Below are 144,179 nucleotides of genomic sequence, written 5' to 3'. Positions count from 1 at the left end.
ATGGGAGGCTGAAATTTCAGTAAAAGATACCGCCGCAAAAAACCTCATTATTCCTCCAGCTCAGGAATCACACCCATAGTACCCTAATCATCGCTTCCACCCACCATTGATATCAAATTACTAAGCTAAATAATTTAATTGGTTGTGAGAGTCACTTTGCATGGCGAGTAGCTTTTTTTGTCGGGTTACACTCACCATGTAGCTGAAATGGGAATTCCTGGAGGGAAGACGATGTTCTTTTCAAGGAACTGTTGAGAACCGACGTTTGAAGCTGACCACAGTGTTCTATCACTGACAACAAAGGTTACGTGTTTTCGCGCTATTAAAACCATGATCACAATGACTATGTTACCGTCACCCTGCATAAAAAAACATCTTGGTTCTACAGGAACACACAAGAGTCGCTGATAGCATTACGCTTTCTGGGAGAAATTCTATGTGAGAGCCGGTCGGAGTGGCCGTGCGGTTCTGGGCGCTACAGTCTGGAACCGAGCGACCGCTACGGTCGCAGGTTCGAATCCTGCCTAGGGCATGGATGTGTGTGATGTCCTTAGGTTAGTTAGGTTTAATTAGTTCTAAGCTCTAGGCGACTGATGACCTCAGAAGTTAGGTCGCATAGTGCTCAGAGCCATTTGAGCCATTTTTCTATGTGAGACTTGAAATCAGGTCTACCAATTCAACCACATACCAGATTTGGATCCTATGGAGACATCTTTCAATGATTACAGCCAGTGGTGAACTACATTCATGCCACTCTCATATCTCGAAACGAGTCACCTGCTGCAGCCACATGTAGTAAGAGTTGCTTCACGCAGTGGAGAATGGCACGCCGGCGACCGAGAGGTTGCCAAGTAGGCAAGCACAGATAGCCTTGCTGACAGCAGCAGTCTACCAACAGGCTGACGCAAGGACGCACACAGACCGAGCGCCGAGCGAAGCCTGGAGAATGCTGACTAAGGGGAAGTGAGGCCAGCACGCTAAGTTACCCTGCAATATACTGCGGGAGTAATAACAAACAGCTACCACCGAGGGTAAAAAACGTCCTCCTGCTGGATGTAAATAGTAGAGCGCAGGCAGCAACTGACAGGAGCCATTAGGAAGCAGTTCGGATCTGAGGACAACCGTGGGTGGTGGTGGTGGTTAGTGTTTAACGTCCCGTCGACAACGAGGTCATTAGAGACGGAGCGCAAGCTCGGGTTAGGGAAGGGTTTGGAAGGAAATCGGCCGTTCCCTTTCAAAGGAACCATCCCGGCATTTGCCTGAAACGATTTAGGGAAATCACGGAAAACCTAAATCAGGATGGCTGGAGACGGGAATGAACCGTCGTCCTCTCGAATGCGAGTCCAGTGTGCTAACCACTGCGCCACCGTGGTCCGTGTCCAAATGTTCAATCTTTGTATGTGACGATTCCAGAAGTCTGTTCCAGCTTGCAGGAGTCATCATTTCGCCGCCAGATGTCAACTTCAGCTCTGGAGGTCGGCGTGAGTTCGGTCAACACCATGGCTGACTAACTACAGCGGGAACTTCCAGCAGGACTCGTCACAGCGCGGTCTTGGTCATAGGCGCCGCCAGGGACTGACGCCCGGACTTCACGGCAACCCGGCCCCAGGGCACGTGGTCCGTCCATGACAGGACCTCGCGGACATCGCAACTGACGGCTTCCCAGCCGTCGGTGCAGCAGGCGTCGGCAGCTCCTTCAGCAGTTCATCCCAACCACAGGTCATGCTGGCTTCAGCAGAGCACTGGTGGCCTGAGGCTCCCGAGTGTGATCAGCGGAGCGCGTTGCGCGCATTGTCGGAGAATCTACACATTAGCAGTCAGGTTAAGGGATCCGCAGGGCTGGGCAGCGACGACGAGGGAGAAATTGTAAAAAAAGTTCAATAAATAATTGTAAAACTCCACGCCATCTCAGTCTTTGGCGCAGCCACTGTGTCTGCTGCTTACAAGTGGTGCAGATGCTGTAACAAGTGATGTCAGGTGCACCCACGCGACGACTTTGACTAGCACCGTACGGAGCAACCGAGAAACACCGGATAGGGTGAGTCCAGCAACTGCCTTCTCTCTGTTTTCTGTGTAGCTAGACATGTCGAGGGTAATGTTAAGGGATGTGAGAGTGTCATTTGAAAGGCCTAGCAGCCCTGTAGACTTATCGCAGTTTTGTGGGAATGATAGTCACGTTAACTTAGTACCATCTAAATATGTAGTGTGTGGATTAACAGGTCACGTCGCTCCTTACGATAAATTTGTACCAAGCGCTTGTGATGTGTGTGGCTTCTATGGTCATGTAACGGGGCAATGTGGTAAGTCTAGATGGCTTGCCATTAGACGTGCTAGGAATTAACTTGCTTCTGGGTAATACCATTTTATTTTTGTGAGGTGAGGTATACCACACGGAAAATGCCAGAGACACGTGCAACCGGGACAAGTGACGCCGTAGTCGCATTGACAGAGCAAGTTAAGAAACTGATTGAAGAAAATAAGTTGCGAAAGCAGCACATGCAGAGAATGGAGCAACAATTGTTGCAAAATACTCAGGCTCGGGAAGCGATAGTGTAGAATGCAAGGGTACTGTTTTTTCGGGTGTGGCAGACTGTTCAGCGGCTAATTTGATACCTTCCTTCTCGGGTAAAACATCAGAAGATGTGAATGTTTTCATTGGTGATGTACGTAGTACGGCTAGACTGTGTGGCTGATCGGATGAAATGTGTTTGCAAATGGCGAGGTTACGGTTAGTAGGTGACGCAAAGACTTATGTGGCATACCACGAAGGGTTAAAGAATGCTACTACGTTCACAGAGTTGGCTGAGGGATTATCGCAAAGGTTTAGGAAACAAAACAGTGCCAGATTTTTTAGAGAAAAATTGGGGAGGATGATGCAAACAACGGGTGAAACGGCAGAAGAATTTTCAGACAGAATTAGGAGGACGAATGCTCACACATATGAGTTAACGCAAGATGCGAGTGCAAATGAAGTTCTATTGAAAGACGCAGAGAATAGAGCTTTAGACGCATTTTTGCAAGGGGTCTCGTCGGATTTTTCACGCCAGATATGGATGGAAAATCCAAATGACTTAGCAGCAGCATTGCGCGTAGCTACACATTTGCAGGAAGTGGATGGTGCCACTAGAAGTCGCAATGACAAGAAAATTTTTTCGTCTTCCAAAGAGTTTTACCATTGTGGGAAGCAAGGTCATTTTAAGGGACGATGTTGGTAACCGCAGTGTTTCAACTGTCAGAAAATAGGGCATAAGGCACGGCAGTGTAGAGCCAAAAAACGGGTTAATGATACAGCAGGTAAAAAACTGTTAAACGAAAAAGGGAGTGTTCCTGCCGTCGGGAGGCATTCCCAGTAAAAAGAGGTACTCAGAGAGTGCACGAAGAGGCGAATTGTAGTTTGATGGTTTGGATAAAAGATAAGTGGCGAAGAGTTTTAGTGTATACTGGAGCGCATGTATCAGTTGTCAGTGTGGACCTCGTGGGCAAGAAAGGATTGGAAGCTCCGAGATACAGATTGCGCGCAGTAGGTGATAAAAAGTTATATGCACTAGCGACAGCACAGCTCAAGTTTAAGATAGGGAACGTGTGGTTCCGGGAGCAAATGGAGGTGTTGTCAACTGTGGTACAGGGACTTTCAGCGATACTTGGGTTGGACTTTCTGATTAAACATCACGCCAAAATTGACCTTTCACAACATACGCTGGAGCTCGATGGGAACTTGTTCTCAATGGGTACAGCCATTGCAAATGTTTCAGAGTCGCAAGGTGCACCGATAGCTAAGGTTATACCAACTAAACTGCGTACAAGTGCATTAAAGTTGATTTCGAGTGACAAAGTACGAACAGGTACAGGGAAGTTGATATGGGTACCGGTGGATGTCGATGTGCCACAGCAGGGGTTATTCTTGGTGGAGCCACTACCGAGTAATGAGGTTTTAGACGAAAAGCATTGCTTTATTCGTAGGAGTGTATCACGGGTAACAGACATAAATGGGCAGTTTATGGTTCCCGTGAGTTTAGATAACTGCGGGCGGGATGATGTCGATCTGCCAAAGGGATTAGTAATAGCCACAGTAGAGTTAATGGATGAAGAGGACATCGATAGTTCGAGGCTAGACTATGATGTAAAGCAAACCGTCAGCACATCTGCACATCGTGACAAGGTAAATCATTTGAGAGGAAATGATCGTTCGGGTATGGAAACATTCTTACTAAAGTATAAAGCATTGTTTGAAGCACAGGGTACGTTACCTGTTACACCGATAACACAGCATATAATTCCGACAGGGAATCACGCTCCGGTGTATCGTAAGCCATACAGACTACCGAAACAACTACAAACCAGTAGAAGAGCAATTAATAGAGCAACAACTGGAAGATGGGATAAGCCAGCACAGTAACAGTCCTTGATCTAGTAGCATGGTCCTAGTCCCGAAGAAGACACCGGACGGGTCGAAAAAATTTCGCTTTTGTTGCGATTACAGACATTTGAATGAACGGACAGTGGCGGACGTATATCCGATTCCGAATATCACAGAAACGTTAGACAACCTAGGGCAGTGTAAATTTTTCTCCACTATGGATTTGCGAAGTGGTTATCACCAGATTGAAGTATGTCCGGAGGACAGGCCAAAAACAACATTTACGACGCATTGTGGTCACTTCGAGTATAAAAGAATGCCGTTTGGACTAAAAAACGCTCCAGCAACATTTCAGAGGTTGTTGGATGGAGTCCTTCGCGGGTTGAAACCGAAAAAATGCATGGTGTATCTGGATGACATTATAGTTTTTTCAAGAGATAGAGAGCAGCATGTGGAACGGTTAGAGGAGGTGTTTAAAAGATTAGGGGCAGCACGGCTAACATTAAGTTTGGACAAATGCCATTTTGCGCAAGCACAAGTAAATTATCTCGGGCATGTTATCAGTCAGGACGGGGTACGGACAGCTCCTCGTCTCACTTCTGCAGTACGAGATTTTCCGGTTCCGCAAACGGTTAAACAACTGCAATCGTATATTGGTCTTGCGAACTACTATCGAAAATTCGTACAGGAGTTCGCGGAAATAGCGAGGCCACCTATTAAGTTGCTAAGAAAAGGTGTTACCTTTCAGTGGACGTCAGAGTGCGAGAAAGCATTTCAAGAGTTGAAACGGATACTGACATCAGATCCAGTTTTGAAGTTTCCAGACTTTTCGAAGGAGTTTATACTACAATGTGACGCGTGTAATCACGCTCTTGGGGTTGTACTTGGGCGAGAAATTGATGGCAAAGAACATCCGATTGCGATCGCGCCTGCGTCAACTTAACAAGGCGGAACAAAATTACTCCACGACGGAGAATGAATTGTTAGCAGTAATATACGGTATTTCGTACTTTCGATGTTATCTGTACGGTAGAAGGTTTGAGGTTGTGACGGATCATTCAGCTCTGAAATGGTTATTAGGTCTGAAAGACCCAACGAGTAGGCTAGTGAGATGGGCGCTGAAACTCAGTGATTATGAGGTGATACAAAAGCCAGGTGTGAAACATGCCAATGCTGACGCATTGAGCAGGAAAGTGGCAGTATTACAAGTAACAGGGGTGACTGAAGATGAATGGAAAAGGGCACAAGCCGTGGATAGTGATTGCCAATTGTTCAGAAAGTAACCGCAGTTCATAGTACAGGATGGGTTACTTTGCAGGTCGACGAAATGCGCCCCGTGTGTAGTCGTACCAGCAGCGTTAACATCTGCAGTTTTGCAACAAGCGCATGACTTTTTCCTTTCAGGACATGGCGGGAGAAGAGCTACGGATAGGCGGTTAGTGGAGAAGTTTTGGTGGAGGACACGATGTCAAGACGTGGACGAGTACGTCAGGAATTGTGTGCCATGTGCGCAGCGTGCGGACTTGAGCCATCAAAAGATTACCAGAGGCAGACAGACCTTTCCAACAAATCGGAATTGATGTATTAGGCCCACTTCATAGGAGTGCAGAAGGGAATAAGTATGTGTTAACAGTGATTGACCACTTTTCTAGGTATTTAGTCATGGTCGCATTACCAGATCAGAAAGCAAGTACGGTGACACAAGCTTTAGTTAATAATTAGTTACTCAGGTATGGGATACCTCAGTCCTTAATCTCGGATCAAGGTACTAATTTCACGTCTGCTCTGATGAAGCAACTGTGTAAGTTACTGATGGTAAAGAAACTACGGACTAATCCATTCCATCCGCAAGCAAACGGACGAACAGAGAGAGTGCATCGCACGATCGCTAAGATTTTGAGTCACTATGTAAATAGTCAACACACCGACTTGGATGTGTACTTGCATGTAATAGTAAGGTACATACGTCGACAGGATTGTCGCCATATGAAGTGGTGTATGAGCGGAAGATGCCATCACCTTTTGACATGCTTCGTCCAAGGCTGGGAGCGGAGGGCGAGCATGTAAGGCAATTTGCGAAAACCATTAAGGAAGTATGGCAGAGAGTTAGACGACCTAACATGAAAGCGTTGGAACGACAAGAATGGATGGGAGGTACAACGAGGAAGTTGCCACAGTACAGAGTAGGCCAATGGGTGCTACTAGCTAATCTGTATGTTCCAAAAGGGAGAACCAAGAAGTTCACAAACAAGTTCCAGGGACCGTACCAGGTAGTGGAAATGACATCGCCGGCCGGGGTGGCCGAGCGGTTCTAGGCACTACAGTCTGGAACCGAGCGACCGCTACGGTCGTAGGTTCGAATCCTGCCTCAGGCATGGATGTGTGTGATGTCCTTAGGTTAGTTAGGTTTAAGTAGTTCTAAGTTCTAGGGGCTGATGACCTCAGAAGTTAAGTCCCATAGTGCTCAGAGCCATTTTTTTAAATGACATCACCTGTCAATGTAAAATTACAATTGCCTACTAAGACAACGGTGGTTCACGTTAATAGTGTTAAGCTGTTCCAGGGGGTAGTAGATCCGTGTATATGTACTTCTCCTTCTGGCAGAAAGTGAAAAGAAGCGCCAGAAGCAGACAGTAAACTGTGTATTAAGTATAACTTGCGTTCGAGGGATGTGTAGTTAGCAGTAATTATCATGTGTGTATTATTTTTGTGCATGGACTAGGGTTATTTTATTGGTATTAAGGGGTAGTGATGGGAGTTTTTTCCTTCTCTCTCCATTCTGTAGGTGACGCAGGATGGGGTACAAGTGGATAGTATGGGGCGTAGTCCTCTGGCAGCTGACACAAGCTGGCCAGGTACTGCCGTTGCGAAGTGGGGTGTTGTTCGGGAAACAACCGGATGTGGTCCTCCCGAGTCACGAGTGGACGCTTCGGCTGGCACTCAACATCCTGCAGGTAAGGAACGAGATGCGGCAGCTACAGGAGGTGGTATCAGGTGTGGAAACGGTTGCATCTAAGAACGAAATATTACGGGACATGCAAGAAGAGTACAAGGCTTTGGATAGGTCATGTAAGGAAATAAGGGAACAACTGCGCCAAATCATGAGCATGATTCCAGGGAGGAGAAAGAGAGTAAGGAGGGATTGGTTGAATGCAGGTGGGAAGTTGCTGAAAACAATTTTTGGAACAGCGGATAGAGACGATATTGAGGGTTTGAACAATTCTTTAACAGTTATTCGCGACAGGGAGGAAAGCATAGGGAAGTTAGTGGATATACACACACAACAGAGATACGGGGATTAGGTACAGAGTTGTTGAATGTGACACGCGTGGTGCGTGGGATGGCTACAGGGTTACGAGCATATGTAGAAAAAACACAGAAATTATTGAATACGGATCTGTAACAGGTACAAACGCGATTGGATGTAGTGGAAAGGAAGCTGGAAATGACTAAATTGCTGCGAGAACTGGTTAACAGCATTGGTGATGCACGAGTGAGGATGGATGAATTGCAAGAGGCAGTACATCACACATTGCACGGGCAAGTGAGTGTCACGTAGATGTCACCAGAAAAATTCAGACGGAGTCTGAAGCAGGCAGAGGGAGAGTTTCCAGAGGGGATAGAGCACGTAGTGCCGATAATTGAAGCGAGTATGTCACTTTTTTTATCATATGTCTAGGATTAAGGTAACAACGGATCTAGTTAAGGTGTATATAGAGATTAGATTTCCAGCAACTAGTGGGGGGAGACAGTATCACTGTTACACAGTGCATTCTTATCCGGTCAAATGGGAGTGCATGGGGAAGGGCGTACAGTTCAGAACACAGGAGGTTTCATTAATTTCTAAGGAGGGGGATACTCGTGCTACTATGTCGTTTAGAGTTGAGTAGATGTCTAACGGAGTCAGTTTCCATTTGTCCATCACGGGTTGTTTTCACGGGCAAGGGGTCGTGTGAGATCCAGTTATTTATGGTAGAAGCAGATGCTTCGGAGTGTCGGAGAATAATAGTGAAGCCTACGCCACAGTTTCAGCAAGTAGGGAGGCATTGGTTGTATTCAGTATTCGCTACGGAGAGGATATCAGCCAAGTGTTATGACATGGAAATTGGACAGCAGCCACGGAGATGGAATTACGGGACAGTGGTTTGCTAATCAAAAATGGTTCAAATGGCTCTGAGCACTATGGGACTCAACTGCTGAGGTCATTAGTCCCCTAGAACTTAGAACTAGTTAAACCTAACTAACCTAAGGACATCACAAACATCCATGCCCGAGGCAGGATTCGAACCTGCTACCGTAGCGGTCTTGCGGTTCCAGACTGCAGCGCCTTTAACCGCACGGCCACTTCGGCCGGCGTTTGCTAATCAACGGGACCAATTGTGAAATAGTAGGGGATCGTTTCAGCTTACCAGCGACAGTCACGGGAGTCACCAAGGTAACAGATACTCATCTGATGTTGTACTGGCCAGATGTGTCATTCAGCATCGCTCCAGGAGAAAATTTGACGTATATTAACAACATCTTGGATGCTACACTATTGCAAATGATAGATAACTAGTAGATTTGGAGAAAGGTCAAATTTCAATGCAGCAATTACACTCCTGGAAATGGAAAAAAGAACACATTGACACCGGTGTGTCAGACCCACCATACTTGCTCCGGACACTGCGAGAGGGCTGTACAAGCAATGATCACACGCACGGCACAGCGGACACACCAGGAACCGCGGTGTTGGCCGTCGAATGGCGCTAGCTGCGCAGCATTTGTGCACCGCCGCCGTCAGTGTCAGCCAGTTTGCCGTGGCATACGGAGCTCCATCGCAGTCTTTAACACTGGTAGCATGCCGCGACAGCGTGGACGTGAACCGTATGTGCAGTTGACGGACTTTGAGCGAGGGCGTATAGTGGGCATGCGGGAGGCCGGGTGGACGTACCGCCGAATTGCTCAACACGTGGGGCGTGAGGTCTCCACAGTACATCGATGTTGTCGCCAGTGGTTGGCGGAAGGTTGCATGGGGGCTTAATTAAAATAGAATGCAAATAATTTTGGTAGCTGTCTGTCCGATTACGAAGTCTCGTAAACGGTTGGCCCTGACTAGTATTATTACGCAATCTGACTGCATAGAACAACAACAAAGAATGAAATGGAAATTTTCATTAACACAATTAATTAATTAAGTCCCCAGCAACTATAAAACCTACGAAACCAAAGCACAAGTGTAACTGTTCTGTGTGTGGAAGTATGACTCAACGTACGCATCTGGCACGGTTGTTCTTCAACAACACAAGAAATTTTAAATATCATTTATACTGAATTAATTAAAGAAAACAGAAATACCATAATTACTCAAGAAAACCAGAATTACACTCTAATACAAGAACACAAGCCAGATGCTTTGTTGACTGAACCTGTAATGACGCATTATTCAGGACATTGAAATAATGAGAAAGAAAAGAAAAGTAGTTTGTTACCTTAATTTATATTGATGAAAAGCACTCTAGACATTACAATCTCTCCACACCGACTCGCTACTATCACATCTCAACAAGAACTTTTCAGTATCACATCTCAGCAAGCACTGCCCACTAGCTCATCTCAACAAACACTCCTCACTACGACATCTCAGCACTGACTACCACGAGTTCTCCCAAAGCACTGCCCACTACGACATCTCAATAATCACTGCCAGTGAAGGCGGCGGAACAATACTCTCTAGCGCGATCTCTGGCGCTGTGGCTCAGTGTAGCCACCTTTCAAGGTACACGTGCCCGTCGACCTGGGACCGGACCGCAGCGACGCACGGATGCACGCCAAGACCGTAGGATCCTACGCAGTGCCGTAGGGGACCGCACCGCCACTTCCCAGCAAATTAGGGACACTGTTGCTCCTGGGGTATCGGCGAGGACCATTCGCAACCGTCTCCATGAAGCTGGGCTACGGTCCCGCACACCGTTAGGCCGTCTTCCGCTCACGCCCCAACATCGTGCAGCCCGCCTCCAGTGGTGTCGTGACAGGCGTGAATGGAGGGACGAATGCAGACGTGTCGTCTTCAGCGATGAGAGTCGCTTCTGCCTTGGTGCCAATGATGGTCGTATGCGTGTTTGGCGCCGTGCAGGTGAGCGCCACAATCAGGACTGCATACGACCGAGGCACACATGGCCAACACCCGGCATCATGGTGTGGGGAGCGATCTCCTACACTGGCCGTACACCACTGGTGATCGTCGAGGGGACACTGAATAGTGCACGGTACATCCAAACCGTAATCGAACCCATCGTTCTACCATTCCTAGACCGGCAAGGGAACTTGCTGTTCCAACAGGACAATGCACGTCCGCATGTATCCCGTGCCACCCAACGTGCTCTAGAAGGTGTAAGTCAACTACCCTGGCCAGCAAGATCTCCGGATCTGTCCCCCATTGAGCATGTTTGGGACTGGATGAAGCGTCGTCTCACGCGGTCTGCACGTCCAGCACGAACGCTGGTCCAACTGAGGCGCCAGGTGGAAATGGCATGGCAAGCCGTTCCACAGGACTACATCCAGCATCTCTACGATCGTCTCCATGGGAGAATAGCAGCCTGCATTGCTGCGAAAGGTGGATATACACTGTACTAGTGCCGACATTGTGCATGCTCTGTTGCCTGTGTCTATGTGCCTGTGGTTCTGTCAGTGTGATCATGTGATGTATCTGACCCCAGGAATGTGTCAATAAAGTTTCCCCTTCCTGGGACAATGAATTCACGGTGTTCTTATTTCAATTTCCAGGAGTGTATTAAGGCATGTGGAGGAGTACGATACCAGGCGGAAACATAGCATATTGACCATTGGTATTTCAACCAGTATTATTACCGTGTTGATTGTATTTATCGGTGTGGTATATGTCTTATTAAAACGGAGGATTCAGCATGTTCATGCAAGACCGCTCCATGAGATTCCTGTAGAATGGATTACCAGTAGGGCATGAGTCAGGGCAACCTGGATGTATATAGGGAAGAGGTAGAATATAGGATAGAACTAGAGTTAACGTATAGGGTAAATTCGGGGACGAATTTAATTTTTCGGAGGAGGCAGTGTTGCAGCAACATGTAGTAAGCGTTGCTTCACACAGTGGAGAATGGCAAGACAGAAGCACGCCGACGACCGAGGCATTGCGAAGTAGGCAAGCATAGCTAGCCTTGCTGACAGCAGCAATCTACCTACAGGCTGACGCAAGGACGCACACAGACCAAGCGCCGAGCAAAGCCTGGATAGTGCTGACTAAGGGGAAGTGAGGCCAGCACGCTAAGTTACCCTGCAATATACTGCGGGAGTAATAACAAACAGCTACCACCGAGGGTAAAAAACGTCCTCCTGCCGGATATAAATAGTGGAGCGCAGGCAGCAACAGACATAAGCCATTAGGAAGCAGTTCAAATCTGAGGACGGACGGGGTCCGTGCCCGAGTGTTCAATCTCCGTAGGTGACGATTCCGGAAGTCTGTTCCAGCTCGCAGGAGTCATCCGTTCGCCGCCAGATATCAACTTCGGCCATGCAGGTCAGCCCGAGTTCGGTCGGCACCATGGCTGACTAATTACAGTGGGAACTTCCAGCAGGACTCGCCACAGCGCGGTCTTGTTCTCAGGCGCCGCTGGGTACTGACGCCCGGTCTTCACGGCAACCCGGCCCCACGGCGCGTGGTCCGTCTATGATGGGACCTCGCGGACATCGCGACTGACGGCTTCCCAGCCGTCGGTGCAGCAGGCGTCGGCAGCTGACCTCACGGCGACGCGGCTCCGTGGGCGTGCCCGTACTGGGGCGCCGAGCGGCGACGAGTTCACCTCAACCGCAGGGCATTCTGGCTTCAGCAGTTCATCTCAACCACAGGTCATGCTGGCTTCAGCAGAGCACTGGTGGCCCGAGGCTCCCGAGTGCGATAAGCGGCGCGTGTTGCGCGCATTGTCGGAGAATCTACACATTAGCAGCCAGGTGGAGGGATCCGCAGGGCTGGGCAGCGACGACGAGGGAGAAATTGTAAAAAAAGTTCAATAAATAATTGTAAAACTCCACGCCATCTCAGTCTTTGGCGCAGCCACTGTGTCTGCTGCTAACAAGTGGTGCAGAAGTCGTAACACACCTTTCTCGAACCAATCTACTAAGGATCCCATACAGCAAAACTCCAGTGTGGTTTTTTAGACAATTCGTTTGCGTCTTATAACTGTTCCTCAGTTTCTGCCCCCCCCCCCCCTCTCTGCAGCTTTATCCCTGTGATGGTTCCAATTTAAGTCGGAACTGAATGGAAGTCGAAGAGCGCTGTATCTAACACCTTCTGCATCCTGTGGAGAAACAGAGTGAGCCGAGTTAATCCGATGGGGTCGTGTTTTGACCTCTTGATGGAAAAGTGAATATGTTGTCGTCACTCTGCCAACAGTGTACATTGTGTAAGGCCGACGCCAAACGAAACTTTCTGCTGCAACATGAGGTAGTAGAAAAGACAGTATATGCAGTTAAGGTGGTGTTCCTTATCGGAAAAATTAAGAAGACTCCACATCATACAGGAACTGGAAGGAGGATGAGGATTTTGCTGCTGCATTGTGGTGCATCTCAAAACTACATGCAGGTACTGCAGTCCAAGGGAGATCTTCCTCTCACAGGGTGAATTTATGCCTGTCACCCAAATACTCTCTCCCTCCTCGTTATTTTGTAGCATCCAACAGAGAAAAACTATGAACTTAACAACTCCACTAACGTCACCCAGTAGACAACTCGATAAGATATTTTCAGGGGGTCTTCCGATATGTCAAAAACAAATACCGTCTGCATGCTGGCGTCGAGAATATGTGGGGAGCCTACTAAATAAACAGACATTGGTCCACTGGAGCAGGTGGCCCATTATCAAAGTCGCTTCCACAGACCAGTGCAAAGTTTCATCACCTGTACTGTAGGAGGACCATATCCCACAGACTATCGCGAGAGAAGGTCCTTATGTTGTTCTTTCATAAGCAATTTGATGCATTGTTTTTTTTACTGCTATAACACATCCAAGCAGTATATGACAACAGCTTTGAACACCATAATCATTTTGTTTTATCCACCACGACTTTGAGGACTGTGTCAGGTGCTAAACCAACATTAACATGTCCCGATCCATTGGCTCTCAGTGAAAGCTGGACATTGCATGGTGTAAACTGTGCTTCTCCAACACTGTACAGGATGGTTGAAATAAAAGAGAGAGGCGGTGTTTTTTATTGACAAAAATGTGGAAACTAGAAGAATTTGCGGCATTGTGGAACAGTTCCAAACAGCTGCCCAAATTGACTGGTGGCCTCTACATTTAAACTCATCTTCCACAGTGACATAATAGTAGATGTCTAGGTGATCTGTTTCAACTGATTCCTCATACTGCAGTCATGTACGTGATTACTGTTGCGTGGAGGCCATCCCTGGAAGGTGCTGCTCCCACCAGGACTCTCTTCCTCTCAAAAAAGGGACATCAGCCTACTAGTGGATGGATGGGATAGAAAAGACACCATCAAAATGGGGCGATGTAATTTAATAAGCACCACAGTTGACTGTGCCATCAATTTTAGCAATTTCATCAGTTTTTCCATAATTTCAACGCTGACCAGTGCCATGACAGCATGCTTCCCAGTTTCTGTATCATCACTAAACCACCCCTCCTCTACTTGGCTTGTACCATATAGTGGACTGCGAATGTAGGTAGATGACTGTGCAGTATGTCCTTTCATGGTTAATTATACACCAAAGTATACCAGACAGCGCCCAATACCGATGCAGTTAGGAAATCTACGTATTTCTCGAACTTCAATCATCGTGCACAATTTATGATTACGATTGCCCATCTATCATTATGTGGATGGTAGCCACAGAGAATTCTCGCAAACTTAGGATAAAATTCTAGATATCTCCGCATTGTCTTTCACTAACCCTCCCTACAACACTGTCCGCAATTTAATTTTCAGCTGATCAGATCAGATGTAGGAGGGTACTGTACCCACTATATTCCACTTCTCGTGAAAGAAAAGAGCAAGTCGAGTCCATATCTGCTTTTCAGCGAAGACTGTTCCGCAAAAATCTTACTCACGGCGTGTACAAGATCTCTCCAGATGCGTGCATGTCGAGGAGGTTAGCACCCCTAATTGGTTTCTCGTAGATATGAGAGTTTTATGGTGATATAACAGAAGGTTAAGAAGAAACATGTGATTTATGCATGATGGAGCTCCAGATGGACGTAGTTTGAAACATTTTATGTAAATCAACCGTGCTGTCAGTTTTGAAGTATTGTTTCCATACAAAGAAGATATCAGAAAGTGAGAAATGATCATGAAACATAAACACTTTCCAAAGACTAAACGGTTCCACAGTTAAACACACTATAAATCTAGAATGGTGCTGTTTCCGACCTATTAGTCATGTGGAATGCATCACTGTCAATATTCGAGTGTAAGAAATATATTTCCAGCGCATGACATACATTCTCCACGCAAGTTTCTCTACGATAAAATATGGTGACATACTGTAAAGTGATAAAACTGCTACCTTACACATGAAAGAAAACATCAGTTCTTTGTGACTCAAAGACTACATAGGTTTCCAGAGGTGAATGATGGCTGCTGTTTATGAAGTTCAAGCCTGATTACAGTTCGGAAATTATGATATGTTCAGTACAGTCCTATGGAATGCCCGTCGGCAGCCGAAAATGGATGCGAAGAAACAGTGACATCTTACAAGGAAATGAACTCCAAGATTAGTAGCCACAGAAGATGTAAAAGACATGTCTCAGTTTATCACCATCCCTGGAAACCTTCCTACTGCACACATATGTCATGTTCCGATGCTAGGTTGATCTGATAGTGTGCAGGATAATATTGTCGTTTTGCCTTGACGCCACATCGCTAGAATGCCTCCTCTTTCCGCATCATTTTACTGTCCTCCTCCAGGAAACGCAATTTTATTGATTTTGGTCAGTACTCATTTCACGGTATTTTTCTCTAATTTTACATATTGTCGGTCAATTTTCATAATTTTACGAAGTTTTCGCTATTTTATATATTTCATCGTATTTCCCTCAGTTTTTACGTACTTCACATTGATTTTTCGTGATTATACTAGGTTTCCCTCAAATTTTAACAATTGTATGCCTTTATCATATTTTTCCACAGTTTTCCGTTTGTATATGTTTATATTGCTGACATACCCATGTGCTGTTTGATTTTCTACGAGAATATTTGCCTATCTTATACACAAACCCACTAAAAAAACCTAAGACTTGCCCTCTACCTTATGATCCACATGTACGCGTTTTGGATGGGATGACCGTGAAAAGTATAGTAATTGTCAGTTCGTATATATGCGAAACTCAACACAAGGTTTATGTCCAAGATGTGGCGGGGAAATGGAGTTCTTTGAGTACATCTTCTTTCATTGGGTTGGGGTTGGGTTGTTTGGGGAAGGAGACCTGATAGCGAGGTCATCGGTCTAATCCAGGGGCGGGCAAACGTTGCACGCGGCTCATGAGCACACAGCGCTGCACGTGTGCTGCTCGCGTGCAATCGTCGAACGGAGCAGTGGCGACAGCCGGCAGGTTGCGGCAGTGTAAATCCAGGCTAAGCTGCGGACGTTGAAGCGAAGCGACCACTACGTAGTGAATTTCAATAACCGGAAAATGCAGAGTGAATCAAGGAAACGGAGAATTGGAGATTTCCTATCTTTTAAAAAGGAATGGGAGAATCAATTTTTCTCTGTGCAAAAACGTGAAAATTGGAAATGTATAATATGTGACAGTATTCTCGCTGGTCAGCGGAAGTTTAATATTGAACGCCATTATAATAAATTTCAGTATGTTGCCGTTCTTAGTGCAATAAAAGAGGAATTTCTCAAGCGATTTGGGGATATATCTTACTTATCCCAAGGTTTTGAATAGTTCTCGAGACAATCTGCTGTTTCTGTAGATGATATTCATCCCAGTTTGCAAATGGAATTAATAGGTCTACAGCGTAATTCTCGTCTGAGAGACAGGTCCCTTTTGGCAAGACGTGTGATAGATTTTTATCACGACTTTCCACAGCAAGTTTCCTCGTCTCCATCGTGAAGCCGCGAAGATAATGTCAATGTTTGGCTCGACATACGTTTGTGAGAGATTTTTTTCTGTTATGAAAATTAATAAGTCTCGGTTAAGAGCAAACATCAGTAATGAAAATTTGCGTAACTGTTTGCGTTTGTCTGTATGTAGAAATTTTGTTCCAGACATTAAACGTATTGTAAACTCCACCTGTGATAATTAAATAAAACGTATCGTAGGTAATAGGTACTCTTTCAAACGATGATTACTTTCAAGCACTCCTACTAACCTTATTCCTTCATTCAATAAAGCAGGCCAGGAAACAAAACGCATTACAGAGGAAGAAGCGGAGAGACGGTATGGCGGGGAGGGGAGAGAAGCGGGTGGCCAGCTTGCCCCTGTGTGCACGCAGAACACCTGCTAATTGCACACGTGCATGTGCACCGCACACGTGCAGAATTCCTGCCCGCCCCTGGTCTAATCGGATTAGGGAAGGACGGGGAAGGAATTGGGCCGTGGCCTTTCAAAGGAACCATCCCTGCGGTTTCCTGGAGCGTTTTAGGGAAATCACAGAAAACCTAAATCTGGATGGCCGGACGCGGGATTGAACCATCGTCCTCCCGAATGCGAGTCCTGTGTGCTAGCCACTGCGCCATCTCGCTCGGTTATCTTCGTTCGTCTAGAGGAGGGAGGTGAAATTGGTTTTCCATCGATGAACATGATTCGTCACACATGCGTTCGAAGACCTCTGCTGACAGTGGTGTGGAGATGTTTGCTGTCAACAACTGCAAGTAGACAGCGCTCTAAGTCACACACAGAACAAGCATTTGTATACAAGTCGATCACAAGTTATATCACACAACTAATGCAACTCAAGAGAGCAACGGAAAAAAATAGTTAAATGCGTGATAAATGACCTGCAGTAACATCTCCCTCTCTAGAGTGCATCATCAGTCTAGCATTAAATCATACCTTGTTACAACCCCTCTCAACCGATGACTCCATCTACTTTCTATCATCTCTTAACGAAGACATACGTAAATTTAGAGGCAGATGGTTCTCTTTTCCAGGAAAGCACCAAAGACAGCAGTTAACTTGCATGTATCACTATTTCCTCAATAGACATACAGCTGAATGTTGTTAAAAACCAAACAGAAACTGTTCTGTACTGTATTTATTAGCTGACACTGTATAGTTGTGATTAGTAGAGAGTGCAGAGAATCACACCGTAAATACTGATTGTTAAGGCAAAAAACACCTAAACAGTCTTCTAGGAATATAGTCACATCATCACTGTTTGTTTTGCAATACACCGCAGCTGGCGGCAGGAGTGTTCACAAGAGCAGTAGGTCAAAGTTTCTATGGCCCCACTCTGCATTGTTGCCAAACTTATTCAAGATGGCAGATCCAAGATGGTGGTGATATATGTAGCAACATCACAATGACGTCATAGTAGGATGTTCAAATTTTGGCGGGAACATAGTTCAATTGACTACCTCCACTAACCTAATCCCCTCCCCTCCACACCCCACTTCCCTCCCCTCCCCCCAGAAAATGACAGGAAAGTTGTGGCGAGAAAAAAAAGTCACTTGGGCTACCTCCACTAACCTAAGAAAGTGGTGGGAAATATTTGGAGGGAAAATAGGTCAACTGGGCTACCTCTACTAACCTAAATCATCCAAACACCACCTCTTCTTTGGAATTGGCGGGAAAAGGACTCAGTCTGGTCCACCTGCTGGAAAGGAAGAAGTGTATTTTATTTATCTTCAATGGGAAGTTAGAACAATTTATTTAAGGATGGATTTCACATAGTTTATCATGCTGATACAAAACTCTCGCCCTGATGTGCTTGGGGTCACAATACATAGGCTACAGACCTGCAAACTACTCGTAAATTACCGAAATAATGTAGTACAGTGATGTACAGAGACGCAAACAACTCGTAAATTGTCAAAATAATGCATGTAAAACACTCTTTAAACACACTCACTAATTATAAACTGTCGAAATAATGTTTTGCACAGCCTACATACATGTTCACAAAGTAATGCAACTGAAACATTCACTATGCATAAAATTGGCAAAATGTTGCATGTATAATGCTCTGCAAAGACGCTCACAACACTTTATCTACATCTACATCTACATCCATACTCCGCAAGCCACCTGAAGATGTGTGTCGAAGGGTACTTTGAGTACCTCTATCGATTCTCCCTTCTATTCCAGTCTCGTATTATTCGTGGAAAGAAAGATTGTCGGTATGGCTCTGTGTGGGCTCCAATCTCTCTGATTTTATCCTCATGATCTCTTCGCGAGATATCAGCCGAAATAATGCAGTGTACAAACATTCATTCGCACTACCATTAAGAAATACGACCACGACGTATCAGCGAACTGTTCCCCACAGGGATCCAAGTCAGAATGATGATCAGATGTGTCGGACGTGCACAGCGGTCTAACCTGTAACCATATGCGAGACGCGTCTGGCCCCACGCAAGTGTTTATCTCCCCATCGTGGATGACACATAGCCGCGAGATGTTTACCTAGTGACTCAACCTTGGAGGTGCAACTGAAAGGTTGAAAGTGTTATACTGACATCTCATGTTTATGTAAATAACAGCCAAGTCTTCCTCTGGTCGCGCTATAGAAATCTTTTGAAATGCTTTCAGAAACTGTTAACGAAAATATCCCAGAATAACACAGGATGCATTCTTCCTAGCGATACTAATGAGACAGTCCGCCCATTATACAAGGCGCTACAATAAAGTAATGAGACTGATCTGGAAAAAACTGTTGCTTACCACTTTAGTCAAATTTAGTGTTGTCTCCTTCAGAGTAGTTCCCTTTTGATTGCACACACTTCTTCTACATCTACATCTACATCTGCATTTATAATCCTCAAGCCACCCAACGGTGTGTGGCGGAGGGCACTTTACATGCCTCTGTCATTACCTCCCTTTCCTGTTCCAGTCGCGTATGTTTCGCGGGAAGAACAAGTGCCAGAAAGCCTCCGTGCGTGCTCTAATCTCTCTAATTTTACATTCGGGAACTCCTCGGGAGATATAAGTAGGGGGAAGCAATATATTCGATACCTCATCCAGAAACGCACCCTCTCGAAACCTGGACAGCAAGCTACACCGCGATGCAGAGCGCCTCTCTTGCAGAGTCTGCCACTTGAGTTTGCTAAACATCTCCGTAACGCTATCACACTTACCAAATAACTCTGAGACGAAACGTGCCGCTCTTCTTTGGATCTTCTCTATCTCCTCTGTCAACCCGACTTGATATGGCTCCCACACTGATGAGCAATACTCAAGTATAGGTCGAACGAGTGTTTTGTAAGCCACCTCCTTTGTTGATGGACTACATTTTCTAAGGACTCTCCCAATGAATCTCAACCTGGCACCCACCTTACCAACAATTAATTTTATATGATCATTCCACGTCAAATCGTTCCGTACGCATACTCCCAGGTATTTTACAGAAGTAACTGCTACCAGTGTTCGTTCCGCTATCATATACAATAAAGGATCCTTCTTTCTATGTATTCGCAATACATTCCATTTGTCTATGTTAAAGGTCAGTTGCCACTCCCTGCACCAAGTGCCTATCCGCTGCAGATCTTCCTGCATTTCGCTGCAATTTTCTAATGCTGCAAGTTCTCTGTATACTAGAGCATCATCTGCGAAAAGCCGCATGGAACTTCCGACACTATCTACTAGGTCATTTATATATATTGTGAAAAGCAATGGTCCCATAACACTCCCCTGTGGCACGCCAGAGGTTACTTTAACGTCTGAAGACGTCTCTCCATTGATAACAACATGCTATGTTCTGTTTGCTAAAACCTCTTCAATCCAGCCACACAGCTGGTCTGATATTCCGTAGGCTCTTACTTTGTTTATCAGGCGACACTGCGGCACTGTATCGAACGCCTTCCGGAAGTCAAGGAAAATGGCATCTACCTGGGAGCCTGTATCCAATATTTTCTGGGTCTCATGAACAAATAAAGCGAGTTGGGTCTCACACGATCGCTGTTTCCGGAATCCATGTTGATTCCTACAGAGTAGATTCTGGGTTTCCAGAAATGACATGACACGCGAGCAAAAAGCATGTTCTAAAATTCTACAACAGTTTTGCGCATCTGCTCGACGACCCTTCTTGAAGACTGGGACTACCTGTGCTCTTTTCCAATCATTTTGAACCTTCTGTTCCTCTAGAGACTTGCGGTGCACGGCTGTTAGAAGGGGAGCAAGTTCTTTCGCGTACTCTGTGTAGAATCGAATTGGTATCCCGTCAGGTCCATTGGACTTTCCTCTGTTGAGTGATTTCAGTTGCTTTTCTATTCCTTGGACACTTATTTCGATGTCAGCCATTTTTTCATTTGTGCAAGGATTTAGAGAAGGAACTGCAGTGCGGTCTTCCTCTGTGAAACAGCTTTGGAAAAAGGTGTTTAGTATTTCAGCTTTACGCGTGTCATCCTCTGTTTCAATGCCATCATCATCCCAGAGTGTCTGGATATGCTGTTTCGATCCACTTACTGATTTAACTTAAGACCAGAACTTCCTAGGATTTTCTGTCAAGTCCACACATAGAATTTTAATTTCGAATTCACTAACCGCTTCACGCATAGCCCTCCTTACGCTAACTTTGACATCGTTTACCATCTGTTTGTCTGAGAGGTTTTGGCTGCGTTTTTCCAGTGCTTTTGCCATTAATGGTAACATTTCTGGAACTCATCTTCAGTAATATCCTCCAAGACCCTCGCCATAGGTTTTTGGACATCTTGTGTTGTTTGAAAATGGTGTCCCTTGACCGACGTTTTGACTCTTGGAAATAGAAAAAAGTCCTATGGAGCCATATCTGGTAAATAAGGTGGCTGTGGTAGTAGTGAAATTTGTTTTGAGGTTAAAAATTACTGTACTGACAGAGCAGTATGGGATGGCATATGGTGATGCAGAATCCAATTGTCAGCAATGTTGGCACGGGCACGAAGAACTCTTTTACAAAGTCATTCTAAAATTTCTGTGTAGTAATTTTGGTTAACTGTTTGCCCAGGATGCACCCACTCTTTATGAACAATTCCCTTGGAATCAAAGAAGCACATAAGCATGCATTTCACTTTTGATTTTGACATGCGAGCTTTTTTTGGTCTGGATGATCCCTTTGAGCACCATTGTGTACTTTGGCCTTTTGTCTCTGGATCGCACTGATAAAATCAACTTTCATCACCAGTGATAACACGGCTCAACAATTCTGGATTGATTTCCGTTTGCTCTAACAGATTAGCTGCCACTTTTTTCCGTGTTCTCGCTGTTGTGGTGTGAGATTTTTGGGGACCATTTTTGCACAAATCTTTCTCATACCAAGATCTTCAGTTCTTATTAGACAAACCGTTTCTCGATTGATGTTCAGTTCTTCTGCAATCATTTTCACGGATAATCTTCGATCAGACCGCAAACGTTCATGCACCCTGGCCAAATTGGCATCCGTCCGTGAGGTTGACGGTCGTCCACTGCGGTCTTCATCTTCAATATTCGTTCTGCCCTCACTAAACATTTTATGCCAATGAAAGCTCTTGACATAACCTCGTCTCCAGAAGTCTTCTGAAGCTTACCATCAGTTGTCGTCGTATTTTCACCCAATTTAACGCAAAAATAAATTTCATACCATTGCGCAATATTATGCGGTTCAGTTTCCGTGATGAGAGACACAAACACATGTTAACTTATTACAGCACAACTCACGACTGAGCAGTTGCATCGCTGTGCTGCTTGGACTAGAAGGAGCTTATAGACCAAGGTAAAGATATTGTGCCTACACAAACCTGCAGTGTTGCCACATCTAGCAAAGTAAATCAGTCTCATTAGCTTATTGTCGCACTTCGTATATCAGTCCCTTCTCGGAATCCGTAAAGAAATTGTTAACGGTCGCTTTTGTTGTTGTAGGAGCTCTTGTCTGCATGGGAATTCTTGTCCTAACAGGACCTGTTTACGAAAACTGCTCAGAATAACACAGAATGCATTCTTCCTGATGGTCCTAATAAGGCACGCCTTCCATCATGTGTTCCCCTTCCCAGAAATCATAATGTCCTGCTTTCAACATACATCTCAGAAACGGTTAACGTTTTGCTCATGTTCTCACTACTAAAAGCGTTCATCATGTCTGTGCATGGTTGCAAAAACACCATTAATCCTAAAACATTTTTGTTGTTTGAAAAGAGGGCACTGTCTAAGCACAGACAGGGGAAATCAGAACAATTATGCAAACAGAATTCGAAGCACTGCCTTACAGAAGAGAAAAATGGCTAGAATTTTCGGTATCCTACAGCTCCTAATGCCACAATGGCGGATGAGGGGCAGCATCTTCCCAGAGATGGATGGTCTGCTTCAACTTGTCTTCGAACGCTTTAACATTGAAGACATCACGTTACTCTCAAAACTTTCCATAGATGCCTCGCCTCTATCTTGTCTGGACCAGTCTGTAAAGACTCCTATGTCCCAGCACAAAGGATGTCTTGTGAACGAATGAAGCATTCTGATTGGCCCTTACTGAATTTACCCGCCAAATTACTGATGCTGCCAGGGTGAGAGCACTATCATTTTTTTCTGCAGACGAAACTTTCAGTGGCAAAACTATTTTGTACACATTGCCATATTGCAATGACAGTTAAATCCTGCAAAAGTGGTCTAAAGATCGTCAAATACGGAAAGATACTTCCTCAATTACACTGCTCTGCCACTTATGAAAGGAGCTTGAATATCTCAGCGTGAAATCAATCTCCAACCCAGCTATATATCACCACATACCGTATCGATGTACTGAACACACAATTCGTATACTGCGCCATACAAAATCACCATTTCTGCATCCTGTATATAGCTATCGACCGTCAGACACTCGTACATACAACACGAAGACAGACAGCATAAGCACATGGAGGTCGGGCGGTCATCGACTGCCGAGGCGTGGTCTGCTGCTGGCTGGCTGCGGACCCCGCGTTGGCCTCAGAGGGCCGAACCAGTGACATGCTGTGGACTGGAACCCTGGTGCCCCATTAATTGCTGCGTGTAGCCGGTGGTGTGACACGTCCCGCCGTCCAGGAGAGCTGAATCCTTGTTAGCGAACTGGCGTCTGTTTATATGTGGCTGTGTGCCTCTGTTTTGCTAACACGCTGCTCTGAGTCATGTACTCATAACACCTGGGTGGGGCTAGTGGGCCCCTTCTGACTGTAACTTGCGCCATGCAAACTGCTGTGTTTACTCTTTTCAGCAGGTCTACAGCCTTGTGGCCTCCATTCCGCTTTGCAACCGCTGGTTGTGTAACTTACTGTCAACATGTCCGTGCCTGGCTGTAAGTTGTGCGCTCGAAAATATTTCACCGAAGTTAACCTTTTCCTCTCTTAAATAGTGGTGCCGCTACAATTCAAACAGCGCAGTAACAGCAAACACATAAGTGAATCCGTGTTTCCTAGTAGGTAAAACACATTCGTACTCACCCAGGATTGACAGTACTGTACAATAACGCACACAAAAACGACGAAAACTAACATAGCCTACAATACGAACCACACAACTGATTGCAGACCACCTAATGGTAGGTAGAGTATTGTAAGACATCACAGTACCCTGTCGACACATTTTATGGAGCACCTATGCAATGACTGTACTAATGTATCCAACCAAGAGTCACACAGCACTTCATACACACACGTGTTTATTTCGGAACATTTGCGTTTCCAGACTCATGTTTATTGGACTTGTTTCGTCGAGTACTACCACCATTCAAAGAATTCGACACTTTTTTTAACACACTGAGTATACTTTGAGACAACTGGTGATGATGGGAGTCAAGTGCCTTAGCTATCGACTTGATATCTCCACACATATATGTCAGTTTTGCGCTGACTTCTTCAGTTTTCTGGTTGACATATAGTTCACACTGCTGCATTCCAGCATTCAACAAAAAAATGGTTCAAATGGCTCTGAGCACTATGGGACTCAACTGCTCTGGTCATCAGTCCCCTAGAACTTAGAACTACTTAAACCTAACTAACCTAAGGACATCACACACATCCATGCCCGAGGCAGGATTCGAACCTGCGACCGTAGCAGTCGCACGGTTCCGGACTGCGCGCCTAGAACCGCGAGACCACCGCGGCCGGCCAGCATTCAACACCTTGACATTTACAGCCCCTGTCTCGACAAGAGTTTCCAGTTCCGTTAATTTACCATTCGTTTTCTCGATTTCTCCATCAAATAGACCTGTGTGCTTTGCGCTGTCTGAATGATTGTGCGACACACATGCAATTTGTCCATAGTCTACAGTATACTTGATACAGCTACGCTTTGATACGCTGCCTTTTATGTAGACTCTCACTGAAGTTCCGTGTGCATCGACTCTCATTCAATTTCCTAATTCTATCGACAATAACCAGAAAGCCACACTGTGAGTTATTCCAGCAATCCCCACATGTTGTAACGAATTCATTGAGTCAATTCCTAAATGTGCTTCAAACATATGGTTTAAATTCAGCTTGTCCTGTTTGAAACTGATAATAAGGTTCACATTATCCCAGACCAAATGCTTGAGGATGCTTGAGTATGTGTGGCTCAAATAAAATATATTGACAAATATATTGACTTGCATATGGCGACCAATGCCGAAGTGTCTGTGGAAATCATCTTGATTTTCCACTGCAGTGTCATAAAATATTAATACGTTGTTTGGTTTATTTTGTCAGGTGGTGTAATATCATTGCTTTTGCTGAACGCCTGATATGTTACTCCCTCAATACCACGCAAAATCTCCAGCAATAGCTGATTTTTTTGCGAAACAGAGGTTTTGAAAAAATATATACATGCTCGAAGTGGATTCCCTCAGGATGTGTGAACAGTATTAGAACGAAATAGTTTTCCCACAGTCTGGAGCCCCAATAACTGAAGTACGTGTTATATTGGGACGTAACGATCCATTCATCTTTTTCTTCTGGTTTCCACCTTCATCACTGCAGGGCCAGCCGCTTACCACAAGGCCCTTGTGGTGAAGCAGTTTAGTCCACTCGGTCATGAGGTAACTGTTCGTTTATGCTGGAATGCAGGGGTTTTCATATACTCTTACATATGGCTGAGTATATAAACAAACTTAAATAACATTCTAGGTCAATGCCCACATCTGGTAAGGTTGTGTCATACATTTCCATCGATGAACAGCATGCATTGTAGAGTTGATCTATGATTTCTTCTGATGGCCAAAGAGATTGGCGAGCTAAGTCCAATATATTGGTCTACAATGTCTAATAGAATCGGCAGACAAATGATTGCCCCATTTATCGACGCTCTAGCTCATGCTGTATTGCGTAGCTGGAATAGTGGACAAGGGTGGTGCCACCCCTTGTTGAGAGATGTATCCAAGATGGCGGCGATGACATCATCCAAGATGGCGGCTTGTACACTTGGCAATATACTGCATAAAATGGCGGGAATATATACTGCAATATACTTGGCATATACTGCATAAAATGGCGGGAAGTTCAAATTCCATCAGGACAATGCAACACACCTAAGAAAATGGCGAGAAAATAGATCACTTGGGCTCTCTCCACTAACCTAAGTCATCTGACCGCCAACTCTTCCTAGGAAATAGTGGGAAGAGGACTCGACCTGTGCTGGACATTAGTCTTTATTTTTCATGCACTATTTATTTAAACACTTAGAGTCAGTACCACCACCCAGTGTGTTCGCCACGAGGTCCAGACTTCAACTGACCTAGTACACAGTACTGCCACCAGAGGGCGCTGGTACTCGTTCTGTGAAGTAATCCGAAATGGCGGCCATTATATCAGCTGATGACGCAAGTACCATTATCCAAGACGGAGGTAAACAGTGGTTTCGCCACGAGGTCTGGGCCTAGTACACAGTACTGCCACCATAGAGCACTATCATCCCTCTCTACTGTTTGACCTCTTTCTCTCTCCCGCGATTCTGACAGGACACGTCTAAAGTGTATAGGCCTCACCCGCATGCATACTGATGTCACATCGTCTAGCCCGCACATGCATATACCAGATCATGTTCTAGAAACCTGCTAGTGATCCTAACGGAACGCATGTGACATGTAGCTGACACATCGTCGATCTAAAAAAGTTCTCATGGCACATCACTATATAAAAATATAAACCATGACGAACTCTTGGAAATTCTATAGTGTCCCACAAATACTTAACTTAGTGTTCTGCACTTAACCTGCTGTTATGCTCCATGTCACCCACTCACGCACACGCTCCCCTTAACTACTGTACCTCTAACACCACATTGATATAAAAAAAATTACGCAAATTAATTAAATCGATATTTTTCACATGTATGTGGTAGTATTTTTAATTAGGAGCATCCTATTGATTGGTGAAATCAATCGAATACAGTTTAAACAAAAGATCGCTAGTAAAAAACACATCCCGCCACTCGACGACGCCGCCGCCCCGCCGCAACCGCAGCCGGCGCCGCTGCCCCCATCCGCGACCTCACTCCGGCCGGGGCTGCCACAGTATCGCTCTGGCGTCCATTGGGCACCCTCCCTCAGGCTAGCAGATTAGGGCTGCAGCAACCAGGCTGCTCGCAGCGGCTCGGTTTCGCAGCGTCTCCTCCTCTACCGTCACGTCCTCGCCAATGACGTGAGGTACAGCACGCACCCCTGTCCACCTCACCACAGAACTCCAAGGCGTGCTCACACTGATCCCATACGCGAAACGCCTTCAAGCAGCACATGTGTTTACAGGTGCTGAAGCTATACCTATTGATGCTGATGTTACAGATAGCGCTACACGAATCAGTTCCCGAATAGCATATTCTGCTTTCTCCCTAGCGATCCTAACAGAAGATACGAGTTGCCACAGATACGTACCTGCCACAGCATGACTGACACCTCGCTGGGAAACGTCCGCTTGGCGACTCACCATCTCAAAGGTTCTCAATGTTTTGCTGATGTCATATGGTTATGTAAAAATAAGAACCAAGTCGAACACTCGGAAATTGTATAGTGTCCTAGAAATAGTTAATGCTCACTTTCTTGTTGTCTCAGCTTGCACGCATGGAAATTCTTGCCCTAACAGAACCTATTTATGAAAATAGCGCGCAATAACGCCGATGTCATTCTTTCTCGCAGTCCTAACGTGGCACCCCATCCATCATGTGTTACCCTTCCTGCTTTCAACATAAGCAAGCGTTCTCACTGCTACGTAGAGACTCCTATATCCCAGCACAAAGGATGTTTTGTGAAATGAATGGAGCATTATGATTGGCTCTTATCGAATTTGCCATCTGAGCTACTGATGCTGCCAGTGTGGAAGCATCGTCCTCCTTTTTTTTTCTCTCTGCGCAGACTAGACTTTCAGCAGGTATTTTACACAGATCGCCATATTGCACCGGCAATTGAACCTTGAAAAATACCCTACATATCGACAAATATGGAAAGACCCCTACTAAATTACACTGCTCTCCTACCAAGGACAGGAGCTTCAATATTAGAATGTGAAACCGATCGCCAACCCATCAGTATATCACCCCGTACTGCGTCGATCTAGTAAACATGCAATTCGTATCTGGTGCCATACAAAATCAGCCCCTTTACATAATTCATACATATACTGTAAAGACAGATAGCACCGTATATACCCCTCACAGCACTAGATATTTTCCCCAGCCAAAGGCCACGAGTCACCAACTCCCAACGCGCGACCAGAGCACCCTCAGCGGGCTGAAGTCACTCTCAGAACTGTTCTACAAATTCAGCCTCGTTTCCTCCCTCGGCACAAACACGTTACTGTTTATGATCTAGACCTGCTTCCTTGCTTGCTTGCTTTTCAACACCCATCTCCAGACTCTAGGATTACAAGAACACATTTCTAGAATATCACACTTCTCGATATCAAGCACACAGCAGTATCCTACCGATCGCTGGCACAACATAATCCAGAGATATAGACTGGAAATTATTACTCTACAAGCCCAAAAGTTTAGCTAGGTGGAGCGTGCTGTAAACCATAAAGTAACTAGAAACTTATCCCATCTCCAAAGACATATTTTTACATAGTAATGTGACTTGAGAACTTTGCTAGATGGACAATGTGTCAGCTATACATCACACGTGTTCCGTTAGAATCGCTGGCAGGTTTCTAGTACACAATCTGAGACTTCAGTATGCACGTGCAGGCTAGATGTTGTGACATCAGCATGTGTGCTGCACGGGCTATACATTTCAGATGTGTCCTGTAGAAATCACGGGAGAGAGAAAGTGGTAAACAGATGAGAGGGATGATAGTGCTCTCTGGTGGCAGTACTGTGTACTAGGTCAGTTGGAGTCCTTACATCGTGGTGAACACACTGGATGGTGGTACTGCCTCTGGTTGTTTAAATAAATACGAGGTGCATTCAAGTTCTAAGGCCTCCGATTTTTTTTCTGATTAACTACTCACCCGAAATCGATGAAACTGGCGTTACTTCTCGACGTAATCGCCCTGCAAACGTACACATTTTTCACAATGCTGACGCCATGATTCCATGGCAGCGGCGAAGGCTTCTTTAGGAGTCTGTTTTGACCACTGGAAAATCGCTGAGGCAATAGCAGCACGGCTGGTGAATGTGCAGCCACAGAGAGTGTCTTTCATTGTTGGAAAAAGCCAAAAGTCACTAGGAGCAAGGTCAGGTGAGTAGGGAGCATGAGGAATCACTTCAAAGTTGTTATCACGAAGAAACTGTTGCGTAACGTTAGCTCGATGTGCGGGTGCATTGTCTTGGTGAAACAGTACACGCGCAGCCCTTCCCAGACGTTTTTGTTGCAGTGCAGGAAGGAATTTGTTCTTCAAAACATTTTCGTAGGATGCACCTGCTACCGTAGTGCCCTTTGGAACGCAATGGGTAAGGATTATGCCCTCGCTGTCCCAGAACATGGACACCATCATTTTTTCAGCACTGGCGGTTACCCGAAATTTTTTTGGTGGCGGTGAATCTGTGTGCTTCCATTGAGCTGACTGGCGCTTTGTTTCTGGATTGAAAAATGGCATCCATGTCTCATCCATTGTCACAACCGACGAAAAGAAAGTCCCATTCATGCTGTCGTTGCGTGTCAACATTGCTTGGCAACATGCCACACAGGCAGCCATGTGGTCGTCCGTCAGCATTCGTGGCACCCACCTGGATGACACTTTTCGCATTTTCAGTTCGTCATGCAGGATTGTGTGCACAGAACCCACAGAAATGCCAACTCTGGAGGCGATCTGTTCAACAGTCATTCGGCGATCCCCCAAAACAATTCTCTCCACTTTCTCGATCATGTCGTCAGACAGGCTTGTGCAAGCCAGAGGTTGTTTCGGTTTGTTGTCACACGATGTTCTGCCTTCATTAAACTGTCGCACCCACGAACGCACTTTTGACACATCCATAACTCCATCACCACATGTCTCCTTCAACTGTCGATGAATTTCAATTGGTTTCACACCACGCAAATTCAGAAAACGAATGATTGCACACTGTTCAAGTAAGGAAAACGTCGCCATTTTAAGTATTTAAAACAGTTCTCATTCTCGCCACTGGCGGTAAAATTCCATCTGCCGTACGGTGCTGCCATCTATGGGACGTATTGACAATGAACGCGGCCTCATTTTAAAACAATGCGCATGTTTCTATCTCTTTCCAGTCCGGAGAATAAAAATCAGAGGCCTTAGAACTTGAATGCACCTCGTAGTGCATGCAAAATAAAGACTTGTGTCCAGCACAGGTTGAGTCCTCTTATTGCCATTTCCCAGGAAGAGTTGGCGGTCAGATGACTTAGGTTAGCAGAGGTAGTCCAAGTGACATATTTTCCTGCCGTTTTCTTAGGTGTGTTGTATTGTCCTGATGGAATTTGAACTTCCGCCATTTTATGCAGGAGGGGGGGGGGTTAAGTTAGTGGAGGTAGCCTAACTGACCTATCTTCCCGCCAAAATCGGCCATCTTGGATGACGTCATGGCAGCCATCTTGAATTATGTCATGCTCTGTCTCCAAGTCTACAAGCCGCCATCTTGGATGATGTCATCGCCGCCATCTTGGATACATCTCTCAACAATGGAATTAGGGGTGGCACCACCCTTGTCCACTATTCCAGCTACGCAATACAGCATGAGCTAGAGCGTCGATAAATGGGGCAATCATTTGTCTACCGATTCTATTAGACATTGTAGACCAATATATTGGACTTAGCTCACCAATCTCTTTGGCCATCAGAAGAAATCATAGATCAACTCTACAATGCATGCTGTTCATCGATGGAAATGTATGATACAACATTACCAGATGTGGGCATTGACCTACCATGTTATTTAAGTTTGTTTATATACTCAGCTATATGCAAGAGTATATGAAAACCCCTGCATTCCAGCATAAACGAACAGTTACCTCATGACCGAGTGGACTAAACCACTTCACCACAAGGGTCTTGTGGTAAGCGGCTGGCCCTGCAGTGATGAAGGTGGAAACCAGAAGAAAAAGATGAGTGGATCGTTACGTCCCAATATTAAACGTACTTCAGTTATTGGGCCTCCAGACTGTGGGAAAACTATTTCGTTCTAATACTGTTAACACATCCTGAGGGAATCCACATCGAGCAAGTATATATTTTTTCAAAACCTCTGTTTCGGAAAAAAATCAACTATTGCAGACATCTGGTGGAATAATTATGTTTCGTTAGCTGCAGGAGCCGCTGCCATAACTCAAGCAGTAAAGAATGCTCAAAAACGCTGAGAAGCATTTAACAATCAGTACAGGATTATATGTAAAACCATACAGGTAACCGCTTTGGTTGTATATAAACAAAAGAAAGCACATAGCGATAACACCGGACACACCGCTTAGAAATATGGATCTGCTTAAACTCATCAGAAAACTAAAAATCCCGAGATATCGCTACTTGAGGCAATGTGAAAATCCACAGAATGCAAGATTTTCAATCTGGATGTTGAGTGACGATATGGAACTCAATGGGTTGCGTATGTTTAAAAAAACCTGAATCAGATCTACTACTTTGACTAATTCCGCTCTTTTAGGCCGCCTGAAGAGTTGTGTCGTTACTTCACCGTCAGGAACTAGAAGTTGTATAATTTTCGACGCAACCGAGGCATCAGTTCATAACTCTGTGGACATTTCTGCCTGATGTTTCTTCTGACAACTGCATAAGAACAAGTAGTATGTACGAGGATCGTTCAATGAGTAATGCCCCACATTAAAAAAAAAAGCCATTAATATACATAGTCAAACGTCCTTGCTGGTGCTTCGCATTTGATGTTTGTTCTGTGAGCCAGTGAAGTTTCTAACCGTTCTGGCAGATGGCAGAACCATACTACAGCGTCAAAATGTCGTCTACATCGACTCAAGTTACAAGCAGCGTCCTGTTATTGAATTCTTGTGTGCATAAAAAGAAACCGTGGTGAACATATATAAACGTTTGTGTGCAGTGTATGGCGATGCTGCAGTTGATAGGAGTACAGTTGGAAGATGAGTAAAGAAAGTTACAGCCTCAGGAAATGCAGAAACAGAGCTCCATGATCAGCCACGCTAAGGACATCCTGTCACAACCACTGTTCCACACATGCTGAGTCGTGCAGATGCCATTATTCGTGCCGACTGGCGCATCACAACTCGACAATTTGCTCAGTAGGTCAGCATTGGAAGTGCGTCTGCAGTGACCGAGACTCTCGAATATTCAGAGGTGCTCACGGTGGATTTCACGAATGCTCACAGTGTACCGCAAGATTCAAAGAAAGGGCATTTCATCTCAATTTTTGGAGCGTTTTGAGACTGACAAAGAGGCCTTTCTGTCACCGTTCGTTACGGGGGACGAAAGCTGAGTGTAGCGCTTTACACCGGAAACAAAAAGGCAGTACATGGAGTGGCATCATCCTCATTCACCACAAAAGAAGGAATTCAAGGCATCCCTTCTGCCGTAAACGTCATGGTGACAGTCTTTTGGTATTGTGATGGCGTCATTCTTGTGGATGTGGTGCCGGTCAACCATCAATTCAGAGGCATACGAGAAGAATCTGAATAAACACAAGAACCGTTTCCACCGTATTCGATCGGACAAGAATCCAGGAGAAATCTTGCTCCAACACGATAATGCACGCCCACACACAAGTCTGAGAACCCGGGAACATATCACAAAATTGGGTTGGACATCAATGCCTCATCTGGCAATCTGAGCAGCCGTCTTATGTTGTTTTGCAGATGACGCTGTAGTTTATCGACTAGTTAAGTCCTCAGAAGATCAAAACAAATTGCAAAACGATTTAGAAAAGATATTTGTATGGTGCGAAAATTGGCAATTGACCCTAAATAACCTCAGTGCTAAAAGGAGTCCGTTAAACTTCGGTTGCGCGATAAATCAGTCAAATCTAAAGGCTGTAAATTCAACTAAATACTAGGGTATTATACTAATGAACAACTTAAAATGGAACACATAGAAAATTTTGTTGGGAAGGCTAACCAAAGACTGCGTTTTATCGGTATGACGCTTAGAAAATGTAACAGATCTACTAAGGAGACTGCCTACACTACGCTTGTCCGTCCTCTTTTAGAATACTGCTGCGCCATGTGGGATCTTTACCAGATAGGACTGACTGAGTACACTGAAAAAGTTCAAAGAAGGGCAGCACGTTTTGTATTATCGCGAAATATGGGAGAGAGTGTCACTGAAATGATACAGGATTTGGGATGGACATAATTTAAAAAAGCCGGCCTGAGTGGCCGAGTAGTTCTAGGCGGTACAGTCTGGAACCGAGCGACCGCTACGGTCGCAGGTTCGAATCCTGTCTCGGGCATGGATGTGTGTGATGTCCTTAGATTAGTTAGGTTTAAGTAGTTCTAAGTTCTAGGAGACTGATGACCTCAGAAGTTAAGTCCCATAGTGCTCAGAGCCAATTAAAACAAAGGCGTTTTTCGTTGCGGAGGAATTTTCTCACGAAATTCCAATCGCCAACTTTCTCCTCTGAATGCGAAAATATTTTGTTGACGCCGACCTTCATAGGGAGTAACGATCGCCAAGATAAAATAAGGGAAATCAGAGTTCGTGCGGAAAGATATAGGTGTTCGTTCTTTCCGTGCCCTGTACGAGAGAGGAACAATAGGGAATTGTGAAGGTGGTTCGATGAACCCTCTGCCAGGCATTTAAATGTGATTTGCAGAGTATCCATGTAGCTTTAGATGTAAAAGTAGATCCATCCTACAGTCCAGACTTCCATCTCTTTAGGCTGCTTAGAGATTCTCTTTGGGGAACACACTTTGAAGATGACAATATTTTCAGCCATTCATGGAAAACATGGCTACGCCTACAGGATAAGAGCTTTTACTAGCAGGGAATACATGCCCTTCGACAACGTTGGAATACGGCCATAGAAAGTGAAAAATAGGACATGGACAAGACATATTGATGTATATTGTCACCAAATTCTGACTCTTAACAATAAATATGATCTGAGAAAAAAATGTGAGGCATTACTTATTGGACGACCCTCGTATATCACTGCCTTATTTGAGGTTGAGATGCAATTTCATTCACTCTGGCCCTGAAAGAACGTTCGTTTAAATTTAAAGCGGTTGTGGAGTATAGCACTGATTGGTCTGTAAACAGAAACAGCATAGCTAATGTCACACAACTAAATAATAAACTGCATCTAGGGAGTGGGGAAGTTGTAGTAATACGTCCTGGCTCCTGTGACACTGACGATTTAAATGTGTATATAAAACGATCTGTAAAAGGATCTGATCCACACGTGAACGTTAATATGTTTAAAACAGAGATAAAAACAACAGAAGAGACAGTGGACTTCAGTCACAAAGGTTCAGTAGGATCTCTGCTAGGTTTCTCGAGGGGCCAACTGCTGGTACATGATACCGATACAATTTGTGAGTCGAATCAGCCAGTGGACATGTTGCCAGTCAGTACCATTTGTGCAGAGTGTAATATAGCGACGAATTCTTCCTTTAACGACAGATTAGTCCACGTTATACACGCATTCTTGCCGCAGTGAGCCCTGGTTATTAAACTGCAGAGGTTCCCGGTAATCCGAAATGTCTCCCTGAGGCTATTCAGACATTAGACCACATCTAGATGAATATCATAGATCAGAATGCGAATCTAGTCGATTTTTTGCTTTGAGAAAATTGTAGTACGTCTTCATCTGAAGCAAAATGATGGGTATTAAGTATAAATGCGCCTTATCGAACGATCAGAAGACCGCTTTGCAGCTGGGCAGAACGTGATAACATCCGAGAATTACGAATATCTTAAATCCATTGGACTGAAATCTCACAATGACGTCACTCACACAAACTGTCTGCCTAAGCACAGCTTAATAATAATGATAAGGTACGAATTATTATTCAGCATCAAACAAAATTGACTGACACTTCCGAACAACAGCTTCCTATATTTGGAGGGGGTATTTACAGATAAGAAAGTTGGGGCATAATCAGTAATATCGCACCTTACACGTAATGCTTTGGCCTTTCTGTTGCAAGAAATAATGTAGGAACTTAATAGAGTTCGAGTCGATCACAACAGAAACAAGACAAACGTCACTTCGTCAACACCGGATATGAATTCTCTAAAAACGTAGGATGGTTCATATGCGCATCGATGAATAACTCCTTTAGTGTCTGCATTCCTTTCAAAATAACGAGCTTCTTTGAAGACAGCAATCGTATTGCGATGATGCTAAGCAGGAGCCAATTCTAGTGCTACAGATATCAACTCAAACGTTCTAGGACAAGGGAAAGAAAACCATAAAGTTGTGCTGGAAAAATTGATATGTAAAGTACTACATTTATCACTATCAGATGAAGAAAATCTGAAACTTTTACTTGTGCAACTGTTCTTCTGTTGAGAGTTGTTTGAATACCGGGTCGTTCTACAATCATCTCGCCAAGCATGGACTCTTAAGGCTTCTATCCAGCTATAAACGCCTCGCTTTATTATTTTGGCGCTGTAAACAGGCAGGAAAGACAGTCTTGAAAAGGATTCAAGCATATATGACAAGTGCAATATAAGCAGTACTAGAGTTTATCTAAACTCCCAGTTCCCAGTTTTTTCATACAATAATTTACAGCTATACTGGAGTAGAAAAGCATACCGACTATTTTATGAAATGTTCACAAGATTTTACATGTCATATTACGAGACTGATGTTGGTTTCGGATCTGGAAACAGTAGGATTTTCTGCCCTCAGACACTTGAAGAAGCTATACAAACAACATAGGTTTATCAACACTCCAGAAAACGTACAATTTCCCCACAGTAGGGTCTGGATCGTAATATAGGTCACAGTATGACATTTTAATGAATAGTTATCGCCTGTTAGCTGCTTAAACTTTATTGGTTTTTCGTACTGTAAACTTATTTCGGTGTTATTTCCATTTTGTAGTACAACCTGCAATCATTATACATGATGTAGTTGTCATCACTTAGATGGAATTTTACATTGAGTATGTACAAAAGAATACTCCGCGTTCCCTACTGTTGTATCATGAACAAGTATGTATTTTCCATACGATATTACAGTTTTTATTCTATTTCGACAGCTTATTTACTTGATTCTGGTATAGTTGCATTAAATTGTTGTAACGCGTTTATATACTGGATTTGTATGTGGTTATAATTTCCTTGCTGTCTTATATTGTGAATAATTATGTATTTTTTGTAAGATCTGACAGCATTATAGCTTGAGCCAGAGATGCTGTATGTTTACATTTGCTTATCTCTAACATAAATACTGCGGTTTGAGTTGTTGTTGGTGCAGTCTTTGCATTACGCTAAGACTGTTAAATGGAGTTTACATGTAGGGGTTTGATTGTACATTCTTGCAGTGTGCCCTTATATAAGCAACTACAGACTACCTAGGAGGCTTAAAGAAACAACGACTGAATGGTATAGAAACAAATTAATAAATATAAATAATTAAATAAAAGGGAATTAAGGCAGTAATCCCTCAGGATATTAACGTTGGCTAAGCAGACTCTTTGATTTTTCTGTAAATGTATTCACAGAAGACAAATTTACTTTGATTGATGGCCCTACACAGGATAATATTATATACAGTAGTAGAGATGAGATCAGAAAAAACTGTTATAGCAGAGTGAGCAGTGTACTCAAATTTACTAGCCTGCATAAATTCGTAATTCTTAACAAATTCAACCCAATCTACAACTTAAATGACTGCTCTACAATTCATACATAAGTACCTGGCACAGGCTATTTACCAGTATGCCCCCCCTTCCTCAAGGTCGTTGCATGGCTAGCAGACCAATACAACATTTTATCCATGACTTCTTTGCGCCATTGATTAACTGGAAATCTCTTATACTTTAACATGATGGAGCATTTTCTCATACTATTTATTGTTAATAATCTTATACTTTTTATTATTAGTTGTGTCTTTGTTTTACCGTTATATACAGACATTTGTGTCCTTATTACAAGCATGACAAATCTGTTGTACATTCCACCAGTTTTGTAGGTAATATTGATTACATTTGTATAGATTAATATTTTTTACATTTTAAAGTTTTCATACACATTTTTTACTACTTTTCATGTACCATACTGAGTTCACATAGTTGTTTCTTTTGTTATAAATTTCATACATTTTACTTTCTATTTTTTTTTAAATTCTACTATCCAATCTGAATCATAATTTGTTGTGGTAGTATCTTATAAATCACATTTTGATTAAGATGGTATATTTTGTGGACATGCACAATTATTCTGAGTGTCACCAGTACACAGTTGTATGAATAGCAGATTCATCTTTTTGTATTTGGTAAAAGGACCACATTTCTGTAAACTGTCTACTTAAAATTTGATTGATATATTGTGTGTTTTCATTTCAGAGAGCATACATTGATTATTTTCAATTTGAGAAAAGCTTTTTTTCTTATTACGGTTTACTTTTTGTGCCTTTTACATATTTCCAATGTAAAAAAGTTAAGACTTGCCCCCGACATTCCAGGTTCGATTCCCGGCGGGGTCAGGGATTTTCTCTGCCTCATGATGACTGGGTGTTGTGTGACGGCCTTAGGTTAGTTAGGTTTAAGTAGTTCTAAGTTCTAGGAGACTGATGACCATAGATGTTAAGTCCCATAGTGCTCAGAGCCATTTGAACCCCCGACATTCACAGCCCTGACTGACATGTTATGGAGAGCAGTAATCCTTGTCTTTATTTTGAGGGCATTGTGAAAACAACATGAAATAAGACAAAAATTATTTTTAAAATGCTTAGAACTAACTTTGCATTGGAAGGGCTAATTCCGACCCATTTTCTTTTCACAAGGTGTGGTGTGATGAGACGGATCTCTCAGTACTATCTCATATATAGTTCACCTATTGTATCTTTGTCCTGATTTACATTACCACTAGACTTGGGTCATTCTCGAACAGACTAGTCCAAAGGAAGAGTTCACTAAAGTGGACAGAAGGATGGAAGAACGATTTCTGAGGACTGATTGTTCACCATTCACTTTGGTCATTTCAGGAAGGATCAGTGGCAGGCCCTTGTTCCCAGAATGATAGTTGCTAGCTGAAGTTCCAGGAATGCTCAGTCGTCATTCTCATAACGGCCAGTCCTCATTCTCAACACTGTTAGTCCTCATTCCCAGTACCGTCCTTGTTCCAGAAACGTTCACGATCTATCTCGGTCCTGCCTCCTTCTCATTCTTTTTCGGGTAGCCACTCATTCCATATCAACTGTTTTATACATTTTAGGTCTCTTCTGCTTCCATGAAAAACAAGGTTTTGATACAATTTTATATCCTTTTAATTGTATAGTAAGAAAATTTCTATAAAACTTGCACTTTTCACATTTCTTCCAAAAATAAAAACATGACACTTACAGAGCCTCTTATTTTTCAAGTTTTTTTTGTTTCCCAGTACTGCCACCAATTTGATTTCTTTGCACAAAAAAATGAGCTGTTCGGGGTTTCAGCTTCAAAGAAAAAGGGGAGGGGGTCTCTCCATTTGAAGAATCATAGGATGGCATATAAAATCATATTTACTTTTTATCTTAAAAATACTGTTCAGAAATAAATTTTTACTTTATTACTTTCAACTTAATTATTAATATTGTGCTGCTGCATTAACTTTAATAATACAGCATATAAACCTACTATTTGCTAAGCATGTGAGGCAAATATGACAATAAAATCACGTTTAATTTTAAACATAATTATTCTTCAATGATTTTTTTGCCCTGGAACAGTAAGGGAGTACTCAGACACAAACTGAAGTGCACACAGTTTCTGTTCCTCTTTTTTTAATACATTCATTAGTGTGTTCCATGAATTGACCCCATCTCAATCAGATCATTTACATTTAGTTTAGTAACTAGACGTAGATTTTGACATCTTCAATTGCATGTCACTGTGAAGAATCTGTCTTCAGGAACTTGTCACTGAAACCAAATTGTTTAAATATTTTTGGGGTTTAATCGATTCCTACTTGAATCCTTATGTACCTTCATAAGTTAGAAAGAAAACTGGCGTTCTATGGATCGGAGCGTGGAATGTCAGATCCTTTAATTGGGCAGGTAGGTTAGAAACTTTAAAAAGGAAAATGGATAGGTTAAAGTTAGAAGTGGGAATTAGTGACATCCGGTGGCAGGAGGAACAATACTTTGGTCAGGTGAATACAGGGTTATAAATAAAAAATCAACTAGGGGTAATGCAGGAGTAGGTTTGATAATGAATAAAAAAATAAGAGTGCGGGTAAGCTACTACAAACAGCATAGTGAACGCATTATTGTGGCCAAGATAGACACAAAGCCCACGCCTACTACAGTAGTACAAGTTTATATGCCAACTAGCACTTCAGATGATGAAGAAATTGAAGAAATATATGATGAAATAAAAGAAATTATTCAGATAGTGAAGGGAGACGAAAATTTAATAGTCATGGGTGACTGGAATTCGGTAGTAGGAAAAGGGAAAGAAAGAAACGTAGTAGGTGAATATGGATTGGGGGTAAGAAATGAAAGAGGAAACCGCCTTGTAGAATTCTGCACAGAACACAACTTAATCATAGCTAACACTTGGTTCAAGAATCTTAAGAGAAAGTTCTATACATGGAAGAAGCTTGGAGATACTAAAAGGTTTCAGATAGATTATATAATGCTGAGACAGAGATTTAGGAACCAGATTTTAAATTGTAAGACATTTCCAGGGTCAGATGTGGACTCTGACCACAATCTATTGGTTGTACAGAGTTTCAGGGAGAGCATAAGGGAACAATTGACAGGAATGGGGGAAAGAAATACAGTAGAAGAAGAATGGGTAGCTTTGATGGATGAAGTAGTGAAGGCAGCAGAGGATCAAGTAGGTAAAAAGACGAGAGCTAGTAGAAATCCTTGGGTAACAGAAGAAATATTGAATTTAATTGATGAAAGGAGAAAATATAAAAATGCAGTAAGTGAAGCATTCAAAAAAGAATACAAACGTCTCAAAAATGAGATCGACAGGAAGTGCAAAATGGCTAAGAAGGGATGACTAGAGGACAAATGTAAGGATGTTGAGGCGTATCTCAATAGGGGTAAGATAGATACTGCCTACAGGAAAATTAAAGAGACCTTTTGAGAAAAGAGAACCACTTGTATGAATACAAAGAGCTCAGATGGAGACCCAGTTCTAAGCAAAGAAGGGAAAGCAGACAGGTGGATGGAGTATATAGAGGGTCTATACAAGGGCGATGTACTTGAGGACAATATTATGGAAATGGAGGAGGATGTAGATGAAGATGAAATGGGAGATATGATGCTGCGTGAAGAGTTTGACAGAGCACTGAAAGATCTAAGTCGAAACAAGGTCCCAGGAGTAGACAACATTCCATTAGAACTACTGATAGCCTTGGGAGAGCCAGTCCTGACAAAACTCTACCATCTGGTGAGCAAGATGTATGAGAAAGGCGATATACCCCCAGACTTCAAGAAGAATATAATAATTCCAATCCCAAAGAAAGCAGGTGTTGACAGATGTGAAAATTACCGAGCTGTCAGTTTAATACGTCACGGCTGCAAAATACTAACGCGAATTCTTTACAGACAAGTGGAAAAATTGGTAGAAGCCGACCTAGTGGAAGATCAGTTTGGGTTCCGTAGAAATATTGGAACACGTGAGGCAATACTGACCCTACGACTTATCTTAGAAGCTAGATTAAGGAAAGGCAAACCTACGTTTCTAGCATTTGTAGACTTAGAGAAGCTTTTGACAATGTTGACTGGAATACTCTCTTTCAAATTCTGAAGGTGGCAAGGGGAAAATACAGGGAGTGAAAGGCTATTTACAATTTGTACAGAAACCAGATGGCAGTTATAAGAGTCGTGGGACATGAAAGGGAAGCAGTGGTTGGGAAGGGAGTGAGACAGGGTTGTAGCCTCTCCCTGATGTTATTCAATCTGTATATTGAGCAAGCAGTAAAGGAAACAAAAGAATAATTCGGTGTAGGTATTAAAATCCATGGAGAAGAAATGAAAACTCTGAGGTTCGCCGATGACGTTGTAATTCTGTCAGACACAGCAAAGGACTTGGAAGAGCAGTTGAACGGAATGGAAAGTGTCTTGAAAGGAGGATATAACATGAACATCAACAAAAGCAAAACAAAGATAATGAAATGTAGTCGAATTAAGTCGGGTGATGTTGAGGGAATTAGATTAGGAAATGAGACGCTTAAAGTAGTAAAGGAGTTTTGTTATTTTGGGAGCAAAGTAACTTATGATGGTCGAAGTAGAGAGGATATAAAATGTAGACTGGCAATGTCAAGGAAAGCGTTTCTGAAGAAGCGAAATTTGTTAACATCGAGTATAGATTTAAGTGTCAGGAAATTGTTTCTGAAAGTATTTGTACGGAGTGTAGCCATGTATGGAACTGAAACACGGACAATAAATAGTTTGGACAAGAAGGGAATAGAAGCTTTCGAAATGTGGTGCTACAGAAGAATGCTCAAGATTAGATGGGTAGATCACATAACTAATGAGGAGGTATTGAATAGAATTGGGGAGAAGAGGAGTTTGTGGCACAACTTGACTAGAAGAAGGGATCGGTTGGTAGGACATGTTCTGAGGCATCAAGGGATCACCAATTTAGTATTTGAGGGCCGGGTGGAGGGTAAAAATCGTAGAGGGAGACCAAGAGATGAATACATTAGGGATGTAGGTTGCAGTAGGTACTGGGAGATGAGAGTAGCATGGAGAGCTGCATCAAACCAGTCTCAGGACTGAAGATCACAACAACAACAACAAGTTGGTTCTGCTTCACAATTCAGTGCAGTGGCCATTCTAACTTTGGATTCAGAATATTAAGGCACTAGAACAACGGAAAGGAACCATGAACGATATTTCAGTTTTTGTAAAGCCACATGCGAGATATCACCTGATACAAAAATATGAAATCTACATATGGAGTTTTGCCTCCTGAAGCGGCATGGGATCACACTACGATGTACATAACGGTAAGGAAAATACAGACAGAACAAATTACAGTTTTTCCTGTAGCCGTCATCCAGCTTCATTAAGGGCTATATACTTTTTAATACATACATTGTTTGCGCCATTCACCTTGGATGATAGAACCCTTTGAAGTATTGAAAGATGTTCCATGAGATGGTTCTTTGAAAAGAAAATTCGCAGTTAATTAAAAAATTAGCAACATAATCGTCTCATACCTCTTATGTTATCAAGGCAAATACGAGAAATCTTTTTCCAAAATGTTTTCGATACAAACACATGGACAATTTTTTCCTGTCCTTTTCCACTGTAAGTTAAACGACTGAAATATGCATAAAACTAGCAGCACTGAACTAGTAGTGGATTTCCTTTTATTCCGAAAAATATTTGTGTTTAAAATTTATCTTTTAAGTCGATTAATACGTAATTTACTGGTTTGTTGATTTTCATATTCATTTCACTCTCTTCTGTTAATCACTGCCTGTGCTCGCTCAGAACTTTCCTTTCTCAAATAACTGATGACTTATTCCATGCAGCCAGCAGTTGATCAAAAACTAGTAATCTTCTTCGATTGTAAAAAACTTGAACGTAATTACAAGTGCTAATTTGTCAAGGTTTTGAAAAAAAGGTCGTTGTTTTTTAACTTGTTAAGTTTCGACGATATCCCAGAGTATTTATGTCGCTGCTGCCATTGCTGATACAAACCTTCTTTTCTTAGTACGCAATTTCTCAGCACATGTGTCGGAGATTGTTTATTTTCCAAGTAAATCTTTACTTCCCACACAGTACGACACTTTGATGTGTAGCTCATTTACACACCAAAAAATTGTAAAAAAAAGTTATTAATGGTGGTTTGACACACGACAGTTCACTTCCAATTATTTCATGTTGCCCACACAAATATACGTAATTTTCTATAAATAAACTTAAAACGAAGACATTGTACTTGCTATGATTCCTTCAGAAATGGAGGATGATTGGGTTTGTCCATGCTAGGTTGTAAACAGTGTCCATAAGTCCTACTGCTGTTCAGCTTGTTCTGGATTCTCTCTGCATGGCTTGAGATCATTGACCCATCAATTTACCTGACTGACGTGATGCATTCTGATAACAGATTCAGCTAAGGAAATCTAAGGAAACAATCAATCTACATTAGACAATCAATTAATCATGGAAAAGTGTTACACCGATGGAGAAAAAACCGCAACACCAAAAATCATTAATGTACAGTAATGAAATTTTGGAAATGCATATGTCTAGGTGTCAGATTTAACTCGTTTACATTGCAAGATCACAGGCTAATGTAAGCGCGGGTTAAGCCATTGCAAATGCGAAACGCTGGTGAGATATGGCCGGCTGTTGTGACCGAGTGGTTTTAGGCGCTTCAGTCCAGAACCACGCGTCTGTACGGTCGCAGGTTCGAATCCTACCTCGGGCGTGGATGTGTGTGATCTTCTTAGGTTAGTTAGGTTTACTTAGTGCTAAGTCTAGGGGACTGATGTACTCAGATGTTAAATCCCATAGTACTTAGAGCCATTTTTGACCTGCTGAGATAATAACCTGTTAACCGCCAGAATGTTGAATGCAAGTATGCAACCATGCGTGCATTGTGTTGTACAGTTGCCTGATATCAGGTTGTGGGCTGGAGTTCCATGCCTGTTGCACTTGGTCGGTCAATACAGGGACGGGTAATGCTGATCGTGGGTGACGCTGGAGTTGTCGTCCAGTGATGTCCCATATTTGCTCAACTGGAGACAGATCTGGTGATCGAGCAGGCCAAGGCAACATGTCGACACTCTGGGTTACAATAGCTGTATGTGGGCGAGAGGTATCCTGTTGGAAAACACCCTCTGGAATGCTGTTCATGAATGTCAGCACAATAGGTCGAATAACCAGATTGACGTACAGTTTTGCAGTCAGAGTGCTTGTCATAACCACGAGAGTGCTCCAGCTGTCATAGGAATTCGCAACCCAGGCCATAACTGCAGGTATAGGTCAAGTGTCTAGCATACAGGCAGGTTGGTTGCAGGTCTTCAACTGGCCTCCTTCTATCCAACGCATGTCCGTCACTGGCACCGAGGCAGAACCAGCTTAAATAAGAAAACACAAAAGACCTCCACCCTGCTGTTCAATGAGCTCTCGCTTGGAGTAGGTGGAATACACGCTACACGGGGTCTGGTTCTGTCCTATCCTTGAATTTGACGATTTGTAACAGATCGTTGTATCACTGTGATGCCAACTGCAGCTCGAATTGCTGCTCCAGACGAGGTACAATGTGCCAGAGCCATACGCCGAACACGTGGGTACCTCGCGGTACTGCCATTTTGCTTTCCAGAGCCTCGTGTTCTTGCGACCGTACAATGACGTGACGATCATTGCTAGCAATCATGTACAGTGGCTACGTTCCTGTCAAGTCTTTATTCAAAATCGCCGAAGGAACATGCCGCTTCTCGTAGGCCTATTACACGACCTCGTTCAAATTCAGTGATGTGTTGATAATAGCGTCTTTGTCGCCTTAAAGGTATTCTTGACTAACATCTTCTCACCACGTCCCCATCTCAAAGGTAACTAACGCTCACAACTGTTACAGCGTGTATTTAAAGCTAACCTGATTTGTATCCTGACAGTGGCGCTACAAGCGCCACTCTAACGCGAGTGGAGCGGAATTTGAATAGACATCATTTTTCAGATGTAGAAACAAGTCTGTCAACTTTTGAATATGTCGCACAACTCCTTCTTGGTGTTGCGATTTTTTGCCGTCAGTGTACTTGTACGTATTAGATTTTTTGGAGCGGAAATTTATCTAAAATCCATATAGCACACAATTAGATTAAAAAAAAGGAACGATGGATGAGTAAAAATGACCGGTTCTCAAAATGGACGAGTTTGCCCATCTCTGATTACCACTCACTATCTGTTTGTGAAGGTAGCATGCCACTCGGAAGGAAGAGAGTCATTTAACTCTAAATATTTACATTGGTATTTATGTACCCATGTCCTACCTATATCCTTTTCCTATTATTTAAACCAGTATATGTATCTGAGATCAGTAAATGTTAGTTTCCGAAGGGTAGCCAGTAATAGTTGCCTGTGAGTGCAGTCTTGCTGGTAGTAGTAGCTTATGTGTAAAGACCGAGAGGTTTAACTATACTATCACGATAGGTTCCGACCAGGTAGTCGTGGTTAGTTTGGCAAGTAGGTGCCATGGTCATCTCTGGTGGCTATTCCCAACATAGGTAAGCAAGAAATAGTTTCTGCTTATCTGAACGTAATTTAGTGCTAAGTCTGGGTAAGAATGCATTTGTCTTCAGACAGTCTGTGGCTGGAGGTATCTGCATTTACTTAGCATAGAATGTACATATTTAACAATCCTTCTTTCAGCATTCTGGATATCAGGGCAAATCATGCTACTTACTGTAGGAGTAATATCGGATGTGAATTTAAATTTATTCTTGTCTTTTGTGAGGGACTACTTTGTCTATGAGTGTGTTGGCTACCACTTGGTGTTCAGTACAAGGGAGCTTTATTCTCCAATAAAGCTAATAAAGTAAATATCCTTCCAAGTTAATAAAGTAAAAACGCTTCCATTGTGTGAATTAAATTCAAAGAGCATAGCCGGCCGAGGTGGCCGAGCGGTTCTAGGTGCTACAGTCTGGAACCGCGCGACCGCTACGGTCGCAGGTTCGATTCCTGCCTCGGGCATGGGTATGTGATGTCCTTAGGTTAGTTAGGTTGGGATTGATGACCTCAGAAGTTAAGTACTATAGTGCTCAGAGCTATTTGAACTATAGAGCAAAATTGTGTGAAGTGGGGAAGTGAATTCCATATTTCTCGTAGGTTTCGTGGACTTGAATGTTCTTGGCTTTGTTCAGTTAGAAACCGCAGGATCGACAGGGAAAATCACGATATTTTTTACATTACTCATCAGTACTTACAAGATATATGTGCAGTTTTCCGAATTTGCGATGATATTTCTTGTAAAAAGAAAAGGGGTTTCTCTATATGCATACTGCTGCGTTCAACCAAGTGACACTCAGACTCCATAGAAAGTAATTTATCTGATAACCATTGGACAGAACTAAAACTGCAGAGTGGAATCAGTACTTACATGAGAGGACTATTCTTCTTCTTTTTGGAGTTGTGTAATTTAATGATTTTTTTTTTGCTTTTTGGGGCTTGCTCTGGATCGAACTAAGCCTTCATTGTTGATTATGTAGTGGTCCTTGTAATGATTACCGGTGATGAAGAGTTACTTTCGTTTCCATCCCCTCGTGAGTAAATTAGTTTGTGATTACAAAACTCCTATCCTAAATCATGTGGTTTTCTGTTCGTGAACATATCCCCATCTTCCCCAGTGACTATTCAGTGTAGATATGTCAGTAAATTAATTTTTTAATGTAAAGTGGGGACCATGCCTATGTATTATGTGGACAAGTGTAGCTGCTTTACCTATTTAATTCACATCAAATATGCTTGATGAATACACCTTTTTTTTAAAAAAAAAAAAGAAAGAACGAAGGAAAAGAAGTCCCAAGACTTATATATGACAACCAATCCTTAATGCAGTTAAGAGAGAATAAGAAAGATATTGCTAAACCACTAAGAATGAAATAAAACTATCCATTACAATTTTTGTAAAGAGGGCATTATTAAAAATATAGGTACAGATAATAAAATGTGGGCCATTACACTAAATCAGTAATTAGCTAAAGTTAAAGTATTAAAGTAACATCTTGCTCTGTGGTGGAACTGCAAACTACATGCATTTCATATCGCTACAGATTAGATTTGATTAGATTAGATTAATACTTGTTCCACAGAGCATGAATACGACACTTTGTAACGATGTGGAACGTGTCAGGTTAATAAAAGGTGTCTATACAAGATATTACATCACACAAAATATTACATGACACTTAATATTTTTAATTTTTTAAGGGGGTTGGGGAAATTACCCACTTATTGTATCCAAAAATTCACCTAATGAGTAGAAGGAGTTGCCATTAAGAAATTCTTTCATGGCCGCATAATTTACCCCCTTCTGAGCCAAAGTTAGATTTGACCTTGAGTAGTAAAGATCATTCTTTCTCCTAGTGTTGTAGCCATGTATACTGCTATTACTTTTGAATTCGTTCGGATTGTTAATAACAAATTTCCTAAGCGAATATATATATTGTGAGGCTACAGTGAAGATCTCTAGCTCTTTAAATAAGTGTCTGCAGGATGATCTTGGATGAGCTCCAGCAATTATTCTGTTTACATGCTTTTGTGCAATGAACACTCTTTTACTCAATTATGAGTACCCAAGAATATGATGCCATAGGAAAGCAGAGAATGAAAATAGGCATGGTAAGCTAATTTACTCAGATGCATATCACCAAAATTTGCAATGACCCTAATACCATAAGTAGCTGAACTTAAACGTTTCAGCAGATCCTCAGTGTGTTTTTTCCAGTTCAACCCCTCATCAATGCACACACCTAGAAATTCTGAATATTCTACCTTAGCTACCGATTTCTGATCGAAGTCTATATTTATCAATGGTGTCATTCCATTTACTGTGTGGAACTGTATATACTGTGTTTTGTCAAAGTTTAATGAGAGTCCATTTGCAGAGAACCACTTAATGATTCTCTGAGAAACATCGTTTACAATTTCACCAGTTAATTCTTGTCTGTTGGGGTTGATAGCTATACTTGTATCATCGGCAAAAAGTACCAGCTTTGTATCTTCGTAAATATAGAATGGCAAGTCATTAATATACATTAAGAACAACAGAGGACCTAAGACCGAACCTTGCGGCACCCCATTCTTGATTGTTCCCCAGTTTGAGAAATCACCAGTTTCTGGCATATTATGTGAACTGTTTATTTCAACTTTCTGCACTCTTCCACTTAGGTATAATTTAAACCATTGGAGCACTGTCCCATTCATACAACAGTACTTGAGCTTATCTAGAAGTATGCCATGATTTACACAATCAAAAGCCTTTGATAGATCACAAAAACTCCCAACGGGTGACTTCCGGTTACTCAGAGCATTTACTATTTCATTAGTGAAAGTATACTGTATATAGCATTTTCCGTTGAAAAACCATTTTGGAAACCAAACTGACATTTTGTTAAAACTTTATTTTGACAAAGATGTGAAGCTACTCTACAATACATTACTTTTTCAAAAATTTTGGATAAGGCAGTCAGAAGAGAGATTGGGCGGTAGTTGTTTACATCAGACATATCCCCTTTTTTATGCAGTGGTTTAACAATGGCATACTTCAGTCTATCTGGGAACATACCCTGCTGAAGAGAGCTATTACATATGTGGCTAAGAATCCCACTTATTTCTTGGGAACAAGCTTTTATTATCCTGCTGGAAATGCCATCAATTCCATGTGACCTTTTATTCTTGAGAGAGTTTATTATCTTCCTAATTTCAGCAGGAGGGGTGGGTGGAATTTCGATTGTATCAAATTGTGTGGGTAATGCCTCTTCCATTAACTGCCTTGCTTCTTCTAATGAACATTTAGATCCTATTTTCTCTACAACATTTAAAAAATGATTATTCAAAATGTTTTTGAGTTCTGTCTTGTTGTTTATCAAGTTTCCATTCGCTTTGATGGTGATGCCATCATCCTGTACTCTTGGTTGCCCTGTCTCCATTGTAATAATATTCTAAATTGTTTTGATTTTGTTATCAGAGGTATTAATCTCAGACATGATGCACATGCTTCTGGACTTTTTAATAACCTTTCTTAATGTAGCACAGTAGTTTTTATAATATTTGGCTGTTTCTGCGTCATTACTCTTTCTTGTTGTTGGATACAGTTCTCTTTTGTGGTTACAAGATATTTTTATTCCTTTAGTAAGCCAAGGTTTTTTGCATGGTTTCTTATAGTTTGATTTAACTATTTTCTTGGGGAAACAGTTTTCAAATTCTCTTACAAGTGTATCATGAAATAAGTTATATTTTAAATTAGTATCGGTTTCCTTGTACACCTCATCCCAGTCTAACTGCTGAAGATTTTCTCTGAAATTTCTAATTGTTGAGTCATTAATTGAACGCACAACTTTGGAGGGTAGTTTTGAATTACTGAATGGAGCTATGTCATATACTGTAACTAGCTGAGCATCATGATCAGAAAGCCCATTCTGAACAGGACAAGGATTTCTGTTTTTAAACCTGTCTTGGTCTATAAAAGTGTTATCTATCAATGTGCTGCTGTCCTTTATTACTCGAGTAGGAAAATTAATGACAGATGTCAAATTGAAAGAACCGTGCAAGACTTCCAGGTCATTCTTCCTATTACACTCTTTCAGTGAATCAACATTGAAGTCCCCATAAATAATAATTTGCTTTCCCCCATCTGACAGATAGCACAACAAGGCATCCAAGTTTTCCAGGAATAAATGAAAGTTCCCTGAAGGGGACCTCTATACTGTTACAATTATAAAAGGACACTCCTTCAGTTTAAGTTGTCAGGCACATGCTTCTATATGTTGCTCTAGACAAAACTTTTTTGTATCTAAGCTTTCTACACAGTGATAACTTTTGACATATATGGCAACTCCTCCTCTCACCTTATTCTCTCTACTCATATGTGCAGCTAGTTTATAACCACTGATATTTACTTCTTCCATATCAGATACAATGTGATGCTCCGACAGGCATAGTATATCTATTACATTATTAGATTCAATGTCGTCTAAACAAACCAGGAGCTCATCTACTTTATTCTTCAATCCCGGAATATTTTGGTGAAAAATGGTAACATTATTTTTTACTTTACTTTTGTGAGAATCTACTTTTTTCTTTAATCCACCAATATTTTGGTTAAATATGGTAACATCATTATTTACTTTCCTGTTATGAGAATTTTGTGAGTTTTGGACCCCTTTAGCACCTGCCTGCCTGAACTTCTCATTGGACACTGACATTAGTCTAAAAAGAGGTACATCCATGTGTACTAGTGTCCCCCCTTATGGATTTCGCTAACAACCCTGCCAGTTTACACTTCCCTTTCCTATTGAGGTGTAGGCCGTGCCTTGTGAAATCTCCCCTATCAATAGCCTCGGCAGGAACCAATCCAATGTCTGACAGAGTGGCCGCCCTACGCATCGGATCCAACTCCATATTTACCCTCCTGACAGAGCGGTTCAACTGGGGCTGATGATGCCGCACGAAAGCAGGCACCAGCCCAGCATTGGTATGGGTCGTTGCTGAGGCTATTTTCACCAGTCACACTCAATACTGTAGCCATTATCCCTATCAATACTGTTTCCCACTCCACCCACTATCATTACATGATCCTGCTTTGTGAAATCCTTGCACAAGGAACCTATATCCTCTGCCACCTGCTAAGACTTGCGCTTGGCTGGAAAAAGTTTGTGACCTGGTACCTGTCACCTAATTTTTCCTGCAAATTCTGGCCCACACCTCATCCATGGCTGCTACCTAGAAACAGAACTTTCCTCTTACTTCCTACTTTTTTTGAAACAGTTGGTTTCCTAGTGAGATTCTGTTGCATCTTAACTAAATCTACTTCTACTGGAGCCTCTTCCTTACTTAACTGTGGTAGCAAGGCAAATCTATTGGTTGTGCCAATTGGGAAATTGTCAGACACTGTCCTCTTTCTGTGGTCCCTGTTCCCAGCTACCACTTCCCACCGCTGATTACCCTCCTCCCCCCTTAACCTCTTCAGTTCCTCCCTCGCTCTGTCCAAATCAGCCTGAAGGGCTCTAATTTTCTCCTCCTGTTCAGCTATAATCCTATCTCTTGAGCAAACCTTGCAAAAGAATGGAAGAGTCTCGTTTGCTTCCCCAAATCTCACGCCGCTACAATTTCCCCAATGAAACCACCTGTCACAACAGCTGCTCAAAACCCCTGAACTAACTTTCTTACTGCAGCTCACACACTTTGTATCCATGGTAGTTTGGAAATTAGTTAATAGATTTACTAAGTGATAACGATAATATATTAAATACAGATGCAAAAGGACACTAAATATGTTTTGGAAACTAATATGTAAGTAAACTATTACCAAATGCACTTAAATTTGTGGTACAACGCTAAATACGCACGATCAAAAATTAAGCTAAACAGCCGAATGAAACGAAAACGAACTTTCTGCGATAAGTGGAAGAATACGTAAATAAAAGAAAAATCTTTAATGGCAAGCTTGAAGAGCACACTAATGAACGTATTTAATTAGTTAATCTATGCCAAATGTACTTAAGATTGCGGTATAACGCTAAATATGAACACTCGGAAAGTAAAGCAAAGCCGCGAAATATAAACAAAACGAACTTTTCGCTATTAATGGAACAATACGCAAGTAAAAGAAAAACCTTTAATGGTGAGCTTGAACGGCACCATAATGAACGTATTTAATCATTTAAACTACAGCAAATACAATTCCAATTGCGGTATAACGCTAAATATACACACTTGAAAATTAGTCCTAAGCAGCAGTTAGTAAACAAGCGAACTTTTCGCGATTACTAGAACACTAAGCAAATAAAAGAAAAACTTTTAATGGTGAGCTTGAAGAGTCCACTAAAGAACGTATATAATTAGTAGAAAAGTGTTCAACTACAATTAATTACAACCTAAATTACTTAACTTTCACGAGAGCTCTGTCTGTATGTGCGGCCATGTTCAGCACTACCAACCCTGTAATTTCTTAAATTACTAGTTAATAGGAACCTTTAAAATGGTGGCCATGCCTAGAATAGAAAGGGGTCAGTAGAAGTAATCTTTCAGATTGAGACCGTTCCCAGGATCATACATTTTACAATTAATACTGATCTTTCAGTAGATACTAAAAAGGAGATTCTGAGTAGGAATGGCTGAAAAAATGGGTATAAAATTTAAATCTGGACACGCACTGCTAAATAACATGCACTTACATCTATGTCACATTCACATCCTATAATGCCTGTCTTTCATAATGATTAACGTATGTGAATGTGGGCCATTAAACAAATAAATTTTGATTTCACACAGCGGATAATGGGAATCTATAGACGCATATAGTAGTAGGTGACTACAGAACAACTACACTAGGCTTTAGCTCATTATATATTTTTTAATCGCCTTATTACTTTCTCTAAAAGGTATGCTAATATTCCATTAGCATTATTCTTTTGGGGATACGTGTATGTGGATGGATAGGAAATGGAATGCAGAGTAGAAAAATCATTACAGAGATGTAAGATTATTTTATCATGAATGCTGATGATTTATTCGTGTCAGACATAGAACTGCCACTGATATCACTTTAAAACATATTTATAAAATGTTTTTAAGGTGCAAATGAGGTGTACAATATAACTCATGACTCCAATTCGTAATTCCTTATTAATTAGGGGGTCTCTTGATCGTTGTGAGTGGCATCAGCGTTGTGTTCAAGACATCTAAGTTGCAGAAAATGAGACAAGATTAATTTAAATTCACATGAATTTTTAACTGTGCAAGAGCGAGCAACAGTCCATGCTATAGTCTACTCCCACTGATGCAAGCAAGGAATGAACAGAAAGGGCAGTGAATGGTATTGTGTCAAAGATGAATGGTCATAAACATTTTTTATTAATCAAGAAATAGTTAATGAATAATAAGTCTTTGTCTATGAAGCTATTCATTAGAGGCAGTATTTCATGTCATGACCTACAAGATGCGTGCTCATGTCAACTGAAAATTATGCAATCACAAACACATGGCGCCCTAACAGACGAGGGTGATCATATGAAACACAAAAGTATTCCAGTAAAAATAGTACAGAATTTAACCTATTATTGCTCACACTATGCATGAGTGAATAAGTGATCCAATTAGCAAAGGGGGAGCTCGTAGTACATGGTGCATCAGCCTCAGGACACACATGGTGGTAGCTCAGAGCCAAACAAAGCGCATTTCCATCTGCGTACTCTCAGCTCACGAAATTAAATAATCAAAATCGGAAAAGGGATCATGAAATGCATATCTAACATAACAAATCTGCTACAGAATGTATTAATTAACCCTGCAAACTACAATATCACATTCACTTATCATTATTCACAATCAAACAAGACATCTCAAGGGATCATATCTGTTAACTCACCAATTCGCTGCAAGAGTAATAAACATGGCGCTTGGCTGAAACAGTTTATCTTTTGAACAGGTAGAGGAAAGAGATCCTGATACATCTGACCAAATAAACCTGAACAGCATCCAGACTTAGCATTTGTCTTTTGAAATGTCCAATGCTTTTGCTCTCTGCTATTATCTCCCCACAAGGTGAAGTTGGAAAGGGTTAACCGCTATGTTTGCTAACTCTGACCACCTGTGGAAACATTTGAAATCCACTTGGACACATCCTCTTATTCATTCATGGTCGTAGGAAACATGCATAACGAAGAGGACTTATATAAGCAAAATAAATAAACAAATTGGTATTAACTTGACAGAGTAGTTTCTGGCATTAATGCGGCACAACCACTATGCAAGATGTGTTAGAAATGGGAGTTTTATGAAGCGGCTCTGACTGACCCATTTCAATGTTGTTAAACATTCTACACCGATCTTTGGCTCACCTACATGTTCTGAAAGCACTGTGCGTATGAGAAATGTAACCTAATCAAACAGCCAATAGGCTACAAGTATGTGAGAAACTTAAACATAATCAGAAACACACAAATGCAAAGCCAAGCATATAAATAACTTACCTACACTGTAGCGTCATGAGTTAAAAACGTGAACTACTGATCATTATGGAAATTATGATGTTTCACCAAAAAAAAGTTCAGTACCTCTTCGACTCATTATTGATGTGCATATTTTTTGATCTTATTTCTGTCACTATTTTGAATAAGCTCAGAACACTCATCATACTGTTAAAACTCGGTCTGAATTCCTCAGAGGTTCCCAGTAATGACTACTCCCTCCAGAAATGTGTATTACTGGTGGTGAGAGAAGTACCATCAGGGACTTTGCTCAATACTACTGTTCATTGTGATAGTTAGCCACTGACTTAGCACAGCCAGCATAGGAAAGAAGTACCATCTGTACCATCATGTCTATCTACACTTTCACTATGCCAGTATCTTCACCAGTACCTAAATTACAAACTGATAATTTAACATTAAACGATTAAGTGCAAGCGATCTATTAAGGCCCTTCTTCACTTACTATATGATTACAGAAATGTTAATGAACTTGAGGAGTTAATTAACTTTGTAATGTCAATTCATGTTTTGACATCTGACATTAGTGATTTCCAAAAGGAGGCTATCATAATATTACTCCACTCCAAGCACCTCTCACACTATTGAAGGTCTACCTACTCCACAAAGCTTCTAATCCACACAGTTTCCCTTGCAGCTATTATATTAATTAACTTTCTGGCCACATACGTTTATCTCACGCTTTCCACCAGGCGCAGCCTACAGCCATCTCTACAAAAAGATTCAACACATACTATTCCCATTCACTACAGTATTTGCTACACAACTTTTCTGTCTTAGACGTACTTGAAAACATACATTTTAGGAATGGAGTAAGCATAATACAGTGATAATAAGAGTGTCTCCAGTTGCCACATATCTTAATGTTATCTGACCCTGCAACTTATCTTAGAAGTCAGGTTAAGGAAAGGCAAACCTACTTTTATAGGATTTATAGACTTAGAGAAAGCTTTTGACAGTGTTCACTGGAATAATTTCACTGAAATTATGGGGTAGCAGGTGTGAAATACAGGAAGCGAAAGTCTATTTATAACTTTTACAGAAACCAGATGGCAGTTATAAGAGTCGAGGAGCATGAAAGCAGTTCGGCCCCTGGTGGACCCCCAGGGAACGTCTCACACCAGACGAGTGTAACCCCTATTTTTGTGTGGTAGAGTAATGGTGGTGTACGTGTATGTGGAGAACTTGTTTGCACAGTAGTCGCCGACATAGTGTAACTGAGGCAAATAAGGGGAACCAGCCTGCATTCGTCAAGGCAGATGGAAAACCGCCTAAAAACCATCCACAGACTGGCTGGATCACCGGACCTCGACACAAATCCGCCTGGTGGATTCGTGCCGGGTACCAGACGCTCCTTCCCGCCCGGAAAGCCGTGTGATAGACCACACAGCCAACTGGGAGGGAAGGGAGGGGATAGACAGGAACAGTGGGAGCAAGAGATATACAGATAGAGGGGGAAAGAGGAGATGGTCAGAGAGAGGGGGTAGGAAACGGACAGAGAAAATAAGGAGGAGGGGGAGCTGCAGAAGGGAGGTGGAAGACAGAGGAGGATAGTGGGCAAGTGGAAAAGGAGGATGGGGGTGGAGGTGACATACACTTGTCCAACTTTTCTTGAACCAATGCCCTATACTACTGCTTGGTAACCATCAGTAGAATTTGGAAGTTTCAGTGACAATTGCCATGGAGTTTGTCAATCTATACAAGCTGACAATAAGTGGCACTGCACTAGCCATTGTACAGTGAACTACTTGGCCTTATGCTGTGGAATTTCTTTAATGTCATTTCACATCACAGCTAAAAGTAAGTAGCAGATTTTAACATGAACGTCCTTGTAATGCACTTTCATGAGACCTTGTTTATTTCTTGTATCATTTCCATCTTAGAAAATGGTCGGATTCAACGTTCTTCCTACTGCAGTGGGTCACTGCGTTTCCTCAGCTCTCTGCTGAGATGACACAAGAAAAGTAGAACAAATGCTATTGGCTTATGCAGAAAATTATGATTCGCCATATTAGATTACTGTGATTTCACCATATTCAGCAGTTTCCAGTTTCCTTCATCGTATTATCAATTATTGCTGCTTTGCAGATGACCAAAAATTCAAGATGCTCCAAAACTGCATGTTCTGAGGTATAATTTGTAGGTGTCACATATCAGGGAAAAGGTTGGCAGCCCTTAGGGACTATTTCCGAAATGAAATATGACTCAAAAGCAAAATTATATATTTAGGTATACCAAACTGTAGGATGGCTTTGTGGCCTCCCTCACACCCACACAGCAGGCCCTGTGGCCATGGTAGTTGCGTCTATGTAATTAAGTGAGTAATAAAACATTTTCCGTTCATTTACGAACATTATTCAATACTTTGCAGTACATATAAAGTCACATTTCCATTCATAAAGTGTTTTTACCTGAATGAGTCTAGCTTCTAGAGCATTTCCCCCATTTTAATGCATTTAAAAGCCCATTAGAAACAGGCTATAGGTATTTATGGTTTATTTAAATGGTAGCCCCATAACTTTATTATTGTATGGATGATAGAGGCGTTAAAATTACTCCCATGTAATGTCATCATGATCAAATTTACACTGTTATTGGTCCCTGCACGATAGTGCACTGTACCAATATGTTCCCGAAAGCCACGTGCAAAATTGCGATATTTCATGTGGTCATATCTTAGGTCATATTGATCGTGTAGATGAGCGATGAAATGTCTTGGATAGCGTTTGGCCTAGTGACTATTTGTATGCCTATCAGAAGGATGGGCAGACTCATAATTTCAACATTATACACTTCCTCCAGCCCATGCACATTGAGCAAATCAGTTGGTTGTTTTGTGTTAGGTCTGGTCTAGGGTGACCCTCAGGCAGCGTACAAAAAAATCATTTGTTCATGGGTGGTTCCTGAGAAAACCATGATTTTTTGTACAAAAAGTACCAGTTGTGGTGATGATCATTTCTGTAATATTACATCAAGGAAGATCGTCGAATTTTTACCATATGGTCTTAAGGTGATGTTTGTGGGGAACTTAGAATTTTTTTTTCGATATCATTATCGGTTGGTGAGGTCCAGAGGTTCAGAACTACTGTACTTATACACTTAAAACATGAATACAATACCTGGTCCGGGGCATAAAAGTAGTTTTAACTGACATGGTGAACATTTGGCAATGGTTCTAGAGCCATTGTAACGGGCATGCGGTCACCAAACTACGTTCTTAGTCAGCATTTTTTCGCTACTAAAACTTTATGACACACCGTCTCTGTGCACTGGGCACTTCATGGCAATACAAATATGCAAAAGTGGTATTTCAGTGACAAAAAATGGTCTGAAAAGAGTTTTAACATGACTGAAAATAACTTAAAATGACTACCAAAAATTATGTAAAACTGGAAAAACTGAAAATTCAGTAAAACGTTCCTATAACATGTTTACTTTTTTAAGATATGAATCACAAGTCTGGCGATTACGATAAACTGGCATTGATGAGCAAAGCAGACAGAAAAATTTAAAGCAAAGGATTTTGCGTTGACCTTATATTGTACATACTTACTTGTTGTTTATATGTGTCAAAGTGTATAAATTTGTCCTAGTATATAACTAAACTGTCAAAACTTTACTGACCTATAGAATTCAGTTTATACACTGTCCAGTCACATTATATGACCACCTATCAAAACCCTGAATAACCCCCTTTGCAGTGCAGACAGCAGCGAGGCATGCTGGAAATGAGTCAGGAAGGTTCAGGAAGGTACCTACAGGAATGAGGAGCTATGCAGATTAAAGTGCTGTGGATAGGTTTCTGTGTTGAGGGTCCATGGCGGGAACATCCCGTTCGAGATGGCCCAACAGATTCTCGGTTGGTTTTAAATCCAGGAAGTTTGGTGGCCAGGAGAGTATGCTAAACTCATTCTGCTGCTCTTCAAAACATGCACACTGTGTGCTGTGTGACAAGTAGCGTTGTCCTGCTGGTAGATGCCGTTGTGTTGAGGAGAAACAAACTGCATGTTGGTATAGTCAGGGTCCCCAAATGCTGTGTCGTCTGAACAAGACACAGCCAGGGCAAAAGCACCACAGGCTTAAAGATGCGAGTTGGTGCCAGTGCCAGAGATGCGCAGTGTTGCAGACTTCATATTCCAACTAGTAACAAAGATAAGTAAACCTTTTTAACTCATTTGTGTGACATTGCTACTAATTTGTTGAAGTGTTGTAGAACCTTTGTTCTCCCATCCTGTTACCTGACACTGGGGCATAGCTGTGTAATAGTGGCAGGGAGTGGGTTGGGTTGGGTTGTTTGGGAGAGGAGACAAGACAGCAAGGTCATCGGTCTCATCGGATTAGGGAAGGACAGGGAAGGATGTCAGCCATGCCCTTAGAAAGGAACCATTCCGGCAGTTGCCTGGAGCGATTTAGGGAAATCACGGAAAACCTAAAGCAGGGAGAAATTGTCTTAGTGGTGTACTGCAAAAGAAGCTGTTTCATAAACTCACAAACTCGTCTGACGATAACAGCCATTGCAAATGGCCTCCACAGCAGTAGCGACGAGGCCCTTACAAAACTGGTGACTATGGTTTACAAAACCAAAGATGGATACATACTTGTGTTGATCCATTGTGACTTCTGGAATGACGAGATCAGCCAGGGAATGCCACGAAAACATTCCCCAGGCCATAGCTGTTGCAGCGTCCGCCCCCGGTAGCTGAGTGGTCAGCGCAACAGAATGTCAATCCTAAGGGCCCGGTGTTCGATTTTATACGCTCAGGAACTGGCTGTTGTGTTGTCCTAATCATCATCATTTCATCCCCATTGATGCGCAAGTTGCCGAAGTGGCGTCAAATCGAAAGACTTGCACCTGGCGAACGGTCTACTTGACGGGAGGCCCTAGTCACACGACAATTACATTTATTTAGCTGTTGCAGCGTGTTTGCCTTTAGACATTTCACGCTGTACACTTCAACAGCCATCTGTCTGATATACACTCCTGAAAATGGAAAAAAGAACACATTGACACCGGTGTGTCAGACCCACCATACTTGCTCCGGACACTGCGAGAGGGCTGTACAAGCAATGATCACACGCACGGCACAGCGGACACACCAGGAACCGCGGTGTTGGCCGTCGAATGGCGCTAGCTGCGCAGCATTTGTGCACCGCCGCCGTCAGTGTCAGCCAGTTTGCCGTGGCATACGGAGCTCCATCGCAGTCTTTAACACTGGTAGCATGCCGCGACAGCGTGGACGTGAACCGTATGTGCAGTTGACGGACTTTGAGCGAGGGCGTATAGTGGGCATGCGGGAGGCCGGGTGGACGTACCGCCGAATTGCTCAACACGTGGGGCGTGAGGTCTCCACAGTACATCGATGTTGTCGCCAGTGGTCGGCGGAAGGTGCACGTGCCCGTCGACCTGGGACCGGACCGCAGCGACGCACGGATGCACGCCAAGACCGTAGGATCCTACGCAGTGCCGTAGGGGACCGCACCGCCACTTCCCAGCAAAATAGGGACACTGTTGCTCCTGGCGTTTCGGCGAGGACCATTCGCAACCGTCTCCATGAAGTTGGGCTACGGTCCCGCACACCGTTAGGCCGTCTTCCGCTCACGCCCCAACATCGTGCAGCCCGCCTCCAGTGGTGTCGCGACAGGCGTGAATGGAGGGACGAATGGAGACGTGTCGTCTTCAGCGATGAGAGTCGCTTCTGCCTTGGTGCCAATGATGGTCGTATGCGTGTTTGGCGCCGTGCAGGTGAGCGCCACAATCAGGACTGCATACGACCGAGGCACACAGGGCCAACACCCGTCATCATGGTGTGGGGAGCGATCTCCTACACTGGCCGTACACCACTGGTGATCGTCGAGGGGACACTGAATAGTGCACGGTACATCCAAACCGTCATCGAACCCATCGTTCTACCATTCCTAGACCGGCAAGGGAACTTGCTGTTCCAACAGGACAATGCACGTCCGCATGTATCCCGTGCCACCCAACGTGCTCTAGAAGGTGTAAGTCAACTAACCTGGCCAGCAAGATCTCCGGATCTGTCCCCCATTGAGCATGTTTGGGACTGGATGAAGCGTCGTCTCACGTGGTCTGCACGTCCGGCACGAACGCTGGTCCAACTGAGGCGCCAGGTGGAAATGGCATGGCAAGCCGTTCCACAGGACTACATCCAGCATCTCTACAATCGTCTCCATGGGAGAATAGCAGCCTGCATTGCTGCGAAAGGTGGATATACACTGTACTAGTGCCGACATTGTGCATGCTCTGTTGCCTGTGTCTATGTGCCTGTGGTTCTATCAGTGTGATCATGTGATGTATCTGACCCCAGGAATGTGTCAATAAAGTTTCCCCTGCCTGGGACAATGAATTCACGGTGTTCTTATTTCAATTTCCAGGAGTGTAGAACAAAACGTGTTTCGTCTGCAAAGGCCATATTTCGCCACTCAGCGGACACTCAATTGCGCTATTGGCATGCAAATTCCATTCTTTGTCATCAATGAACAACAGTCAGCATTGGTGCATGAACCAGGCCCACGCAAAACAATATTCACTGAATGGTCATTGAGGAGACTCTCTTGGTAGTCCCATGGGTTCATCTAGATGGACAGTTGCTCAACAGTTGGATTTTTATTTGCCGGTCCACATCTCTGCAACTGTCATTCACCCCTGTCATCTATGGCCTGTAGTGCACCACAGTTGCTTCGGTAATGGTTTTGGATAGTGCCATTTTGCCATGCACAGTATACTTTAACTATGGTGGCATGTGAATAGTTTACAAACTTTGCAATTTTGGAATGCTTCCACCCTTGGCCTGAAAGCCCATAGTCATGCCCTTTGGGAAACGAAAAATCGCTTCATTTCCACATTAAAACAACGACTGCATTGTGTTCCACGTGCCCCCAATGCACTTTACATACCCTTCACTGCTAGTGCTTTCACTTGCCATCTATGAGAGTTTATTGTACATTGATGTGGAACATAGGAGGTGGTCACATTAATGTGACTGGACGGTGCATAAGGAGCACATCCCGCTGTAGCAGGGAAAAGAGGGAAATCTTCCATCGGAACTAAAAAATGGCGAATATGTTCCTCTTTAAAAGACTCTGCCAGAAGAATGGTGAACATGCTGCCTCAGTCTTCAGTCTGCCTTCCTCATCAAAAATTTTGACATGTGAACGTATTCATACTTTTTTGTGCTGAAAGAGAGTAGCAGAGAGACAATGACGATGGAAGAAAGGGGAGACAGAACCGTGGGAAAGAAAGAGAGAAGAGACAGTGATGGTTGGAGAGCGAAAATGGCAGTGAAAGAGAAAGGGAGATGGATGAAGACAACAGCAGTGGGAGGCAGAAAGAGAGAGAGAGAGAAGACAGTCGAAATGAAAAAATACAGATGAGTGTTGATCTGGACCCTCCCAGAATGGCGAACTTTAGCATGTTATTATGGACAAGGGTACATATTGGACTGAAATTTTAAACACATGGGTACTGGGGAAAAATCAGTAGGACCCACCACAATAATTGAGCTGTCAAGGTATGGTGGAGACAGTGGCAGTAGGAGAGAAAGGCAGAATAAGAGAATATAAGTTAGAAAGGAGACTGTGTCAGTTGAATATACTGTAAATCAATGTTGCAAAGGAAGCAGAGGGAGAGAGACACATATAGATAGTGTCGCTAAGAGGGAGATGCTAAGTATGATAGCTTCACTACAAAGAGAGATTGGATAAAAGAATTTAGAATGTTCTGTTTTAAAAGAGTGTGGACATGTTCCCATGCTAAAGTTTTTGGTGAGGAAAGTGGAATGAGGATTGAGGCAACTGGTTCCTCACCTTTCTGCTCTAGTCCTTTTAAAGAGGAACGTTACCGCCTTTTTTGTGCTTTGACAGGAGCATTTTTCTGATGGTTTAACACTTCATTCATACGAAATAATAATAAAGAAACTTACCATGATATATCACTTCAGTCGAACTGGACAATCAACAGAGTCTCAGTCACACTAAGTACTGCAACTACCTTTTTGTTATCAGTTTGACGAAACGTTTTAAAACTTTCACAAACTCCATTCATCTTTTAACCCTCATGTAAACAAACACAAGCTCAGTAATTGGTCAGTGACCCTAGAACACAACCCTGAGTGGTCTTACATTATTGGCAATTAGGCCAACCTAGCATTAGGTACATTGTTGTTACATTACTATGATTGAACCTCTGAGAAGCTCTAAAGTCTAAAGTTTTAAAAACGTTCATGTTTTTGGTAATCACTATATTTCTTAACCCATATTTCTTTTGCTTCAAGTTTTAATAATCTCAGACGCCATAATTCCACTTTGTAGATGTCGATAATAGTCTATATAAGTTGTCGAACCTAAGTTATGCCTCGACCTCTGTGGAGTGTGAGGTGCGGAGGTAGGAGGAAGGAGAACTCCATTACCACATTGAGAACGGATGAAGAAGGGGAATGCTATCCATCTGCTACACAATCATACAACTTTAGGCATGCATGTGCACTGATAATCAGCAACTATGGTGTAAATTACAAGGCTATATGAAAGAATATCATAGAGTTTTTCATGTTCAAACACACTTTTTTTCAGCTGACAGACACAACATGACTTCGCCCTGCCTCTATGGTGGCATAGCTGTTAGAGCACTGAAATTGTCAACAGTGGTAAGTATAAGAGAGTCTACGCAAAGCGTACTGACATGCACTGGTAACAATTAGGGAGCCAAAGCTCAGCTTAGCATTGACAAATTACAGACATTGTGCCAGTTCTTGCTGCTGCCAAACTTTGCAGTCGGGCAGTTATTGTAAGTGTTCAACAGGAAAAATTTAATCTCATATTTATTACAACTAATAATTGCAATATTTCTATGTGACAACTTAAAGAAAACAGCCCTTGGCTCAGAGGGGGGGGTGGAAGATTGGAGCTCCCCATCCCACCCATTATCAATGGCCCCTGGCCTGCCGCGTCAGTTTGAGATTTAGACATAGGACTAGCCATCTGACTGAGCATACTTATTAATTCCATCACTGAGTTTGTGATGGAAATAGTAAAGAGCATTGGTTTCAGTGTTATTTAAAATGTGGATGTCATGTGAAAAAACAGTTAAGAGTACCTATAATGCCTATTTTAATTTTCACCTAAAATACGGATTCATATTCTAGGGTAACTTAACAGCAGTTAAGCGAATTTTCAGAACAGAAACAAAGGCCATTAGAACCATAAAGGAAGTAAACCTAGAAACTCCTGTAATCCCCTGTTTAAAAGTTTAGGTATTCTACCTTTATCATGTATTTACACTATGGAGACTCTCGTTTCTAAAAAAAAACTAATGTTATGGGCAAGGAACAGCAGACTCTTTAAACAGTGCCAATCATCACCATAACAACCAATATCTGGTTTGATGCAGCTCTCCACACTATTCTGTGCAAGCTTCTTCATATTCGAAAACCTGCTGCAACCTACACCTTTTTATCTGCTTACTGTATTTAAATTCTAGTAGTAGCAGCTTTATTCATTCATAGATCTCTTTTTACAAGGATATAGGACATGTCAAAGTATTTACGAGTTTAGATCAAATTGAAATAAGCTATTTCGTATACACATATACACTCCTGGAAATGGAAAAAAGAACACATTGACACCGGTGTGTCAGACCCACCATACTTGCTCCGGACACTGCGAGAGGGCTGTACAAGCAATGATCACACGCACGGCACAGCGGACACACCAGGAACCGCGGTGTTGGCCGTCGAATGGCGCTAGCTGCGCAGCATTTGTGCACCGCCGCCGTCAGTGTCAGCCAGTTTGCCGTGGCATACGGAGCTCCATCGCAGTCTTTAACACTGGTAGCATGCCGCGACAGCGTGGACGTGAACCGTATGTGCAGTTGACGGACTTTGAGCGAGGGCGTATAGTGGGCATGCGGGAGGCAGGGTGGACGTACCGCCGAATTGCTCAACACGTGGGGCGTGAGGTCTCCACAGTACATCGATGTTGTCGCCAGTGGTCGGCGGAAGGTGCACGTGCCCGTCGACCTGGGACCGGACCGCAGCGACGCACGGATGCACGCCAAGACCGTAGGATCCTACGCAGTGCCGTAGGGGACCGCACCGCCACTTCCCAGCAAATTAGGGACACTGTTGCTCCTGGGGTATCGGCGAGGACCATTCGCAACCGTCTCCATGAAGCTGGGCTACGGTCCCACACACCGTTATGCCGTCTTCCGCTCACGCCCCAACATCGTGCAGCCCGCCTCCAGTGGTGTCGCGACAGGCGTGAATGGAGGGACGAATGGAGACGTGTCGTCTTCAGCGATGAGAGTCGCTTCTGCCTTGGTGCCAATGATGGTCGTATGCGTGTTTGGCGCCGTGCAGGTGAGCGCCACAATCAGGACTCCATACGACCGAGGCACACAGGGCCAACACCCGTCATCATGGTGTGGGGAGCGATCTCCTACACTGGCCGTACACCACTGGTCATCGTCGAGGGGACACTGAATAGTGCACGGTACATCCAAACCGTCATCGAACCCATCGTTCTACCATTCCTAGACCGGCAAGGGAACTTGCTGTTCCAACAGGACAATGCACGTCCGCATGTATCCCGTGCCACCCAACGTGCTCTAGAAGGTGTACGTCAACTACCCTGGCCAGCAAGATCTCCGGATCTGTCCCCGATTGAGCATGTTTGGGACTGGATGAAGCGTCGTCTCACGCGGTCTGCACGTCCGGCACGAACGCTGGTCCAACTGAGGCGCCAGGTGGAAATGGCATGGCAAGCCGTTCCACAGGACTACATCCAGCATCTCTACAATCGTCTCCATGGGAGAATAGCAGCCTGCATTGCTGCGAAAGGTGGATATACACTGTACTAGTGCCGACATTGTGCATGCTCTGTTGCCTGTGTCTATGTGCCTGTGGTTCTGTCAGTGTGATCATGTGATGTATCTGACCCCAGGAATGTGTCAATAAAGTTTCCCCTTCCTGGGACAATGAATTCACGGTGTTCTTATTTCAATTTCCAGGAGTGTATTTACAGACTTCTTGTTAGAGACAATCATTAGATTTACTCCTGGTATACAATACTTTTTCTATAAATAACTTATTAAATAATGTAATGCCACACTGTTCACTCATATCTCACTATCAGTCACTGCACACACTATACACACATTGTTTCATAACACTTCATTCACTACACACACACACACACACACACACACACACACACACACACACACTGGTGATCTCTGTGCCATTTTCTGTACCTCAACTTCCCATTTGCTTTCCTAAAAAACTGAGTCAGCATCCTTCCATAATGAGTGAGATGTTAAGCTCAGAAAGACGAAGAGGTGTTAGTATTGTGCTACACATAGCTTGGGGGTAAGTATTTCTAGAGAAGGAAAACAGAAGGAAAAAAACGTAAACTGAAGGTGTTATGTGGAATGTTGGATGTTTTATAATCATTATTATTATTATTATTATTTATTTGTATTGCATTTTTTTATCAAACCCCTCCTCTGTGTTATCTAAGTAATCCTTGAATGTATAAAATGTATTGCATAACAGGTACTTTTTAACTTCCTTTTTAAATAAGTGTATTTTTGCAATTTCTTTAATCTCTTTTGGTAATTTATTGTGCCGTTTTATTCCTTGGTAGAAAATGCTGTTTAGAGTTTTATGCTTATTTTTTTCTTGGTAAATGTAAGTTGAGTCTATTTCTTGTTGCATAGTCACAGACTAGGCTATTTGTGCAGTAATTACCAATGTTATTTTTGATGTGTACAACTGACTGATAAATGTATTCACATGGAGCAGTTAAAATCCCCAGTGATTTGAACAGATTTTTACAATGAGCTCAACTAGTATTTTTGGTTGTTTTTCTTATGACTCTTTTCTGGAGTTTGAAAATTGTGTTCATATTTTGCGCATTTGCTTCCCAAAAAAGAATGCAATAGCTATGAATTGAATGTACATATGAATAATATATAACTAAAATACACTGCATGTTACACGCGGATGATGGGATTCTAAGGGCATGACATGCTGATGACATTCTGTTTGCAAGTACCTTTGTGTGTTGACACCACTTCAACTAAGAATCAATATTCATTCCTAGAAATTTTGCATTTGTTATACAGTCTATAGAGGTGCCATCTACTTGTAATTTAACACTGTCATTTTTCCTCTTCAAACTGAAATTCATGGCATTAGTTTTCTTTATGTTCAATGTCACTTTATTGCTTATTGACCAATCATAAACTTGCTTGAGAGTTTCATTTGCTTTCTTGTCAAGGAGTTCTCTTGTTTTCGCAGTGACTATAATATTGCTGTCATCAGTGAAGAGAATTTTTTCACCAGGAGTAACACTACTGGGAAAGTCATTGATGTATATCAGGAACAGTATTGGTTCTAATATGCTACCCTGCGGAACTCCTATATTAACGTATTTTGATTGTGATAAGTGTTTTACTAAAGGTTGAGATCTATTTGAAGTATGTGTTATCTCTACTCTTTGTGCCCTATATGTTAGTTATGACTGAAACCAGTCATTACCTACCCCTCTTATTTCTAATGCTTCTAACTTATTTAATAGAATCTTGTGGTCGGCTGAATCAAACGCCTTAGAAAGACCCAGAAATATGCCTGTGACACACTCATCTTTATCAAGAACATCAAGTACAACTTTGGTGAATTCTATTATGGCTGACTCCGTGTTTTTGCCACTTCGGACACCAAACTGTGATTCGCTTAAAAGTAATTCATTAATCTGTCCTTCATAATTCTTTTATTTTTGAGAATGCTGACAACATGGAAATGGGCTGGTAATTTTCTATGTCTTCTGCATTACCTTTCTTAAGCAAAGGTACAACTCTTGCCTGTTTCAAATGCTCTCGAAATGTCCCTGATGCGAAGGATTCATTTATTATATTTGTCAAGGGGACTTGTATAATCCCTATGCATTGTTTCAGGACACACATTGGTACTTCATCTAAGCCTACTGACTTTTTACTTTTTGGGCTTTGAACAGTTTTATTGACTTCATTCTCTGTGGTTGGAAGTAACGTCATTGTATTTAGATGCAACATTATTTACAGGTGTTATGTTTGTTTTGGGGAATTTTTGCTGTAACTTCTCTGCTATACTTGAAACATGCTCGTATAAATAGTTTGCTAAGTGTTGTGGATCATTTATTACTTTATCCCCCCCTCCCTAGGTAATGGCCTTGTCGCATTGGATACACCGGTTCCCGTGAGATCACTGAAGTTAAGCGCTGTCGGGCGTGGTCAGCACTTGGATGGGTGACTATCCAGGACGCCATGCACTGTTGCCATTTTTTGGGGTGCACTCAGCCTCGTGATGCCAATTGAGGAGCTACTCGACCGAATAGTAGCGGCTGTAGTCAAGAATACCATCATAACGACCGGAGGAGCGGTGTGCTGACCCCATGCTCCTCCTCTCCGCATCCTCCACTGAGGATGACACGGCGGTCGGATGGTCCTGGTAGGCCAGTCGTGGCCTGAAGACGGAGTGCTTTCTTTTATCCCCCTCCCTTAGCAGTATGTTTTATATAACATCCCAAACTGCTTTGCTTTTATTCTCTGCATTATATATTATTTTGTCATTAAATGACTTTTTTGCAGCAATCAGCACCTTCCTATAGATCTTTTTGTATCTATGATAGAAATTTAAGAATTCTGGATCATTGCAAATCCTTTTCATGGAACTGAGGTGTTTAAGTGTTTTGGAGGACTTCTTAATGCCTGCTGTTATCCATCTGTTTTTGTGAGCTGTTTATACAGACATGCATACTTCTGGAAATGCCTTTTCAAAGTTCAGTTTAAACAATGTGGAGAATTCAGAGAATTTCATATTCACAATGGTTTCCTCATACAATTCATCCCAGCTTTGTTTTTCTAGTTTTTTTTAAATCTTTTATTTCGATTTCTGATAGATATCGTTTGTAGGCTTGTAGTTTAGGGAATGATTCAATGCCTGATTTTACTGTTGTTATTTACAGAGATGGTCTGATTGTCCGAGATTTTTTACAGCTACATCACATTTTTCGCTGTCCATATTGTGGCCACATGGTCAATTACTGATGCAGTCACTGTAGTAACCCTTGTTGCACTATTGACCAATAGAGAAATGCCAAAAACCTTAAGGATGTTTATGAAGGTGCTGCTGGATTCATTTATGATATTAGTGTTGATGTTAATGTCCCCACACAGAATTGTGTTGACCTTTGTACTTGAGACTTTATCTAGAACTTCTGTTGATTTATTGAAAAAAGTGTCCACGCTACCACTGGGAGATCTATACACACACAAAATGATTAATTTCTTGGCGATATCAAGCCCTGTTAATTCAATAGGTGATATTTCAAAGTGTTTATTTTCACTTACTGTACTGAGGTCATGTCTTGATTTGAACTGTGTTCCTTTTCTGACATAAATGCATGATCCTCCACCCCTTGAAGTAGTTCTGTAGTAGAGTTGGCCTTTTCATACCATGATAATACTATATATTGGATTTCAGTGTCTCTACACCAGTGTTCAGCAATAGAAACTGCTGTGCAGTTCAAAGATGGGAGCTCAACTTCTAATAGTTGTATTTTATTTTTTATTGATTGCGTGTTTTTATGGAGGACTGTTAAGTCTGTGAAATGCCCCATGTTACTCTTTCCAATGGTTTGTTTTTCTTTATGTCATCTGGTGTATGTGATATTTGAAGTGTTCAACTCGGTTTTGTGAACGATTGTTTCGGTATTTTTTAAACTGCAGGAGATACTATTTAGGCATGGGAACCTGTTGTCTGTTCTGTATTTATAAAAGTAAATTCCATCAGGGAATATAACACAGAAAACAAGCGAAATGGGAACAAGTAAGCTATATGGGAATAGGAAAGTGTAGCACACGTCTTAGCAGCAAGTTTTAGAACGGTAGATTGGGGGAACACGTGCAGACAGGTCTTCTCTGAAGTCAGTCTGTGAAATATGGTCATTTGACGTCTATTTCCGGCCAGAAGCGTCAGCGCAGCCATGCGTTTCGCTGGTGCGAAACACTCTCGTACTCGCAGCACCTCCATTTGTCTCAATTCAGGGTTTTTTGTGTTATCAACTAGTGGGGCGATATCTCGCATGAGATTCGATGTATTACTTGTATGTCATCTCTGTCGTTTTTAAACGTCAGGATGTCGAAGTGCATTTCACGATATCTTCCCGCTGATTGTTTTGCTGATATGTTACATCTTTGGAAAACACGGCCAGCATCATCTGCTGTCGCACGAGTGTGTCGTTTTGTAGTTGTAGAGTAATAGTGTAAATTTCTGTTTGTGTTGACTTAACAAGAAAGACAAAATGGTTCTGGCAGATCTAGGACGAAAAATCACCTCGGCATTGAGGTCTCTAAGCAATGCCACGGTCATTAATGAAGAGGTAACACTCTTTACTATAAAAACATTCATTGTTGATTAACAGCTGGCACTTTATTTGTGATTTACAGTTGTTTGAAATGACTTAGTTTTCTGCGCTAATAACATTATATAAGAAAATATTCATTAAAACAAAGGTTACGTCACCTATACGAGTGATTCAAATATTTTTGTATTTACTTTGTGGGGGAAATATTTTCTGTATATACGTAATTCTTTCCAATTGCTTGGGCAGACTCAGTCATAGAAGTACTATACCAAATTTATGTTCCTCAGTCTTTTTACTTTTAGTTGCTAGAAATGTTGTTGTTCTAGAATCTATCAAACAGCGCAACAAATTGTAGTTATTACTGGAGAGGTTAATTGTTGAGGAACATGTATTGATATTTTCTGTGTGTATACCCACTGCTGCTAATGACTTGAGCGTATCACATAATAATGATTATCTGTGTTGTCAGAATTACCTAACACAGGATTATGATAGAAAAATTTTATATCTTGTAGATTTTTATCACATTTAGTTCTAGATACAGCTTTTTCCACTGTTGTTATTTGCTTTCGAAACTTGCCAACAGTCATAATCTGAAAATAAAACACTGAAGTGTGAAATGATGGCTTAATTGTTAGCCTTTTCTTGTGGCTGACAGCTAGGTTTACTACCAGCAGATCATGAACTTCCTTGGAGGATGCTCATCCATTGTTTCCATTAGGCCTATGCTCAATTTCTTAAGGACTTGAAGTGCATTCCTAATGAGTTGGTTGTCCCAGATATCTTTCTTTCTGTAACTATCTTATTGTAACAATTATGTGCACATGTTAGTTGTGCTCATATAAGTGTGCTATATGACATAATAGTCAGTACAAGGAACTACTGTTAACAAGGTGTGCGCCTTTAGCTTACACACAACTCCCTGACTTACAGTTTATTTCTATAAATCACATCAGTCATATGACATTCTATTGAAGTAGCAAATAGTACAGTGTCATTTTTAAAATGGAGATTGCCCAGATATAATCAATAAATACATATGCTCTCTTTGTTTTCAGAGTTCAAAGACCTGTAATCTTCCTCTTAGACTACTGAGATTAGTTGTCATGATATGAAGTCTCATTGCTTGTCTGCACTTTTATGTTTTCACTCGTGTGATTAAGTGTTAGTACAGTTTCGTTTTTTTAAGCTAAATAGAAGCTTTCTCAAACTATATACCTGTCATAAAAGGTAATAATTCCTGCTTGTTGCTCTATTCTGTAATTTTCTTCGCAATCTCCAGATGGTCTTCTGCGCTATATCCATTTCTGAAGCGAGCATATTCATTTCCTCATTAAAATCTGATAGTTTTTTGCTGCAGATGATCATGGTTTATTGACAGGGTGTTAATAGAGCTATAGAAGTTGAATGGTTACTTCATTGTGCTTGTACCAGGTTTTGGGAATGGTCTTCTGGAAAAATTCCTTAAACGAATTTGGAAGTTCCTTTTTTTTTTACTATTTTCCTTCCAGCTTTAACATTTTCTTTTGAAATGCCTTTATTTCTTTGCCCCTTAGCTCATGTCCCATGCTTTACCTGGCATTACTGCTGGAATTTTATTTATTTATTTATCTATTAACTGTGTGTGTGATTCATATCTTGAACCACACAAAGACATAAATAAATTTTACAATGTTTGTAGGCTACAATTTTATGAGATTTGTTAGTTACTTTGTCACCTGTTATCTTATAAATATAGATACTTCATTCACCTTTGAATGTCTTTACGTGCAGTTTATCTCTTCAACGATAATTGTTATCTGTGAAAATATATATAATTTATAAAACAAATACTCTCAAAATTGTCACTAAGTTCAAGAAGATAATACAAGGTAGATGCACCGCATAATTAGGTAAATGACTCCAACAAAAAATAATTACATAACAGATCAACTACAAGATAAATGCTCTATAGAGCATGACGATATGATAAATGCAAGGTGATAGTAAAGTAGTTACACAATATGGCATATGTGATTACATAATGAAATCGGTTGTTTATTTGTATTTCATTCACATCAGAAATGTAGGTAATTTGTTACATGCTCTTGAGCAGAGTAAAATCCTTTACATTTTGTCCATTTTACTATTCTATATTGACGTATATTTATTGGCACTCTGTAGACACTTGGGTAATTTTTTGAAGTGGACAGTGCCAAGGTAATATAGCTGTTAAGATTCATTGGCAACCTAAAATATTTCATCTTAATTGTATGCCCACTTCTTGTGTTATAGTCATGGGTTTGACCTTAGGTCATTCATACTTAGGTTTTCTAACAAAAAGACAAGGCACTTGTAGACATAAACGCTAGCTACTGTCATTCTATTTAGTTGTTTGAAATAGTCTGTACATGGCAGTACCTCGTCTCCTATCTTCCAAACTTCGCAGAAGCTCTCCTGCGAACCTTGCAGAACTAGCATTCCTGGAAGAAAGGTCCCGAGTTTGAGTCTCGGTCCGGCACATAGTTTGTCTGCCAGGAAGCTTCATGTCAGCACACACTCCACTGCAGAGTGAAAATGTCAACAGATTTACTCCTTAGTAGCAGTCCATAACACGTTGGAGTGGGAGAGTGCAAAATATGGATATAATGATAGTTCTTTATTGACAGTGCTCTTCAGCTTGTAGAGTAGATAGATAAGTGTTAGTCAACAACATACTTTTCTCTTTCCATGTGTGGGTATCTCAAATGTTGAAATGTGGTGTCCAGCCGTACAAGTGTTTTTGTCAGATGCATTTCAGAATAGTTTCATTTGTTTCACTGTATTCTATCATGTTCCCATTATCATTTCCGTGAAACTTTGGTGTTGGCTGCCTCTTTGAATTTATGATTCTTTCCATCTGCTCTCTTGGTACCTGCAACTTCTTTTGCTTTTTGCATAAGTGAAGTTGTTAAACAACAGCTCCTTTCATTTGGTAAGAGTTACTTAGTGCCATCCTCCTGGAATACTGAAAGAACTGTGCTTGAGGCTATATTTTCTAACAGTTGATTGTGCACTACCACCATAATGCTCTGGACATCAGCTATGTCCCTGTGCCAGTATCCAGGATATTAAGGACCAGTTACAACAGTTGTAGCCCAGTTTACCTCAGGAGAAGATGCTATGGCTTTATGATACACTTTCCAAAGTAATCAGTGTGTGCTTACAGGTCAGAGGGCATACATCATCATACTGATAATGGGCTCATACTGCCAAGTTCTTTGAAATTTATCTGGATTTCGTAATTACTGAAGTAATGTCACATATATTCTCCACCCCTGGAGTTTCCTTTCATTTTCTCCTCCCATTCTGGGTGCTTCGTTTTCTTCTTCAAGCAGGGTTGTATTATTTCCTGTAAGTGTTACAGAGATTAGCACAGTGAACTAATTTACAGTTTTTGATGCAAAGCTCCATGGTTCTGAAGGCTAAGGAATAGATGAAATGTAATCATACCACAAAAGTTCCCTCTTAGCTGCCCTTCAAGGTATCTGCTGCTTATTCTCAGCAGATGAATAACTACAGGACATTTATTTATGTATCGCATTCTTTGGGATCATGCAAGAGACCATTGATCATTGAACCAATCAGTACAGAGTTTACAGAATGCTGATTAAAAAATTTATAACCGAGCAAGGTGGCACAGTGGTTAGAACACTGGACTCACATTTAGGAGGATGACGGTTCAAATTTGCACCCAGCCACCCTGGTTGAGGTTTTCCGTGATTTCCCTTGATGCTTCCGGCAAATGCCAGGATGGTTTCTTTGAAAGGGCATGGCTTCTCCGTCCTTCCCTAATCTGATAGGACGGATGACCTCATTGTTTGGTCCCCTCCCCTGAATCAACCAACTAACCAAAATATTCCTAGACAAAAGAATTAATAAAACATGACAGTGTGTGAATACAAAGAAATAACACATTGCAGAGTATAGTTCTTAACTACAGTGAGGAACTCTTGTACAGAATAGCAGCAGTATGCCCCTAGGAAACCTTTCAACTTTAATTTGAAGACTTACAGTTCATTACTTTATTTTATCAACTCTGCTTGAAAGCCAGTTGAGAAAGAAACCTGCTCCATAGTGCAGACATTTCTGTATTGTATTGAATTGAGAATTAATACGAGGGTTGGAACTTAAATAGTGGCAATTATTTATTCACAACTGATACAAAAGAGTTACATGTTTGCACCTGTTACTGTCCTTCAAAGAAGTCACCAGCGTTGTGTAGAACCCGTTGCCAGCGATGTGGAAGATGTAGTATACCGTTAGCAGAGCCTGTTCTGTTCATGGTGTGAATGGAGTCGTCTACTGCCTGTCGAATCTCTGGAACAGTTCTGAAGCGAATGCCACGAAGTGGTTCCTTCATCTTCGAAATCAAATCAAAGTCTCAAGGACTTAAGTCCAGGGAGTATGGTGGATGGTACAGTACTTCCCAAGCCCATCGACCAAACAGAGTAGCCACAGCTTGCGCTGTATGCGCCTGCGCATTGTCATGCAAAATGATGGGTGGGTTGCGCAGAAAGTGTTGCCGCTTCTATCGCAAAGCTGATCACAGGTGATGCTTCAAAAACGGCCAGCTTTGCGAAAGAAGTGGCGGCACTTTCTGCACAACCCACCCATCATTTTGCACGACAATGCGCGGGCGCATGCAGCGCAAGCTGTGGCTACTCTGTTCGGTCGATAGGACTGGGAAGTACTGTACCCTCTACCATACTCCCTGGACTTATGTCCTTGTGACTGATTTGATTCCGAAGATGAAGGAACCACTTCATGGCATTCGCTTGAGAACAGTTCCAGAGATTCGACAGGCAGTAGACCACTCCATTCGCGCCATCAACAGAACAGGCTCTGCTAACAGTATACTACGCCTTCCGCATCACAGGCGACAGGTTCTACACAATGCTGGTGACTGTGTTGAAGGACAGTAACAGGTGCAACATGTAACTCTTTTGTGTCGGTTGTGAGTAAATAGTTGCTATTATTCAAGTTCCAACCTACATATGTTGCTTCCGTTTTAACTGATTATCCACAGTAATACCTAAGATTCTAGTGGATTCTACTTCTTCCAAACTAATTTCATCCACCTCACAACGCATCTGCACAGCATTTTCTTTATTTATGAAAGCTGCATACATAGTCTTGTTATATATATGGACATTTTCCAGGAGCCATTGAACTGTGATGTATGCAGATATGTATGCTCTCCTCTTAAGCTGTACTGCATTTTGGTCATTGTTAAATATTGTCATGTCATCTGCATAAATATTTTCTTCTCCTTCTCTTCATCATCTATTTCATTAACAAACAGATTAAACAGTAATGGCCCCATTATGGATTCCTGCAGCACTCCATATTTGATGGCTTTGGTTTTCGACTGATATGCATGCCCTGTTTATTATGTTGTTTCCTGTTGCTTATGCTTAATGAAGATTTATACAAATCTATATCTTTTCCCTGTCCTGTGTTCACTGAATTAATATTACAGTTCATTTTGAATGAGTCAGATTGACAGCAAGAAATCCCACAATGTTGTATACGTACAGGGATAACAGAGCTAGAATTCCAAAACACCTGAACAGTGGACTACACAAACTGACACCACATACCAGTCTGTTGACCCTTTTCCAAGCTAAGAATATTCTTTATGAATGCAGATAGTTGCCCCAAAATGTAAAACCATAAGAGTAATAGAGTGAAACTAAGCAAAATAAACAAGCTTCTGCATTTCAGTGTCAGGAACACTGGAGTTTATTCTTATAGTGAAGGTAGCAGCAGTCAGTTTTGGCAGAAGGTACCAAATGTGATGCTTCCAAGAAAGTGTTTCATCTTCCCTTATCCTTAAACTTCAAAATGATCAATTTGACTGACACTCAGACTAGCTTGGCGACAATAAAATTTAACTTTTTGATGTAGTTCTGTATTGGGAACTGTATGCATTGCGTTCTGTTCTATGAAAGCCATTGCAGATGTTATTGACTACCATGTTAGCTGCATGATTAATATTACATGTATTTCACAAAAACAATTGTGTCATTGACAAAGAAGAATTTTTTGTCATCTGTCACATTTAATGGCAGATCATTGATATATATCAAGAAAAGCAATTGACACACATCAAAACTCTCACTTCATGCCACTCTGTCACATTCAAACCTCTTCCCAGTTTGTTGATATTAGTGTACAATTTTCTGCTTCTTACTTTCTGCATATGAAGTAAACCATTGTTGAGCCTTTCCCCTAATCCTATAATGTTCCAATTTATGCAAAAGTATTGTATGCTTCACCAACGAAATGCTTTAGTTAAAGAAAATACTGTTCTCAACCTATCATTGAGGCCTGATAGTGTGTCTTGTGCAAAAGAATAAACTATATTTTCTGTACATACCTTTTCGTGAAGCCAAATTGCAAGTCTGACAACAAACAGTGTGTACTGAGGTATGACATTACTCTCTCATTCATTGCTTTCAAAAAACTTTTCAAAGCAGAGGAAACAAAAACAGTGGTCCACATTCCCTTTTTCATCCTGTTTATAAAGTGGTTTCACTGAAGAATATTTCAGTCTTGTCATAAAATTGACTGTGCCTGAAAGACACATTGCACAGGTGAATGAATACAGAAGTAATGTGTGGCGAGTGAATCTTCATAATCATACTTAAAGTTTCATCGTATCCATGGGGGCCCACTCTTTAATGATGTAATAATGGATTCAATTACATTTTTTTATTGTTTCCCATAATAATAATGGATTCAATTACTTCTTTACTTGTTTCCTGTAGCTGCATGTGATATAGTTCTGTCAGAGCACGAGCTTCTAAGAGTTTGGCATATTTACCTGTACCAATAAATTTTTAATTTAACATGTCGATCATGGACAAGATTAATTATTAAATATTTTTCACATTGTTGATGGATCATCAGTATTTCCATTCTTACACAAGATGGGTATAATACCCACATTCTGCCATGATACTCATTCACAGTTGACCATATAGCTTCAATTTTGTTCTGAGAGCTTTTTATTCTCTGTGTATAATGCATTGTTTTAGCCCATTTGATGACATTCCTCAGCATGAGTTAGTATTTTCTCTAGTGAGATTCTATTGCTGGGCTGTGGTGACTGCCCTTCATATTATAATTCAGTCCCTATTTCCTCGTACATGAAATTTTAATGCCATTAGTAATCCAGACCAGTTTTATATTAGTGTTCCTTTTGGTTTCTGTAAACGTTGTTGAGGCACCTGAAAGGGAAATAGTGGTTGAGAAGATAGTGAGACAAGGTTTTAACCTATCCCTGATGTTGTTCAATCCGTACACTGAGCAAGCAATAAAGGAAACAAAAAAGAAATTTGGAGAAGGAATTAAAGTTCTGGGAGAAGAAATAAAAGCTTAGAGGTTTGCCAGTGACAACATAATTCTATCAGAGAAGGCAAAGGACTTGAAAGAGCAGTTTAACAGAATGGACAGCGTCTTGAGAGGAAGATATAAGATGAACAATAACAAATGTAAAACAAGGATAACCGAATGCAGTTTTATGAAATCAGGCGATGCTGGAGAACGAGATTAGGAAATGAGACGGTTGGAGTAGTAGATGTGTTTTGGTTGGTTGGGTTGTTTGGGGGAAGAGACCAGACAGCAAGGTCATCGGTCTCATCAGATTAGTGAAGGACGGGGAAGGAAGTTGGCCATGCCCTTTCAAAGGAACCGTCTCGGCATTTGCCTGGAGCGATTTAGATAAATCATGGAAAACCTAAATCAGGATGGCAGGACATGGGATTGAACCATCGTCCTCCTGAATGCGAGTCCAGTGTGTTGGCCACTGTGCCACCTTGCTCGGTGTGTTTTGGTATTTGGGCAGTAAAATAAGTGATGATGGTCGAAGTAGAGAGGGTATAAAAGGTGGCCCGGCAATAGAAAGAAAATCTTTTCTGAAGAAGAAAAATTTGTTAACATTGAATATTGATTTAAGTGTTAAGAAGTATTTTCTGATTGGTTTTGTCTGGAGCATTGCCATGTATGGAAGTGAAACATTGATCATTGCCAGTTTTGACAAGAATAAAATAGAAGCTTTTGAAATGTGGTACTAAAGGATATGTTGAAAATTATATGGATAGATAGCATAAGTAATGAGGAGGCACTGAATAGAATTGGGGAGAAAAGAAATTTGTGGCACAACTTGACTGGAAGAAGGGATTAGTTGATAGGACCCATTCTGAGCCAGTAAGGAATCACCAATTTAGTATTGGAAGGAAATGTGTGTGTTTGACTACATAGGCTTTCCCAGCGTAATAAGTCTTGAAAGTCTCTTCAGGTGTGCTGCCGGATCCTAAAATCAAGCAGCAAACCCGAAGAGACTTTCTCTCTCTGTGTGTGTGTGTGTGTGTGTGTGTGTGTGTGTGTGTGTGTCCCGAAGAGACTCTCTCTCTCTCTCTCTCTCTCTCTCTCTCTCTCTCTCTCTGTGTGTGTGTGTGTGTGTGTGTGTGTGTGTGTGTGTGTGAAGAAGGGGGGGGGGCGTAGAGGGAGACAAAGACCACGAGATGAATACAGTAAGCAAATTCAAAAGGGTGTAGGTTGCAGTAGTTATTGGGAGATGAAAATGCTTGCACAGAAAAGAGTAGCTACATCAACCAAGTTTTCGGTCTGAAGATCACAACAAAATCAGTACTGCATATCTACTTGCAGTTGTTTTTACATGGAAAGAGCTGAAAACGAATGTGATAAAGGTTTGAAGAAATGAAATATATTTGTTCTTCAAATTGTAGAATTCTTTCCACATTGGCCCTTCGATATTGACTTTAAATGTGTGCATTGTAAATTGACTCATACCTCTAAACCTTTTGTTCGCTACTTTGAGATATGATTCTGCCTTGAATCCTTTCTGTATTACAACACGTGCATCATGATCTGATAGGCCAGTACTTGTTTTTCTCTCACTAACCCCTTCAAGTAATCTATGACCATTTATTTTATTTACCTATTCATCCATCCAGGGATCATTACCCATTAATATAAAATTTGCCATCACAAGACAACAAAAATAATGATCTCCAGTATACATACACACAGAATATTTTAGTATGCTTATAAGGATATGAGAAGTGGTAAGCCATGGTCTTGCTGAAGGAACCTTCCTGGCATTTGCCTGAAACGATTTAGGAAAACTAAATCAAAATGGCCAGACAGAGCAAACTTCATCCTCTCAAATATGAAATCATTGTCTTAACAACTGCACTTCCCCCCTGCAGGACTGGGGGTAAGAATAGGTCTGAGGTATTCCTGTCTGTCATAAGGGGTGACTAAAAGGAGTCTCACACATTTCAGCCTTTATGTGATGGTCACATGTAGGGTTTGACCTCCATTCTTCGAATTTTTTTCCAAAGAGCAATTCAATTGGGGAAGGGCACCTTACATGGTGCATAGTGTCCATCGTGCCTTGATATCTGTAGCCCGCTTTCTCGTCGTCGCATTGCAGTCCCGCCTATTCTCCATCTCTTGGGTGAGGAAACTTTCCTGGGTGCGTTTTCCACCACGCACTTTGCAGTGTCGCTTTCTGTGCCGACGATGACCATGGACTTGTTTGCACCTGATATCCAGCATGGTAGTCAGTCCATTGTGGTGGGTCTGTCATGTACCCTATTGGTTGTAGCCCCCTGACAACACAGGGATCGCTCTGATGAGCCTGCACCATTAACTCCCCATGTATGCCAAGGAGTAGATGCCTGTCACCCTGGGGCATTGGGACCCCCGGCAATGACCATCCTGCCAGGTGGCCTTTGCTGCAGCTGGGTGGCACCCATGGGGAGGGCCCCTGGTTGGAGTGGGTGGCATCAGGGCAGATGATGCACGAAGAAGCGTTCTACGTCATCACTTGCTGGTGATCAAAACACCAGCAGTCTCTAAGCATTCTAAGTTTCAGTACAATGAAAGGAAATACGACTCTAAATCATTCCCCTCCCTGGCCACACCATGGGCGGAATGCCAGGCTGAGGATGGCAGCGAACCTTATTTACCCAGGTACCTCGTATGTACGAGAACTTATGGGGACTCCTTTGTTTCGATGAAGCCACATTTTTTTTAGACCATTTAGAGGACAAGTTTGGGGGAGGTGGAGGGCCTGTCCAAAATTTGGTCAGGGTCAGTCTTGATTAAAACAGCATCCTGTGCCCAGCCACGGGCATCACTCGCTTGTCACAAGCTGGGGGATGTTTCCGTTACCATCACACCCCGTAAGAGCTTAAATATGGTCCAGGGTATTATATTCCACAGGGACCTTCTTTCGCAGTCTGATGACGAACTGCGCGCCAAGTTAGAGCAGCAAGGTGTTCATTTTGTCCAGTGCGTCCATCGGTGTCCGAGGGATAACCAGGTTGTGGCTACATCTTGGCCTTCGAGGGTGACACATTGCCTGAGAAGGCCTAGGTGATAGTCTACCGCTCTGATGTAAAGCCATATATCCCTCCCCCCTATGCAGTGCTTTAAGTGCTGGAAGTTCGGCCATATGTCTTCCCGCTGTACTTCCAGTGTCACATGTTGAGATTGTGGACGTCCATCACATGCCAATACTCCATGTGGCCTGTCTCCCATCTGTGTCAACTGCGGAGAGCATTATTCCCCTTGCTCACCAGACTGCAGGATTTTACAGTGTGAAAGGAAAATCATGGAATACAAGACCCTGGACAGACTGACTTACACTGAGGATAAGAGAAAAATTGAGCAGCTACATCCTGTGGCTATGACCACCTCTTATGCCGCCGCTACGAGAACAGTTGTAGCCCCATCCATTCCACAAATTCCGGTCGGCTCTCTGAGCCAGGAGATTACACCTGCTCCCTCAGCCGGAGAAGTCTTCTTCGGCACCTTTCGCTAGGAAGGGGTCACTCCTTTCCCAGGTTTCTGCTAGTGGGAAAGATGACTCCTGCCAGTGGCTGAAGTGCCCAAAAGCCCAAAAGTAGCTGGTCGTAGGGCTTCATGGTCATCCTCGGACTGAACCAGTCAAGCCCTCCCAGCCAGAGAAACACAAAGAGCAGTGAGAGAAATCCAAAACCCCCAAGACCAAGGGGCTTGCAGTGGCACCCACACCATCACTACTTAGAAGCTTTGATTCTGAGGATGAGGTAGAGATTCTGGCGTCCGCTGAGGACCTAGATCTCGCCAGACCCTCAGACACCCTGGCTACAGACTGCTCAGGAAATAAATAGGTGGCAGCAGGTGACTCTGGGGCGTAAACTGTTCCATGCCTTCCCAGCCTCACGATTACGTCATCCTCCAGTGGAATTATGGCTGTTTTTTCCAATGCCTGGCTGAACTATGGCAACTGTTAAGCTTTACACCTCCTTTCTGCATTACCCACCAGGAAACCTAGTTCCCAGCAGTGCAGAACCCTGACCTCTGTGGCTATAAGGGATATTACAGGAACTGTAGTTACAATAATCGAGTGTCAGGTGGCATTATCATCTGTGTCCTGAACTCAGTATGCAATGAACCTGTGCCTTTTCAAACCCCTCTTGAAGCTGTGGCTGCCAGGATAAGGACAACATAGGAAATAACTGTCTGCAACATAGATCTTCCTCCAGATGATGCAGTACCCCTGAACACATTGGCTGCACTGATTGGTCAACTCCCTAAACCTTTCCTACTTTTGGGAGATTTTAATGCTCATAACCCCTTGTGGGGTGGTACCGTGCTTACTGGCCAAGGCAGAGATTTCGAAAATTTACTGTCACAGCTCAACCTCAACCTCTGTGTGCTAAATACAGGTGCCCCCAAACATTTCAGTGTGGCACATGGCACATATTCAGCCATTAACCTCTCGGTTTGCAGTCCTGGCCTTCTCCCATCTATCCACTGGAGAGCACATGACGACCTGTGTGGTAGTGATCACTTCCCCATCTTCCTCTCACTGCCCTGGCATCAGGCCCACAGACGCCTACCCAGATGGGCTTTAAACAGGGCGTACTGGGAAACTTTCACCTCTGCTTTCACCATTGAATCTCCCCCAATGGTAACATCGATGTGATGGTTGAGCAGGTGACTACAATTATCGTTTCTGCAGCAGAAAATGCGATCCCTCGCTCTTTAGGGTTCCCCCTGGCGAAAGGCAGTCCCTTGGGGATCGCTGGAAGTCACTGAAGCAATTAAGGAGCATCGGCGAGCTCTATAGCGGCATAAGCAGCACCGTTCCTCATTTACAGAGTGGGAGCTCCTCTGTACTCTGGCACTTTGCCCCGACACAGCTCCTGGTCCAGATCGGATCCACAGTCAGATGATTAAACATCTCCTTGTCATCTTCAACTGGATCTGGTACGATGGCAACTTTCCATCGCATTGGCAGGAGAGCACCATCATTCTGGTGCCCAAACCCGGTAAAAACCTGCTTGATGTGGAAAGCTATCGGCCTATCAGCTTCGCCAACATTCTTTGTAAGCTGCTGGAACGTACAATGTGTTTGCGATTGGGTTGGGTCCTGGAGTCATGTGGCCTACTGGCTCCATGTTAGGGCGGCTTCCACCATGGTCACTCTACCACTGATAATCTTGTGTCCCTCGAGTCTGCCATCCGCACAGCCTTTTCCAGATGGCAACGCCTGGTTGCCATCTTTTTTGATTTTGAAAAAGCATATGACATGATCTGGTGACATCATATCCTTGTTTCATACCAGCGCACACTCCACTGCAGAGTGAAAATCTCATTGTGATATCCTTGCCACATTATGCGAATGGGGTCTCCGAGACCCGTTCCCGATTTTTATCCAGAATTTCCTGTCGCTTCATACTTTCCGTGTCCAAGTTGGTGCCTCCCATAGTTCCATCCATGCCTAGCAGAATGGAGTCCCGCAGGGCTCCGTATTGAGTGTATCTCTATTTTTAGTGGCCATTAATGGCCTAGCCGCAGCTGTAGGGCCATCCGTCTCACCTTCTCTGTTTGCGGGTGACTTCTGCATTTCTTACTGCTCCTCTCTGCTGCCTCTTCCTCTCGATTCTCTGCATGTACTGGGGCCATGAAGTGGTTTACACTGATGGTTCAATGGCCGATGGTCACGTTGGCTTTGCCTATGTTCATGGAGGGCATATAGAACAGTACTCCTTGCCCAATGGCTGCAGTGTTTTCACTGCAGAGCTGGCAGCCATTTCGTGCTCTTGAGCACATCCGCTGATGCTCAGGCAAGTCATTTCTCCTGTGTACTGACTCCTTGAGCAGCCTACAAGCGATCGACCAGTGCTACCCTTGTCATCCTTTGGTAGCGACCATCCAGGAGTCCATCTATGCCCTGGAACAGTCCAGTTGTTCAGTGGTGTTCGTCTGGACCCCAGGTCACATCGGAATCTCAGGCAACAAACTTGCCGACAGGCTGGCCAAACAGGCTATGTGGAAGCTGCTTCTGGAGATGGGCATCTCTGAACCTGACCTGCATTCTGACTTATGCCGCAGGGTTTTTCGGCTTTGGGAGACGGAACGGCATAACAGTACACACAACAAACTGTGTGTCATTAAGGAGACTACGAATGTGTGGAAGTCTTCCATGTGGGCCTCTGCCAGCTCCACATTGGCCACGCTTGGGCGGGTCCGGGGATTAGAATAGGCCCGCGGTATTCCTGCCTGTCGTAAGAGGCGACTAAAAGGAGTCACTCCCCCTCAAGGGGGTAGTTAGCACCTGCGTCCGGAGACGGACGGTTCCACGACCTTTATTTGCAGTCATTTTGGTTTTTCACTTCTCGGTTCTTCCTTCCTTTGGTTGGTTCCTTTCTTTGCTCTTCTCCATCTCACTGTCTTCCTTACTCTTTCCCTTGTCTTCTTCTCATTGCCTTCTTCTCCTTGCCTTCTCTGGACTCCGCCTCGGCGTTTGAGACAGTCTGTCCTCTCTCTCCCTCTCTCTCTTCTTTTTCCTCTTCTTCCTTCCTCCCTGTGCGCGCCTGAAGGCCGACCCACGCGTTCGCACACGTAGCCGGTGACGGGGTAACGCGTAATTCCCCACCCTGGGTAGACAAGTAAGGCACGCACGTACCCCCTGGTAAAGGCCAGGCCCAGGGAGGGGTGATTGCCTGAGCTGATACCTTCTGACCATGCCGATTTGTCCCTCCGTCTGTTTCTCGGGAGGTGTGACCTGAGGTGTAAACATTCACCTAAGGCGGGAGTGCCCTCTGAGAGGGTCCCCACAAGGGAGGAGCGCGCCATCGGAGACGCTGGCAATCATGGGGGATTCCTCCACAATGGATTTCTCTTCTTCTTCTCTCTCGACTTCTGCCCATAAACAGAAACTTGACCAGCCACCAGTGACAAAAGTACTACCGCCTGCCCCACAGTTCCTCGTAGTTTCTCGATCTGAGGACGGCAAGGATTTTTCCTCTGTCAACCCTTTCGTTATCCAGGAGGGCGTAGATGCCATAGCCGGATCTGTCAAGTCGTGTACCAGGTTGCGTAATGGTACCTTGTTACTAGAAACTGAGAGCGCCTTTCAGGCACAAAAACTGCTTCGGGCCACACTCCTGTACACGTTTCCTGTCCGGGTGGAGGCTCACCGCACTTTGAATTCGTCTCGTGGTGTGGTATGTACTCGATACTCGACGGATTGACTGACGAGGAGATTCAGTCTTTCCTCGCTGAGCAGGGCGTGACGGCTGTCCATAGGGTCATGAAAAAGGTCAACAATGACCTTGTACCGACCCGGACACTTTTCATGACCTTTGATAGTGTTCAGTTGCCGTCGCGTATCAAAGCGGCCTACGAGGTTATTTCTGTTCGCCCCTATGTCCCAACACCTACGCGCTGCTACCAGTGTCAGCGTTTTAATCACACTCACCAGTCTTGTTCCAATGCGGCTAAATGTGTCACTTGTGGCAGGGATGCCCATGAGGGTGACTGTCTACCTCCGTCTCCTCGTGTGAACTGTCAGGGTGACCATGCAGCGTCCTCCCGCGACTGTCCCATCTACAAGGAAGAACGCTGTATCCAAGAAATTCGGGTCAAAGAGAAAGTGTCCACCTCGGCTGCTCGCAAGCTATTTGCTAGTAGGAAGCCCACGCTTCTCCCAGCGGGAAAATACAGTACTGTCCTCGCCTCTCCTCGGACTACCAGGGAGGTGGTGACGCAGACATGCGATCTGACCTTCAGCACCACGGTCGTCCGTTCGGCCAGTGCTAAGATCGCGCGGTCGACGTCTCCTCTTCCTCCCGTCACCCCTCCAACACAAGCACCTTCATCAGCTTCTGCCAAGATGAAGACCCAGAAGTCAGATGCACGGGCCTTCAAGAAGGAACCGTCCCGTGCAGACTTCCTACGTACCTCGAACTCCCAGCCGTCGACCAGTACTTCCACTAAAAGACCTTCCAAGAAGGCTCATAGGAAGCACAGTTCTCCTTCTCCGCCACGGCGCATTTCTTCTCCTGCGCCACCCAGCGGTTGCCGCCCCAGGCCGTCATCCGTTTCGCCTGGCCGCACCGCTGGTAGCCGAACATCTGGCCGTCCACCGGCGGAGGAAGCTCCTCCTCCTGGCCATCTTAACGAGATGGCCGATGAACCTATAGAACCAATGGACGATGACTGTCCTCCTACTGATAGCGGCGGCAGTACTCGCTCGAAGCCAGGCCCTCAGTGGCCTTTGAAGTGACCCCATCTTTCATCTTCTTTTTCTTCTCACGATGGCACTTATTCACTGGAATATTCACAGCATTCGCTCCAACCGAGAGGACTTGAAGTTGCTGCTCCGCTTGCACCATCTGCTCGTCGTAGCCCTCCAGGAAACGAAGCTACACCCATGCGATCACATTGCCTTGGCACACTACACCTCTGTGCGTTTTGACCTACCCCCTGTGGTAGGTATTCCGGCTCATGGAGGGGTTATGTTGCTGGTCCGGGATGATATTTTCTATGATCCCATCACATTGCACACCGGCCTGCAGGCAGTTGCCGTCCGAATTACTCTCCCCACTTTTACATTTTCCATTTGTACCGTTTACACTCCATCGTCGTCTACCGTTACCAGGGCAGACATGATGGAAATTATTGCTCAGCTACCTGCACCATTTTTGTTAACTGGAGACTTCAATGCCCACCATCCCCTTTGGGGCTCTCCAGCATCCTGCCCGAGGGGCTCCCTGTTAGCAGACCTTTTCAACCAGCTCAATCTTGTCTGCCTCAATACTGGCACCCCTACTTTTCTTTCGGACACGTCTCACACCTATTCCCATTTAGACCTCTCTATATGTACTACCCAACTTGCATGCCGGTTTGAGTGGTATGCCCTTTCTGATACATATTCAAGCGACCACTTCCCGTGTGTCATCCATCTCCTGCATCATACCCCCTCTCCGTGCTCAGCTAGTTGAAACATCTCCAAAGCAGACTGGGTGCTCTTCTCTTCCAGGGCGACCTTTCAGGATCAAACCTTCACAAGCTGCGATTGTCAGGTCGCACACCTCACGGAAGTCATTCTCACTGCTGCTGAATATTCCATCCCTCACACTACTTCTTCTCCTCCACGTCGCGTACCAGTTCCCTGGTGGACCGCAGCATGTAGAGACGCTTTACGTGCTCGTCGACGTGCTTTACGCACCTTTAAACGCCACCCTACAGTGGCGAATTGTATCACTTATAAACGATTACGTGCGCAGTGCCATCGTATTATTAAAGAAAGCAAGAAAGCCAGCTGGGCTGCTTTCACAAGCACCTTCAACAGTTTTACTCCTTCTGTTGTCTGGGGTAGCCTGCGCCGGCTATCTGGCACTAAGGTCCACTCACCAGTTTCTGGCTTGACGGTCGCGAATGACGTCCTTGTGGCCCCTGAGGATGTCTCCAATGCCTTCGGCCGCTTTTTCGCAGAGGTTTCGAGCTCCGCTCATTACCACCCTGCCTTCCTCCCCCGCAAACAGGCAGAGGAGGCTAGGCCACCTAACTTCCGCTCCTCGAATTGTGAAAGTTATAATGCCCCTTTCACCATGCGGGAACTCGAAAATGCACTTGCCCGGTCACGGTCCTCCTCTCCAGGGCCTGATTCTATTCATATTCAGATGCTGAAGAACCTTTCTCCTGCGGGTAAAGGTTTCCTTCTTCGTACTTATAATCGCATCTGGATTGAGGGACATGTTCCCGCATGCTGGTGCGAGTCTATTGTTGTACTGATTCCTAAGCTGGGGAAGGACGAGCACTTGCCTTCCAGTTATCGACACATCTTGCTTACCAGCTGTGTCTGTAAGGTTTGGCTGCTCGAATCTCGACACCTACTTACCAATGTACGATGTGGATTTCGTAGGTGCCGCTCTGCTGTTGACCATCTGGTTACCTTGTGGACCTTCATTACGAATAACTTCTTGCGGAAGTGCCCGACCGCGGCTGTGTTCTTTGATATGGAGAAGGCTTACGACACATGTTGGAGGGCGGGCATTCTCCGCACCATGCATACATGGGGCCTTCGCGATCGCCTCCCTCTTTTTATTCGTTTCTTTTTAGTGGGTCGACAGTTCAGGGTACGTGTAGGTTCTGTCCTGTCGGACACCTTTCGCCAGGAGAATGGGGTGCCCCAGGGCTCAGTTTTGAGCGTCGCTCTCTTCGCCATAGCGATCAATCCAATTATGGATTGCCTCCCAGCTGATGTATCAGGCTCCCTTTTCGTGGACGATTTTACCATCTATTGCAGCGCGCAGCGTACATGTTTCCTGGAGCGCTGTCTTCAGCGTTGTCTTGATCATCTTTACTCCTGGAGTGTCGCCAATGGCTTCCGTTTTTCTGCCGAGAAGACGGTCTGTATTAACTTTTGGCGCTACAAAGAGTTTCTCCCACCGTCCTTACGACTTGTTGCTCTCCCATTTGTGGAGACAACAAAATTTTTAGGTCTTACATTTGACAGGAAACTTAGCTGGTCTCCACATGTGTCTTATTTGGCTGCCCGTTGTACCCGTTCTCTAAATGTCCTCCGTGTTCTCAGTGGTATGTCGTGGAGAGTGAATCGAACCGTCCTACTTCGCCTATATCGGTCGATCGTCCGCTCAAAGCTGGATTATGGGAGCTTCGTATACTCCTCTGCACGGCCGTCAATCTTACGCCACCTCAACTCCATACAACATCGGGGTTTACGTCTTGCGATTGGAGCGTTTTATACTAGTCCCGTTGAGAGTCTTCATGCTGAAGCCGGTGAATTGCCACTGCCCTACCGGCGTGATATACTGCTTTGTCGGTATGCCTGTCGGCTACTGTCAGTGCCCGACCACCCGTCTTATCGTTCCTTTTTTGACGCCTGTCTCGATCGTCAATACGGGTTGTATGTCTCGGCCCTGCTACCCCCTGGAGTTCGCTTTCGTCGCCTCCTTCAACACCTTGATTTTTCACTCCCTACAATCTTTAGAGTGGGCGAGAGCCACACGCCACCTTGGCTCCAGGCTCAGGTTCGTGTTCACCTTGACCTCAGCTCGCTCCCAAAGGAGGTTACCCCCGGTTCGGTATACCACTCCCGTTTTGTTGAACTTCGTTCGAAGTTCATTAATATGACCTTCATTTATACAGATGGCTCTAAGACCAATGACGGGGTCGGTTGTTCTTTTATTGTCGGGGCACAAAGTTTCAAATACCGGCTCCATGGCCATTGTTCAGTCTTCACAGCTGAGCTCTTTGCCCTCTACCAGGCTGTTCTTTATATCTGCCACCACCGACATTCTGTTTATGTCATCTGCTCTGATTCCCTGAGCGCCATCCAGGGCCTCAGTGATCCGTATCCGGTTCACCCTTTCGTGCACTGGATCCAACACTCTCTTCAGCAGCTGGTGGACGACGGTTCTCCGGTTAGCTTTATGTGGGTTCCTGGCCATGTCTGTATCCCTGGGAACAAAGCTGCAGATGCCGCAGCCAAGGCTGCGGTCCTCCAGCCTCGGACAGCTTCTTGTTGTGTCCCTTCATGAGATTGTAACAGGGTAATTTGTCGGTGCATTTTATCGCTGTGGCATGCCGATTGGGCTGCACTTACGGACAACAAGCTTCGGGCCTTGAAACCTCTTCCCGCAGCTTGGACGTCGTCCTCCCGCCCCTCTCGGCGGGAGGAGGTAGTTTTGGCCCGGTTACGAATTGGACACTGCCGGTTCAGCCATCACCATCTGCTGATGGCTGCGCCGGAGCAGTTCTGCCCATGTGGGCAATTGCTGACGGTCCGCCATATTTTAACGTCCTGTCCGGATTTTACTACACTGCGTCTTGATCTTGGCCTGCCATGTACTCTCGATGCCATTTTAGCGGATGACCCAGGAGCAGCTGCTCGCGTTCTTCCTTTTATCAACTTGACCAACCTGTCTAAGGAAATTTGATTATGCTGCTTTTTTAATCCTATGCCTGTTGATCTTTTATCGTGTTTTCCCTTTTAGTTGCTGTTTTAAACTTGTGCCTCGCGGTGCATTCCTAACGTAGTCTGGGTGCTAATGACCGTTGAAGTTGTGCGCCCCCAAAAAAAAAAAAAAAGTTACCTCCTGTGCCATGAAGACCCGCCTCAGTGTTGATGTGGCACCTGCTTGACAGTGGCCCATCTTCTGGTGCACTGTCCCACTTTGGCTGCCCAGTGACGGAATCTTCGGTTTCCGGACTCGTTGCCACTAATTTTATCTGACAACGCCTCATTGGCTGATTTAGTTTTATGTTTTATTCGTTAGAGTGGGTTTTATCATTTGATCTTAGTTTTTGCGTGTGCCCTTTGTCCCTCTGTCCCCTCCACCGTACTGCTTTTAGGGTGGAGGCTGTCATGTGTTGCAGAGTGGCTGGCTTCTCCTTTTTATTCTCATGGTCTGCCAGCCATAGTCATCTGCTTTGTTGTTTTACTCTTTTCATCCCATTTCTTGCATTTCTGTGGTTTTCTTGTCCCCCTTTTGTCCATTTCCACATTTGTTGCCCTTCATCGTTCTTGTGACTTTTCCTTTCATTCCATTTTGTGTGTTCAGTCTCATGTGTTTTATTCTCACACTTGTTGCATTGATTTCTTCGGGACAAGGGACTGGTGACCTCGTAGTTTGGTCCCTTCCCCTCTCTTGTAAACCAACCAACCAACCAACCAATCAAATGCACTGCCTTATTTGGTTGCTTCCTGGGCCACCCACATGTTGCTAAGGTTGCTTTGAGTATGTTGTAGTAGTTTTGCTGGGAAGCCCTTACACATTCTCCATACAGTCCTGATCTCTTCTTATGCAATTTACATTTTTTTAGGGCCCTGAAGAAAAATGTTTACGTAGGACGAATAGGTGAACGCCTAAGTAGAATCATAGTTCTGTAGGCAACCAAAACTTCTTTCCATGAAGGCATTGACCATCTTATCTCACATTGGGATAAATGTATGACATTTACAGCAGATGCTTTTGAAATAATAAACAGTTTACTTTCTTTTTTCCATCTGTCTCATTTTCATTTCACTGCCCCTTATATTTTAGTAATTTTTTTTTCATCTCATTGGGCAGATTGTTATATAATTTTGGTCCCTGTTAGAAAATGCAATTTTGGGTTTCCCCCCCCCTTGGTAAATGCTAGTTCAAACTAGCTTTTGTTAAATGTTTGTTTATAGAACTATTACTGAAGTACTTACAATGTTTTCCCTCTCACACAGAACATATTGATAAATGCACTCACTTGATGCATTAAGATTACCAAGTTTTTTAAACCGTTCTTTACAGTAAGCCTGACTCCTACTTTTGGTTACTAATCTTGTGGCCGTTATCTGAAGTTAGAGAACTTCGTCCATGTTTTGCACCTTTGACCCCCAGAAAAGAATCCCATGGCTAAGAGTTGAGGGCTTGGGGCACACCTATGTGTATGTGTTAATAAAAATTTATGCTGTACAGTACTGCTGTTTCCCTGAACATTTGTTGGAAAATATGTACCAGTTTGTAAGATTCAAGTAAATCCATCAACATTCTCTTCTCTGGTGAATCAGTCGGAAAGTTTATTTTGAAATCCCGATTCAAAATCAACCTAGTGTCTTTCTTAAGATGCAAGCTTAGCATAGCATCTAGTCTGGTGAGGAAAACCATGTAGTGTGAACTGGGGGCTCTGTAGAGGCCTACAATGAAATGTTTTTTTTTTTTTCCTTGAAAATTCAGACTCCTCTGCACAACCTTCAAAAATTTGGTATTTAAAACATTTCGACATGTCAGCTCTTTTGAATGAAACATTTTACTTAGCACAAATAGCCACTCCTTCTTTCTGCAATGAACTCCTTGTATAGAAATTGAGTAAGATGTACGCATCAAAGGGAGCCTTAATATTTTTTTCACTGTGTAGATAGTGATGTGAGGTACTGATAATGTCAGTGTCAAGATCTGATAGCAGTTCACCTACTGTAACTTTACTTTAATTTCCCTGATATTTTGAGGAAACAAGCATACTGCACTTTCTGATCTGCATTCCCCATTGATTGCACCAACTTCCAGCATTAAAGTAGCCATTATCAATCATGGGTACCCCCCTACCTGCCTCTATTCTCCCGTGTCTACCTTTGGAGCAGGGAGATCTCATTCTGCTGGGTACTATAGTATGCAGGAATTCTGGGAAATCGAGCAATAAATGGAATCATTAAGGGTGTCTACATTAATAAAACAATGTCAGAATGTGTCATTCCCTTAGATGCTCTCACATTTATTGTTAAAACACAGAGCCATGTGTGAGTGTGAAGAAAATTGGCTGATGTTAACAGTCCATTGAAGCCAACTTCTATGAAATTTCTCCATCCTGCTGCTTAACTGAGATGCTGCTTCTAAATGCACATCTCAGTAGGATGCAAGCATAAAATTTGAACTCTTATTTTAGCAGAAATGAAAGAAATGTTGTATGCATTTTAATATTTTGTGTTTTGTCAGATATTTTCCTTCCTAGTTTGGTGGGTAGGAAATTTTTGCGTGTTCTCAAGGTAATAAGCTTGTCCATTTATTTTGTAATTTATCATCCAGTCACATTCCATAAAATGTTTTAACCCTTATTTAGATGGATATTCGTATTTTAAAATATATACTTTGTTACAGTTTATGCAACTCATTGCACCTGTGTAAACGGAAGAGACCATGGACGTGTGTGTGGTTTTTGGTATTAGGCGGGTGTTCAGAATTAAAGCAACAAACTGCTATTTCCCCATCCTGCATCTAATTCTCAATATAATCATATAAATTGTCAACAGGTGTCATTACAACCGTGTTCTGCATGGAAGATGGCATTCCAATCAACAGACAACCATGACAGCAATGACAGTCAGGGCACGTATCAAGTGGGGTAGTGTTTGCAGAGTAGTCCCACCCACAGTTGCTGTGCAAAGTCACAGATGGTGCAGTATGGCACAGAGAATACTCCTACAGTCCCTCTGCTGTGGAGGGCCATCGGAAGAGTGGAAGCAGGAGAGTTGCAAACTTAATGTGAATCATTCTGTTGTTTCTCGGATGAAGCAACAGTTTATAGAGACCAAAACTGTATCCCAGAGACCAGAACAGGGCCAACATCATGTGACATCAGAAAGAGCGGACCATTATTCGTCTGTAGGGGCACGAGAGTACCACCTTAATACTGCACTGCAACTGGCATCTGACCTTGCAGCATCCCGTGGACATGTTGTATTGGAGCAAATGGTCTACAGAAGGCTTCAGCAGAGTGGCCTTTATTGTTGGAGACCTGCTGTCTGTTTACATCTGGTGTGTCTTCACTGAAGGGAACATCTAAAGTGAAGCCGTCAACATGCCACCTGGATGGTCGAATGGTGGGTCGATGTTGTTTAGACAGTTGAGCTCTGATGTGGTCTGGAGAGCGATTCTTGGCGGATTCGCATCAGGGGGGGGGGGGGGGGGGCACATGGAACTCGATTTTGGGATCCAAACATTGCAGATAGAGACCGATATCAAGGAGGATTCCTAATTGTGTGGGCAGGGTTGACTACTCAAACACCTCTTCATGAAATTGTATGGGTGAATCAGCAAGATTTAACTGCTGTCAGGTACCATGAGGAGGTCTTTGGGATCTCATGCATGGTTGTTGTGAGAAGTGCTGCAAAGGAATGTTGAACATTATGGGAGCAGGGGTATTGGCTTAACTGCCTATATCATGAAGAAGGTACAACTAAAGAGAAGAATGTGGGGGTTGGGCGAGGGGGGGAGGGGGTGGGAATTACTTCAACCTCAAGGTGAGTTGTGTGCCATGAGGTGGATATTTCTTAAGTCAGAACAGTTGTTAGCAGACAAACTCTGGGTCATTTTTTGCATCACAGCTGTATCAGGCTTACTCAGTCTACAGGGCTCTGTAAAGTAGGGGGGGGGGGGGGGTAAAAAAAAACCTCAGCAGAGAATGAGGAACATTGGTTAGTGCTAATACACAACCAAGTATGATAACAAGTAAAAACTATTCTAAAAAGCAGTTATTATTAATTGTAGCAAGATATGGCAATGTCTCAAGACTGTATTTTTTGAAACAGTAATTTCTGAAAGGGCCATTGGCTTCGCCAAAAAGAAAAATGTAGAATAAGTATTCAACATTCTTAGTTTGTACTAAGGTATTGTAACATGTTAACATCTGATGCACATCCCAGTATCAGATATGAAGGAGTACTGCCTAGCAGAAAGTGTTTCAAATATATTCAATGTCAGGAAGCGAGAAAATGGAGTGTCACAAGGAAGTTGGTTTTGTTCTTTTCTTCTACACGCAGACATTATTTTAAATTGGTATTTAAAGGTAAGGTCCTGTATTCCAATTCCCATACATAACTATAATTCTCAAGAGTTTGGAGATTATATTGTTACATGTCGAGACAAAGCAAGATGCGAAAAAGGTGTACCAGATCTGGTAAGCATTTGATGTGAAGCTGTTTTATGGTTGCTGAAGAAATCATATATTTTATTGTGAACCAAGAAAGGGAATACCACCCTAGTCTTTTGTATGTCATTTGCCTGAGCCTCCAAGAAAAATATAAAGTTGCATGGAGTCACAAGGACACATGATGGTACTGCATTGTGTACCCTGTGCACTTCCAAAGTAATATCCACTTCCAACATGATTAAAGCAGATGCCACCAGTGAATGAAAAGGCAGTTCCAAGTATAAAAATATACAGTTTGGCGAAGAGCCTTTATAAAATGCAAATAATGAATATCCATTGTAAACTACACCACATTCTCCAAGAAAAGAAAAGAGAGCAGGGAATGCAAAACTTGCATTAAGAAGACAAATCCTTAAAATGTCAAAAGTTAAATCTCATATACCAGGTGGAGATGGCTGTGAAATAGCACTCGACACACAGATCAAGAATAATAATGTCCTATGGCGTCTCCTTTCATCTTCATCATCACTCAGGTAGAAAGATAAGATCAAACTTGCCACTGAAATACCTCTCTAATTCAGTGGAATATGAAGGTATCCAAGCTTCTTGTGGAAGAATTGAAGCTCCTTGCACATGCTTGTGTCCTACAGGAGATACATTTTAAAGACATTGACATACCTGTGCTGAAGAACTACAATCTACATAAGACACGAACTTGTTGAAGACAGAGCCAAATGTCTGTCTACAGTTGGCTGTGTTTTCAAATGTTTACTACTACTTACTGATCCAGCTTACTGGTTTCTTACTGTTTTCAACAGAATCTACACCTACACACATACTCTGGAAGCCACAGTATGGTGCATGGTGGAGTGTCCCCTGTACCACTACTAGTCATTTCCTTTCCTACACCTCTTGTAAATAGGGTGAGGGAAAAACAACTGTCTGTATGCCTGCATATGAGCCCTAATTTCTCATATCGTATCTTCATGGTCCTAACGCTAAATGTTTGTTGGCGGCAATAGAATCAGTCTGCAGTCAGCTTCAAATTCCATGTCTTTAAATTTTCTCAATAGTGTTGGTTGAAAAGATCATGCCTTTCCTCAGGGATTCCTTTTGAGTTCCCAAAATATCTCCGTAATGCTTGGGTGTTGTTTGAACCTTCTCCTTTACAGATAAACTACACTTTCCCAAAATTCTCCAAATAAACCGAAGTCAACCATCCGCCTTCTCTGCCACAATCCTCACATGCTCGTTTCATTTTATATCCCTTTGCATTGTTACACTCAGATACTTAAACGATGTGACATGTGCGAAGCAGGACACTACTAATGCTGTATTCGAACAGTTTACGGATTTGTTCTTCCCACTCATCTGCATTAATGTACATTTTTCTACATTTAGAGTTAACTGCCATTCATCACAGCAATTAGAAATTTTGTCTAAGTCATCTTGTCTCCTCCTACAGCCACTCAATGACAGTACCTTCCCTGACACCACAGCATCATCAACAAACAACTTCAGATTGCTGCTCACACTGTACACCAGATAATTTATATAAATAGAAAATAACAGTGGTGCTATCACACTTCCCTGGGACTTTCCTGACGATACCCATGTCACTGATGAACACTCACCATCAAGATCAATCCATTACTTAAGAAGTCTCTGAGCCACTCACATAGGTGGGAGCCTATTCCATATGCTCATACCTTCGTTAACAGTCTACAGTAGGGTACCATGTCAGATGGTTTTTAGAAATCTAGAAATATGGAATCTGCCCATTGCCCTTTATCCATAGTTCACTGTATATCATGTGAGAGAAGGGCAAGCTGAGTTTCGCACAAGAAATGCTTTCTAAAATGGTACTGATTCATGGACAGAATCTTTTTGGTCTCCAGGAAATCTATTTTCTTCAAATTTGGAATATGTTCAAAAATTCTGCAACAAACCAATGTTAAGGATATTAGTTTGTAATCTTGCGGATCCGTTCTTTTATCCTTCTTATATACAGGAGTCACCGATGTTTTTTTTTTCCAGTTACGTGGGACTTTGCACTGGACGAAAGATTCATGATAAGTGCAACAAGATAAGTACGGAGCCAATGCCATAGAGTACTCTTTGTAAAACTGAATTGGGATTCTGTCCAGACCTGGAGACTTAGGTTTCCAACTCTTTCAGTTGTTTCTCTATGACATGGATGCTCTATTACTATGTCGTCCACACGGGAGTCTGTGCAGTTGTCAAATGATAGTATATTTGTATGATTCTCCTGTGTTAATTATTTCTTAAACGTTAGGTTTAAAACATTTTCCGCTGAAAAAATGGTTTGTTCTTTGTACCAGCCACATGCCGCTGTAGACCTAGAGGCTTGTAGAGACTATTGTAGACAATTCCCTAACCCAATCAACATCCTCAAAGAATTCAATATACATAATTTGATATGAGGCTCTATGAACATCTCAAGTGGTCGAATCATAGAGGACCTCATCCAGACTAAAGAAATTTGTTATGGGTGAAGGTTGCAAAGTAGTTAGCACACTGAGTTCGTGTAGGTAGGTAGGTAATGTTTACTAGACACAATTCTCATATTTTTGTTTCTATCAGAAGTAAAACGATTTTGTGACATTTTGTAAGTTCCTAACCAGGAGCAAATTATTTAGTCTCACCTGCGTACTTTGGTAATTCGGTTTTTTAATCTCTACATGTTAATATAATTTATTAGACACAGTCCTTTCGTTTTTGGCAGTGTGTACAGTAGAGTTCCACACTGCATGTTGGTAGTTCTTTGTTTGTCCGTGTAGTTTAGTTTTCCATGGTCTTTAGTATGGATAGGGACTGTGATTGCTGTGTGCAGATGTGAGCCCCGTCAGTAACACTTTGCTCTCAGCTGCAGGCTGTGTGTTGCCTTTGGTTACACAGCTTGAGGCTGCAGTAGATGGGCATTGCTGTTGTGGGATGGCAGTGGGGATCCAACAGACATCCAGCACGACCCACGAGTCCAACGATTGGTCTGCACCAGTGGCCAACCCAGTCACTGCTTGCATTGAGGTTGACTCCTCACCCGCAGTCGAGTGGGAGGTTGCCTAGAGGCGTGGCAAGCAGTGAAAGACTTCCCAGGGGGTCGAACCTAAGGCCTCCCCAGTCAGTCTGACCAACAGGCTCCAGATGCTATCTGTGGCTAGATGCAGTCACTTCTCCTGTTTCAGAGGAAACTTCTCAGCCTGCAAGACCCGGGCAGTCACAGACTGTGGGATTATTGGTAGCTGTGAGCTCCAGTTTTAGACATGTTATGGAGCCCCTTTGGGACACGGCTGCTAAGGAGGGGTAGAAAGCCAGTGTGCATTCCATGTGCATACACCACCCGTGGGGTCATTCCAGATATGGAAAGAGTATTCCGGATGAAGAACACGGGGTGCAGCCAACTGCAGGTGGTGGCTCACTTTGGTACCAATGATGTGTGTCACTTTGGATTGGAAGAGATTCTCCCTGGTTTTTGAGCAGCTATCAGAAGTGGTAAAGGTTGCCAGTCTTGAATGAGATTTTCACTCTGCAGCGGAGTGTGCGCTGATATGAAACTTCCTGGCAGATTAAAACTGTGTGCCCGACCGAGACTCGAACTCGGGACCTTTGCCTTTCGCGGGCAAGTGCTCTACCAACTGAGCTACCGAAGCACGACTCACGCCCGGTACTCACAGCTTTACTTCTGCCAGTACCTCGTCTCCTACCTTCCAAACTTTACAGAAGCTCTCCTGCGAACCTTGCAGAACTAGCACTCCTGAAAGAAAGGATATTGCGGAGACATGGCTTAGCCACAGCCTGGGGGATGTTTCCAGAATGAGATTTTCACTCTGCAGCGGAGTGTGCGCTGATATGAAACTTCCTGGCAGATTAAAACTGTGTGCCCGACCGAGACTCGAACTCGGGACCTTTGCCTTTCGCGGGCAAGTGCTCTACCAACTGAGCTACCGAAGCACGAATCAGGCCCGGTACCCACAGCTTTACTTCTGGATCCTTTTACCGAGCTCCCAACTCGGGTGATAAAACACACTTAACCTTGTAGCAACAAATAATCCTGAGCTAATAATGAGCATCAAAACGTATACAGGGATTAGTGAACACAGGGTTGTTGTAGTGATACTGAATACCATAACACCCAAATCCTCCAAAAATAAACAAAAAATATATCTATTCAAAAAAGGAGGTAAAAATTCACTTGACAACTTCCTGAGAGACAATCTCCACTCCTTCCATATTAACCATGTAAATATGGACCAAATTGGCTTGAATTCAAAGAAACAGTATTGACAACAATTGAGAGATTTATACCAAATATATTAACAAACGACGGAGCTGATCCCCATGGTACACAAAACAGGTCAGAACACAGTTGAAAAAACAACCAAAAAAGCATGCCAAATTTAAACAACCATAAACTCCCCAAGATTGGCCATGTTTTATATAATCTCGAAATTTAGCATGGACTTCAATGTGAGGTGCTTATAATAGCTTTTACAATGAAACCTTGTCTCAAAACGTGGCAGAAAAGTCGGACAAATTCTGCTCACATGTAAAGTATGCTAGTGCCAAGAGACAGTCAATGCCTTCTTTGCATGACAGCAATGGAAATACTATCGATGACAGTACTCCTAAACCAGAGTTACTAAACACAGCTTTCTGAAATTCCTTCATCAAAGAAGATGAAGTAACTATTCTGGAATTCAAATCAAGAACAGCTTCCAACATGAATAACTTACAAGTAGATGTCCTTGGAGTAGTGAAGCAACTTAAATAACTTAATAGAAGCACGTCTTCTGGTCCAGACAGTATAGCAATTACGTTCCTCTCAGAGTATGCTGATACAACAGCTCCATACTTTTAAGAATCAGATACAGCCGCTTGCTCGCTCAACGAAAGATCCGTACCCAAAAACACGAAAGTTGCGCTGGTCACACCAGTATTCAAGAAAGGCAATGGTTAATCCACTAACTTACAGGCCCATATCATTAATGTCGGTATGCAGCAGGATTTTGGAACATATATTGCATTCGAATATTATGTATTACCTCAAAGAGAATGGTATATTGACACACAGTCAACACAGATTTAGAAAACATTTTCTTGTGAAACACAACTAGCTCTTTACTCACACGAAGTGTTGAGTGCTATCGACAAGGGATTTCAAATTGATTCTGTATTTCTAGATTTCCAGAAGGCTTTTGACACCATCCATCACATGCAGCTTGTAATCAAATTGCATGCTTATGGAATATTGTTTCAGTTACGTGACTGGATTCATGATTTCCTGTCAGAGAGGTCACAGTTCATAGTAATTGACGGAAAGTCATCGAGTAAAACAGAAGCGATTTCTGGTGTTCCCCAGCATAGTGTTGTAGATCCTCTGCTGTTCCTTACTTATATAAATGACTTAGGAGACAATCTGAGCAGCAGTCTTAGGTTGTTTGCAGATGGACTGTCATTTACCATCTAGTAAAGTTATCAGAGGATCAAAACAAATTGCAAAATTATTTAGAAAACATATCTGTATGATGCAAAAATTGGCAATTGACCCTAAATAATGAAAAGTGTGATGTGATCCACAAGAGTGCTTGAAAGGAAGCTGTTAAACTTCGGTTACATGATAAATCAATCATATATGAAGGCAGTGAATTCAAGTAAATACCTCGGAATTACAATTATGAACTACTTAAATTGGAAAGTATACATAGAAATTGTTGTGGGGGAAGGTGAACCAAAGACTGGGTTTTACTGGCAGACCATTTAGAAGATCAACAGATCTACTAAAGAGACTGCCTACCCTACACTTGCCCGTCATCTTTTGGAGTACTGCTTCATGGTGTGGGATCTTTGCCAGATAGGGTTGACCGAGTACATTGGGAAAGTTCAAAGAAGGACAGCATATTTTGTGTTATCGAGAAATAGGGGAGAGAGTGTCATGGCCATGGTACAGGATTTGGGGTGGACATCATTAAAACAAAAGTTTTTCTCTTTGCGGAGGAATCTTCTCACAAAATTTCAATCACCAACTTTCTCCTCTGAATGTGAAAATATTTTGTTGATGCTGACATACATAGGGAGAAATGATCATAATAATAAAATACGGGAAATCAGCAATCAGACAGAAAGATATAGGTGTTTATTTTTTCCGTTCACTGTTTGAGAGTAGAATAATGAGAATTATTTTGAAGATGGTTTGATGAATGCTCTTCCAGGCACTTAAGTATGATTCACAGAGAATCCCTGTCGATGTATACTATGTGATCAAAAGTATCCAGACACCTGGCTGAAAATAACTTAAATGTTCATGGCGTCCTCCATCGGTAATGCTGGAATTCAGTATGGTGTTGACCCACGCTTAGCCTTGATGACAGCTTTCATTCTTGCAGGCATATATTCAATCAGGTGCTGGAAGGTTTCTTGGGGAATGGCAGCCTATTCTTCAGGGAGTGCTGCACTGAGGAGAGTTACCAATGTCGGTCAGTGAGGCGTGGCACAAAGTCAGTGTTCCAAAACATCCCAAATGTGTTCTATAGGATTCAGGTCAGGACTCTGTGCAGGCTAGTCCATTACAGGTGTTGTAACTGCGACCAGGATGGTCGTGGGGTAGCACTGACGAAAGGCGCGGCGGGACCCGCGGAGAGGCCCGTGAACAACAACACAACGGAACAGGATGGACACGACCAACGTAGGAGAGAACGAATATGACAAGACCGAACAACAGAGTCACAAGGAAACAAACTCGTACACGAACCAGGAAGAAAGCAGTCTAGCGCAAGCGAGGTGCAAACCGACGTAAGTGAGATAAGACTGACTTGATGTGCAAGTGGCCGGCGCTTAAGTGTGCTCTCGGGGGCGCCGCTATTGGCCGCTGGGACCACGTGTTCCACTGGTGGCGCCCCCACACTAAAAGCGGGCCAGGAGGCTCGCGCCGCCATAGCTTACGGTGCAGCAACCTCTATGGGTCTTCGACGTCCATGACGTCTGGCGCGGATTCAAATTCCGCGGCGCACGGTACCAGAACAGGGATGTTTTGTGTACCACTCTGCCACAGGCCGTGCATTATGAACAGGTGCTCGATCATGTTGAAAGGTGCAGTCGCCATCCCCGAATAGCTCTTCAACAGTGGGAAGCAAGAAGGTGCTTAAAACATCAATGTAGGCCTGTGCTGTGCTCTTGCCGTGCAAAACAACAAGGGGTGCAAGCCCCCTCCATGAAAAACATGACCATAACATAACACCACTACCTCCGAATTTTACTGTTGGCACTACACATGCTGGCAGATGACATTCACCGGGCATTTGTCATACTCACATCATGCCATTGAGTTGCCACATTGTGTACCGTGATTCATCAATCCGCACAATGTTTTTTCACTGTTCAATCGTCCAAAGTTTATGCTCCTTACACCAAGCAAGGCAACATTTGGCATTTACCAGCACGATGTGTGGTTTATGAGCAGCTGCTCGATCATGAAAACCAAGTTTTCTCACCTGCCGCCTAAATATAATAGTATTTGCAGTGGATCCTGATGCAGTTTGGAATTCCAGTGTGATGGTCTGAATAGATGTCTGCCTATTACACATTACGATCCTCTTCAACTGTCGGTGGTCTCTGTCAGTCAACAGACGAGGTCGACCTGTATGATTTTGTGCTTCACGTATCCCTTCATGTGTCTGCTTGACTATTGCTTTGGAAACAGTGGACCTAGGGATGTTTAGGAGTGTGGAAATCTCGTGTACAGACATATGACACAAGTGACACCCAATCATCTGACCACCTTCGAAGTCCATGAGTTCCGCGGAGTGCCCCATTCTGCTCTCTCATGATGTCTAATGACTACTGAGGTCACTGATATGGAGTATCTGGCAGTAGGTGGCAGCACAATGCACCTAATATGAAAAACGTATGTTTTTGGGAGTGTCGGATACTTTTGATCATATTGAGTATATATGCTAGGATGGTTCCTTTGAAAAGGCCAAGGTGAATTTCCTTTCCCATCCTTATCCTTTCCAACTTGTGCTCTTGTCTCTTATGCCTATTGTCAACAGTATGTTAAAACTTGTTCCTTTCTTCCATAAGGAAATGCGTCTTTTGTGCAGTGGGCAAGGGACACACCTCAGCATTGCAACTGAGTTGATCTCAGCCATGGGCCTCTCCCCTTCCTTTTTCTTACTTGCTCTTGTGGATACTGTTCTTAGCTTATTGTAACCATTTGCATTCAAGTGACTACTTCCTTATGTTTACTTGCCTGCTTCAAAGGAGGTCATGAAGATACACACATTTCAGTGTGAAATGGATGCTGTTCGTCCAGCTGTCAGTATCAGAGTGATCCTCTAAGTCACTAAACCATTCATCAAAAAATCATTGAATCAGATTTGAAGATAGAATACCTTCTGACGTTAGGGGTAAGTGGATTGCTCTGCAGAGGTCCAGATACAAACTGTCAACAGAAGACATTGCAGTATTTCAAATAACAAGAGCAAAATCAAGTACAGCAACTATAGGAAGCTTGAGATCGTGATAGAAGTTAATAGGCCCTTAACATCAATCATTTGTTCCACACCAGCTACCACTGTATTGCAGTCAGTGGGATCTCTGGTAAAGGTAAATAAACATTGGTTGTTGCTGTGGCAAAATGAGGAAAACCAACCAGAAATTGTACAGCTGTCATTTATCTATAAGGAATGTGAAATGCCTTCTAACATTGGCTAATGTTACAGCACCAGGCCTAGAAACTAGAATGATGTATTGCAAAATCAACCTATAAAATCTGCAGGTATCCGTCTTGGACTTTTTAATTTTATTTTGCCTGAAGGAAATTACTTCAGCTTGTGACAGGAAGCCAGTAAAATATCTCTACTAAAGCGGGAAAAGGTTTCTATATCCTCTAGTATTGTAATGATTCTGTTGTTACCTGCTACATACGAAAGATTTTGGAGCATGTGATGAACTGTCACCTAAGTTGTATTCTTGAACCTGTGTAACTCATCAGCCACTTCCAGACTGGTTTCAGTGAATACTATTCAGTGCTGAACAGAGGCTGTGTGATACAGGAATTTTTCCTACAGAGGTTGCATCCTGTAGCCATCTTTTGCAACAGTGAAGAACTTACGATACAACATGAACATTTAACAGTTAGAGGGAGCTTTGCCAGTGAGGTTAGCATGGATGACTTTCAGCATATTTAGAATTCTTACCACTGGAATGCTGTAGAGTTAAGACGGATAATGGGAATTACATCTGCCAAATAAGTATTAAAAGTTCAAGTACTGTGATGTACAGTGTAGTGTCTAAAATAAACAGACACAATAAACCAACCAATGTATTACTGTGTGAGAACATAAAAACATTTAATTCGAAGACTGGAGACAAGGGAGTAGCTGTCCAAAATCTTAAATGTGTGAGAAAGTGCCCTTGAGAGGGAAAAACAAATTAGTAAATGCTGAATAACAGCCAACTGGAGGGAATACTTTTATGAACTAATTAACTGTTTAAATCCACAAGATACTTTCAGTATGACAATGGCCAAAACTAATATTTGAGGCAGGAACATCACCAAATGGATGATGAATGGCAACATGAAAATGCTTTAAAATTAGCTGCCTGATAATGATCAGACACCCAGCAGTTATTAGAAGGAAGTTGGAATATACATGCACTCTTTAATCCATAGGCTTCACAAGTATGATATGTGAAATTTTGAGTTGGCTTGTGGAAATGAAACCTATTTAGAAAAGTAAAGCGTTGACAGCAAAAACTAGAAGGACCAATTTCTTAGCATAACTTACAAATCTCCGTCCCCATTTGCCCCTCAATCTCTGCTTTATATTCTTGAAACCATACATTCCACTGCTGCCAACAAAATTGTACCTTCAGCAACGTTGGGTGTATAACAAAACTGTGCATTTCTTTTTCAATGGTGGTTTTTTTTGTGTGTGTGTGGGGGGGGGGGGGGGGGGGCATGGCAACATATGGTTGTAGTTTGTATAGAGACATGAATGTACTTAACAGGCCAACAAAGTTTGCTAAGATGACACAGTTGGACGCAAAGAGCTTAAGAGTTGTAATCAAATTTTGAGGATCAACACTGTGTAAATTCTGTAATGAAGTAGGGTTATGAGATGTGGATCCATTACATGTTTACTTTTGAGTCTAGCATTGGAGACAGTGGTTGGTTGTTGTTCTCCAACTGTATTACATGGCATATAAAAGTCTCATATTTGCAGGTAACATAGTACTGCTAAGAAAGAAGGGTATATATTTTGTAAAATAATGTAATTCACAGTTCAAACATGCATGAGAGATTGAGTTAGTGACTAACCAAGATAAAATCAAATACCTAACACTTTTCATAAAAATAAACTCAGTTAAAGCCTTAGAAATGGATAACTGCACAAGTGCCAAAAATGGTGAACTATTGAAATATCTTGGCAACTGGATTAGTAACTCAAGTGAAAGAATGGATTTAAATGGAAATATTGGTGCAAGATCAAGATGCTTTTTTCACTTTTAATACCTCAAGTTTAAAGCTCTGTCAGTTACCACCAGGTTAAAATATTGTATATAATTGACATGTGCCGGCAGCTGTGGCCAAGCGGTTCTAAGTGCTTCAGTCCGGAACTGCGCTGCTGCTATGGTCACAGGTTTCAATTCTGCCTCGGGCATGGATGTGTGTGACGTCCTTAGGTTAGTTAGGTTCAAGTAGTTCCAAGTCTAGGGGACTGATGATCTCAGATGTTAAGTCACATAGTTCTTAGAGTCATTTGAACCATTTTTTTGTAATTGGCAAGTGTTCAGTACCAAAAGTACTTTGGACAGTTACCAAGTATGAAAAAGAGAAACAGTAACTACTCATGGAATGTCAGTCAGCAGAATAGCTTAGTAAGTTGTTAATATTACCAAGATTGTGCAGAAATGATGTGCTTTCATTACTTATTGTTTCAGGTCCTCAATGCTATGCTAAAAGAGATATGTGCTGCTCTCCTAGAAGCTGATGTGAATATAAGATTGGTTAAGAAACTTCGTGAGAATGTACGCTCGGTTATAGATTTTGATGAAATGGCAGGTGGTTTAAATAAGAGGAGAATGATACAGAGTGCTGTCTTCAAGGAGCTCGTTAAGGTTGGTTTTAAATCCCAGTGCATTACTGCGTCACACAGAGAGTGAGAATGGTACTTAACAAGGATAATCACATAATTTACCATGCAGGCTATTGTTATGTAAGAAATCTTTCATAATGTTCACATGGTGACATAAAATTAAATGTTTCATTAACGTAAGAGTCCCAGTCAAGTTAAAGAAGTAAACTATTATCATTTTGTGACAGAACATTATATTTTATTTATTTATAGTAATTATGTTCAATATTATTTAGTTTCCTTGCAGAAGAAAGTGGATTGTAAAATCAAAGTACTCTTTCTGTGTGGTGACTTATGCAGATGAATTTGCATTGAAATACCCAGTATTTTAAAAAGCTATTAGTTAGCTGATACCAGAAGAGATTTCTTCAGTGAAATTTGTTGAGGTAGCCACCATTGCCATATGTCAAAATTTTTAGTAGTGTTCATTTTTAAAAACTGCAGTATTTAGAATAAATCACATACAAAATCTTGTTCTCTGTTTCCATATTCAACCTCACTTTTTAAATCTAAGTTCAGTTTTTCATTGTAATTTGACTGAAGCAGTATAACTGTCAGTGAATCCTCAGGTCCAACCATATGTTGGTTTAAATTCTTCTATTGAAAATTATTCACAAATTTTGTGTAATTAGGCCAGGTTTTCTTTGAAGTTTGTGTTCATTGTAATTACCTATTGGATTATATTACTGTCATGCTATTTGCTGTTTTCAGTTAGTCGATCCAGGTGTGAAAGCACACCAGCCTGTGAAAGGAAAGCCGAATATTATAATGTTTGTTGGGCTTCAAGGTTCTGGAAAGACAACAACTTGTACAAAACTTGCTTACCACTATTTGAAGAAGAATTGGAAGGCATGCTTGGTTTGCGCAGACACATTCCGTGCAGGTGCTTATGACCAACTCAAGCAGAATGCTACAAAAGCAAGAATTCCATTTTATGGGAGGTAATATGTAAAAACAGGTCTAAAAAGTTGATCTGCATGTAATTATCTTTATTAATATTTTCTTCTGTTTAATCAAATTTTGTTGCTTTCATTGAGAACCAACAAATAAAGAAATATTGGGCGGATGTATGAGAACCATAATAACCAAAAAAACATCACGTCACCTCTTGTTTTAAATGGCTCTGCTTTGTCAGAAGGTGGTATTTGTGAAAATAGATTGTTCACATAAGCTTTTATATCAGTGTCACTGAACTATTAACATTCATAACATCAGTGATGGGTTTTCCAAGTGGATAGATTATTTTTTGTTTTTAACTTATCAAAATATGTGTTTTTACGATTGAGGAACTGCCAACCAAACATTATTTCATTAGTGAAACTGTCACATTTTAAAGAAATGCCTTAAAGTGAAAAGAACTGTCATTTACAACCCCCCCCCCTACACACACACACACACACACACACACACACACACACACACATACAGAAAGTCTGAAACACATGGTTTCCAAATTGTCACATTTTAAAGAAATGCCTTAAAGTGAAAAGAACTGTCATTTACAACCCCCCCCCCCCCTACACACACACACACACACACACACACACACACACACACACACACACACACACATAGAAAAAGTCTGAGACACATGGTTTCCAAATCTCAGAACAGAAAGACACTGGAGCTTCCACTTTTTAATACAAGGTATCCATAAAGTACTGCTGTCATTTAAAAAAATCATAACTTGGAAACAATTTAAGATAGAAAATCAGGTTTTGTTGTAAAAAAATTGAGCAGCTCTCATAGTTTTCTACTGCTGTGCCAGAATATCAGTGTGTGCCCCCACTCTCTCAAGGTGATATTAGAGGTCTGCACTAGTACAAGTCAGCATTGCATCATCAGTAGTTCTGATTGCAGCATTTTATTTAGACGTCAAGTTCCATAGGACCAAATTGAGGAGCAAATCTGCAAGGTAATAGAATGTATCAGTATATGAAATTACAACATAAAAGTAATTACAGATAAAAATAAAATGTTTATGAACCCAAAAAAAGTTAGTCCATAAGTTCAAGTCAACGCAGTCAACAATACAACAAGAATCAGCTTAATTTTCAAGGAACTCCTTGACAGAATAGGAGTAGTGACCTGTGAGGAAACACTGCAGTTTCCATTTGAAAGCGCGTGGATTACTGCTAAAATTTTTGAATTCGAGTGGTAGCTTATTGAAAATGGATGCAGCACTATACTGCACGCCTTTCTGCACAAGAATTACAGAAGTCTGATCCAAATGCAGGTTTGATTTCTGCTGAGTATTAACTGAGTGAAAGCTGCTTATTCTTGGGAATAAGGTAATACCGTTAGCAAGAAATGACAGTAAAGAATATATATATATATATTGAGAAGCCAAAGTCAAAATACCCAGACTTGTGAACAGGTGTCGAACGACCTGTTTTTGAGCCAAAAATATCCTTTTAGAATGGGAAGAGTTACCCCAAAACATAATACCATATGACATAAGCGAATGAAAATAAGCAAAGTAGACTAATTTTTTTGTTGCACGGTCACTCACTTCAGATACTGTTCGAATAGTAAAAATGGCAGCATTAAGCCTTTGAACAAGATCCTGAATGTGGGCTTTCCATGACAGTTTACTATCTATCTGAACACCTAGAAATTTCAACTGTTCAGTTTCACTAGGCCTAATCATATGCCCATTCTGCGAAATTAAAATGTCAGGTTTTGTTGAATTGTGTGTCATAAACTGTAAAAACTGAGCCTTACTGTGATTTAGCATTAACTTATTTTCTACAAGCCATGAACTTACGTCATGAACTGGTCTATTTGAAACAGAGCCAATGTTGCACACAACATCCTTTACTACCAAGCTAGTGTCATCAGCAAACAGAAATATTTTAGAGTTACCCACAATACTAGAGGGCATATCATTTATACAAATAAGGAACAGGAGTGGCCCCAACACTGATCCCTGGGGCACCCCCACTTGAACGTGCCCCACTCAGACCCCGCATCACAGCCATTCTCAACACTGTGAATAATGACATTTTGCTGTCTGTTGCTAAAGTAAGAGGTGAATCAATTGCGAGCTACTCCCCGTATTCCGTAATGGTCCAATTTCTAGAGCAATATTTTGTGATTAACACAACAAATGCCTTAGTTAAATCAAATAATATGCCTAGAATTCGAAACCTTTTGTTTAACCCATCCAGAACCTCACAGAGAAAAGAGAATATAGCATTTTCAGTTGTTAAACGAATTCTAAAGTCGAACTGTACATGTGACAGCAAATTGTGTGATATAAAATGATCATTTGTCCTTACATACACAGCCTTTTCAATAGCTTGAGCAAACACTGATGGCATAGAAATAGGTCTAAAATTGTCTACGTTATCTCTTTCTCCCTTTTTATAAAGCATCTTTACTACTGAATACTTTAATTGTTCAGGAAACTGACCATTCTTAAAGGAAAAATACAAATATGGCTAAATACAGGGTTAAAATGTGCAGCACAGTACTATAATGTTCTGCTAGGCACTTCATCATAACCATGAGAGTCCTTAGTCTTCAGTGATTTAATTATTGACCCAATTTCCCCCTTGTCTGTACCACAGAGGAGTATTTCAGACCTCAATCTTGGAAAGAAATTTGCCAAGAGAATTATATGATTCCCTGTAGAAACTGGAGTTTTATCCAATTCATCAGCAATGCTCAGAATATGATTGATGTATCTGATTTATCAGTAACAGAAATATTTTTACTATGAACTGACTGTATCGTCAACCTTGTGCTGCTGACCAGACACTTCCTTCACAACTGACGATATGGTTTTAATTTAATCCTGTGAATTAGCTATTCTGTTTGCGTACCACATACTCTTTGCCTTCCTAATAACATTTTTAAGCATTTTACGATACTGTTTGTAATGGACTACTGTAGCTCGATTGTGACTACTTCTAACATTTTAATATAATTCCCTCTTTGTTCTACATGATATCCTTACCCCCACTACTCAGCCACCTGGGCTGCATATTACTGCTAGTACCCCGTTTAGAATGTTATAATGGAAAGCAACTCTGAAAGAGCATGAGAAATGTATTAAGGAAAACATTACATTTATCATCTATGTTATGAATAAACATATTGTCTATGGTTGTGCTACTGTTTCCCTGCACCCTAGTTGGAAAAAAACACAGTCTGTATCAGATCATATGAATTTAGGAGATCTACCAACATCCTTTTTCTTGCACCATCATGTACAAAATTTATATTGAAGTCACCACATATAACTAATTTCTGCAACGTGAATGAAGAACCCTCTGTACCTTGAGCAGAAATGCTCTGAAGTAAGAGTTAGGGGACCTATAAACAGCGTCAATTAGAAGTTAAGTTTCACTAAATTCAACTGCCCCTGCACAACATTCAAATATCTATTCAGTGCAGTGCCATGATACATCTATGGACTCAAATGGAATACTGTTTATTACGTACGTAGTGACTCCCCCCACGAGGGACTGGTGTTGTGCCCATGTGATCCTTGATGTAACCCCACCAAACCAAGTCTAATGGTGTGACATCTGGAGAATGTAGGGGCATAGGGGCCATACAATGAGATCGTAATGACCCATCCCTCTCCCATGAAATATGTTATGTGGGGCATCCCGCTCATTCAAATTCAGATGTTGTGGTACCCCATGTTGTTGAAATTTGATTTAAGGATATCTCTATGAAGAAAAACGGGCCTACCACCCTATTGTGCATTAGGCCATGCCAAATATAAAGCTTTGTGCTGTCACAGATGTGTTCGTGCATGTTGTGTGGGTTGTTGGAGTCCAAAATCCCAATGTTGTGGTGACTCACATGTCCAGAAATGTGGAACATTGCTTCATCTGAAAACAGGCACTTTGTCAGGTAATTTTTGTGAGCATCTATAGAGGCCAACATGGAAAACACAAATGCCTACTGCAGATGGAGATCACTTGGCAGCAATGCATGGACCATTTGCACTTTGTATGTAAAATGGTGTAATTGGTTACATAACACATAATGAGCAATTGATCTTCTTTGCTGAAATTTGTGTGATGCACAATGAACTGACTTGTGCTGGCTGCATTGAAATACAAATTGTACTCTGTCAACTTGTGCTTGAGACAAAGGGCAGTTTCCACTTCGAGGAATGTCTTTGACACTGCTCATCTCTTTCAAATTTTTGTTTTTGCTTGCGCTGCCGTCTGGTACTGGCATTGATAATTCTGCAGTACCGTTGTCACATACATGGATTCTGCATGCCAGATGACACAGTGCACCTTCTCGTGGTCTGTCACCATTTTCATGCACACTCATAAGTCAGATATGCAACAAAGGGCAAACAAGAAAAAGTTTGAAAGCTCGTAAACAGTTTACAACAAACATTGGTTCTCTATCTCTGATAGTTACCAAGTTATGATTTTTTTGAAATGGTAGTGGGACTTAATCAATCCCATATATTTGTTTACAACAGAACGAGTGAAGATGGCCACTGTATAGTGGAGGCCTTCAGCAGTAGGTAGGCACACAAACTAGGTCAAGAACATAGTAGTCCACCTTACCACCCTACAGTATTCCATCTTCCTTCAGATAGCAGCTGCTTGTCCTGCAAAAGTCTCTTCCTCTCTTCATAACTACTCCAGCCAATGTCCATCTAAACCTGCTTTATAGTCAGGCCTCAGCCTCCCTCTACACTTTTTACGTTCCACACTTTCTTCCATTACCAAATTAACTATTCTTTCATTACCAAATTAACTATTCTTTCATGTCTCAAGATGCATCACATCAGCTTTTCTTTGTCAAGTAGTCCCACACATCTCTCTTCTCCTCATTTTGTTTCAGTACCTCTTCATTGTTTATCCTAATGAGTCATCTTATCTTCAGCATTTTTCTGCATCATCACATTTCAAAAGCTTCTATACTCTCTGTGTCAGCATTTTTTATCATCTATGTGTCACTTCCACATGACACAACTCCAGGCAAATACTTTCTGAAAGTTTCTTGCTATTACCAGTCTACATTTTGTACCTGCTTTACTTCTGCCATTGTCATTTACTTTGCTGCCTAAAAAGAAAAACTCATCTATTGCCTTTAGTTTCTCATTTCCTAACCTAGTATTTTAATTGACTACATTCCCTCATCCCTCTTTTACTTTAGTTGATGTTCATCTCATAAGTTCTTTTCAAAAAAACATTCTATTCTATTCAACTGATCCTTCAAATCCTTTGCCATTTATGGCAGGATTACAGTGTTGTTGACAAACCCCAAAATTTTTATTTCTTCTCCTTTTTTCAACTTTCTCCTTGATTTCCTTACTGCTTGCTCAGTGTACAGATACAGTGATATCAGCGGTAGGCTACTACCCTGCCTTACTCTCTTCTCAATTACTACTTCCCTTTCATGTCTTTCAACTCTTAACAACAGTTTGATTTCTACATAAATTGTAGATAATCTTTCACCCCTTATATTTTATCCCCACTACCTTCAAAATTTGAAAGAATGTACTTCAATCAACATCATGAAAAGCTTTCTCTAAATATACAAGTGCAATAGATGTTGATCTGCCTTTCTTCATTCTACATTTAAAGAAAAGCTGTAGGATCAATATTGCCTCATGTGTTCCCGTACTCCCCTTCACCCAAGTTTCTCCTACCCCAGGTCAGTGTCTGTCAATCATTCCATTCATCTGTTTGTAATAAATGCCATTATTTTGTAGCCATAACTTATTAACTGATTGTTCTGTAATGTTCACACATGGAAGCACCTGGCTTCTGTGGTACGGGTATTACTACATCCTTCTTGAAGTCTGATGATATTCCCTGTGTCTTGTATAACCTGCCTGCCTGGTGGAGCTATTGTGTCATGGTTGGTTCTCTCAAGGATATTAATAATTTTAAGGGTATATCATCTGCTCCAGGTGCTTTGTTTCAGTACACATAAAAGTCATTTTTTTTTCATGTAGGTGGTTAAAAAACTTTCTAACTAAATGTGAAAAAGCACTGTATTAACTTTGATTACTACCATCTATAAAGCTGCTGTGCACTACATTTGTGACATAAATATGATCATGAAACCACATTTCCTTGTAAAAACCCTTGTTCTTTGATAATTGTTGTTTATGCCATGGAAACTTATTGCAATTCTCAGATAAAACCTGTGACACATACTGCTTCTGTTCATCATTTTTTGAAAATTATTTACTGTAGTCCCCCTTGAGCTAGATGCCTCTCTTACCTGGATCATTTACAACTTTCAGATTAATAACTGAAGATTTTTATTTTCCTGCCACTGTGAAGGACCTGTCTTACATAATTGTCACCCAAACCAAATTTGGTAATAAATACTACTGTTTTATTTGAAGCAAACTGTTAAATACCATTATTAAAATTTTCTGAGAGCTGATTGATGTCTACTTCAATTCTTCTAATATTTGCCTCTAATGCAGTGCATATACCATTTCCATTTTTAACGCAGAAGATTAATGAGGATTAAAAGTGGCCAAAAAGACAGAACAGGCGGGAGGTACCACAAAAGATTCTTCAGTTTTAATAATGCCATGTGTGGAATATAGTGGATCACATAACTGTGAGTAAAGGAGTCTGTATTATTTAACTTTTGTATGGACATCATCATTCACAACTGGAAAAAAGTTTTGCTCCGAAATATGATAAAGAGCTACCAAAGACAAACTGTTTGCAGATGATGTAGTAATCGTAAAAGATTCAGAAAATGATTTACAAAAGACAGTCCACAAACTGTATTTAATCAAAAAATTATATAACTTTGAACTATCTTTAAAAAAACTTAGATACAAGCATCTACAAGGTAATGTTTGGCAAAAGAAAAGCTCCTGATATGAGTCCAGTATGTTGAAAAGGAAAGGTTTTTAAATACATTGTGTACAGAGTGTTTCAAAAATACTTTTACAATCTCTGGGGAGAGGTCGCTTACACCAAAACAAGGAAAAAAGCTATAAACAAATGTCTGAAAATACTTTGTTTTCAAGTTATTAAAGAAAGTTAAAATTATAGGTGGTAGGAGCGCATAAGCACATAAACTCATAATAAATGCTCAAAACGTCCTCCTCTTGCTTGTAAACATGCATGCACTCATCGAATCATGGACTGTTGCACCATTTCAAATATTCTCTGATGGTTTTGAATGGTATTGCAGGCTTCCTTGATGCGTCAGTGAGGAGTTTCTGCATCCCGGTGATCTATTGCATAGACAGAACATGTGGGCCCTGGTACTGGTCATCCTCTACATATCCATATGTCATGGTAGATACTAGCCAGTGCATCTCAAACAGTGAGACTGAAATGTGCTGGAACTCCATCATGCATAAATCACATGTTTGTTCCTGTGTGTGGGGGAACATCTTCTAGTAAGTCCTGGAGGATGTTCTGAGCAAAGCTCCGATAGGCAGCACTTATAGGACATGGACGTATGATCCTCCCAGTCACCTTTAATTCCAACCCATATATTAATCGTAAACTGATGCTGATTTCTAGCCTGTACTGTAGCATGAGGATTGGTGTTGGACCATATGTGTTGGGTATGGAAAATGTTATTCCATCTTTTCCAAATGTTGCCTTGTTTGTAAACAAAACTGAAGAGATAAGCAACAGGTTGGCAGTTCATGCAACAAACCATCAGCAAAAGGTCTCCATGGTGGGCGCCAAAACACACCAGATGAAATGGCTAAACCTCTCAAAAGAATGAAGAGCAATAAATATTTTAAAACATTGCATTGCTATAAAGCCATCTGGGGACATATGTCATGGCAGTGAAGTGATGTGTACCTCGCAATTAGTTGTATGGAAGCAGTTCAGTATGATGTGTAATGTGGAGACATGACAGAATGTCAGGAAGGAACTATCATGTTGGGATGCACCCATGATCACACCGTGAACGAATCTGCATGACTTTTTTTTTGTCTATAAGAATGGTGTGCCACTAGCAGCCATCTAACATATTGTAAGAAAGAACAGTGGTTGTAAAAAGATAGTAATTGACAGGAACTAGAGGTGAGCGTCACAACATGTCAGTGACAATCAGTATCAAACCTGACAGGAACTGCTGCTGTCAATGCATGCAGGTCAGTCTCAACCAGTTTCCAAGCAAACAATGAGGAGTGAACTATATGTAGTGGTCATTTGGAATCAGGGTACCTCGCAAAAGATCATTGCTCATGTTAACTTCATTGAACCAAACAACACAGAAACTGGGCAGTACGTGATTGGAAGCATGTAGTGTGATCTGATGAGTAACAATTTTGTGTCCTTTCAAGTGATACAAGGTATCGAGTACATTGACAGCTCAGTGAGTGTGTGGAGCATCTAATTCAGGTCAAAAGTGATTCTGTGAGATTTTGAGGGTGTATTTCACACTGTGAACTTGGATCACTCATTCAGGTTACCGGGAACATATGATGTTTATTTCAACATTCTTGGTGACCAGGTGTTGCCTTTCTGTAGTATTTTCATGGTGAATATGTTAACAACACTCCCATCTTCAGGGATGACAACAGCCCTGTTCACACGGGTGTGTGCATACATTCCATGTTTGACAAACACTCGGTCACCCTATCAAATATCGAATAGCGTACTAAATCACCCGATCTTAATTCCATAACACAGCCAATACATTTGCAGTTTGGTGCCTCCACAGGATTTAATTATCAATGGGTCACATCAGCTAGATGTAGCATACCTGAAGAAAATTATGGACTCTCTTCCTTTCCAAATTCAGGCCGTTATCAAGTCTAGAGGTGGTGATAAAATGTGTTAGCAAGGTGTCTCCTGGTGGTGACAATTTTTTTATCTGGTGTGCTTATATCCGTTTTTTTTTTTATTATTATCATAATTTTTGAAGATGTGAGTATTGTAATGGAAATAGTTACTTTTGATTCTCTAGTTGTTTAAATAATGTTACACTTTTTTAGTGGGAGAGTTGGGGAGGGGGAGGGGGGGGGGGGCGCCTTGCTGATAGTCCAGGGCAAGTAAAAGATGGGAGAAAATGACAATCCAAACCTAATCCAATTTTTCATATAATCAATTTCATTAACAGAAAAATTGGAATATTCTCATCTGGCTTCAATCATGCTTATTGTCACTGGAATCTCATTAATATGAACAGTTGTTTTATAACAACTACTGAGTGATTCACACAATAATTACTCATTATTTGGTCAACTGCATAACAGAATTTGAAAACGGTATACACTCCTGGAAATGGAAAAAAGAACACATTGACACCGAGTGTCAGACCCACCATACTTGCTCCAGACACTGCGAGAGGGCTGTACAAGCAATGATCACACGCACGGCACAGCGGACACACCAGGAGCCGCGGTGTTGGCCGTCGAATGGCGCTAGCTGCGCAGCATTTGTGCACCGCCGCCGTCAGTGTCAGCCAGTTTGCCGTGGCATACGGAGCTCCATCGCAGTCTTTAACACTGGTAGCATGCCGCGACAGCGTGGACGTGAACCGTATGTGCAGTTGACGGACTTTGAGCGAGGGCGTATAGTGGGCATGCGGGAGGCCGGGTAGACGTACCGCCGAATTGCTCAACACGTGGGGCGTGAGGTCTCCACAGTACATCGATGTTGTCGCCAGTGGTCGGCGGAAGGTGCACGTGCCCGTCGACCTGGGACCGGACCGCAGCGACGCACGGATGCACGCCAAGACCGTAGGATCCTACGCAGTGCCGTAGGGGACCGCACCGCCACTTCCCAGCAAATTAGGGACACTGTTGCTCCTGGGGTATCGGCGAGGACCATTCGCAACCGTCTCCATGAAGCTGGGCTACGGTCCCGCACACCGTTAGGCCGTCTTCCGCTCACGCCCCAACATCGTGCAGCCCGCCTCCAGTGGTGTCGCGACAGGCGTGAATGGAGGGACGAATGGAGACGTGTCGTCTTCAGCGATGAGAGTCGCTTCTGCCTTGGTGCCAATGATGGTCGTATGCGTGTTTGGCGCCGTGCAGGTGAGCGCCACAATCAGGACTGCATACGACCGAGGCACACAGGGCCAAAACCCGGCATCATGGTGTGGGGAGCGATCTCCTACACTGGCCGTACACCACTGGTGATCGTCGAGGGGACACTGAATAGTGCACGGTACATCCAAACTGTCATCGAACCCATCGTTCTACCATTCCTAGACCGGCAAGGGAACTTGCTGTTCCAACAGGACAATGCACGTCCGCATGTATCCCGTGCCACCCAACGTGCTCTAGAAGGTGTAAGTCAACTACCCTGGCCAGCAAGATCTCCGGATCTGTCCCCCATTGAGCATGTTTGGGACTGGATGAAGCGTCGTCTCACGCGGTCTGCACATCCAGCACGAACGCTGGTCCAACTGAGGTGCCAAGTGGAAATGGCATGGCAAGCCGTTCCACAGGACTACATCCAGCATCTCTACGATCGTCTCCATGGGAGAATAGCAGCCTGCATTGCTGCGAAAGGTGGATATACACTGTACTAGTGCCGACATTGTGCATGCTCTGTTGCCTGTGTCTATGTGCCTGTGGTTCTGTCAGTGTGATCATGTGATGTATCTGACCCCAGGAATGTGTCGATAAAGTTTCCCCTTCCTGGGACAATGAATTCACGGTGTTCTTATTTCAATTTCCAGGAGTGTATTTTGGAACTATTTGGGTTAGAAGAAGGTTAACTAACACAATGAATAGTGTGCCATATCAAAGGGATTTGTAACTGTAATTTCTCTAAAGCCATTTAGCATCATGTACATGCCTTACACTATTTGTACAGGTGTCTAAAATTAAAAAGGTCCAAAAAGTGTTTTCTGCATTTCATAACAATTGTAGTCATTTCCATTAGCTTCCATAAGTAGTAGTTCTCCTGTTGATTGACCAGTATAACTTATTTCACAGCAGGATTATAAATATTTTCTGGGCCAGTTTTATCTCAGACTTGTTGTTTGTGTATTGTAAGTCTTGCAAAGTTCAAAAAGTGTATTTTGCAGCATGCTCGTTTCTGTCATTTCATGTCTTCTGATGTCTTAGCATTGTTGTACCTTTTCCTATGATATCCCACTGAATAAATAATTTCAATTTTGATAAATATGTGCTTGGGTAGGAATCCAATGTTCAGATTTTTCAACATTTTTTTCAGTATCACCTACGTAACTTTACTGTCGCAGCAATTAGGAGTAAGTGGTTGGTGTAGATACTGTATTGTGGACTTTTCTTTTTTGCTGTAATGTTTATGATAGACATGTCAAATTTTGGCATTCTTTTACTTGCATGCAGTACTCCGCAGGTATTTTTTGTTTGCTTTTCTTCAATGCGTGCAGGTGTCTAAAATTTGTTGAACTTCTGTTTCAGTGAGTCGTCTTCTCACATTTCCTATTAAGTTAATCATTTATCTTTGTTTCTTTGATGCAGCTACACTGAAGTAGATCCTGTAGTTATAGCACAAGATGGTGTAGAAATGTTCAAGAAAGAAGGCTTTGAGATAATAATTGTTGATACAAGTGGACGACATAAACAAGAAGAATCACTTTTTGAAGAAATGTTGCAAGTTTCAAATGCAATTGTAAGTAATATTCTGAAACTTGTTGTTTGTTAATTATTTTATTTAACTGAACTCAACATATTTTTTATTCTCATCAGAAACCAGATAATATCATATTCGTCATGGATGCAACAATAGGTCAGGCCTGTGAAGCACAGGCTCGTGCATTCAAGGAGAAGGTTGACGTTGGTTCAGTTATAATAACAAAGCTTGATGGACATGCTAAAGGTGGAGGTGCTCTCAGTGCGTAAGTGTTACTTTTATTTTGTAGAATTGTTGTCACTACCGTCTCAAATTGTGATAAATTTTCAGAGGCTTTCCTTTTTCTGTTTTAGTGTTGCAGCTACACAAAGTCCTATTATTTTCATTGGAACAGGAGAACATATTGATGACTTTGAACCATTTAAAACAAAACCGTTCATTAGTAAGCTTTTAGGGATGGGCGATATAGAAGGTTTAATTGACAAAGTAAATGAGCTGAAACTTGATGACAATGAGGAATTAATAGAAAAGATAAAACATGGGCAGTTCACATTGCGTGATATGTACGAGCAGTTTCAGAATATTATGAAAATGGGTCCTTTTTCACAAATAATGGTGAGTTGCTTTCTAATAGTATATAAAATTTTCAAATAGTACAGAGCTGATAATCAGTGAGTCCTGTGTTTTCCAGTCAGTATTTATTGATTGTCATTTCATCTTGTTTTAGGGTATGATACCTGGGTTTAGTACAGATTTCTTATCGAAAGGTAGTGAACAGGATTCAATGGCCAGATTGAAGAGACTTATGACAATTATGGACAGCATGAATGATGGTGGTATGAAATAATTGTATTTTATTTCTATAGAAACCGTTTATCTGAAATAAAAATTGCCTTCACCCTAATTAATAATTCTTTGTGTCTGCTCATTTTCCATGTGGTTTAATTTTATTTCAGAATTAGACAGCCGCGATGGTGCGAAACTATTTACAAAACAATCCTCACGAATAGTGAGGGTTGCACAAGGTTCAGGAGTGACTGAAAGGGAAGTTAAAGAACTTATCTCACAGTACACAAAATTTGCTGCAGTTGTAAAGAAGATGGGTGGAATAAAAGGATTATTCAAAGGTGGCGATATGGCAAAGAATGTAAATCAAGCCCAGATGACGAAACTTAATCAACAGATGGCGAAGATGATGGATCCTAGGGTTCTTCAACACATGGGTATTTATTTTCATTCACACATATTTATGTTTAACTGAATCTTCTCTTTTCTTCTTGGTGGTATATGTTGAACAGTTCTTGTAGTGAAGTGCACATGTAGAATATTGTTAAAAATTAGGATTTCACTACTTTAGTTAATTCACAAACAGAAATTGTTCAATATAACATCGTCACTTCATCATCAACAAAAAACATTTATTGATGTAGTGTATCTGAAGTTCTCCTTTTGACAAAAGTTACATTTTATTATTTTGTGTTCTGTGTGATGATGATGCTTACTGTATTTTTTTAAACAGTTTGTAAATAATCACTGCAAAGTGCTTATAAGACACACAAAGACAAATGGACAGTTTATACACATAGTAAAGATCATAGTTGTATGTGTGCGGCAATAGCAACTGTTTCTCAAGTCATTGCCGCATACACAGGTCATGGGAGTCAATCATTGACCATGTGAAGCTCAAACAGTCCTGTTTATTTGTACACTTAATCCCTTACTTTCTTTCTGTTGCCCTGCATCCACCTGATGCATGGTTAAGAATGGTATGTTGCCTCTCCAATTTTGCAGAGAACCAGCCATATTTGTATTATTACCATGGGATTGTCACTCCCAAAGGCATTTTAAAACTTACTGCCAGCTCCTCCTACCCCCACCCCCCACCCTGCTCTTCCAGGACAGGAATCTGTTGTACCCTTCAAGTGTGCACATATGCCATGTGACAGTTTTTGAAGAGGTTGTGCATTATGTAACTGAAATGGGACATGGGAAACAGCCTGTTGTATATATAGAAAGAAGTGGGAAACTGCCTAAAAATCATATCCAGGCTAACCGGAACACCAACCCCCATCATTAGTCAGCTAGGCAGATTTGATGGGGGCAGTGTGCTCCCTGGTGTCCTGGTAGGGGTCATATGATGCACTTGGCTATATGGATGTGTTATTCATACACTTGCCGTGAACATCAGAAGGAAAATATGGTTCTTTGTTGCTAAGCTCAACATGAACAGGAGTTCAAAGATGTCAAATAGCTGAACATCAAGAAAAATCTAATAGTCCTTGGAGAAAGATGGAAGTAAGTTTTATGACAGCAGAGGATTTAAACTCTTCCAAGGCTGTGAACGCAGAGCTTCTAGGAAAGTGGCCATGCTTCGCCAACCACTGCAGGGCACAAAGGTGGAACTGTGGGGACAATGCAAACCATTATAGAACCCTGTCAATCTCAAGGTGTACTTTGTGTTTTTGGGGTGGATGGCTGTTGAGGCAATTCGGTCAGGCAAGCTATAGGATAGTTTCCCCACATCTCAGCTTCATTTCACTTGCTTGAATATTTAGGGTGTAAACAAATCACCAAATGAGGTAGCAAATAGTACACAAAAAATTCCGATGTCACAAAGACTAAACTTCTGGTCAAAAACTAAAACTCTTAAAGACTATCTCCAAAAGTATCAGAGTGTTAGATGCTATTTTTGTGTGACAAGAACACATTTGTGGAAGACATGGAAGTCCTTCTGAGGGACGCAGGGAGTCATTTTATTTCCCCTGTAACTGTAACACATATCTCCAAATATGTCGAGAGAAAGAGGAGCACAAAAATACTTCACCAATAAAGTTGCTCCCATACTATTAATAATTCATGTGGAGGAATTGAGGCTCATGGCACAAGTGAGACTTGTATTGCCTTGTCTCTAAAAGATTAATTCTTAAACTTGTCTCTTTGCTAAAAGTTCTTAGCCTCTTGTGAAATGGCCATCTCAGTGGAGGGAGAGCTGAATGTAGTGTGACTGACTTTACAAATGATGTAACTTCACATGTCACTCAAGTAGAAACATACGAGCAGTTCCTACAGGTGTGCATGTACCAAGTACAGTGATAATATGTTCCATTTACCTACCCCCTAATGAGACTCCAGGCAATGAGCCTCTGCACAGATTTATCATACAGCTCTCCCAATCATTTCTCTGTGCGAAATTTTTAATTGCATTATTCTGTGGTGATCTGCTACCAGCAGTCCTTAGGCTTGAGCTTCCAAAAGCTTATTGTCAGAAAATCTTTCTTCCAAACCGAACATGCATGTCATTGCTTGCTATGAGACCCTTGTACGCTATCAGAATAGATGGTCATCAAGACTAAATAGATGCAGTATAGCACAAATATGACGTTAAGTTGATTCAAATGGTACAACACAGTCATAAAACATTTTAAACTAGCAGCATGATCTCTCAGTGTTTCAAAATGTATCAACATGCACTGGTAGTGCTTGTGCTGCTGAAAGCAGATAATCCCGTGGAAATATTGTTGGCCTTCAAGTAGTATTTACAAACATTACATAGTTAAATTTCTTGAAACCAGGGTGCTCTGCTCAGCAGATGTAAATCAGTAAAATTCGGAACAATCCATGCTTAGTCTCATCCCACTACACTTTGGCATGATGACTGTGGGAGTAAAAGTTCTTTCAAATAAAGGTATCATGACTGATCACAATTGTTTTCAAATTGTTTTTTCTGTGCATGCACAGCTTCATGATCATTATGACACCTTTGTGTGAACACTCATTGGATATGTCTTCTTGTTTGGCAATTTGTAGTGCTATTTGACACCATTGCTCTCTTTCTGTTGCTCAAATGTTTCTGGCTTGAGTAATGAAACACTGCACCAGTTACATATTTTTTCATGCTTAGCATGGCATGTTTCAAGAAGTTATTCTCATTGTCAAGTGCAAATATTTATGTAAGTGTTTTCTGGGATTTTTCACAAACAAATAGTGTGTGTAATGGCATGTGTGTGTGTGTGGGGGGGGGGGGGGGGGGGCGGGCGCGCGTGCCTGTTTGGGTGCACATGTAGTTTTCTGCATAATGGAGGAGGCATAGTATACTTTGTAACCTCATAAACATCATTACAGTGCAAGAGAGGCAGAACACACATACCATCAAACAAAATACTTAACTACATATTGGCACTCAACTGTGAGAGTAAGTTGTAGACACATCATGTTGAGCAGGAAAAAATACATAACTGGTGTAGTATTTCATCATATAAATAATGAATGAATGACACAGCTGCATGCTTTCCAGAAACACCAATTATGTTTAATGAAATTTAGTCAAACATTTCGGCTTCCCAGACAGTTGGCACTTCCCTGTCAACTGCTAAACATAGTACGAAATTCAGATAACCGTTATTAGATAGTAAATGAGTCCCTGGCTAGGCCTTTGATGCCTATTATGTACATATATCACACAAAAAAAGTTCCTTGAAAAGCTGGGCTCTACTGCATTATGTTTTTTTGTTGTTTATATCAACAAAATGTGCTCTGGTGCATCCTTATTGTGAGACGAAACCCATTTTCACCATCAGAATAGTAAACAAAAGTAGAATGAAGTGGAACAAAGTTCAGAGCAGCATGTCGAGAGTTCTGCATGAAATTTCTCATAGCTGGTGAAAACTGGGAACTTACACATTTTCTATCATTCATTTCATAATAGTTCTCACCTTACAAGATGTAAATTGTGGTTAATTTTGTCAAAAAAGTTTTATAATTCCCCATTGAAAATGATCAGCAAGCATATCCTGTGTGTCTCGTATCACAATAAATAAGTGAACTGCCCCGAGTTTACTATAATTTTAATGGAGTATCTCTTAACACATGTTTAACTTTTTACAAGCATCTCAAAATTTGATTTGCAGGGTTTGTATAGGCCCAATTTTGGCTCCAATAATGTAGTCAGATTTTTGTTTACCTGATTAAAAACCAAGCAAACATGAACTAATATCTCTCTGCAGACCCGGAGCTGTTGTGTAAACCAAGGAACATTGTGCTGCAATCAGCTTTTCAGATGACCAAGATGACAAATGAGCCATAGCACATTTGAATCAATGATCAAACGTAACTCTTAGTGGTCAGTTGGTTTTGGACATAAGTGGCAGACTATGGTATGAGTTTTATGAGAGACCTCCCACAGGACACAGTAAACAGTGTAAGCCTGGCAACCAATCGCAACATATACCAGACACATCATTGTGATTGTGTGTCGACAATAAGCAGACATACTAAAGAAATGTTATTAAAAAAAACCTAGATTCTCTGAGATCATGGTTAAAAATTTTGTCAACACAAAACAGGAAATGATTTGCACCTCGATAAGACTTCCTGTAATGTGGTATGTCAGGTGTACATAATACGATTCTATCATTGGATATTATATTTAAAGACTTGGTAACAACATAAACATAACACACCTTCAGTAAAGAATATACGATGTTGTTGTTGTTGTGTTCTTCGGTCCTGAGACTGGTTTGATGCAGCTCTCCATGCTACCCTATCCTGTGCAAGCTTCTTCATCTCCCAGTACTTACTGCAACCCACATCCTTCTGAATCTGCTTAGTGTATTCATCTCTTGGTCTCCCTCTATGATTTTTACCCTCCACGCTGCCCTCCAATGCTAAATTGGTGATCCCTTGATGCCTCAGAACATGTCCTACTAACCGGTCCCTTGTTTTTGTCAAGTTGTGCCACATACTCCTCCCCAATTCTATTCAATACTCCATCATTAGATATGTGATCTACCCATCTAATCTTCAGCATTCTTCTGTAGCACCACATTTTGAAAGCTTCTATCCTCTTCTTGTCCAAACTATTTATCGTCCATGTTTCACTTCCATACATGGCTACACTCCATACAAATACTTTCAGAAACTACTTCCTGACACTTAAATCTATACTCGATGTTAACAAATTTCTCTTTTTCAGAAACGCTTTCCTTGCCATTGCCAGTCTACATTTTATATCCTCTCTACTTCGACCATCATCAGTTATTTTACTCCCCAAATAGCAAAACTCCTTTACTACTTTAAGTGTCTCATTTCCTAATCTAATTGCCTCAGCATCACCAGACTTAATTCTACTACATTCCATTATCTTCGTTTTGCTTTTGTTGATGTTCATCTTATATCCTCCTTTCAAGACACTGCCCATTCCGTTCAACTGCTCTTCAAAGTCCTTTGCTGTCTCTGATAGAATTACAATGTCATTGGCGAACCTCAAGGTTTTTATTTCTTCTCCATGGATTATAATACCTACTCCAAATTTTTCTTTTGTTTCCTTTACTGCATGCTCAATATACAGATTAAATAACATTGGGGAGAGGCTACAACCCTGTCTCACTCCCTTCCCAAACACTGCTTCCCTTTCATGCCCCTCAACTCTTATAACTGCCATCTGGTTTCTGTACAAATTGTAAATAGCCTTTCACTCCCTGTATTTTACCCTTGCCACCTTCAGAATTAGAAAGAGAGTATTCCAGTCAACATTGTCAAAAGCTTTCTCTAAGTCTACAAATGCTAGAAACGTAGGTTTGCCTTTTCTTAATCTTTCTTCTAAGATAAGTCGTAAGGTCAGTATTGCCTCACGTGTTCCAATATTTGTATGGAATCCAAACTGATCTTCACAGAGGTCGCCTTCTACCAGTTTTTCCATTCGTCTGTAAAGAATTCGCGTTAATATTTTGCAGCAAAATGATAGTTCGGTAATTTTCACATCTGTCAACACCTGCTTTCTTTGGGATTGGAATTATATTCTTCTTGAAGTATGATGGTATTTCGCCTGTTTCATACATCTTGCTCACCAGATGGTAGAGTTTTGTCAGGACTGGCTCTCCCAAGGCCGTCAGTAGTTCCAATGGAATGTTGTCTACTCCTGGGGCCTTGTTTCGACTCAGGTCTTTCAGTGCTCTGTCAAACTCTCCACGCAGTATCGTATCTCCCATTTCATCTTCATCTACATCCTCTTCCATTTCCATAATATTGTCCTCCAGAACATCGCCCCTGTATAGAACCTCTATATACTCCTTCCACCTTTCTGCTTTCCATTCTTTGCTTAGAACTGGGTTTCCATCTGAGCTCTTGATATTCATACAAGTGGTTCTCTTTTCCTCAAAGGTCTCTTTAATTTTCCTGTAGGCAGTATCTATCTTACCCCTAGTGAGATACGCCTCTTCATCCTTACATTTGTCCTCTAGCCATCCCTGCTTAGCCATTTTGCACTTCCTGTCGATCTCATTTTTGAGACGTCTGTATTCCTTTTTGCCTGCTTCATTTACTGCATTTTTATATTTTCTCCTTTCATCAATTAAGTTCAATATTTCTTCTGTTACCCAAGGAGTTCTACTAGTACTCGTCTTTTTACCTACTTGATTTTCGGCTGCCTTCACTACTTTGTCCCTTAGAGCTACCCATTCTTCTTCTACTGTACTTCTTTCCCGCATTCCTGTCAATTGTTCCCTTATGCTCTCCCTGAAACTCTGTACAACCTCTGGTTTAGTCGGTTTATCCAGGTTCCATCTCCTTAAATTCCCACCTTTCTGCAGTTTCTTCAGTTTTAATCTACAGTTCATAACCAATAGATTGTGGTCAGAATCCACATCTGCCCCTGGAAATGTCTTACAATTTAAAATCTGGTTCCTAAATATCTGTCTTACTATTATATAATCTATCTGATACCTTCTAGTATCTCCAGGATTCTTCCATGTATACAACCTTCTTTCATGATTCTTGAACCAGGTGTTAGCTATGACTAAGTTATGCTCTGTGCAAATCCATATTCACCTACTATGTTTCCTTTTCTCCCTTTCCCTACTCTCGAATTCCAGTCACCCACGACTATTAAATTTTCATCTCCCTTCACTACCTTAATAATTTCTTTTATCTGATCATACATTTCATCAATTTCTTCATCATCTGCAGAGCTAGTTGGCATATAAACTTGTACTACTGTAGTAGGCGTGGGCTTCGTGTCTATCTTGGCCACAATAATGCATTCACTATGCTGTTTGTAGTAGCTTACCCGCACTCCTATTTTTTTTTATTCATTATTAAACCTACTCCTGCATTACCCCTATTTGAGTTTGTGTTTATAATCCTGTATTCAACTGACCAAAAGTCTTGTTACTCCTGCCACCGAACTTCACTAATTCCCGCTATATCTGACTTCAACCTATCCATTTCCTTTTTTAAATTTTCTAATCTACCTGCCCGATTAGGGGATCTGACATTCCACGATCCGATCCGTAGAACGCCAGTTTTCTTTTTCCTGATAACGACGTGCTCTTGAGTAGTCCCCGCCCGGAGATCCGAATGGGGGGGACTATTTTACCTCCGGAATATTTTACCCAAGAGGACGCCATCATCATTTATCCATACAGTAAAGCTGCATGCCCTCGGGAAAAATTACGGTCGTAGTTTCCCCTTGCTTTCAGCCATTCGCAGTACCAGGACAGCAAGGCCGTTTTGGTTTATGTTGCAAGGCCAGGTCAGTCAATCATCCAGACTGTCGCCCCTGCAACTACTGAAAAGGTTACTGCCCCTCTTCAGGAACTGCACGTTTGTCTGGCCTCTTAACAGATATCCCTCTATTGTGGTTGCACCTATGGTACGGCCATCTGTATCGCTGAGGCACGCAAGCTTCCCCACCAACGGCAAGGTCCATGGTTCATGGGGAATATGCGATAGCATGTATTATACCTGATATACTTTGTATTAATGAAATCACAAAATGAAAATTAATGTTACCTGTCTCTTTGTGCAAGTCTTTTTCATAAGTACTTGAAGAAATGTGCACCAAGCTCCGGATTGTCCCAGTTAATACAAAACTCAGGCTACAAAACATGGATAATCCAAAATAAATATGTTTTTTACTGGGAACGGCAATTTTCTGTATCTAAGAAATAAGCCACATGTCACATTTGAAAGCCCACTGCATTGCTTACAGGTTACTCACCAGAAGCTGACAACTATTTTATAAAATTACAGTTAAAACACACTGTACTTTGTATCATCCATTCGATTTTGCAAAATAATCAGCAGTTATTTTCTATTTCAATTCACATTTTACCTAACGATAGTTCTCATTTGCTAAAGTGCCTGCTTCTGGGACACAGGGAGGAAATTCCAGCCCCAGATCAAATACTCGTGGATTAATGATGTGGGGTGGTGTGCTGGTCAGCCTGGATGTTGGTTTAGATGGTTTTCCACATTTTCTTAAGTGAATAGTGGGTGGGTTCCACTACACACAGACAGTAGTACTAGTAGTAGTAGTACACAAATTCCACCCCCAAAAGGAGAAAGGTAGCTGGCAGCAGCTTTAAAATGACTTTGGGAATGTTGTTGTTGTTGTTGTTGTTGTTGTTGTGGTCTTTAGTCCTGAGACTGGTTTGATGCAGCTCTCCATGCAACTCTATCCTGTGCAAGCTTCTTCATCTCCCAGTATCCACTGCAACCTACATCCTTCTGAATCTGCTTAGTGTATTCATCTCTTGGTCTCCCTCTACGATTTTTGCCCTCCACGCTGCCCTCCAATACTAAATTGGTGATCCCTTGATGCCTCAGAACGTGTCCTACCAACTAATCCCTTCTTCTAGTCAAGTTGTGTCACAAACTCCTCTTCTCCCCAATTCTATTCAATACCTCCTCATTAGTTATGTGATCTACCCATCTAATCTTCAGCATTCTTCTGTAGCACTACATTTTGAAAGCTTCTGTTCTCTTCTTGTCCAAACTATTTATTGTCCATGTTTCACTTCCATACATAGCTACATCCCATGCAAATACTTTCAGGAACAGCTTCCTGACACTTAAATCTATACTTGATGTTAACAAATTTCTCTTCTTCAGAAACGATTTCCTTGCCATTGCCAGTCTACATTTTATATCCTCTCAACTTCGACCATCATCAGTTATTTTACTCCCTAAATAGCAAAACTCCTTTACTACTTTAAGTGTCTCATTTCCTAATCTAATACCCTCAGCATCACCCGACTTAATTTGACTACATTCCATTATCCTTGTTTTGCTTTTGTTGATGTTCATCTTATAGCCTCCTTTCCGTTCAACTGCTCTTCCAGGTCCTTTGCTGTCTCTGACAGAATTACAATGTCATTGGCGAACCTCAAAATTTTTATTTATTCTCCATGGATTTTAATACCTACTCCGAATTTTTCTTTTGTTTCCTTTACTGCTTGCTCAATATACAGATTGAATAACATCGGGGAGAGGCTACAACCCTGTCTCACCCCCTTCCCAACCACTGCTTCCCTTTCATGTTCCTCGACTCTTATAACTGCCATCTGGTTTCTGTACAAATTGTAAATAGCCTTTCACTCCCTGTATTTGACCCCTGCCACCTTCAGAATTTGAAAGAGAGTATTCCAGTCAACATTGTCAAAAGCTTTCTCTAAATCTACAAATGCTAGAAACATAGGTTTGACTTTCCTTAACTTATCTTCTAAGATAATTTGTAGGGTCAGTATTGCCTCACGTGTTCCAATATTTGTACCGAATCCAAATTGATCTTCCCCAAAGTCAGCTTCTACTATAATAATAATGACCTGTATATGCAGATACGATTGGTTCTCCACACAACAGAAGAAGCATCATACCAGTCTCAACGTGGCACTGACCAGATAAAGGGCACCAGACAGGAAGGAAGGAAGAAGGAAGATAGCTTCTCATATTTTGGAGAGTTAAAACATCAGTGCAGTCAATCAAAATTTGTTTGGCATACTGTAGTGACAGATAAACACATTTTTGTGCTCCTATGTATGTGCTGATTGGTTCCCAGATTGCCGCATGTTTGCTCTCGTCTGTTACCGAACACGCTCGCTTTGTTCACTACATCCATGTCACATACCGGCTCAGATCCAGGTTCAGACACATTGCTATTAAACCAGTCACACATTTATTCCTGATCTACTGAACCACCAGAAATTTATGTTCTAAATGAAAATATTGGTTCTGATTATAACAATACTTCAGGCTTCATTTTTTTATTTTTCAAAATTTGTCAAACTATGCATAGATAATCCTCACCTTGAAGATCAGGAGCTTGCTGTCTATGATGAGTACAACCATGTAATAACATTAGTTTCATACACAGAAGAACAAAATTTGAAGTTGAGAAAGTTACATACTATTGTATTGAGCTTGTGAATATTTGTAAAACTAGATGAAAACTGTAGACACACCAACAGTGTGAAAATTTACTTCATAATGATGTAATGGCTGAATTTATTTATGCCACTGAGATATTAAAGAACAAATATAGAGGCCACAGTCTTCGCTGTACTGAGAGTAAAATTTATTTATAATACATTTCAGAAAGTGTCAAAGAGATTGATTGTACTGTTAGCTTTTAAAAATCTGCTCATTACTATATATTTTCTCTTCAGGCAAATATCTTCACGAGTGTATCCTTTATAGAACATGCAATGATTTTAAACCCAAGTGTGATAACTATGAATTATTTACGAATAAAGAAGACAACTCGCTGAAAGGCAGAAACCCTGCATCGTCGATAGGTACACAAATAAAAGGTACAGAGCTTGGCTAGCTTTTGGAATGCACTTCCTTTTCAAAGCTTGTAGGGAAAACACACACACGCACAAACGTCTCTCCATAAATTGTGCTCAGTTGACTGCCAGCTCTTTCCCAGCCGATGGTGAGTGTACTGGGGTGAGGGATGGAGAGAGGCGGGAGGGTGTTTGTGGGAAGTGCCTCGTGAGAGAGTGGGGAACCATCTGTGGGCCAGCTACAGCCTTGTTTTTGGCAACAGTTTGGCAGTGGCCATTCATTCTAGTTGACAACTGGTGGTTTGCCATATCAATGTAAAATTCTGTGCAGTGGTTGCAGCAGAGCTGGTACACAACATGGCTACTTTCACAGGTGGCCTTGCCCCTGATGGGGTAGAATAAGCCTGTGATGGGTGGGTGGATTGGGCACGTCTTGCATCTGGGTCTTCCACAAGGGTATGATCCGTGTGGCAGAAGATGGGGGGTGGGATGGCATAGGGATGGACTAGGATGTTGTGGTGGTTGGGTGGGCAGTGGAACACCACTTCGGGTAGGTTTGGAAGTATCTTGGCTACGATGTTCCTCAATCCAGGGCATTGGGTGACAATGGGTGTGCTTATTTAAAGCATTCATGCAAGTAGTTCAGTAGCTAAGATCAGCAAGAAAAAGAATGTAAAGCTTGAGACTGTAACTTGTTCAGATAAGTTACAGGTATTTTCATTCTTTTGAGCATATTATTTTGCATGTGTTTAAATTTTTAACATTTCCATGTAGTAATTTACATTATTTTTTTCCTTTCTGCTTTAGGTGGAATGCCAGGACTTCAGAATATGATGAGGCAGTTGCAACAAGGAGCAACAGGAGGTCTTGGAAACCTAATGGGTTTTGGAAATAAGTGATAATAGGTTTAACAGTGATGACACATACTGCATATTTATTGTACATTCGAGTATGAAAATTGCAGTTTGGTTTATTTATAACTTCCAAATAATTACTCAGTGCAAAAAAGAAATGAAGAGTATTCTATCTACGATCTTAATAGTTACGAAATTTGCAGAATGGTATCTAGAATTTGGACATCTTTGCATGCCTGTTACAAAATTGAATGTCTTCTCAAATTTAACGTTTGAAATGATTTGATTGTAAATTGAGAAAATGAGAGTAAAAATAGCAAGAAATAAATTCAGTGGGCCTGCATGTACAAGTTGTTGATAAACTTTCAAAAGTATCATATACAAATTTTTCTACTAACTAAAATCCAGTAAAGAGAAGTGTACCCCACTCACCTGATTAAAATTTTGTGTGGCAGGCAAAATGAGTTAAGTATATCTTTCTTTTGAAGAGACACACAATGTATGAAGTGAAAAGAAATTGACAGTCATACTGTAATTTAAGGGTATAAAGTGAGAGATTGAAACAATCCTCCATGATTTAGGTGAAAATGATGCCTTGTCTTGTAATTTTTTCCATTCAGATTTCATGCTCGACATCTTTGTTCCTATTTCACAGTAATGACTTGTCATAACAACATGGATAGCTGGTCATCTTAAATATATTTTTCAGTGTGTGTGTAACCAAGACCCACAAATGCTGTGAGTAGATCTGGTTCATGAAGAATTGTGGTTTTGTTACCACAGAGTTGTTACTATGGCAGGCACCTGACTGGTTCCCAGGAAGGAGACAATTTCTTCAGTATCCTAAGGCACTGTGGGAGTCTCTTTCAAAAAAACAAAAAACAACAAAAAAAACATGTGTGCATTTCCTATGTTTCTGTAGATGATTGTGTCTTTGACAGGTTGTATATGTATAAGGATGTGCTCACTAGTTACAGTTCCTGGAGGGTAATTTTGCATGACTGTTGCAATTTTCTGTACCAGAGTCCAACTCTGGTAAATAGCAGCATTCTAACAACAAATACCTTAACTACACAGTATTTGTTGTTCTAACTGATAAAGAGGTCTGTGGGCACTGTACAGAGATATAACACCCTGATAAGTGGAATTTAATGGTGCTTACTATGCTTCAACATCTTTATATCGCTCCTAATAGAAGTCACCATTCAGTAGTACCTATTATTTGTCCATCATCTGCCTGCAATATCACCTCATATTTGTGCTAATGTTATACCAATCATTCCCAATGGTTTTACAGTATTCGTTTGGTTTGTTTAAGTGTTTTACAGTTTTCTCAAAATGAACTAAACATTTTGTGCATCACACAATGAGCATGATCGTCGATTTGTCATCTAATAATTTACACATGGTTTTTGGAGTGCTAATGTGATTATTATTATTATTATTATTATTATTAGTGCAAAGCAGACTTAATTTTATTGTGTGATTCATAGCAGCTACTTAAAGTATGTGCTTGCTTTTGTATTTTTGGTTCTGCTTTTCATGAGAGATCAAATGGGTATCCATCAGTTAAGACTTTGAAGTTAAACTGTAAGAAAAAATACACTGATACTCCTCAGGCTCCACATGCATAGCTCTATTACTAACAGTATATTGATACTGCATGAGACACCCATAGTGTGTTGTGTGGCAGTTTATCTTTCATCCTAACATGTTTTAAAATAATAATACTCACTGCTTTGACAATCCAAGCAATATAAAGAAACACTTTTTTCATGTCTAATGTACAGATCTTCATCTGTGCTATGGTCTGTCTAATGATACTCAGTATCCTGTTGTTGCGTAATTTCAAAAAGTATTTTAGTTTTGCTTATTGTTACCACTAATTTACATTCATAAGGGCAGTAAGAAAGTATGAAAATGGAAAAAAAAAGCAATCCAGGGCACCACTAGAATGAATGTTGCCCACATAATTATACTACATACATGCTCAAGTTATTAGACTAAAGTCTTTTACCTTGCAGAAGATAAATTTATTACAAACCTATGTACAAGAATTGACATTCATGCACTTAATACAAAGCACGCCTTTATTCATCATAGATAGTTGTGCTGTGGAATTGTTTTCATCAACTTTTCACATGGTATGAAAATATTTCCTGTAACATCTCTTCTTTAAAGTTACAACTACACATTTAAATTGATGATAATTATGACAACGGACAGTATAATACCTGATTAACATTTAAAAAAGTACAAGGCACAGGGACATAACAGCCAATGACTTTTCTCACAAACAAGAAGTAATGCTGTGTATACCACTAAATCCCTGTGTGTCCACTTAGAGGTGCACTAGTAGTGTGCCCACACTGTGAAAATTAAATCATTGTGTGATTTATTACAAAAAGAGGTGCATCTGCAGCACTCAGAAATGTCAACATCAAACAAAAAGAGGATATTTCTTTAATTTATGCAGTTTAATTTCAAAGTATTACAATAACTTGCTTTAGTCTAATAATTTGAATACACAGTTTTCTTAATTTGTGCAAACAGACTGCATTGTCATTCTTTGAAGAAGTACCTCCAAAGGCAACTCACTTCAATTTTAAGTTATGTAATTTTCATTTGGTTCCCTCTTGGCTTCTGCACTGCACAACTTGAGATGTGTGGGCCCTACCTTTGTCTGAAGCAGTAGGTATATATATATATATATATATAGAGAGAGAGAGAGAGAGAGAGTGTGTGTGTGTGTGTGTGTGTGTGTAAGGTGGTGGTTACTAGAGTTCTGAGTATTCTTTGCACTGCAAATACAGAAAATGTAAATACATGATGTTTTATAAGTGGAGGCCATTAATGCTACTGAAGCATTGAGTGCTTATACGACTAATACGGTGTGTGTATTATTATATTCTGGAGACACAGCTTTCCAGTAATGATGACCATTATTCCTTCATCATGTATGAATACATGATACTGACAAAATAGCTGCAGTGAGAAGTCCCCTAAAGTCTAAGGATGACTAGTATAACAGTGACGATGATGATGATGATGAATTATTCCAGTACTAATAATGAAGATCTAAGTGCAAATTTTGAGATGGCCAAATTTAGGTGGTCATCCTTTTGTACCAACAGAAATCACATTATACTCTGTGTAAATAAGAATTCAAATGTATTTCTACAACCCTCTGGCGTGGAAAATAACTTGACCGTTTGCTAAGACAGTCTGTTGCGACAGTGTGAAGAATGTTCAGAACAATATGTAATCAGGAAAGAATAATTAAGATCTTTACTGATGCTGTGAAGAAAAGGACTTCATTGATTGCTAATATTAACTGTTCGCAGGTTATGAGACCAGAACACCATAGTATGATTTTGCTGCTTGTCGCAATATCATACATGCATCAACAGTTATATCTGTATTACATATCTTAATATTTAATCCAGATTAAATTGTGAAATGAAGAATTTCTGCAAAGGAATAATTCAAAAATTATTAATTTATTTGAAGTATCTGAAAGCAAAATATTTGCATAGCACTATCCTGAATGCACAACATTCAACAGAAACTAACATATGTGCAAATTATTTTCTGTTTCATTAATCACTTTCATTATACGTGTTACTTAACCATTTTGCTGCTCTGATCTTGTGTACACATCCTACTACGCTGTTCCCCAGGTGCTGCTGACACGTATACACGCGCCACTTGGGTTTTCGTACTGTCCTATGGATGTTTGGATGCGTCCTGAGCTGCTGACTTCTCACTGCTGCAGAGAAGTTACTTCCGTATCTCTGTGGATAAAAAAGTTTGAGTATTTATTGTACAACATGTGTACCTCATTGTGTGCTATTATTCACAAAGAAAACCTCATTTAGGTATCTTTAATCATTTGAGATATGACGGTTGTCATAACCACGATTTGTGATGCGCAAGGACGTGAATGGGTGCATCACGTGTGGCCATCCATTAGATATGAAACCCAATAACTCAAGAAGGAAATGAGATACCATTCTGCTCTCAATTTTAAATAATATTTTGATATCTTATATATATTTCATTCACTTCACTGTATGGGTTAAAATCAGCCATACACAAAGCTTATGCAGTGTGTTTAACCTCTGCAGAATCTATAAATTTCACTCGGTGCTTTACTTAATTTTCTGCAGTGCAGTAACTATGGCACATAATGAAAAGAAATTCAGCTCTTTATAAAGCACAAAGATATCAGTCAGTAAGATGTGCAAAAATCAATTTGTTTCATGTAATAGTTTTTAAAAAATTGTATAAATATTTCATATCGGTCGGAATGCTGTCTCTCAACACAGGTACCAGCATTTGGCAAGCAATGTGGCCGTAACTAAAGCCATCCTCAGCATGGAATGCAGAAAGCACATCTGTAGCAGCAAAAGGGTTAACAATATTTACTGATGAAAATTTCCCAAAACGAGGTGTCACAAACAAAAGAATATCATGGCCTTTAGGTTAATAGTGTTCATTCTCTTACGTAACTCCTTACCAGTTCTTGCATCTTGGCTCACGGAGGACTTGAAAAGTTATTTTGGCTTATTGTTTATTCAAGTCACTATTCCCCTGTTCACAAGCTAGTACATTCTTCCTCATTGTCTTCACTTCGTGATAGGAAACAGCCTGAATACATGTACGCTAGAGCTGTATCTATTTTGTTTGGTTATCATGTTACAAAAATAAGAGTAATCACAAAGAAATTGAAGGAAATGGACTCTACATTTTATATACGGAACTGGAATGAAGTAAAGACACCAAGAAAAATATGGACAAGTAGATGAACGCTTGGACTGACTCAGGATAGTGCATTGTAAACATTTGGCATAGCCGAGATAACTCACAATGATGAACCAAGAGGTTGAAAAGTATCGGCACTGGTGTCATTTGATTGCTCTCCCCATAAATCCAAATTTGGAGACGAGTGTCAATATCACTTGCATACTTCCATTATTTCCTTAATACAATCCTTTTGTGAAGTGTTGATACTAAAATGCTTACAGAATGTTTGTTGAAACATAATTACTATAATTTCCTCACTAATCAGCTCCTTTCACATGGCAAATTAAGTCTGAAATAAACCATATAATTTAGATTTAACTGACCACCCTGTACTAACTACATAAAATGTTACAAAACATATAAAAGTAGACATATGATGTGCCTTACATAATCCTCTTAGCACAGATGTTACTGTCTGTTATTTCCATCTGTGCTGTTAGTTTTGTGTGCTCTGCTTTCTGCTTTGCATAGCTGCTATAAGATATACACTCATTAGCAGCTGAATTAGAGGTACATACCGAGTAGCGTGTAGCACGCTGTTTTGACCTGACGATACTGGTGTCTTGTCATGCTACAGACATTGAGGCACTGAAAGGAATTTTTGTGGAGAGGGGGAGGGATGGGGAGAGACATACTGACCGACAACTGCTCAACCACTGGCCACAACTAATGGAAAATAGACAGATCTGTTTTCAAGGCTTGCATCTCACGTGATTAGTGTTCTACATATGCTCAATAGGGTTCATTTCATGTGATGGATGGGAGCTGGACCTGAGGAGGACGAGGGGGAGGGGGAGAACACACAAGCAATATCATGATTGTAGTGTGTTCTTCAAATAATTCTGGTATTGTTGAGGAATGATAGGATGGTGGAGGTGCTTTGTCTCCGGGGCACACATTGCTTGCAGGATTCTGTACGCAAACTAATGTATGCATGTTGCTGGATCGTATGTTTTTGTATTTTTCTGTAGTGGAAGATTAAGGCACACTAATAGGAGCCCTATTTAATCCTGCGTAAACATCCTCCACATAAGAATACCTTTACTACATGCTCCAGTGATGCCCTGTTGATAAGTGTGGTGCATTGTTTTATGTTGTTTTTGTGTTGTTTTGGGTGTATCAGCATATACCATTACTCCTTAATCCCAGGTGACCTTTCTCCGTGCTTTGGAAGTCCGATGATGCACCCTGTGACTTGCTGTGTACAGAGGTACATATGTGGGCCAGTGGCTTCTGTACCCAACAGCATGTTGGTGTTTCTGGAATGATACTGCTTCTCACTGGTTATTGTTGCCCAACATTAAGTTAATGAGTGATTTGCTTCACTGTGGCTTGTCTAGTCACAGTTAGAAACCACAACAGTTGACCCTAGCAGCACCGGTCTTCCTAGAATTGAGATACTCTGTTTAGACTTGACACAATAACATCTGAAAATCACAGTGCCTGCATGGCCTTTGATATGAAAGGTTCCATGCATAAGAAAACAATAATTTGGCTGTGACCAAACGCACTGATGTTGCACATCTTGCACTCAGCTGTCATACGAGTGGCCAGTTTGAGGTCAGTCGACTTTTCAGTCATGTGACCAGCTATTTCTAATGTTATTGCTGTTGAGTGTTTGATGTGATAGACTTTAGGTACATATATTCCACATTACATGCAAAACTGTAGCCCCCTCACATGCCCTCTACTAGCTGTGTGAACCACAGGTCAGATGATAGCAAGGACATGCAGTCTCCAATAGAACAATACCTAGTAAAGAACTGTGTTGTCAAACTAATGTAGAGGCTGGTGACTTTTCTATTTTATACATTAAAAATTAAATCCATTGTTATCATGTTGTGGTAGTTTTAAATACAGGACTTAGTAATAGATACATGTACATTTAGGTGTTAAGTGGAAATAGTCCACAACATTCAGTTCATTTGGAGAAAATATTGTTGTGGTAACATTACTCTATGAATAGTTTGATAGAAAATTTCTCAAATGCTAAATCTATCACATAAATTGTATAAGTAATTCTGACACTTCTTGTGAGGCAGACTGATTGCTGGTTCTGTTCTGTACCTTTTTCTTCTTCTTCTTCTTATTATTATTATTTGATAGACTTGTTCCTTTGTATAAGATGATAATGTTATTTGCCTGTTGTGAGAGTATCACCTTTTCAAGTCTGCAGATAGATGTTTAGTTCTATGTCTCATATTAAGTAACATAAAACTGTACCAAGGACTATTACAGCCTGTGTTATTGTCTGCTGAAAGACGTTTCACATTTTCAAGAATTTTTTGGCAGACAGTGGTATTCTTGAAGTTTTGGAGAGACGTTGATGCTAAGCAATGTCATTTCATTTAACACGTATATACTTGAAAACTGAAGTGTTTCAGACAATATTTGTCATCATCATCATAATCATCATTATTATTAGATAACCTTGCAATGTATAGGAGGTTGTAATATGATTCATTATATAGTTTTATTTTTCTTGCACACATTGGGGAGTTAGTTTTCCCCTGCTATAACTGGGTGCCACACAAGAAGACAACAGTGCGATGCATTCTGTGCAGAGAGTGTCAGAGTTCCTTGTGGTGTCACTAGTGTGCTCTGTGTGTCTGTCCCATGCTCACACTCCAGTCATTGCCAACTGGCAATGCATGGGTGAGCACTACACCCAGCCACTGTTTCTATTTCTGATTCTGCCTAGCAGAATTTACATGCTCGGGAAACTATCAGTCACTTCTTGATGTAATACTCATAATGTTTGCTTTATGTCACACATAATGAACACTACAGTGGCTAAGTAACCTCCCTATACTTACACTAACATGAGAATGAATGCTAAATGTTCACACACAACCCGATGCACATGCTACCGACAGATGTCGCAGAATTATGCTATTGCCTGGTGTGTCACATGGTTCACTGATCTTGGTCACTGCGCATCACCCCACCACCTGCCTTCTTGTGTGCGCACCACTATAGCATCATATCACCTGCATTTCTATTGTCGTGTGAACATTTGCCTCAGAAACCTGATATTTACATTCCTAGCAATGATTACTTGCACATAATTATTTTTCAGGTTTGTAAATTTCTTTTTTCAATTTTAATTTTTTTTTCAGAAACTCCATAAACCATGTGTCCTTTTTAGCCTTCTTTATATAGTTTTCTATCCTGCCGCTCTTACATGTGCTTGCCACAGTAGACAATACAGACAAATGAATTAATTTTTAGTAAAAGTAGTTCTTTTTGCTTATTTTGCAATTTACCTTTTCATAATTTGCTGTAATTCACCAAAAAGCCTTCCTGCAATGCATTTATTGTGTTGGGGCAGGTTTTATATTTATTTATCTTTTCAGATTTCCACTCTAGTGTTTTCCATTGCAGCTGCTCAATTATAATGGCATATCACATGTACATTTTCTGTATAGCCAGTTTTTGCCCACAGCACTTCTAACAAAATGCTAATGTATGCTTCAGATTGTTATTTTCCTACTGGAGCTGATCATCATTGTCGTGAGTACCCATTGATATGCATCTGTTGTAAAGAGATTGCTGCAAATCCAGTAGTAACCAACAACCTCTAAAGTAGTCTGAAAATTATAGTGGCCTGCTATTACCATGGTACTATCACAGAAATTTTGCTTGAAATATTCTGCAGAAGCAACTGCTGTTTTCTTAGCAAATAAAAATGTCCTGGTACTAATTATTACATACCTTAGACTGTTTCAGATACGCAATTCGTACATTCTGTGTCATATATGACCTTGCTACTTCTGAAATTGTACTACACAAACAACTGTCTTTTGTTGATGATGTTTGCATTTGTGATGAAATTATTAAATTACATCATTATTCCTTTATTGACCAAAACTGTATATGTCAGAAACAATATGTAAGGGATCGAGGGTAGACAATTTATGATAGTACATAAGTGAGTGTAAATATAGTCAATGTTAAAAAGTAGCGTAAATTTTGGTGTGTACTGTTATCTTTTTAAAGCCACATTTACACGGAGTTTAAAAACACATTTCTGCACATAACATTGTTTCTGACGAAATCTGCAACATGTTCGCAGCTATGTTCATTGTTTGTATCTCCATCTGCCCTAGTAACGAGTATTTATGTATGTTTATTAGCATCATCTGTTATGTCAAAGCTAGTGGCAAACACTTCATGTTGTGTGTTTGAATTGCACTCTATGCTATGTCGAACAAAAATGGTGAATTAATTATATGTGGTGCTGCATTAATAATAATGGAGAATATAAGGAAGCATTGGTGGTTAAAAACAGACTATAAAAGATGTGGTAGGAGTTACATGCTGTGCAAGCAGAATTTGGAGGATGGTACTGATTTTTGTAACTTCACCAAGATATCACCGTCCGGTTTTGAAATTCTAAAGAATATGATAGAGCCATTTGTTTCCAAGAAGAACACACATTTCAGAAAAGCAGTTCCTGTAAAGCAAAGAGTTTTTGTTGCTATTTATTTTTTGGCAACAGTAGCTTGGTTTCAAAGCCTTGAACATTTATTCAGTTTCTCAAAGCCAGGTATAGCTTATACGGGATGGTCAGAAACAGTACAAAGAGCTTGTGAGAGTGTTGTGAGGTAGGTTGTGCTGGGAAACAATTGTTCAGAAGAAAATTAGTTAGTGCATCATTTGTGATGTAATTAGCATGGCCAATCAGGCCATTGTGCATGCAAATTCAAGTGGTCCCTGAGAAAGTGTTTTTTGTTTGGTTTCCTTAATATGAACCTGAGTGCAATACGAGAACTGGACATAGGACAGTAGTACGGATCGAACGGGAGCCAAAACCTCAGCAATTTTGTGCACTGTTGTTCATGCTATGAGAACAACTGACACTAATTGTATTTGGTGGTCCACTTGAATTTGCATGCGCAATGGCCTGATTGGCAAACTTTAATATTACTTAACTCGGAAACAGTGCAACATATTGAATTTTTTTCTTAACAATTATTTCTCTGCACAACCTACCCTGTAACACCCTTACAAGCTTTTCAGATTGTTTATGACCACCATGTATAGTTGCAGCAGTTTGTCAAGGCAATTTAAGTATGTAAGTAACATTGAGACATGTTTTATTGCAAATAAATACTTTCAGTACATTAACAAAGACAGTGAGTCCATAAAGTCATGATCCAGTTTTGATCGGTAACAGAAAAGCAATTAAACAAGACAGAAATATGAAACAAGAAGGAAGTGAAAGACACACTCTCATCGTGTGTGTACCTGTTCAGTGCAGTTCAATGTCACTTCAATTTGTTGCTCTACACACATCTAATTGGTATTTCCTTCCCACACACTTGTAAGGACATCTAGTGTAACAGAGTGAATTGCGTCTGTGGTTCTCTGTTTTAAATGATTGATGTCATTGATACATTCTCTGTACACAAATTTCTTCACATAACCCCAAAAGTAAAAGTCTGATGGTGTTAGGCCCAGGGATCTTGGTGGCCATGACTTAAAACCACCCCTTCCTGTCCAACACGGGGGAAATTTTGTATCCAGAAACTTGCGAACCGTGTTCGTGCAGTGTGGAGAGGAATGTTGTCTTGTTTAAGAGGACTCTTTGTGGAAATTGTGGAATTACAACATGTCAGGGTAATTGTTTGATGTCATAGTCTGCTCTGCAAAGAAAAACAGGCCCTTAACTACTTCATGTGTCAGGACGCACCACACATTCACCTTAGAGGTGTTACGTTTATACACAATGTGGGCATGAGGAATTTCAGAAGCCCATATTTTGATGTTACAGTGATGAACATGACCACAGTCGTGGAATGTGGTCTCATTGCTAAACACAATGTTCCTCATAAATTGTTCTTCATAATCAGTCTCGTTAAACTTAACTGTAACAAACTCGAATCATTTTGGTCTATCAGTCCGTTTGATAGTATGCAATAATTGCAATCTGCAACCCGAAAAACAAATATGTTGCTTTAAAACCTTATGAACAGCAGTCTTTTTTAGGCTTAAGCCTCAAGTGCGCGCACACCAATTTTTGGTGCTCCTTAGGTAGCTGTGGCATTTAGCTTCTTCAGACTTGTGTCTTACCGAAGGCCCTTTAACTGCATATCCTACCAATTAATGTTATTTCTATGTGGTGGCTCTTCACTGTACATGTGATGATATTCAGATTGAACGCTGTGCACATATTCAAATTTAGCAAGCTGCAAAAGACAGTGAACTTTCCTTTGCAACATCCACATCTCAACTGATGTGGCTTGATGTGCTCCTGCTACACGGTTTGTCATGTTGTGTCATCACCTTGCCTGCGCACACCATTTAACTTCATTACATAAACTCTTTGCAATACTGTCCAGTGTAGCAAAAGCTTCAACCTTTCGTTTCATTTATGTTAGCCACAACCAGCACTCCTAACCGCACTATGACTTTACAGACACACTGTATAATCAAATCATCTTCATTATCAACACAGCCCTCCTCTTCCACAGTTATTTTATAGTTGGTACCAATGATTGTGATGAGGAAATTTTGTCAATCCTCCTGCCACATCCAAACTTACTGATATTTTCTCTGTTCTCTCGCATAAATCCAGTTCTGCCTCAAAGAGAACCAGATACAGTTTGTCTGTACTGTATTTGTAGATACTTCAGTTTCTTTTCCATGTCACTGCTGCTGCTGTTAAGCACAGCAACGATTTACTGCATGGAGTCCTGTTTTAACTTGGATTTTTTATAATTTGCACTTCACACACTCCACAGGTACTCTTCTCACAGTGTGTTTGATTTTGACAACATATGTTTGAAGTTACCACGCTGTACGAGACAACACAATTACTATAGTCTGCTACATGAAGTAAGTCGTAAAATAAACAAACACTAGTGCCACACAGTGGTATTTAGTGGCTGCAGGCCAGAAACAGTGTTATGCTTGAAACTCTGTATAAATGTGGCTTAACTGAAGAGTGAATGACATTAACATTTCTGGTGCAAGTTATTCAGGTTACAGTTTCTGAAACAAAGTAAGTGTTCTGGTTGTTGATCAACTATTCTACAGAAGTCTCTGTATAACATTACTAGATGATCACATGTTGCATGCCTGACAACTTTTCATGATGGTGTGTGTATTCAGATCACCCAGTTTTCTGCATTTGTGATAAAATTAGTGAGATATACCATTTTTCCTTTAACAGGTAAAATTGTATACATCTGATGCAGTGTATAAGTGATCAGGTATGGAATTGGACTTTCTACTGCTAAATGATGGTGAAAAAATTTGTAGACACCTGATACATGTGTGTACAGAGGCAGATGTAATCTGGACTTCTCAATCATTTTTCCAAGTTATTTATTTGTACTGATCACTTGAATATATAGCCATGGAGGCCAAAATCAACTGATTGTTTGGAAAAACAGACATTTCTCTGTAATTAAACCCTAATAAAAGAAAGATAAAGTTACTTCATAATTTTATGCAGGCTGTGGATCCCAGTTCCAAGAAATTATTTGTAGTAAAGTTGCTGTCTCTGAGTTTCCATTACAAACATTCTCTTTCCAATTTTGTTGCCAGTTAAACAATCAGACTCATACCCAAAATTGTTAGTTGTGTTTTCAGGAAAACTATAATAGGTATTTGTAAATAAACCTGGAAAAATGATGAGAACTGGTTATGCAGTTCTACCATTTTACATGTCCAGAATTGTTTCATACCTTTAATGTGTGTTGGTGAAAGCTCATAAAGAGCATTCACCTGCAGGACTGGCCATCTGAGCTGTTGACTGGAGCATGTAAATCGTGTATTGTGTTTTTATATAAAACATATATGAAAGAGAGGCTGTATCTTTATATGATTAATGTAAGTTGTATAACTCTGATATTGCCCCTGTTAATCTTTAGGCACAAAGTACAAAATAACTGAGGTTATAAATTTTGCAAAATTTGTGAATGTTGCTACTTTGTGTGCATTTAGATTTGCCAGTTTACTGTGTCATACTCTGTAAATTTTACTGTACAATATGTATAATATATTGTTATTTTTCTGTGTGTTAGAAGTTTTTGTATTTTCATGTCATTCTATGTGTGTGTGTATATATATATATATATATATAAGTATTAAACTGTTGTAAAAGATCTGAGATAATTTTCTTATTAGTTTCAAAGGGCATCATAAGTGAAGAAAAAAATTCTTTTCTGTTTCTATCAACATTTTGTTTAATAGAAAACAAATGTTGGAGAAACAAATCAAGCAGTTGAAATGGGAACATTACATGTTTTCCAACAAAACCTTAATCTTTTGATTAATTTGTATTCTATTATTATATCTGTGAAAACATAGTCTGAAAATTCCCTCATATGTAGCAGTCTTTTCCTCAGCTCCCATAATGTGAAATATTTTACCATATTTGCACAAGAAAAAATTGATGTGTGTTGATCAGTTCTTATTCAGGAAATGATAAATGTGCAAATGAGTCACATTATAGTTCTTTAGAGACAAATTAAGCTGACTCAGTGCACATGAAATTTTAAGATGCATGATATTAATGCTACAGAAAATCTGAAATTAGCATTTTGGCAGCTGTGTAACAGAAATGTATTCCATGTCCCACTGAGCTGTTGTACTGGTCAGATACAGTAAAACTATGACACTACAAGAGAAAAAAATTAAAATGAATCAACTAGCTCATGTGTGTATTGTAGGACCTGGACATACTTATATGATTGGCACAAGTAACAATCAGACAGTGGCATTCTTTTTTCATCAGAGAGAGATAATGAACTTACAACCACCAATCTGTGTGTACAGTGTAGTCTCCATATTTGTGGATCGTCAGCCTGTAGGCAGGCTGAACATGTTTATGATGTATGTTTTGCAATATGTAGTTTAATAGTGAGTGTTCCTTTTTTTCACTTATAACAATACTCAGTCTCTTAAGTATTTTAGTATGGGCACAAAAGACAAGTGCCTGTGACTGTATCATCAACATGTTCACTTGTCCTTGCTCATATCCTTTTGTATCATCTAAGTAGTAGTTGTTGTTGTTTATAGTTAGGAATCTTATGTACTGTTACCTCCAGCTAACCATCATTTAACATAGTTTGTACATTTTATTCCCACATTGCTGTATGTGTAATCCATGGGGTTTGAGAAAAGGGTGCATACTCTTCACATTCCTCCCAGGTTCTCACAGTTCCATGCAACGAATCGGCATGGGTCCCGCTCCTAACTGAAATTTGAATATAGTGCTGTTCTGTGTAAACATCCACTTACACACATTTGAGGGGAAGGTACCTGTTTTCATATCTTTTACTGCAATGTAACTGTACCTAAAGGCTAATTCACTCGAGAAAACTATGAAGTTACAGAACAGAATTGCTGGTGAGCACTGACCTTCAGGAGGCGAAATTTCAGTACTGTCAATAGGCACACATGAAAATATCTGGCACTATCCTCTTTTCCAGAATGAATAGTTCCTTCTTCACCAGAGTAGGGAGGAGGGGAGGGGAGTGCAGGGGGGGGGGGATTAAAAAAGCAGCCAACGCCAGCCTATCGCTGTCTCCCATATTGGAAGGAACTATTAGTTCCGAAAGCTACGATGTTGTTGTTGTATTTTTATATGGGCCTAATGGCAGTACTGAAATTTCATCTCCTGAATGTACATACTGCCAACAACTATGTCTCATTATTTTATAATGTAATTATTTGGTGCACCATTGAATACAAGTGATCTTGACTTCACCATATTGAGTGCAATGTAAATAGAAATCGCATCATCAAGCAGATTTGAGAGCTTACCTTACTAGACCACATTCAGGAAACTCGTGGACCATATGTATACAGGACAAACATTTAAAAAAATGAGAGCGGGGGGGGGGGGGGGGGGGGATACCACTGCTTACCCTGCCTGCATGTTTGTGTGGCATGTCACCCATCAAACATATCTTGGACGGTTGGCAGCTTGGTCATTACAATCCTCCAGCAACCATTGTTGACACTTTCTAGACATGCATACAAACTACATGATGGGAGAATCCTCAGGAACCATATCAAGTTTCTTTAGTTTCATGCCATAACATTTAATGTATTGTTAGTTTGTTCCATATGTAATAGGAGGTTCATTTCAGTTATATTACACTTTTTTGTGATGCAATTTTACAGAGATTAGTATATTTATTCTTGTTTCATTGGACCCCTGTGTCAGTGACACATGATCATAGGCACACCAATAGACAACCAAAACTTTTTAATCTTTGACTGGGGAAGCCACATACTTTTCATAGGAATTATCCCAGAATTTGCCATAAGAAAACCTAAACCTGGATGAACAGCCAGAGATATGAATTGTCATTCTCCATAATTCCAATCAAGTGTGTTAACTATTGCACTGTGTTGTTTGTTGTGCTATTCAGTTCGAAACTGGTTTGATGCAGTTTCTCATGCTACTCTATTCTCTTGCAAGCCTCTTCTTCTCCAAATAACTACTGCAATCT

The 144,179-nt window shown here is 41.4% G+C and overlaps 1 protein-coding gene across 1 annotated transcript; it reads left to right on the top strand.

Annotated features, from left to right (window-relative positions):
- The first annotated feature begins 68,894 nt into the window (after positions 1–68,894).
- On the top strand, positions 68,895–129,251 carry LOC126249658 (signal recognition particle 54 kDa protein). Its single transcript, XM_049951336.1, has 9 exons — positions 68,895–69,082; positions 103,787–103,963; positions 104,692–104,921; positions 116,375–116,525; positions 116,603–116,751; positions 116,840–117,101; positions 117,214–117,322; positions 117,443–117,709; positions 128,855–129,251. Exons 1-9 carry the CDS (start codon positions 69,005–69,007, stop codon positions 128,944–128,946), a joined length of 1,515 nt encoding a protein of 504 aa, XP_049807293.1. The 5' UTR covers positions 68,895–69,004; the 3' UTR covers positions 128,947–129,251.
- The last annotated feature ends 14,928 nt before the right edge of the window (positions 129,252–144,179 follow it).

This window comes from Schistocerca nitens, chromosome 3, assembly GCF_023898315.1.
Source record: "Schistocerca nitens isolate TAMUIC-IGC-003100 chromosome 3, iqSchNite1.1, whole genome shotgun sequence".
Classification (NCBI taxonomy): domain Eukaryota; kingdom Metazoa; phylum Arthropoda; class Insecta; order Orthoptera; family Acrididae; genus Schistocerca; species Schistocerca nitens.
This window is presented reverse-complemented; position numbering and strand designations above follow the sequence as displayed.

What these genes read in the sequence shown, in the direction of transcription:
- LOC126249658 (XM_049951336.1), top strand. Translation starts at nt 69,005, where the DNA reads ATGGTTCTGGCAGATCTAGGACGAAAAATCACCTCGGCATTGAGGTCT. An exon ending in TGCAAGTTTCAAATGCAATT is followed by an intron (nt 116,526 to 116,602) that starts GTAAGTAATATT and finishes TATTCTCATCAG; the next exon opens with AAACCAGATAATATCATATT. An exon ending in TAGGGTTCTTCAACACATGG is followed by an intron (nt 117,710 to 128,854) that starts GTATTTATTTTC and finishes TTTCTGCTTTAG; the next exon opens with GTGGAATGCCAGGACTTCAG.